The following is a 141,713-nucleotide window of genomic DNA, read 5'->3' on the forward strand; positions in this document are numbered from 1 at the left end:
CTTATTGGCCATCTGTATGTCCTCTTTGGAGAAGTGTCTATTCAGTTCTTTTACCCATTTTTAAATTGGTCTATGTGGAATCTAATGAACACAATAAACTGAGGAACAAAATAGAAACAGAGGCAGGGTCACGGGGAGCAGATGGACAGCTGTCAGAGGGAAGAGGAGACTGGATCAAAGAAGGTGAAGGGATTAGCCAAAAAGCATACATACGCTACACAACACACATATACAGACAACAGGGTAGCAATAGGCAGAGGGAAAGGGGGTGGAGGTGGGGCAAGGGGAGCACAGGAGGAGAAGTGGGAGTGGAACGAGGCTTTGCATGGGGCAGGGGATCATGATGAGGGGTGGAAATGGTCTTTTATTGACTGGGACACTTGGAACCATGTCAACACAATATATATTCAAAATAAAGAAAAGACATGCAAGATGCCAGACTGTATGGGGCCTGTGTACAAAGAGGAGGGAAGGGTTATGTCACAACTATGGAGAGAACATCTAACATTTAAAATTGTGGCTGTTCTGTGTCAAGCACACTTCTGAGAGCTTCACTTATATCACTCATTTAAATCCTCACAGCAACCCTGTGAGGCAAATACTACTATCTTCATTTTACAGGTGAATAAACTCAAGTGAAGAGAGGAAAGAATTTTCCTAAGGTCACACTGCTGGTAAATGGTAAAAGTAACATTTGAACCCAGGAAGGCTGGCTCCAGCACTTGCTACTTTTAGTCACTAACTTATCAGTACAGCATCCTATACTTGTATAAAAGATATCTGATAACACCGGTTGCCTCCAGAGAGAAGGGAAAAATTTCATTTTATACCCTTTTGTACCTTTTGAATTTTGAGTCATCTGAATGCATACCTATTTGAAAAAACAGACACACTCAAATTCACACAAATATATAATGGATACTTCTCAGTTATTTCTCAGTTATTGTCTTACGAGAGGAAAGAGCATGAGTCTTTTTTTTTTTTTTTTCAGCGGCAGAGATAGGGACGGAGAGAGATGAGAAGCATCAATCATCAGTTTCTCATTGCGTGTTGAGACTTCTTAGTTGTTCATTGATTGCTTTCTCACATGTGCCTTGACCGCGAGCCTTAAGCAGACCGAGTAACCCCCTGCTGGAGCCAGCGACTTTGGGTCCAAGCTGGTGAGCTCTTTGCTCAAGGCAGATGAACCCGCGCTCAAGCTGGCGAGCTCGGGGTCTCGAACCTTGGTCCTTCCGCATCCCAGTCTGACGCTCTATCCCCTGCGCCACCACCTGGTCAGGCAAGAGCATGAGTCTTGACATTCAGTTGCTTGAATTTAAATCTCACCACTACCCTGGCCAGATAGCTCAGTTGGTTGGTACATCAGCCCAAAGCACAGAGGTTGCCAGTTCCATCCCTGGTCAGGGCACACATAGGAATAGATCGATGTTCCTGTCTAACTCTTTCTCTCTCTCCTTTCCTCTCTCATTAAAATCAATTTTAAAAATCCCACCTTGAATATTTATTCTGTATGACTTTGGACATGTAAGATGGTTTAAAATGGTACCTATAGAGTTGTTGCGCTGATTAAGCAAGATAATCACTGTAATGCATTTAACACAAGACCAAATAAATGGTTCATTTTACCCCCTACACATCTCTGGAATCCATGCACTTCTCCCCATCTCCTCCACCACCTATCGTGGTTAAAGTGGCCATTGTTCCTGCAAATTTTAAGATTTCTTTTTTAATTTAATTTATTTTATTTTTTCATTTTAGAGAGGAGAAAGGGAGAGAGAGAGACAGAGAGGGAGAGAGAGAGGAGAGAGAGACAGAGAGAGGAGAGACAGAGAGAGAGAAGGGGGGAGGAGCTGGAAGCATCAACTCCCATATGTGCCTTGACCAGGCAAGCCCAGGGTTTCGAACCGGCGACCTCAGCATTTCCAGATCAACACTTTATCTACTGCGCCACCACAGGTCAGGCTGTTCTTGCAAATTTTAGCATCTCCAGTCTCTTTCCTCTCCCTTCAGTTTTCAGCACAGCCACCAGAGCATTTATTTTAAATGCAAAGTTATCTATGTCACTACTCTGCTCAAATCCTCCCATGATTCCCCCACTGCTTTTAGGCAAAGTCCCGAGCTTTGGGGCCTGGCATTGAAAGGCTCTGCAGTACCTAGCCTCAGGTGGCCTCTCCCACCTCATCCCTTAACAGTCTTCTTTCACTCTCGACATCTTTCCCATGACTTCCTGTTCTCACAACACACCAGCCCAACCACTCCGCATCTTTATTTCAAGGCTTAGTGCAACTCTACATTCCCAGTCCCAGTCTCCAATTCTGGCTTTTTTCAAGTTTCAGTACTGGCTTGATTGACACAAATTATACAACTGAGAAACCCCTTCTCTAGAAGCTTGGAGGAGATACTAGGTCAGACCCTTCCCAGTGGTGGCTCCACGTCACGCCACTCCCAGAATTGCCTTCAGTTCCTTTGGAGTGACACTGACCACCACTTTGGACAAACCATGTCACATGTCGCGGCCAGTTCAGTTTGCACTGAGGGAAACCCAAAACAGTGCCTTGGTGCAAAGTAAGTGCTAGATGAACTTTCACTGAGTTAATGAGATCCCAAAGGTTAAGCAATGACTAAAGGTAGGGCAAGAAGCAGAAAGAGGAGCTCCTGGGATCTGTATGGGAGGAGAGTGGGTTACTCTTAGCTGGTCTCAGGAAAGCTAGGTGGGCCATGAGTGGGTTCCCCTAGGGTGAAAGCCCCTTTCTTTGCTGTCACCTATGTCTTCTGCCAATGGATTTATTTTATTTTTATTTATTGAGAGAGAGAGAAAGAGCGGGGGGGGGGGAGAAAGAGGAAGGGAGAGAGATGAGAACCATTAACTCATAGTTGCATCCCTTTTAGTCGTTCACTGATTGCTTCTCATACGTGCCTTGACTGGGGGCTCCAGCCAAGCCAGTGACCCCTTGCTCAAACCAGCAACTTTGGGCTCAAGCCAGCAACCTTGGGCTTTAAGTCAGTGACCCTTGGGCTCAAGCCAGTGACCTTGGGGTCATACTGATGATCCTGTGCTCAAGCCAGTGACCTCAGGGTTTTGAACCTGTTTCTTCAGAGTCCCAGGTTGATGCTCTATCCACTGCACCACCACTGGTCAGACTCTGCCAGTAGATTTAGGTTTTATTTTTTTCCAGCAGAACGTGGGAGGTGGGAGACAGGTTGATCACAATTACTCCCCTTCATATTCCCAATGCCATCACAGGACACTTCTGCTGCCTGACACATCACATATCAGGCTAATTTTTTTTTTTTTTTTAATAAGTGAGAGGCAGGGAGGCAGAGACAGACGCCTGCATGCTCTGCCTGTCTGGGCTGCTGCTCTGTTGCTTGGCAACCAAGCTACCGTATTTCCCCATGTATAAGACATACCTTCTTTTTGGGGGCCTGAAATTTGAAAAAAATGTATTACATAAAATTATTGAGCTCAAGTTTTATTCATCATAAAATTCATACAACTCCTCATCACTATCAAAGCTCCCTTCCATTAGCTTGTCCTCATCTGTGTCTGATGACGAATCACTGTCTTCATATATTGCCTCGTCCTCAGTTCCATCTATGGCATTTGAAATGCCACACTTCTTAAATGACTTGACAATGATCTCAATCTTGATATTGTCTCAAGATCTTTTCACTCAGGTAAAAACTTCTCCTATAGTTGGTTTCTTCACTCTTCCTGCTGGTGTCAAATTGTCTACAACAATGAGAGCAAAAACAAGCGCGAAAAAAGTGGGAAATGCAAGTAAAAAATCTAAAACCACTGTATAAGACGCATCCAGTTTTGAGACCCCAAATTTTTCGAAAAAGGGTGAGTCTTATACATGGGGAATACAGTATTTTAGCGCCTGAAGCAAGGCCATGGAGCCATCCTCAGCACCCGGGGTCAACTTTGCTCCAACCATTGGAGGACATCCACATGCAGGGCCAAAGCTCTACTCCTGAGCCAATTTGCCAGGGCTCTCTCTCTCTCTCTCTCTCTCTCTCTCTCTTTTAAATTAAATGAGAGGCGGGAGGCAGAGACAGATTCTTGCATGTGCCCTGACTGGGATCCACCCGCAAGCCCCTGCCAGGCGATGCTCTGCCCAGCTGGGCTGCAGTTTTGTTGCTCAGCAACTGAGCTATTTTAGTGCTTGAGGCCGGGGCTATGGAGCCATCCTCAGCACTCAGGGCCAAGTTTGTTTGAACCATCCCAGCTGTAACTAAGGGAGGGGAAGAGAGAGAGAGAGAGATGGAGGGGTGAAGAAACAGATGGTCGCTTCTCCTGTGTGCCCTGACCAGGAATCAAATCCAGGACTTCAATTTGCTGGGCCGATGCTCTACCGCTGAGCCAACCTGTCAGAGTCATGCCAGCCTAATTCTAACTTCCAGGCCTTTCTACTAGCAAGTTTAATTATCCTATCTTTCTCAATCACGTGTCCTTCCATGAGAGCCTTTGTGAGATCTCTGACTTTACTACACGCCTCACCCCAAGCCCCGACTCTCTTCCTTCCTCCATCTCTGTCCAGTGCTGTCCCCCTCCCCCACCACCTCCGCTCTGTTTCCAGCTTTTTTTGGCTGCTGTCTCTTTCTCCTCCTCCTCCCTCCTTCACTGACGCTGAATAATCAGACCTGGCTGTCCTGGTTTCCGGAAATACCCATGTGTAGGCAGCGGCTCTGCGCTGAAGCAGGGATGGATGGATGGATGGGGGCTGCTGGGCAGCCCCGGGACCCAAGTGGAAAGGCATTAAAATGCAAGGGCCTAGTCCATGCCTGTCTCCCGAGGAAGGGAGGGCAGGAGGTTTATTGAGCAGTAGGGTAGGAGCGGGAATTCAAAGGGCATGGACACAGGACATCTCATCTCCCAGGTCCTCCTCATCAAAGTGGGAGAAGATGGACTCCTCGTCACTGTAAAGTGAACCGGTTCCCTGTGCCAGGAGGTCACTAGCAGCACTGTCCATTTCATCCAGTGTCAGGCGACATGCATCTGCAATCTCCTGCTTGGCCAGGGCCACGAAGCGTGGGTCTCGGGCAAAGAGGCCCAGGCCTTCAGAGATGAGCACCTAGGGGCACAGACAGGGCCAGGGTTAACAGAGGCATGGCGTGGAGTGAAAGCAGCAAGCACCGAGAGGTAATATGGATAAATGATGTACCCGTGAGGGTGTGCAGGGAAGTCAGCGAGGGACAGTGGCACACAGAGCATGCTGAACAGAAGTTGTAGAGCAAAGGGAGAACTACATGCACAACACAGAGACTGAGGATCACTTTTCCTTCCCTCCCATGCTCTCTGCTCCTCGCCTTCTTCCCCATCCCTCTTGCCCACGCCCCTGCTGGACTCACAGCCTCCACCAGGCTGTCAGCACTGCCCCTCTTGCCATGGCTGGGGTCCAGGTGGCTTCCAGGAACATGCAGACAGGTGAAGGTGCACAGCGGGCCACTGGATTGGCCGAGGTATCCCTCCCCTGCTGCGCCCTCCTCCACCAATAACAGCGGGGCATACAGGAGCCGGCCCCGCTGAGGAGGGGTTGCCCAGGAACCCTGGACCAGAATAAACATCGGAGGGACGTGGTTAATGGATGGGGTCTGAGTGCATAGGACTCATTTCTGTGCCTACTCTTACTCCCCAAATACAACTAGAATCAAGCTGAATGTGTGTAACTTAGACTTGAGTTAGTTTATTTATTTATTTATTGTATTTTTCTGAAGCTGGAAACGGGGAGAGACAGTCAGACAGACTCTCGCATGCGCCCGACCGGGATCCACCCGGCACTCCCATCAGGGGCGATGCTCTGCCCACCAGGGGTGATGCTCTGCCCCTCCGGGGCGTCGCTCTGCCGCGACCAGAGCCACTCTAGTGCCTGGGGCAGAGGCCAAGGAGCCATCCCCAGCGCTCGGGCCATCTTTGCTCCAATGGAGCCTTGGCTGCGGGAGGTGAAGAGAGAGACAGAGAGGAAGGAGGGGGGGGGTGGAGAAGCAAATGGGCGCTTTTCCTATGTGCCCTGGCCGGGAATCGAACCTGGGTCCCCCGCACGCCAGGCCGACACTCTACCGCTGAGCCAACCGGCCAGGGCTCTAGACTTGAGTTTATTTAAAAGCATAGAAGACCTGGGTTGAAATCTCAGTGCTGACACTTACTAAATATGTGCGCTTAGGTAAGCCTCCCTGAGCCTCAGTTTCCTCATCTGTAAACTGAGGCCAATAACAGTACTCACCTGACAGGTACAGTGAGGAATGTGTGAATTCATATGTGCCCTGTTTTTCTACTTATTTATTTAATTTTTCTTAAGTGAGAAACAGGAAGGCAGAGAGACAGACTCCCACATGCACTCCAACCAGAATCCAGCTGGCAAGCCCCTATGGGGCTATGCTCTGCCTATTTAGGGCTGTTGCTTGGCAACTGAGCTATTTTAGTGCCTGAGGCAAGGCCATGGAGCCATCCTCAGCCCCCAGAGCCAACTTGCTTCAACCATTTGAGCCATGGCTGCGGGAGGAGAAGGGGGGGAAGGAGTAGAGAAGCAGATGGCTGCTTCTCCTGTGTGCCCTGACCAGGAATCCAATCCAGGACATCTACACACCAGGCTGACACTCTACCACTGAGCCAACTGGCCAGGGCCAATCTACACTGTTTTTTTTTCAGAAGGGCCTGACATGTAGTGTGTCTGATAAATTCAACCTAGGCTGTCCCAACCCCACTTCACCTGTGCCTTGCTGGGATCTGAGTTGCGCCCACGATGATAGGTGCCTGGAATGGGTAAATCTTCACAACTTCCCTGGCGTCTCAGACACTGGATGGTGAAAGAGGGCTTCCGCCCTGGGGGTGGAGATGTAGGGGGCGCCAGGAGACAAAGAGTAATGTCAGCACTTCCTCAGTCCTATGCCTTACTGGCCCTTTGGGACACGCAGGACCCACACAGACTCTCACCTGCAGGTGTTGGGGGCAATAGACGGCGGCGTGGTGCATGATGCCCGTTCACATATCTCTGGGGTCTGTGAGCTGGCAAAAGGATTGGGTGCGGGGGAGTCTCTGCCTGCTCGTCTAAGTAGGAGAGCCTGTTTGGGGAAGGAGAGAGGGCTGGGGGTTCTCTTAGGCCTGAGCATGCGCAATAGGGTGCCATCAGTCCTGCCCTCCCACACATGGGCTCATCCTACTTGTCATGGCTAGAGTACTGGCCGGGGACTTCCTCTTCCTCATACTGTTTTTTCTGGCCTTCAGTTTCCTTGGACTGAAAACTTCCTTCTTCTGGAATGGTGAGAATGAGAGCCCCAGAACTTCTCCTGTGGAAACTGAGGCAAGTTAGGCATATCAGATCCCCAAATCTGATCCTCAAACCCCAAGTCTCTGGTTGCCTCTTGTGCTATTCTCCCTCCCTTACAGAAACACCAGGCTTCTATTTTTTTTTTAATTGGGGAAAAATTCACATAACATAAAAGTAACCTGTTATTTTAAAGTGAACATGGGCTTTCTTTTAAGAGTTGTTTCTTCTCATTGGAAAGACCCAACATTTCAAAAAAAATAAATAAAATCAAAGTTGGCCTGTTAAAAAGACAACTTCAACATAAGAATTGGGGTTGTGTTGGGGTATAAAACTAGGAGTGACCTCATTTTATCCTTCCATTATTCCCATGAGATAAGGTGCTATTATTATCCCCCTTTCCCAGGTGAGAAAATTGAGGACCATGAAAACTAAGTGACTAGCCCAAGATTACTTAACAAATAGCCGGTTCAGGATTTGAACTTAAACCTATTTAGTTCCACATCGTGTGATTTTTGCATCAAACCTTTGCATTGCCTTTCTCAGGTGACTCTCTTATTACTCTTCACTCCCACTTGAAGCCCTTGAATCCCTCCCATCTTTCTCAAATTTCCATTGGAAGGTCTTCCTCCTATGCCCCCTGAGTTATCCCCACACAATGGCTAGTCCCTGCCCTTCCTCACAATCTTCTTCAGACTACCGATTGTACCTGTGGGCATGGAATCCAGTCTGGGACACACTGGACTTTCTGGAAGTGGAAGCCCCTCCATCATCATCACTGGGTCCAAGGGAAAGGGAATCTGGAAGTTTGTCCCCAGTAGGCAGAGACACAGAAATCACAGAGCTCCTGCGAGATGGGGCCTGGGATCCCATCAGGATCTGTGGGAGTCACATGACTGAATGTTGAATCCATGTTATATCTAAGTCACTTGGTCGTACAGTGTGTCTCCAAAGAGCTCCACAGGGACTGGGCTGAATCTGCGTCTTGCCCTCCAGCAGTAGGTGGTGGGTACTAAGTAAACATTTGTCTATTGCAGGGGGCACCTTTGGGGAGCTTCTCCTTAAAGGCAGTGTGGAAGTCACTCAGGGGATTGAAGGGTTTACAATCCTGGGGGACTAGAAACTTGTTGCCCTCACTTGGTGTGTTTTTGAGTCCTTCTCGTCTTCTTCCTCCTCTTTTTTCTGTCCCTCTTCTTCCTCTTCTTCTTCCTCATCTGTGTCACAGGTGAGGGCCTGTCGGATCTCAGGACCCAAGTTCTGTAGGCTCCTCAGACCAGCCTGTGAGGGTGGAAAAATAAGGAAGTGGGACGGCTCAGGGTCTGAAATCTCCCTTTACTGAGTCTGATTCCCATGCAGGAGTGTAGGGTGGGAGAAGGAGTCCCTCAGTCACCTCTGATTCTCTGTGGGTTCTGGGGCCTCAGTTTCCTCATCTGTGACATGGGCTCCATGAGATCAAGAGGGAAGTTAACCTTTGCCACAGAGCTCCCACGTACACCCACCCACCCAGACTCCACTTTGAAGACCTGAAGGGCAGAGGAGGTGCTTGGGGGGACTTTGGTCCCTAGTAGTCCCCTTTCTTTCCTCCGCCGGAATTTTCGGAAATAGTCCTGGATCAGAAATGTGGCGTAGAATTTGCCTACGGTGACCTCTTCCTCTGGGGGCAAGGGAGAAGAAGCAAGGTCACAAAGGGGTTCTCTGTTCCTCACACCCTACCCACAGCATGGACTCCTTTTTGACCCCCGCAATTGCTCCCTTCCCGCTCCCCAGCCAGTGCTGGTTTCCTGGTGGTGAACAATCATCTGACATTCAGAGGCCAGCTCAAGAATTGGGGTGGGGATAGCTCACCGTCAGCAGGGGGGATGACTTCATCTAGCAGCTTCTGCTTCATCCGCTTCCAGATCTTTTTGATGACAATCCGCAGTTCCTGATTGGCCTGCTCCAGGTTCCCTGCACCAGGAGAGGGTGTGAGCATGAGTCATTAGGATGAGTTCTTCACAGCCACTCCCTCACTGCTGGAGAGGCTTTACAAGCTTCCAGCGCAGTCACGCACCACCCCCATTGGACAGGTCAGGAAATAAACCTGGAGAAGCCAAAGTCACTTATTTATTTATTTTCAGGGAGAGAGACAGACAAACAGACAGGGACAGACAGATAGGAAGGGAGAGAGATGAGAAGCATCAACTCATAGTTGTGGCACCTTAGTTGTTCATTGATTGCTTTCTCATATGTGCCTTGACCAGGGGGCTCCAGCTGAGCCAGTGACCCCTTGCTTAAGCCAGTGACCTTGGGCTCAAGATAGTGACCTTGGGCTTCAATCCAGAGACCTTTGGGATCAAGCCAGTTACCATGGGGTCATGTTTATGATCCCATGCTCAAGCTGGGACCTCGGGGTTTTGAACCTGGGTCCTTAGTGTCCAAGGCCGATGCTCTATCCACTGTGCCACTGGCTGGTCAGGCAAAATGTTTTTTTTTAATTTATTGATTTTAGAGAAAGAGAGAGAGAGAGAGAGAGAGAGAGAGGAAAGGGAAATGGGAAGAGAGAGAGAAACACTGATTTGTTGTTCCACTTATTTATGTATTCATTCTTAAATTTTTTTTAAAGAATTTATTCATTTTAGAGAGGAGAGAGAGAGAGAGAGAAGGGAGGAGCAGGAAGCATCAACTCCCATATGTGCCTTGACCAGGCAAGCCCAGGGTTTCGAACCAGCGACCTCAGCATTTCCAGGTCGACGCTTTATCCACTGCGCCACCACAGGTCAGGCCATTGGTTCATTCTTACATGTGCCACAACCTTGGCATATTGGGATCATCTAACAAACTGAACTACCAGGCCAGTGTGGTCACCCATTTTTAAGAAATTTATTTATTTGTTTACTTACTGATTTTAGAGAAAGAGGAAGGGGGGAGAGAGTGTGTGACAGAGAGACAGAGAAAAAGAGAGACTTGTTCCACCTATTTATACATCCATTGGTTGATTCTTGTATGTGTCCTGGCTCAGATCAAACCCTCAACTTTGACATAGTGAGACAAAGCTCTAACCAACTGAGCTACAAGGCCAAGGAAAGCTACCCATTTTGAGGTTTAGAGCTAGGAGTGGGACCCCAGTTTGCTCCCTACAACCTCCCTAGGGACACTTCCACTCCTGCACACACCCCCTCACTCACCTTCTGTCTTGATCTTCAGGGATGTCCGAACAAGGGCAAAGAGTGTGGCATTGAATGTCACTGTACCATCTGAGTTGAGGGGCATGTTCATCGCCACAAGTCTCTGCGCACACCAAGGGACATGAAACCCACTTTGGGCAAATGCCTGAGATGCAGGTATGAATGCCCGGGGGCAGAAACTTTTGATGATGCAAAAAAATACACCCTCCACTCCCAAGGCAAAGTCTCTGCTCAGCCCTGTCATATGGTGGACAGCTTTCTCAGGGGCAAGGTGGGGCTAGGTAGGTGCACAGACCTTGCAGGCCACTCTGTGTGGACACAGCTTTCCAAATCCCAGCGGTGGCTGTATGCGTCTCAGCAGGGCAACCACATCCAGGTGCTTGATGCGGCCCCTTGGGCAGGTGGGGGTGGGTGGGAGGCACCACTGGATTGAAGATACCCCTTCTAGCTCTTTCTAAAGGTCCCACCAGCTAATCACTATTTCTCCCCACCAACACTTCAAGGCCTGCCAGAGCAGAATTGAAGGGCAGTCATTGGGGTTGGGAGGCAGAAGACAGGGTCAATGAGTACCTTGGGGCATCTACTGACTAGATAATGAGAGGATTAGGCCAGAGTTTCTGGGGTTTAGGGACTGTGTGAGGCAGTATATTGTCTCCTGGGATATCAGGTATGGGGTTAGAGATCATACTTGGCCCCAGGGTCATATTCGGACCAGATCCTCTTGAATTCATCGAGGTGATGGGGACCCAGGATGGACCAATCTCTGGTTAAGTAATCAAAGTTGTCCATGATCACAGCCACAAAGAGATTTATTATCTGTGGACCAGTGAGCAAAGGGGTTAGGGCCAGGTGAATGGCAGAGCAGAGTGTGGGAGGTTGGTGGGAGGCTGAGGTAAACTGATATGGTCTTGAGTCCCTGAATTGATCTTGTTACCAGACCAGCCCTTTCACCTGCTCTGAAGATCTGGGCTCCCCACCTCATCTGACATCCCCAGACCCTTCAAGACCAGCCCTTTTGACAGTGGTTGTGGTTATGGGGAAATGGTCCTCACCAGGAAGGCACAGAGCATGAAGAAGCTAATAAAATAAGCGATGGCAAAATTGCTACCACAGGTAAACTCCTCGCCAGGGCCGAAGTCAGACTCAGGGTCACATCGATTCCCGGGAAGGGTGGCAAGCATTATCTCCTGCCACGCTTCACCAGTGGCACACCTGGGGATCACATGGGTGTGTCATCCTGGAGGGGAGGTTATGAAGTCATGGCAAGTGGCATTAAGGGGGTTATAGGAGTTAGGAGATTACCTACTTCCTGCCAGGGGCTATATCTGGCACAAACAGCATTTCAACATTTAAAAAGATGGCATGCCATGTTTACGACTGTTACGTTCATATTTTACAGATGGGGCACTGAGGACTAAGAAGGAGATACATCTTACAGCTAGAAAAACGGTAGCTGAGGCTAGAATATTCTAAAAGACTCAGTTTACAACCAGAAAAGGTCCCAGGCAATATGGAACTCGATTCTGCCCTGTTATTTTCACAGCTCAGGCATTCCGGGACCCACAAGGGCATCCTGGGGACCGAAGTGGTGGGGAGATGGGGAGATGCCACCTGAACAGAAGAAGTACAGCCTGTGGAAAAGTCTGAAAGTTGTTGTTTCGGTTTATCTGTGTGCCATCTTGAAGAGCCACTTTGCCAAACATCTGTGGGCACACAGGGGCTATGTCAGAGGGGTGAACCCATTCCCACACAGGTTGTCATTTATTTCACAACTCCTAATGCCCAAAGCGTCCTCACAAACCTGACAAGCAGGCGCTGTTGATCCCATTTCACAGCCATGTGGATTCAGGGTCAACTAACATGTCTGTCTGTCTTTCCACCCACCAACCCCACTTTTGGGCTATTCATATCCAACCCTCTCACCAGAGAAATGTTTGAGGGGTGCTCCCTAGGGTCCCCACTCACCTGCATCCCAATGACTGCATAAATGAAGAAGATCATTGCAATGAGAAGAGCAACATAGGGCAAGGCCTATGGGGGTAGAGAGAAGGGTAGATACTCAGGTCCAGGCAGGGAACTATAATCCCCAGAATTCCCTGCTCCCTCAGGCCTGAACCTGCTCAGAGATGCAGTCCATCCCTCAAGTGCTTATGCTATGACACCAGTATGTCCCAAATGTGGACATAGTATTAAATACAATAGAGTAAGGTCAGTGAGGCCAAGGCATTTTGAGAATTGAGAGCTTAGAAAAGAGAGAAACTAGAAACGGTAAGTTTCAGGTGGGTGTGACACACAAGGAGATAGAGTTTTGGGGGTGTTAAAAGGGTAGGCAGAGAGATGTGAGTTGGGAGCAAGGGATGGAAGCATTACCTGGAAGGACTTGATGAATGTCCAGAGCAATGTGCGGATCCCTTCACCCTTACTAAGAAGCTTGACCAGTCGCATGACTCGAAAGAGGCGAAAGAAGGTGATGGAAATGCGGGAACTGTCCTCAGAGCTCTGGAGTTGTGGTGGATATGTTCAGCCCACATTTGCCCAGCCACCTCCCTTTCTCATGCTTTGGCCCTCCCAGCCTCTAAACTCATCAGAAGTCAGGCCCCAGGGTAGTCAGGGGTCATTTCTAAGGACTTTTCAGGAGGAAAGGAAGGGAAGGTGGGGCTAGAAAGAAGCAGAGAGTCCCTGTAGAGAGATGGGGGGCTACCTCGCCAAGATGGCCACCATTCTGGAGGGAGATATGGCCAAGACAGAGGTGACAGAGAAGATGATGTGATCACAGGCCCAAATGAACAAGGGGATAATGGATGGTATAGTTATTATGCAGGAGATGATGGAGAAGGTTATGTGGTAGTGGATCAAGGTAGTTGTAGGAAAAGTGGGTAATGAGGGTGGAAAGAGAGGAGAGGGAGAAGGTACAAGAGATTATGGAGGAAATGATAAAGCCAATTTTATGGAAATGATGGATTTGAGAGAACAAGTGGGGTTCCCAGTGGAGAAATGAAACCAGCAGCATTGTCAGTTGAGGTTATAGAAACATGTAATACCCGATGGAGGAGATTATGGAGCCAACGGTGCAGTCAGTGGTAATGCCAGAGATGTGAAAGGCCCAGTGTTGGAGACAATGGAGTCGGTGGAGGAAATGGAGTCAATGAAGGAATCAGAAGAGATGATGGAGCCAAAGCAGGAGTTGGTGGAGGTGATGGAGCCAATGGAGGGGGGTGTAGAGGCAATGAAGGAAATAATAGAAATAACAGAGTCATTTTAGGTTATTGTGGAGCCAGAAGACAGGTTACAAATGGAATGAGGGAGCTGATAGAGGGGGACTCAGAAGGGATAAAACTAGAATGAGGAGCACTGAGTCTTCATTAGTGGGGTGTATGGGACTGTGACCTATCTACTCATTTGAAAGAAAGCTCTGGGGTTTAGGTGGGGTAAAGTTAGTAGGAGGAGAGTGGGTTAGTGGAGAGGCCAGTACTCACGTTGACTTCAGTGACAGCAATGTCCACTATGCTGCCCACCACAATAAGAGCATCAAACGTGTTCCAGGCATCAGCAAAGTAATGCTGTAGGCAGGAGGAAAGCAGAGGCCTGTCTTCTCATATCTAGGAAGCTAAGGTAGAGGGCCAGTAGTGGTGAAGGAATTAGGGAGACAGGGCCCAGCTTGGACCATGTGATGGGCCTGCATCTGGATCCCTCTCACTCCCTAGTCTCATGACTCCCTGGTTGCTGCTTCCCTGAGAGCTCTGCAGTGAGGTCCACCCTAAGGAATTCACCCACGGCAGGTGGGTATAGGGCTGGGGAGCACCTTGGGTTTGAAGGCGATGATTTTAAGCACCATCTCAACCGTAAAGAGGCCAGTGAAGACCATGTTGAGGATGTCCATGGCATAGTTGAAGGGAGCAGTCTGTTCATAATGCTGTAGGAGAAAATCAGGTGTGGGGACAGAGCCTGAAGCAAAGATCCCCCCATCTTTAACCAAATATTCTCTGGCTAGAAGCGAGGGGAGTCTGGGGATGTGGTAGCCCTATAGGTTGGCTAACCCCCTCACCCTATCTGCTTGCCATTGTAGATATTGCAAGAGCCCAACTTTAAAAAAAATTTTCAATTGCAGTTGACATTCAATATTATTTTGTATTAGTTTCACACATACAGTATAGTGGTTAGACATTTATATAACTCACAATGTGATCCTTCAATAAGTCTAGTACCCACCTGGCACCATGCAGTTATTACAATATTACTGACTATTTTCCCTATGCTGTACTTTACATCCCCATAATGACTTTGTAACTACCAATTTATACTTAATCTTTTCACCTAGCCCCCATCTCTCCTCCCATCTGGCAACCATCAGTTTGTTCTCTGTGTCTATGAGTCTGTTTTTGTTTTGTTCGTTCATTTATTTTGTTCTTTAGATTCTACATATAAGTGAAATCATATGATATTTGTCTTTCTCTGTCTGGCTTATTTCCCCTAGCATAAAACCCTCTAGGTTCATCCATGTTGTAGCAAATAGTAAGATTGTGTTCTTTTTAATGGAAATCCCAGTTCTTGATTTTCTAGCTTCCCTTGCAGTTAGTTCGGATTGAGACAGAAACATAAGTCTGCTGCTGAGCGTCTAGCTTCTGTGAAAATCTTTTTGCTTTCCAATAAAAGGCTCAAATGAGGAGAGGCTCCTGGTGCAACCTTCCCTCCCTTTTCCTGCCCTGAATATAGTGTTGATGCCCAGAGCTGTGGCAGCCATCTTGTGACTATGTAGCAAAACTCATGGGAATGAAAGCCAACTCACTAAAAATGGTGAAGCGGAAAGATAGAGCCTGGGTCTTTGATGAGCAACAAGCAGACAGCCTACCTCTACACTTCTTGCTATGTAAGGTAACAACCATATTTCATTGACTCAAGGATGCATATCTTTTCATATTTCAGAATCTTTGAAATTGGCGTTCACTTCAAAATCAATGGCAACTTACAATTGCCATCTGCCATTTCTTTTTCACATTGTTAGATTTCTGAAGTCAAGACGCAACTTATAATTAGTGACCTTACATTTGAAGAAATGTGGCAAATATCATTATAGCTTAAGTCTCTGCCAGTTGGGGGGTTTTGTTACTTGCAGCCTAAAGCATTCCTAATGGTTCCCAAGCGATTGTGTAGACAGAATAGGGTGTCTGATAAGGGTAAGGTTGGGGAGCTCAGACCTGCATGGCTAAAGCAACTGTGTTGAGCAGGATGAGAAGGAACATGAGGTACTCAAAGGCAGCAGAGTTCACAGTGGCCCACACTCGATACTGATGTGGATTCTTGGGAATGTAGCGGCGGAGTGGCTGGGCCTTGAGAGCATACTCCACACACTGGCGCTGCATATAGGTGCAGGGCACAAGTTATCAATGGGATCTCGAGGCAAGGAGGTGTGTGTTGGGGGTTGATGGTCATGGATCAGGGGTCAGAGGTCACCTGGTTCTTGTCCAGCTCACAGTTTTGGTATTCTTGCTCGCCCTGGGCACGGAAGGTGATGATGACGAAGCCCACGAAGATGTTCATCATGAAGAATGCGATGATGATGATATAAACAATGAAGAACACTGAGATCTCCAGGTGGTAATTATAGATGGGACCCCGGTCCTCTGCATGTGCATCAATGGCCTTGTATAGTAGCCTGGAGAGCCAGTGGAAGCAGATGAGGGGATACCCCAGGTCCCTGAGACCTTTTCTGAGAACACTTATCATAGACACCCCAGAATCTGTGCTTGGCACCCCAAAGATCCCTAAATCCCTGGCTTAATCACCTGAAACCTCCAAACATACCCTAAGAGATTTCCACCAGGCCTTCCAAGGCCCCCAAGTTCCTTAAGCTCCTACAGGCCTTCAATTCCCCTTCTTCATCCACCTGGAGATTTCCCATATAATTCTTCAGAAGTTCTCCACCAGCTCCTAAAGATCTTTAAATCTTCTGTCTCATCAACTTGAATTCCCTGCTCCATCTCCTCTGAGACCTGCCGACCAGGCTCCCTAGGCATCTACCAGATCCCACTTAAATCCTATTCAGTCCTTTCTAGACTTCCATCTAGTCCAGGGGTCGGGAACTTATGGCTCTTGAGCCAGATGTGGCTCTTTTGATGGCTGCATCTGGCTCGCAGACAAATCTTTAATAAAAAAAAGTAATAACGTTAAAAATATAAAACATTCTCATGTATTACAATCCATTCATTTCCTACTGCTCATGTTCATGGTTGTGGGTAGCTGGAGCCAATTACAGCTGTCCTCCGGAACAACACCAAATTTTTATTGGATAATGCGTAACGTACAAGGGTTGTTGTATGGCTCTCATGGAATTACATTTTAAAATATGTGGTGTTTATGGCTCTCTCAGCCAAAAAGTTTCCTGACCCCTGACCTAGTCCTTCAGAGACCTCTATTCAGTTCCTGGAGACCCCACCCACCCAGTTCCCAAAGCACCCCAGCCAGGTAGTGGGAGACCCCCACCCAGTCTTAGCCTATGCCCATCAGTCCCCAGAAAACCGTATCCAGTCTCAAGAGACCTTTATCACATTCCAAGATACCCTCCCACCCATTCCCAGCAGATTCCAAGCCAGTCCCCTAGAGGTTTCTTCCCTGTCCCCTGCCAATCCCTTTGGCCCTGCCCCTCACGCAGGCCAGCCTTCAAAGGTGGAGACAGTAAACAGAGCCATCATGGCTGAAAGGACATTGTCAAAGTTGAAATCGCTGTTGACCCAGAGCCGCTCCCGGACCAGGGGCCGTGACACATCTCCATCAGGATAGACCAGGAAGGAGCCCCTGTGGATGTAGCAGACAGTCTGGGTGAGTGAGGAGGGGTGGGGAGCTGTGGGAAGGGGACTGTGATCTCCGGCTTGGAGGCATCAAGGCATGGTGGTGGAGCTGGATAGCCTGGGTTTAAATCCTGCCTTGTCATTTACTGGCTGGGTGACCTTGAACATTTAACCTCTATGTGTTTCAGTTTTTCCCATCCATAAAATAAGAATAATAGAACATATTTCCTGACTTGTTACAAGGATTAGTCAATCAATCAATGAGAAGAGTGTGTGGCACATTGCTGGTACAACATATAGGGGTGGGAAAAAGTAGATTTACAGTTGTGACTATGTGAAAGAGTTTATTCTTATATTCTTATTTATTAATTATTGTATTATGCATTTGTATTACAACTCTAAACCTACTTTTGCCCATCCCTGTATGCTAGCTCCATCACCATTATCATCATTATCATTGCCACTCCGCAAAAAGTAATACAAATAATAGTCAACCTGATTAGCACTAAGTCTATTAGCAGGCATGGTGCTAAGCTTTATACATAGTAACTTTACATTATAGTACACTCTGGTGTAGTAACTCACTTACTCCTCACAAACAAATCTTGTGAGGGTCATATTTTTAAGTCCTTATTCTTCAATTGAGGAAAATGGGACTCAGCAAGGTTAATAAATGTAAGAAATTACATGGTTAAGGAAGGTCTCATTGAACCAGGTATATTTGACTTCAAAGCACATGTTATTTCTTTTTGTTTTGTTTTTCTTTTTTCTGTTTTGTGACAGGGACAGAGAAAGAGACAGAGAGAGGGACAGATAGGGAAAGACAGACAGAAAGGGAGAGAGATGAGAAGCATCAATTCTTTTCTGTGGCACGTTAGTTGTTCATTGATTGCTTTCTCATATGTGCATTGATGGGGGGGGCTACAGTAGAGTGAGTGACCCCTTGCTCAAGCCAGCGACCTTGGGCTCAAGCTGGTGAGCCTTGCTCAAACCAGATGAGCCCGCACTCAAGTTGGCGACCTCGGGGTTTCGAACCTGGGTCCTCCACGTCCCAGTCCAACACTGTATCCACTGCCTCACTGCCTGGTCAGGCCAAAGCCCATGCTTTTAACCACTACCTTTTACAGGAGTCTCAAGATGGAAGCTGAAGGTTGGGTGGTACGTGGGGGCGTGTTCAGGGATGAATGAGAGGTCCAGAGTGGAATATAGGTAACTCTAGAGAATATGGAGAGGGGATTGGGGGAGGTGTTGGAGGGGCCTCCTAAGGTTTGGTGAGAGCTGAGGGCCTTTGCAGTTCTTGGGAGAGCTCTGGTGGTATATCTTGGAGCCTTGCAGAGTTATGGTAGTCTTGAGGGCCTTGATAGAATCTGGGGGAGGTCTCTGTAGTTCTTGGGAGGACACTGTGGGAGTTTCAGGGGCCTTGGTGAGCTCTAGGGGCCTCTGTGATCTTTGGAAGGGATCCTGGGCCCCGTGAGAGCAAGGTCTCAGCCACTCACTTGCATTCTTGAGGGGTATGTTTGGCCTCATCAGTGCAACTGTAGAATTTCCCCTGTAGGGAAGATATTTGTCAAGCAGGTACAGCCTTCACCCTCGCCTTGGCATATGCCTCCCTCCAGTGTTTCTTCTCACCTTGAAAAGCTGCACACCAATGCAGGCAAACATGAATTGCAGGAGTGTGGTTACAATCATGATATTCCCGATGGTCCGGATGGCCACGAACACACACTGCACCACGTGCTGCAGGTACCCACAAATATGGCTAATGGACACTGCGTGTTACAGCAGTCATGAGGCAGGGACTCTGGGCATGAATGAGGCTCAGAGACTTGGATCAGGGACATGTGGTTATGGGTCAGGGATGTGTGGTCAGGAACAGGTGGTTAATGGGCAGTGATGTGAGCCAGGGACCTGTGGACACCAACCAGGAATAAGTATTTTCTAGGCAGGGATATGTGGCCATTTACTAGCAACTCAATTTGGTCCTTGGTTAAGAAACATGGGTCAGGCCACATGGCCAGTGGTCAGGCATATGCGGTTACATGTGATTATACATCAATGCAAATGGTCAATCTGATCAGTGATCCTGGCCCCCGGGGCTGGGCAAGGCCTGGTTCCTGTGGGTTTGAGTGGAGGTGAGGTTACCTTGAGTCCCTTCGCTCTGTTGATGGCTCGAAGGGGCCGAAGTACTCGGAGTACGCGCAGAATCTTCACTACTGAGATGGCGCTGGAGCTGGGGAGGGGCAGTCCTCAGGCCCTGGCTCAGGCCTGGCCTCAGCTCTGGGAGTAATAGGGTGTGTGAAGGGTCACTTACTGGATGCCGAAAGAGATGAGGGACACACTGACCACCAGCAAATCCAACAGATTGAACCAACTACGGCAGAAGGAACCTTGGTGCAGGAAGGCCCCAAATACCATCATCTGGGGGGCAAGAGGTCATTAGGCTAGACCGCAGATTTGGGGATAGAAGGGGTCAGAGGGGATGGAAACAGGAGAGGTGGGCTGTGGGTGTGAGTGTGGAGTGGGTTAGGGGGTATGATTGGGGGTCCATTAGTTACCTTTAGTAGAATCTCCACAGTGAAAATGGAGGTGAAGGCATAATCAAAGTACCCCAGAATCTGGGGGATGAGAAAGAGGGGGAGTCATTGAATCATGGCTGAGGGGTTTTATCCTAAGTGCGTGTGTGTGTATTTGTGGGCATGCACATGTACCTCTCTATGTAAACGCTGCTCTCCTTCCCTCCCTCCCTCCTTCATTTCTTTCTCTCTCAGGATCATCATGAAATTCTCTACAAGGCAAAATGCTTGGTCAACAGAAAGGCCAGGGTTCAAAATTGGGCTCCTCTACTTCTACCCAGCTACATAGGTGCCCTTAGCCTGTTCAACCTCTCTGAGCACAGCTTCCTCCTCAGCCAAATGCTGATTTCTTCCCTGGTTCTTCCACAAGTGTGTTGCACACACAGTAAAGGCTGCCATTATTGCCCCTCTCTTTCTGCCCAAATAGGGGTCTTCTCCCTGTCTCCACTCTGGCCCCAGCTTGGGCCAAGTAGGACATTCTTGGGAGTGTCCCCCCCCCACACAACCAAATGCTCACATGGTTGCGGAAGGAGTGGGCTCGGATGGGGTCCTCAGCGGCCAAGGACACACTGCTGAGGATGATGAATACCAGGATAAGGTTGGTGAAGACATGATGGTGGATGAGGGTGTGGCAGGCCTTCCTCAGTCTGGTAAGTGGGGAATGGGCCGTAGTCAGAAGCCAGGATCAGAGAGTTGATTGGGAGAGTCTGAGGGATGCAGCTTAGAAGCCTATGGTATCAGGCTCTGTGTGCACTCTGCATGCCTGAGCTTGGCTGCTCCCTGGCCCTCCACTTTCTCCAGCCCCTCCAGTTCTTCCCCTCCAGCACTCACGGGTTGGTTTGGCTGAGGCAGAAGAAGGCACTGCCCTCAGGGATGGGCACCACCTTCTCCTTGGGTACAACTTCCTGTAGGAGTTCTACACGTCCTGTACCCCCTTTTTCCTCTTCCTCGTCCTCCTCCTCTTCCTCGTCCTCCTCCTCCTCCTCTTCCTCCTCTTCTTCCATGCCTGACACCAGAAGATCAAAAGAGAGAATTAATTGAGAAAATGTATATAAAGTACCTAGAACAGTGCTTGTCACATGGTAAATTCTTCCCATCTCCCTATGAGAATGTCAGCTCTTCAGAGAAGGGATTTTAGTTTGCTTTGTGTACTGTTGTGCCCCCAGAACTAAGAACACAGCCCGGGACACAGTCAGAGCTTAGTAAATATGTTGTTGAATGATCATCATCATTCTTGCAGTCATATATACACTACTACAAAATAAAGGCTCCGAGAAGTTCTGTAATAAAATGAAATATCTGTTAATATTCTTTAATCTCAGTGTCCCAAATGTTGATGGCCACACATTAAACCCATTATTTTAGAGATGATCTCAGAAAAGGGTGCTCTGCAGACAGGAGGATCTCAGGAGTCACGATTTCTACCCTAGGGTCCCACATGTCCTCCACCTGGCCATGGTCACTTGCCTGCTCCTTCATTCTTTTCACCTTCTTCTTTCTCATTCTCCCCACCAGGCACCTGGGGACAGAAAGATAGGGGTCATCAATGGTGGAAGAAACATCAGGAGATGAACACAAGGGAGGCACAAAAGGGATGCAATAATGAAGGATTGAATAGGCAGAGGTTGGGGGTTAAAAACACAAACACATATACAGGCATTGGTGGTAGTATGAGGTGTAGACAGTGATCAGGTTTCTAACTCACCAAGGCTCCATTTTCCTGTAGGGGTTTCCCTTCAGTGCTCTTCTCCCTGGTAGAGAAAATAGGGGGCGTGATTGCTAAGGATCATAGCAGATGGATGAAGCTGAGGGGGAGCATTGCAGTCAGAAGAGACTGTCTTTCTTTTTTTTTGACAGAGCCAGAGAGAATCAGAGAGAGAGAGAGAGAGAGAAGAAGGGAGAGAGATGAGAAGCATCAATTCTTCATTGCAGCTCCTTAGTTGTTCAGTGATTGCTTTCTCATATGTGCCCTGACCCGGGGAGGGGGTACTACAGCAGAGTAAGTGACCCCTTGCTCAAGCCAGCAACCCTAGGCTCAAGCCAGCGATCTTGGGCTTCAAGTCAGCGACCATGGGGTCATGTCTATGATCCTAAACTCAACTCAGCGATCCCACGCTCAAGCTAGTGAGCCTGTGCTGAAGCCAGCGACCTTGGGGTTTTGAACCTGGGTCCTCCACGTCCGACACTCTATCCACTGCCCCACTGCCTGGTCAGGCAGAACAGACCTTTCTTAGGCCCCATGGAACTCCCCTGCTTCCTCCCTTATCCTCACACTCTGTTCTTCTCACAGAAGTCAGAAGAATCCTGTTAAATCCTAAGTCTGGCATATCCTTCCTCTGCTCACATGCCTCTCCTGGCTCCCACTCTCTCAAAGCAAAAACCAAACTCTTCACTGTAGCCCAGAACACCCACCATCTGGTCTCTCTATTCCTCCATTTGAGCTTACCTCCTACCACTCTCCCTTTTGCTCCAGAATCCACTGGTATCCCTGGTATTTTTTTTTTAATGTGCTAATAATATCATCAACTCAGGACCTTTGCATTTGCTGTCCCTTTGCCTTGATCATTCTTCCCTCAGATATTTGCATGACTCACTCCCTCACTTTATTCAGTTCTCTGTTCAGTTGTCATCTCTGCATAGAGACCTTCCTTGACTACCCTAACCAAAATATCAGTCTTTGCTTTTCTCTATTCTTTTATTTCACTTTATTTTTCTTCATTATATATTAATCACATATATTTAAAGTATATTATATATTCATTTGTTTGCATTTTTCTTGCCTTCTCCAACTCAAATGTCAGCTCCATGAAGGAAGGGAGTCTGTCTACTTTGATCCCTGCTGTCTCCTCAGCATCTAGAACAGGGCCTGGCACAAAGTAGGTGTTCAATAAATGTACGTTGAATGAATATGGACTGGAAGATTGGATCTTGGGATGGGGATTGCCAGGGTGACTGAGGCATCTCTGGTAGTGTGGGATGTGTGTGGAGGTTCACAGGCAGAGGTTCAGGAAGATACCATCTTGGGGCTGGAGCTAGACATCACCTGCCCTTGTCCTTGGCAGTGCCTGCATCTCCACTGGCCAGGTTATCCACAGCAATGGCAAGAAACACATTCAAGAGGATGTCTGAGGTGAGCTCAGGCTGAAAAGGATTGAGAAGCAGCCTGCCTGTGGACCGCCCAGGCCCCTCTATCCACCCCACCGCATCCCACCACCACCCAGCACCCCCGGGCTCTGAGGATACAGTTGCCACAGATGAAGAGAATGATGAAATAGACGCACACCAGCATCCCTGGGAAGAAGGGGCCACCGTAAGCCATGATACCATCATACATGACCACGTTCCAGTCTTCACCTGTCAGGATCTGGGGGTGGGAGTTCATTCACCGTGAAGCTCTTGGGACCCTTCCCACAACCTAGGGTGCCCCTGAACCACCCATCCCATAGTCTCCAGGCCCCACCTGAAAGACAGTGAGGAGGGCCTGGGGGAAGGTATCAAAGGTGCTTCGCTTGGTGTGGGTCTGGTCAAAGTTGAACTTGCCCCCAAACAGCTGCATGCCAAGCAGGGAGAAGATGATGATAAAGAGGAAGAGGAGAAGCAGCAAGGATGCAATGGATTTCATTGAATTGAGCAGGGATGCCACCAAATTGCTCAGAGATGCCCAGTGCCTGCAGCAGAGATGGAGGGGGGAGGGTTGACATATTCAGTGGTGAGTCGGGAGCCAGGGCAGGGCTCCAGCTTGGGCTGTAGTAAGGCAGGCTGGGTTAAAATGACCTTTGGTGCCAAGGTTAGAAGTGATTCTGGAGCTGGGATGAGGTGAGAATAAGTGAAGGGAAGGTTGATACTGGGGTTAGGCATTAGGGGAGTAATGGGAGATGAGGTTAGGATGGAGGATAAATTATAATTGATGGAACTAGAATTGGGTTTCAGTTTGGGACCAAGACTGGGGTTGGGGTTAGAAATTGCAGCTGGGGTCGAGGTTGGAGTTAGGGGTTGGGGAGTATTTGGAGTTGTAGGTGACTGAGTTGGGGATAAGGTTGGGGTTGAGGGTTGGGACAGATAAGAGGATGGGGATAAAATTGGGACTGGGGCTGGGAACAGGGTTGGAGACATGCTGATGGTTAGGAGTTAGAAATGTGGGAGTTATGGTTAGTGATGGGGATGAGGCTGTGAGTTGGGAATGAGGTTGGAATTGGGTGTTGGAGCTGTAAATGGGCTTGTGGATAATGAGTAATTAGGGTTTGGGGTAGAGATAGTGTTATAGATGAGGTTTGGGTTGGGCATGAGTATGGAGTTGAGTTCAAAGACAGGGCTGAGGTTGAGAAAGGGGATGGAAATGGAGTGGACACCCTCCCACCGAACTAGAATCTCCATGAAGGCAGGAACTTGTGTCTGCTTTGACTCCTGCTATTTTCTTAGGGCTTGGAAGGGTGCCTGGCACACAGTGGGCACTCAGTGAGTATTTGCAAATTAAATGGTGAGATGGATGAAGTTATCATTGGAGCTAGGGTGAGGACTGTTGGGGCTGTCGTTGGGGTTCCAATGCTCCCCCCCCACACACACACCTGGTGACCTTAAAGATCCTAAGGAGGCGCACACATCGGAGCACTGAGATGCCCAGGGGCTGCATAGCGCCCACCTCCACCAGTGTGGTCTCCAGTATTCCCCCACAGACCACGAAGCAGTCAAAGCGGTTGAAGAAGGAGGAAACATAGGCAGAGGGGCCCAGACCGTACAACTTGAGCAGCATCTCCACGGTGAACAGACAGAGCAACACTTTGTTGGCATACTCTGTGGGGAGAGGGGAAGGGGCTGGCCAGCTTCCATGGTGACATGTGGGGAGGGAGGGTCATAGGGTGATCTGGGGTGGCTGGTATTGGGCCAGGCGCAGGCTGGGGGTAGGGTTAAGGTTAGGGATTGGGGTGAGTTTGTAGGTCAGAGTGGTTGAGGTTTTGAGGGGCTTGGAATTGGGTCAAGGGGCAAAGTTGGGGTGAGACCTCAGCCTCTATGAGTTCAGAAAAGCTCCATTTCAAGAGTAGAGTTAGAGTCTGGGTTTTAGTTAGGACTAGGGCTGATTTGAAGGCTGGGGTTAGAAGTGTGGTCAGTATTAAGGCTGGGGTTAAGATAAAAGTGTTCATTAGTAACATTTATGAAGTGTTAGCTTTATGTGGGCCAGGCAATGTTTTAAGTACTTTTCCCTTTAATCGAATCCTCCTATCCACCCCATAAAGTGAATACTATCATTAGCCTTATTTTGTAGGTGAGAAAATTGAATCACAAAGTGGTTAACTTGTCCAGTGTGGTTTTCAGAGCCTGGACTCTACAGTCAGGCTGCCTGGATTTGCTACTCACTAGTTGAGTCCTGGGATTAGTCAGTTAACTCCTCAATACCTTGGTTCTCAGTAATCTGTGCCTTCGTACTTAATTCCCACAAGGTTGTGGTAAAGAGAAACGTAAAGCACTGAGAACAGACACACACAGCAAGTGCTACATAAGTGTAAGCTACATGGTGGGATAGGGCCAGTGTTTCTGCATTTACTTGCACAGAAAGCAGTGTCTGGAGTGAGAGGTGCCTGAGGGATTCTGGATTTGAGCTTCCGGGGTAGAGAAAATTGGAGGTTGGGGGAGAGGGTTGGCAGGCTGGGGGCTCACCCTGGGTCTGGGTGAGCCATAAGGGCTGCCCGTGGTGCTCTGAGGCGATGGTCAGAGTGTTGAGGAAGACGAGCAACAGCACAGCCCAGTAACAGGCATTGGACTTCACAGCCCGCCGGCAGCATGCTCGAAGGCCCCGATTGGCTCGACGGAGGCGGTGACTGGGAGGCAAGTAGAACCCACTGGCTGAGATCACTTACCTCAGCCTGTCTGGGGGATGCAGGAGGGGCTCACAGAGTCATGAGGTCCAGGAGTCATATAACTTCCTCAACTTACCAGACCCTGGTCTTCATGATCTTGTTTCTGCAAAAGAGGGGGGTGGGAGGTGGGTGTCATAAGGGGATAAGGGGCAGTCAGTGGTGAGGTCAGAGGTGAGGGACTGAGATCAAAGTTGGGAGCTAAAGTGTGCACTGGGGTGAGGATCTGGACTGGGTTCTGGGTTGGGTCAGGGGTCAAGAGCTGGGGGCCCTCACAGGCAGCGTGTACAACTGGTTAAAGCCCCCTCCTCTTCCTCATCACCAGGAGTCTCTGCCATTGAACCGGTGTCACTGGCTGGCAGGCTGGCTGTAGGTGGCATAGGAACAGAGGTCAGCACAGAGTTCCACCCTTGGCTTTCTCCTTTGTCCACCCATCCTGCCCCTGTCCCAAAGCCGGATGGACCCTCACCATGACTGCTGGTGGAGTGTGTAGAGCGGGTGGAGTGACTGAACCAGTGCAGATGTCCATGTCTCCTATTGGTCAGCTCTGCCAGTTGTGGCCCTGTGGGAATAGGGAAGACACTTGAGGATCTCGGCCTGAGATCGGGCTAGGGCTGAGTGTGTGTGTGTGAGTGTGTGTGTGTGTGGGAGGCAGGTTACTTAGAATCTGTTCTGGGTAAAATTGGGAAAGGGATCTGGATCTGAGTCTGGGTTCTGTGTTTTAGGTCACAACTGAGGGCTGGGCCAAGAGTTGTTGCAGGTGAGGACTGCATCTCAGGAGAGCAGCCCACATCTGACGCCTGCATGGAGCCGGGAATGGGCCAGACTGAGGTTGCCTACGGGTGCCAGCCCTGTCCTCTTCAGCTACAGAACCAAAGTTGACATCTGCTGAGGGATCTTCGATGTTGAGCTCCTCTGCCTGTGTGATCCAGTCCAGGTAGCCCTGCAGGTCCTCCTCCAACTGCTGCTTCTCCCGCAGCTTCTGGAAGTCCCCTCGTGCTTTCGCTTTCTCCCTTTCCTTGGAGAACTCCCTGAGGGAGGAGGATAGAGGGGGAGGTGGAGGCACCACCCCGGCCCCTTCGCCTTCCCCATATTCCAGCTATACTGGCCTCTTTATTGTTCTTTGAATATGCCAACCACATTCTTGCTTTGGAGCCTTCACACTGTTCCTTTTGCTTGGGACACTTTTTCTTCAGATAGCCACATGGCTCGTTCCCTCATCTCTTTCACATTTTTATTCAGATAACACCTTTTCAAGGAGGCCTGTCCTGACTGTCCCTTCCCTATTTATAACTGCAAGATATTCTCACTTCTATTGCTTTGTCTTTGCAAACATGTCTTTATTATCCACAATAAGACATACTGAAAAAAAGGCATAAGACCAATTCATGTACCTTCAACTGAAATTTTTGCAAATGTAATATAAATCCAAAATATACTGTAGATTTGGTCAAGATTGATATGCAAGTGTTTTTTTTTCCCCTACTCTGCCATCTTGGCCAGAAGCCTTCCCATTCTTTTTTTTTTTTTTTTTTTTTTTTTTTTTTGTATTTTTTTTTTCCTGAAGCTGGAAACGGGGAGAGACAGGCAGACAGACTCCCGCATGCGCCCGACCAGGATCCACCCAGCACGCCCACCAGGGGCGACGCTCTGCCCACCAGGGGGCGATGCTCTGCCCCTCCAGGGGGCGATGCTCTCTGCCCCTCCAGGGCGTCGCTCTGCTGCGACCAGAGCCACTCTGGCACCTGGGGCAGAGGCCAAGGAGCCATCCCCAGCGCTCGGGCCATCTTTGCTCCAATGGAGCCTTGGCTGCGGGAGGGGAAGAGAGAGACAGAGAGGAAGCAGGGGGGCGGGGTGGAGAAGCAAATGGGCGCTTCTCCTATGTGCCCTGGCCGGGAATCGAACCCGGGTCCCCCGCACGCCAGGCCGACGCTCTACTGCTGAGCCAACCAGCCAGGGCCGAAGCCTTCCCATTCTTATTTTTATCTTTCCTCTCTTTCCATAGCACATATAAAACACTACATATATATTATTTATTGCATATGTTGCTATAGTTCACCCCCCCTAATGTAATTTCTGGGAAAGTGGGATTTTTGTCTCTTGTTCCATTCTTAAAATGGTGCTTTGCACACAGTAGATGCTCAGTGTTCACTGAATGAATGAAGGGGTATTTTAGATGGGTTTTGAAGGTTGCCTAGGTGTTTTCCAGGAACAAAAACAGCAACAAAAAGAGACAGAGGTACAGGGGCAGGATGAGGGGAGTGTCTAGGTTCCTCACCCACTCAGGACGCCAAGTACAAGGTTGAGGACGAAGAAAGATCCAAAAATGACGAGACTAACGAAATACACCCAGGGCAGCTCATAGCCCATGGCATCCTGCATCTGGGGAGAGAGAGAAGGCAAGCATTTCTCAGGTTATGCAAACACTCCTGCCTGAGCTCAGAGAGGAAAGGCAAGTTCAGCCTCCGAACTGTGTGCTTGCCTTCCACCTCCTCACCCAGTAGAGCACGTCAGTCCAGCCTTCCATGGTGACACACTGGAAGACTGTCAGCATGGCGAAGAAGAAGTTGTCGAAGTTAGTGATGCCTCCGTTGGGCCCTGCCCAGCGCCCGCGGCACTCGGTCTGGTTCAGCGTGCACACACGCCCGGAGCCCGAAGGAGCACAAGGCGACGGGTCCTCCTCTGCTTCCACGTCTGCAGGAAGACTGGAGCTCTGGGCTTGGAACCACGCCTACCAGCGTTTTCTGTCACTCTGTAGCTCCACCCACCCAGGAAGTTCAACTCGGGGTCTTAAACATTTTTCTTAATCAAGGATAACCCTTATCCCCAGGTTCTGCCAGGGCAGGATTCTGAACCACTGGGAAGCTGTGGGAGTGGAACTGTAAATCTTGGGGCGGAATTTTTACATAAGAGAGAGGCATCAGTCACGGGGCGGTGTCATGTGAATTTTGGAGAGTCCCTTAAAAAGAGGGCGGGGGCAAGACTTAGGTTGGGGTCCGGATGAAGGGCCTGATTATATGGGGCCAGTCCTGGAGGATGGAGTGTTAAGTGCGGGGTAGGCCCTAGCCTGGAGGGTGGAGTCTTGTAATGGGGTGGAGGTATTAGCGAGGGGATAGGTTGCAGTCTGGAATTGAGGGCGCAGTCTTGAATACACGGGTAGGGTTTATTTATCGGGGGTGGAGCCTAAGCCTCGGGGCAGAGTTTTGTGAAATTTGGTTTGCTCCAAAACAGGGTGGGGCCTACGAGCCAGTGGAGGGGGCGTGCCCTGTCCTGGGAGGAGTGGGCTGGCTGACCAGATCCGAGGAAGTAGCACGTCTTGTGCATGCGTCCGAGGAACAGCTCGAGTCCGATGATGGCATAAATAATGATGACGAAGAGCACGAGCAGTGCGATGTGCAGCAGCGGCACCAACGCCTTCATGATAGAATTGAGCACTATGTGTAGGCCTGCGGGAAGCGGGGTCCGGGTGAAGTAGGGGCAGGGTCCATTCAGTCCTCCCGCTCCCTTCCCCTACCGCCAAACCTGGGGGACGTTACACTCACTCGGGACCCCAGACACCAGCCTGAGTGGCCGCAACACCCGAAATGCCCGCAACGCCTTCACATCGAAGCCCCCCGGTTTCCCACCGGTATGGGGAACGTCCCCAGGCCGTCCGGGGCCCTGCTCCAGCAGCACGCTGAACAACCTGATAGAGGAGCAAGGGATAAAGTAGGGGTCAGGCCTTGGCACCCCTCCTCAGGAAAGCACAAGTCTCTGTATCCGGAAATGAAAATAGGATTAAAATATGTTCATATTCTTGATTCTTGCTGCCGATTGGGGCCAGTCTAAAGTAGTCGTTTCCCTGAGCCCCAAATTCAGCGGGCCCGGGGTGGGAAGTTGAACTAAAGTGGGGGTGTGTCTCACAGATGCGCACCCGACCACAACGATGATGAAATCGAGTAGGTTCCAGCCATTGCGGATGTAGGCGCTAGGATGCAACACCAGCCCGTAGGCCACAATCTTGAGGACGGTCTCCACAGTGAAAATCACCAGGAATACGTACTCCACCTGCTCCTGGGGACAGAGCGCATATGAGGAGTCATTTGGGTTGGGGATTGAGGGGGACTAGGGTGGGGGTAAAGGGCGGAGCCGGGACAGAGGGTAGGGTTTGGCTAGAAGGCTTGAGGTGTGGTTCTACTGTGGCTGTATCTGACTGAGGGCAGGAATGGGTACAGGGAGCCTCACCAGGTTGTGGTTTGCAGTGTTGGAGTCATCTTCCGGGAAAGGAATGTAGACCCCCAGGGCCACACAGTTGGCAAAGATGGTAAGCAGGATGAGGATGTCGAAGGGTCTCAGGTGAACACAGTCAAGGATCCAGGCAAAAAAGCCTCAGAATCCCCACATTTCCTTGGGGCCCTTCCTACCCAATGCTCACCCTTGGCCCCAAGGTGATCAGCCCTGATAGTCCTAGGCCCTGTTCTGACCAAGGCCTTGATTCTGACACCCTGGAAAACTCAGCCATCCTCAACTCTTGCTGTAATTTAATCCTTGACTCTTACATCCTTGATGACTGACCTGCACTTTTCTCAACTCCCCCTTGAAGCCAGTACTTGACCATTGATCCCTGATGACCTTAGCCCTTCTCCACTCCAACCCTGACCCAATCCTTGGCTCTTGGTACCCTGGTGACCTTCACCTCTGAGGTCTGCCCCTGGTCTTCCAGGATGCTTCCATTCCACGATGCTGATGCAGGACCGCCGCAGAGGGTTGGCCAGAGTGAGGCAGAAGAGCGCCCGGGGTGACCGCTGGGCACTGGCCACTGTCACTGTCTTGTGCTTACTGTGCTGAGTCCTTCGCTTAGGGGTCCCCAGGCCTGATTCCCCGCTGATTTCACCCCCTGGTTCCGGAGGGCCAGGGCACAGCCCCCATTCGGGACCAGGGCCTGCTCCATTGGCTGGACTGGGCTCTGGGATGATGTCTGTGTGGAAAAATCGACTTAGGAAGGAGAGGGCATTGGAGCAGTCATGGCTGCCTTCTACCTGATTCCAACCCTCTGTCTAAGGGAAGGAGAAAAGAGCATGTAGAATTAGAAAATGGTGGGGGTACTTAAGTTAAGGATTGGAGGAGTAAGAGTTGGTATTGGAATTGACTGAGGGTGGAGTGGGAGTTTATAGGGGAGTGAGGGTGAGATTACATTTCCAAATGAAGTGGGGTTTAGTGTTAGACTTGGGGGTAGAGTTTAAATTAGTGTAGGGTACCATTAAGTTTATAGCTGGAGGCAGATTTAGGGTAAAATTCAAGTGGTGGGTTTTGGGTTGGGTTTAAATACAGGTGGGAGTGGAGTGTAGTTGAGTTATGATTTATGGTTAAGATTGGGTATTTGAATGAGCTGAGATTAGAATTAGGGTTAAGGTTGGGGCTGAAGTTAAGTTTGGATGAGATCTGAGTTTTGAATTGGGGTTTTCAGCTCTAGGGCCATTCCCATTTCCCATGGCCTTGTTTCAGCCTCTGGGGGGCAGTAGACTGACCTGGTTAAGAGTCCTAGCTTTGGAGGAAAGAAGCTGTCTGAGTTTAAATTCTTTTGGTAGCTGTGTGTGGCCTTGAGCCAGTTACATAACCCCTTTAACCCTCAATTTCCTTCCTTATCTGTATAATGGAATGATAATAAGAGAACCTACATTATAGGGTTGCTGTGAGGATTAAATTAGCTCAACATTCAGAAGACTGTCTGGCACATAGTATTATTTCCATTTTTCAAGTGAGGACATTGACACAAAAAGAGAGGTTAAGTGATTTGATGAAGTGGCTGACTTGGGAGTCAAACCCAGGGAGACTCTGACTGCAAGCTCTCACAACTTACTACCACCATTAACTATGTGTTCTCTTTCTAATTTTATTGTCTTTAAAAATGGATATGCACTCTTTCTGGAAAGTCAAAGAACCGCTCACTAACTATTGACATTCAGGGGTTGGGGTTGAGGTTAGGTGACTTTAGAGTTCATGGTAAGGTCTGTATCTGTGTTGGGGTTTTAATTCTAACAGGGGTTTGTCCTGTGGTTGGTAAGGTTTGTGTTAGGATTAAGATTGGGGCTGGCTTTGGAATTGAAGATGGGTGGGTGCTAGAGTAGGGGGTCAGGACCAGGGCTGCAGCTGGGTTTCAGCTGGGACTATGGCTGTGGATGGGCTGGGAGGCCATAGGGGGCAGTGTCTGGGGCTGGCTGAGCTTCACAGCTCAGTTGGAGGCAGGGCTGTCTTTGGGGCTGGCTGGGAAGGGAACAGGGTGATTCTGGTCACCAGTAGCTCTCCAGGGGTGGGGTCCCGGTGGGCAGTGGAGGAGTCAGAGGGGACAGGGGCAGAGCAGAGCCCAGGCTTGCTCAAAGGGTCTGCAGGGGTGGAAAGCTGCTCTCACCTTTCCCGCCTTCAGGTGCCGACATCCTCCTTTCCAGGTTGAAATGCCATCTGCAAACAGCCCCCCTCTCTTCTCCCAGCTTTGGAGGGATTAAGGTCACAGGGTGGGGCCAAAACAGGGTTGGATGGGAGGGTGAGCAGGGCCGAAGAGAGGACATTTGTGGGTCAGAGCCCAGCAACAGAAAAGGCACTGACTAAAAAAAATAATTTTTTTTACAATATATATACCAGCACCAACAGTCAGAAACTGAAATAAGAAAAGTGATATCATTTTTCTAACAGTATCTGAAATTTGAAGTACATAGGAACAGATCTAACATAATATACATATGAGATTTCCATGCACAAAATTATCAAATATTACCAAGTGATTAAGGGGGACCACACAAATGGACAGATATAGTAAATTAACTAGCTGAAATAGTCAAAACTCTGGAGATGTCAATTCTTCCTAAAATTATCCAGAAATTTAATGCAATCCTAAACAAAATCTCAAAAGTTTTTTCCTTGAAATTTGACAAAATGATTCTAAAATGTATATATATCGATATCCAAAGGATCTAGAAAAGCCAAAATTCTTTGAAAAAGAACAAGATGGGAGGACTTGCCACATCACATATCAAGGCTTGTTATAAAGCTACAATCATTAAAAACAAAATAAAGTTCCAAACCTGAACCCCACATATATGTACACAGGATTTATTACATATGTGACACTACTGAGCAGTGGTAACAAGGTGGTCTTTGTGTGTGTGTGTGTGTGTGAGAGAGAAAGAGAGAGAGAGAGAGAGAGAGAGAGAGAGAGAGAGAGAGAAAGACAGGAAGGGAGAGAGATGAGAAGCATCAATTCTTCATTGTGTCACTTTAGTTGTTCACTGATTGCTTCTCATATGTGCCTTGACGGGGGGGGGGGGGGAGGCTCAAGCTGAGCCAGTGGCCCCTTACTCAAGCCAGCGACCTTGGACTTAAGCCAGCAACTTCAACATGATCCCACACTCAAGCTGGTGACCTCAGGGTTTTGAACCTGGGACCTCAGCATCCCAGGTGGAGGCTCTATCTATCCACTGCTTTATCGCTGGTCCGGTAGGACGGTCTTTTTAATGAATGGTGGTTAGATGAATGTTTACTGTGTAATCATTCTTTGGAGTGTATACATACGTGCAACATTAAAGCATTGATTGGATGCATGGATACTTAGTTACTACAACTTATATACTCTTTTCTTACTTTATTATGTATCAGGCACATAGTACAACGTGTTTCAAATGAATTAATTCTGTTTTAACCGTAGGAAGCAGGTACAGTCCACCCCCCCACCTTATCTGTGGGAGTACATTGCAAGACCCCAGTGGATACCTGAAAGAGATGGTAGTAGCGAACTTTAGATATACTTTCCCCCCTATGCATACCTTTTCACTCAAAGGAAGCACTTTGTAGCTTCTTTTTGGCATATCCGAATTGCCGACATCACCACTCTTGCACTTTGGGGTCATTATTAAGTAAAATAAGGGTTACTTGAACACAAGCATTGCAATATTGCGACAATGTTTCTAATATTAAGAAGACTAAGTTACTAATGGGTAGGTAGTGTATACAGCGACAAAGGGATGATTCACGCGGGCAGGCGGGGGGCGGGGGCGGAGGCGGAGACGGAACCGGGTGGCAAGCAATTTAAAACTTATGAAATATTTCTTTTTGGAATTTTCCACTTAATATTTTCAGATGGCGGTTAATCTTGGGTAACTGAAACAGCAGAAAGTGAAACCGTTCCCGTGGGGAGGGGGATAGCTACTGTAGTTCCATTTTACAGAGGAGGAAACTAAGAGGCAAATCATGTAATCTAACGACGGTACATTTAGAAGGTTGTGCTAGAGACGAGCTAAAGAGCTGAGACTCAACCCTAGATCCTTTGTGTTAAAGCGACTGCCCTTAACTTTTACACTTTTACAATCTAGAAGATGAATTCTGCCTTAAATGAATGAGTAACTCTCCATCCTGCCCTCCCAACACACGCGCGCGCACACACACATAAGATAATATTTCTTGACATACTTGGAAGAGCCCACCCGAACATAGGCGGAAGAACTACAACTCCTAGCAGCCACTGTTAGCTCATGCCTGAGCTCATATCCGCACCAGGAAGTAAGCCCTGTGCTTCATTCGCTGTCAAAACTACATTTCCCGGCTTTCCAGTGGCATTCGGTGACACTCCTTGGACTGAGAGCGCAGAGCTGTTTCAACAGCTGCGTCTCCCTTGTTCGCTTGCTCGGACCCGGCCCTGGACGAGCCCCAGAATCGGACACAGCTTCACCATGGAGGAGGCAGACCGAATCCTCATCCACTCGCTGCGCCAGGCCGGCACGTAAGGACATAGCCCCCGCCCATCCCGGAATGCCCATATCCGGGACTCCAAAACTCCGGACCAGTCACCCGGGAACCTTAAAACTCTGGACCTTATCTCCAGGTCTCTAACTTCCAGGATTCTAAACCTCCATTCCCCTTACACACGCGCGCGCGAATGCGCGCGCGCGGGCGCGCACACACACACACACTTTGACATCAAGGGGCCTCCCAACAAGGACACAAACACCTTGAGACTTGAAAATGTCGAAATTTCAAGATCTGGGACCTCGATATATGTGGGTCTTGAAACCACTACCTTAGGACCCTGATATATGGAGATTCGAAGACAGCAGTGTCCTGAGTTCCAGGGAACTTAAAATCCCCCAGGACCCTAGCACTAGGGAATCCAAAAACCCTGGGACTTGATGTCTGGGAACCTTCAAACCCGGTTTCCCAGCCGTAGGGTTTTTAAAATCCTGAGACCCTAAAGTCTGGCAGCCTCAATCCTTGATGACCCTGACACACGGACTCCTGCATTTGAGGGCCCTTAAAAACCCAGATGCCAACATCTAGGGAGCCTGATTTCCTGATTGCTTGAAATGAGGTGGTCTTAATATCCAGAGATCTTGAATTCAGGGATGCTGACATTTGAAACTTCTGAAAACCCCAACCTCCCAACTTGCAGACTCAAAACCCAAGCAGCTCAATATCCAGAGGCCCCTGATATTCAGGGAACATGATATCTGGGTACCCAGAAATCCAGAGACCATGCCACATGGGCCCCTTGCCCTCCTCAGAAATTTGGGGCTTTTAAGCATAGGGAAATTTGAGATTTTCTGTTCAGATCCCTTCCATTCACTGTTCTCCTACACCAAGTTCTTAGGACCTGAGGATATCCTCAATTCTTAGGTTTCCAAATGGAAATCACATTTATCAACACCCAGGACCTGCATGACCCATGGTCACTCTTCTCACCCCCTTCTCAGTACTAGGGCTTCCAGAATGCAGCCCAGTCCAGCCTGATCCCTGTTTTTGGATTGCTCCCCACATTGAACCTGGCCCCTTTTTTTCTTCAGGGCAGTTCCTCCAGAAGTGCAGACCCTGCGAGCTTTTACCACTGAGCTGGTTGTGGAAGCTGTTGTTCGCTGCCTGCGTGTGATTAACCCTGCTGTGGGCTCCAGCCTTAGCCCCCTCCTGCCTCTTGCCATGTCCGCCCGTTTCCGCCTGGCCATGAGCCTGGCTCAGGCCTGCATGGTGAGTGCCCTCCTCCCTAAATACACAGCCTCTTCCTTCCTCCTTCACAAAGTCACCAGGCTCCTTTGAAACTCTTGCCTTTCCTCTCCGCCACCTCCTTTTGTGGCTTAGCAGTGAAGCTTCTGGCTCTCTGGTCAAACTGCCTGAGTAGTTCAGATCCTCACTGCACCACTTGCTAACTGTGTGACCCTAACTCTTTTGGCCTTAGTTTCCTTATTTGTGAAATTGAGATGATAAAATTCGGGTTGTTATGAGCATTAAGAATTGAACCAGTTTGGCCTGACCTGTGGTAGCGCAGTGGATAAAGCGTCAACCTGGAAACACTGAGGTTGCCGGTTCAAAACCCTGGGCTTGCCTGGTCAAGGCACATATGGGAGTTGATGCTTCCTGCTCCTACCCCTTCTCTCTCTCTCTCTCTCTCTCTCTCTCTCTCTCTCCCCCTCCTCTCTAAAGTGAATAAATAAAAAAAAAAAGAATTGAACCAGTTTGTACCTGGGCTGTCCCAGGTTCCTGTATTTTCAGCTTAGCATCAAGATTTTTAGCCCCTGTGAAATCCATGTTACCAGTTTCAAAAAAAGCCTTGCTTGGTTCACATGTTCATTCCTAAATTAACCACTGTGTATTCTACATTTCTTTTTCTTTTCTTTTTTAAGTGTGAGAGAGATAGAGATGAAGGAAGAGAGAGAGATGAGAAGCATCAGCTCATAGTTGTGGCACCTTATTTGTTCATTGATTGCTTTCTCATATGTGCCTTGCCTGGGGGGCCGCAGCTGAGCCAGTGACCCCTTGCTCAAGCCAGCGACATTGGGCTCAAGCAAGTGGCCATAGGGTCATGTCTATGATCCCACACTCAAGCCGGTTACCCCACACTCAACTCAAGGCAGCGACCTTGGGGCTTTGAACCTGGGTGTTGAGCATCCCAAGCCAATGCTCTATCCACTGCATCACCATCTGGTCAGGCTGTCACTGTGTATTCTAGTTAGCCCAGGCAGATCACATGGTCATCTACAGGACATTGTGATTAGCTGCTTCTTCAGGATCACATGGAGTTGGGGAACAGATGGTTACCCAAAGAAAGATGTATGCTGGCTAACTGAAAACAGTGTCTCTGCAAGAACACTGCCCTGTGGCAGCCATACATATCCTGCCTCTCATGAGAATTCCAAAACTGTCTCTACCTGGATAATGTGCCTTCTTTTTTTTTTAATGTTTTAATTTAATTAATTATTTATTTATTTATTCATTTTTTTTTAGAGAAGAGAGAGAGAGAGAGGAGAGACAGAGAGAGAGAAGGGGGGGAGGAGCTGGAAGCATCAACTCCCATATGTGCCTTGACCAGGCAAGCCCAGGGTTTCGAACCGGCGACCTAAGCATTTCCAGGTCAACGCTTTATCCACTGTGCCACCACAGGTCAGGCCAGATAATGTGCCTTCTGATGAAGCACTTATACCTTTGCAGTATAGACCTCTGTCCAGTTACTAATCCAAGGGCTCCCAGTAATGTCATTTCTCCTGGTTTAGTAGCTCTGAGACTTTGGGCCAGTCTCTTAATTTTATTCATTCATTCATTCATTCATTCATTCATTTATGAGAGAAAGGAAGGGGGAGAGAGAAAAACATCAATTTGTTGTTTTACTTATTTATACATTCATTGGTTGATTCTTGTATGTGCTCTGACCCGGGATGGAACCCACAACCTTGGCTAAGGAGACGCTACTCCAACCAACTGAGCTACTCAGCCAGGGCTTAATTTCTTTAAGCCTAATTTTCCTCATGTATAAAGTGGGTGTAATAGTTGTACTTACATATAGAGTTGCTATAAGGATTAAAAATGACTTAATATATTGCCCTGGCCTGATAGCTTGGTTGGTTAGAGCATCGATCTGAAGCACAGAGGTTGCCGGTTTGATCCCTGGTCAGGGCACATACAGGAACAGATCAGTGTTCCTGTTTCTCTCTTTCTCCCTTTCTCTCTTTCTAAAATCTATAAAATAAAATAAAAATATTTAAAAAATAAAAATGAGTTAATGTATGAAAAACTGGATTATAATAAGCTTTATGTAAGTGGTATTACTATTGTTGAGTAGTCCTGGTTTGGCTGATTGCATTCCAGCAAGCTGTGGCTACAAAATGAATGTAAATACATCCAGCATACCCTGTATAGGGTGGTAGACAGTCAACAGAGTAACGACAGTGAACACTTCCACTTAGAGCCAGGAGAGATGATGGTCAGATTTCTTGAATTTGGCCCTTACTTTTGCAGTATCTATGTCTTAGCAATAGGCCTCAGATCTCTGCCCATCCCTCAGCTCTCAGGAGTTCTCAGGTTCTTCCGGCTGGGAGTCTGTCCCTTGGCCAGGGGCTGCGTTCTCAAGGATGGCTCTTGATAAGGGGGAAGTTATTTCCTGTTTGGCAAAGAGCGTGCATAGAGGGAGGTGTTAAGGAGGGTCTGGGAGATCAGGCTTCCCCAGTTCTCTGTTCCTCATTTCTCTCAGTGCTATCTCCTGCTGAATTTTGTTTTTTAAAAATTATTTTATGTATTCATGAGAGAGAGAGAGAGAGAGAGAGAGAGAGAGAGAGAGAAGGGGGGAGGAGCAGGAAGCATCAACTCTCATTGTGCCTTGACTAGGCAAGCCCAGGGTTTCGAACTGGCGACCTCAGTGTTCCAGATCGAGGCTTTATTCACTGCGCCACCAAAGAGCAGGCTGGATTTGATGCTGACCTACTTTTGCTTACACTAAATTTAGTGTTGGACTGAGTGTATGGCTTTTTCAGTGATTAAGAGTTTTGTGTGATTGGCCCCTGAGCCTCCATGAGGCTACAACAGGCAGAAAGGGTGTCTCTCTGTTTTTAAAAAAATATCAAAGGCATTTTTATTTTCTAATGTTTATTTTATTGGTTTTAGAGAGAGGGAGGGAAAGAGACAGGAACATCTGTTCCTGTATGTGCCCTAAACCGTGATTGAACCGGCAGCCCCTGTGCTTCGGGACCATGCTGTAATCAGCAGAGAGTGTCTCTTAATACAGCTGTGTGCTGCCTCTGCAGGCCGCCTTTGTCAGCGCTCTCTCTACCTTCTGGTGTCTGCCTCTTCATGTGCCCTACTGCCAACACTTTCTGCCACTCAGCCACCTCCATATTTTGGTGTCTATCACTTCACACACCCCACTCCTGGAATTAGTTTCTGAATCAGTCACTGCTCTTTGATTGTAGGTGTCAGGAAAAACCCGAAGTAAAGTAGCTTAAAAGCCAGTGATTTTCACACTTTTTCGACCGTGACCCTCCAAAATATATGTATCTTACGTCATGACCCAGTACACAAATATGCGTATAATAATGATGATTTCTCAGTGTATACTCTGTGCTAGGCACTGTGGTAACATGGTGTTAACTCATTTCTTATAACTTTCTGAGGTAGGTACCATAAGTATCCCTTTTTTAAAAATGAGGAAAATTAGACACAGACAGGCTAAGTGATTTGTCTGAGGTCATACAGTTGGTAAGAGGCAAAACTGAGATTTGAATTCAGGAAAGTCTGACCTCAGAGTCCATGCAGCTCCAGACCAACAGCAACTTTGGCAGAAAAAGGCTTTCTTTCTGGGCCCATTTCTCAGTCCCTACCCAGAACCCTGACGGGCTCTTTTATCCCTTAAAACAGCCTGTAGGGAGAGAAATACCAGCTCTATTTTACAGCTAGGAAACTGAGCTTCTAGGTGTTAAATAACCAGTCCTAGGTCTTATAGCCAGTCACTAGCATGGACTGAATTTCAACCCTGATGTTTTTTTACTCCAAAGCCCGTAGTCTCTTTTTAAAAAGTTATTTATATTTTTGAGTAGGTTATTTTATTAATCAGGGTCCAGTCCAGAGACAGAAACACCAGCAGTAGTTTGAACAGAGACATCTTTTTTTTTTTAATGTTCATCTGGGCAACAGCGTATTCTAAGTGCCCGTAGCAATGTTCATTCTATCCACAGGTAAAAAAAAATTTACCCTGGCCGGTTGGCTCAGTGGTAGAGCGTCGGCCTAGCGTGCGGAGGACCCGGGTTCGATTCCCGGCCAGGGAACACAGGAGAAGCGCCCATTTGCTTCTCCACCCCTCCGCCGCGCTTTCCTCTCTGTCTCTCTCTTCCCCTCCCGCAGCTAAGGCTCCATTAGAGCAAAGATGGCCTGGGCGCTGGGGATGGCTCTGTGGCCTCTGCCTCAGGCGCTAGAGTGGCTCTGGTCGCGACATGGCGACACCCCGGAGAGGCAGAGCATCGCCCCCTGGTGGGCAGAGCGTCGCCCCCTGGTGGGCGTGCCGGGTGGATCCCAGTCGGGCGCATGCGGGAGTCTGTCTGACTGTCTCTCTCCCTGTTTCCAGCTTCAGAAAAATGAAAAAAAAATTTTTTTGATGGAACTATCCTTGTAATATTTATTTATTCACTTCATAAAACTCATTATACTTTTGATGAAATACTACATTTTAATTCCCCCATGTTTGTTACTTCAGTAAACAAACATAGAACATAAAGAGAAAAAGTGCCAAACAACCAGGGGTTGACACAAGCTATGATTTGTTTCAGTTTGTGTTACACCCAAAATTCCCCCTAGATAATTATGAATGCCCTGGTGTTCCTGAATGATGAAACTAATAGGAAGCTAGGACACAATGAACCCAGTGAAATATAGATCTCAAGGGTTAATGTTGCAGTAATATAATGTTATAGTAATTAAATATATAGAAATATAAAAAATACATAAGATATATAAAAGTACTTAAGGTATAATGTTAAGATTAATTAAGGAAATTAAATAAAGTTATGCCACCTGGATAGGAATTAATATAGTGTGTGCAGATGTGATAAACAGACTCTGACCTTGGAGCAGGGCCCAGTTGGTGTGTGTGTGAAGTTATATGTAGATAAGAAGTGGCTTGATGTCATAACTCTGTAGGTTAACATAAACAAGAAGCTTCCCTAGGAACATCTTAAAAGTGACTTGATGTAACATTTCAGTAGATTAACATAAAAAAGGCTTCCTGTGAGGAACTTCCAAAAAGGTGGTTTGAGGTGATAATCCTGTAAATTGACACCTGTTAGAAGGAGTTGGCTAGAAAAGGTGCTAAACTGAGGGGCCCCCTGCTGCAGGAGTCGCCCAGACTCCAACGTTGATGTGGACTGTCTCCATGCCGCTTTGAGCTCTGACCAAAGATAGTGAGAGGAGCACGCCGACAAGGCCCCCTTAAGCTGTACCCTGGCACACCAAAAGGATTTGTGAGTAATAAATGCCTGAACAGAGACATCTTAATATAAAGAAGTGTGAACTAGGTAAAAGATGGTTAACTAGTGAAAGGGTAGAAGAGATCGTCAAGGTGTGACAGAAGTAGTGTGATACCTTGAGATGTCTTACTCACATACCAGCCATTCACGCCATTACCCCTACCTGTCTGCTCCAAGGGAATTACTTTGATTAGTTTCTTGTGTATTTTTCCTTTTTTTTTTTTTTTTTTTTTAGTTAGAGGAGGGGAGGCCGAGACAGACGTGTCCCAACCGGGATCCACCTGGCAAGCCCACTAGAGGATGATGCTCTGCCCATCTGTGGCCCTTGCTCCATTGCAACCAGAGCTATTTTTTAGTGCCTGAGGCAGAGGCCACGGAGCCAACCTCAGCCCTCAGGCCAACTTACTCTAATCAAGCTATGTCTGCAGGAGGGGAGGAGAAGAGAGAGAGAGAGAGAGAGAGAGAGAGAACTGAGAGGGGGAGGGGTGTAGAAGCAGATGGGCACTTCTCCTGTGTACCCTGACCGGGAATCGAACCAAGGACATCCACACGCTGGGCCAACGTTCTACCACTGAGCCAACCGGCCAGCGCCCAGTTTTTTTTAAATGCAGATACAAGCAAGTATGAATATATATTCTATTTTTCTCTTTCTTATACAAAAGAAATCATACCTATTTTCTTAGTTTTTTTTTAACCTAACAGTATATCCTGGAAATCATTTCATATCAAATATAGTAGTAGAGATCTTAACAGGTTTTTTCCCTTTTTTTTTATTTTTTATTTTTTTCCATTTTTCTGAAGCTGGAAACGGGGAGAGACAGTCAGACAGACTCCCGCATGCGCCTGACGGGGATCCACCCGGCACGCCCACCATGGGGCGACGCTCTGCCCACCAGGGGGCGATAATCTGCCCATCCTGGGCGTCGCCATGTTGCGACCAGAGCCACTCTAGCGCCTGAGGCAGAGGCCACAGAGCCATCCCCAGCGCCCCGGACATCTTTGCTCCAATGGAGCCTTGGCTGCGGGAGGGGAAGAGAGAGACAGAGAGGAAAGCGCGGCGGAGGGGTGGAGAAGCAAATGTGCGCTTCTCCTGTGTGCCCTGGCCGGGAATCGAACCCAGGTCCTCCGCACGCTAGGCCGACGCTCTACCGCTGAGCCAACCAGCCAGGGCCCCAGGTTTTTTCCCTTTATACAGCTGGACAGTACTCCATTTTATGTATGTACCATAGTTTATTCAGCCACTGTCCTATGCTTGGACATTTAGGGAATTTCCAATATTTTGCAAAGAATGCTGCAATAAATAATCTTGTGCATATATATTCTTTAATTGTTGGAGGTGTCTCTTTATGGTAAAGTCCTCAAAGTAGGATTGCAAGGTGGAAGGGTAAATGCAGGAATGCACGTATAGTTTGGTTAGATTTTGCCTAACTGTCCTTACTGGGACTTCAATTTTGCATTCCCACCAGCAATGTATGAGAGAATGCCTATTTCCCCATAGCTTCTTCCACTGAGTGGATTGTCAGAATTTTGGATCCCCCCCCCATTCAATAAGTGAGAAATGATATCTCAGTATAGTACCCTGCCAAGCAGCTTTGTACCTTTAAAAAAATTTTAAATTTAAAGAAAAATGGAAATAGAACAGTGAATACTTGTTTACCCTTCTCCCAGCTTCCTAGGTTGTAACATTTTTCTCCATCCTTTTCTCTATAAACATATATACACACATATATATGCACACATACATACACACTTTTTTGCTGAACCATTTGAAAGTGACTTACATCATGACATTTCATACCAAAAACTGAATGTGCCTGTCCTAAGCAAAAAGACGTTCTCCAGCAAAACCACAATACAATGGTCACACCCATGAAATTGAATAGTGTCTAAGTCTAAGGTCTGGTATGTGGTTAAATTTCCCCAGTTGTTACAAAAGTATCCTTTACAGTTATTTTGTTAAACTGTAGAGTCTAATCAAGAATTATATTGTTACAGCTCTAATCTTAAATGTTGAACAATCCTCCTTTGCTTTTGTTTCTTTGTTGTTGTTGTTGTGTGTGTTTTGTGATGACAAAGTTTTTGAAACCTTCAGGCCGGTATTTTCCTGGAATGCCTCATAGTCTCAGTTGCTCTGCGTGTTTTTTTCATGAGTAGATTCAGGTTTGGGGCAGGAACACTGCTCTAGAGATAGTATCTTCCTCACTGTGTGCACTGCAAGGGGACATAGCATCAGGTTGTCCTGGGTTGGTGATACTTTTGTGAAGTCTCTCATTGTGCCTTCAATTCATGTCTCTCTTGTAAGCAAGGTTAGACATACTTCCATATGTTTTTTTTGTTTGTTTGTTTGTTTTCTGAAGCCGGAAACGGGGAGGCAGTCAGACAGACTCCCGCATGCGCCCGACTGGGATCCACCCGGCACGCCCACCAGGGGGCGATGCTCTGCCCACCAGGGGGCGATGCTCTGCCCCTCCGGGGCGTCGCTCTGTCGTGACCAGAGCCACTCTAGTGCCTGGGGCAGAGGCCAAGGAGCCATCCCCAGCGCCCGGGCCATCTTTTGCTCCAATGGAGCCCCTGCTGCAGAAGGGGAAGAGAGAGACAGAGAGGAAGGAGAGGGGGAGGGGTGGAGAAGCAGATGGGCGCTTCTCCTGTGTGCCCTGGCCAGGAATCGAACCCGGGACTTCCGCACGCCAGGCCGACACTCTACCACTGAGCCAACCGGCCAGGGCCTTACTTCCATATGTTTAAGAGATGTTTTCATTTCTTTTTTGGGGGTAAATTGCTGTTCTTACCTTTTGCCTATTTTTCTGTTGCATTGCTGGTTGTTTCTGCTTTTTTATTTTTAGGCACTCTTTATTTACTATGATATGAGTTCCAAATACTTTGTTTTCCCAGCTTGTCATTACTTTTCTTGACTTGGTTTATTATATTTTTCCTTTAAAAATTGTATTTCTTCTCGTATTCAGAAATACCACATCTTCTCTTTCATGGTCTCTGGATTTTTGAGCCATGGTTAGAAAGGCTAGAGCTTAGATCTTATTTCTTGCTCTCTGTAACTAACTGGAATCACTCTGTGGCTCCTCCTGAGAGGCTTAGAGGCCTTGAGAGGCCAAGGAGAGGTTTGGAGGGTGGTGGTTGGTGAGAAAGTGGGAGCATTTAGGGTCTAGGCCTGGGTCTCCTTGGGCAGGAAGAGCCTGACTGATAGGGGCCCCCTCCCTAACCCCTAGGACCTAGGCTATCCTCTGGAGCTTGGCTATCAGAACTTCCTCTACCCCAGTGAGCCTGACCTCCGGGACCTGCTTCTCTTCTTGGCTGAGCGTCTACCTACTGATGCCTCCACGGATGCAGACCAGCCTGCAGGTATGTGGTACCTGGAGCATGGTAAGAGTGAGGGGAGAGGCCCTGGCCAGTTGGCTCAGCGGTAGAGCGTCGGCCTGGCGTGCGGGGGACCCGGGTTCGATTCCTGGCCAGGGCACATAGGAGAAGCGCCCATTTGCTTCTCCACCCCCACCCCCTCCTTCCTCTCTGTCTCTCTCTTCCCCTCCCGCAGCCAAGGCTCCATTGGAGCAAAGATGGCCCAGGTGCTGGGGATGGCTCCTTGGCCTCTGCCCCAGGCGCTAGAGTGGCTCTGGTCCTGGCAGAGCGACGCCCCGGAGGGGCAAAGCATTGCCCCCTGGTGGGCAGAGCATCACCCCTGGTGGGCGTGCCGGGTGGATCCCGGCCAGGCGCATGCGGGAGTCTGTCTGACTTTCTCTCCCCGTTTCCAGCTTCAAAAAGAAAAAAAAAAGAGTGAGGGGAGAGGGCGGCATTCGTGGGTGTTACACGGGCTGAGAGAAGTGGAGATGGTAAAGTGGTGGCCGGATAGGAGGTGGGGGTATGTGTATCTGGGAGAGCTAGATGGGAGGATTGGGGCTGGGAGAGGGGATGCAGGGCAGGGGGAAGGGGCCAGGACTTGGGCTAAACCAAACCAGGTGGTGAGTGGTGCTGGGAGGGGCCTCTGTGCCGCTCACTTCATCTACGCCGTTCTAACCCCACTGTGCCCCTCACATACGCCAGGTGCACTCAGCCTCAGGGCCTTTGTATTTGTTGGGTTATTCTCCCCCCACATTGTCTCTTGGTTTCTGATCACTGAGGGAGACCTGGCTCGAACTGCCTTAGTTAAAATGACATCCTCCTCTCGACAGTCCTTATCCTCCTTTCCTGGTCACCCCTGACAGTTTTCTGTATCATCCCTAGGACCTTAGTTATGATCTTCCCTACCAGCCTGCTGGCCTCAGGAGGGCAGGATGTTTGTTCACTGAGATATCCTGAGAGTCTAGAGTAGTGACTGGTATGTAGTAGGTACTCAGTCAGTGTTTGTCGAATGACTGAGTGTGAGTTTGATAGCTAGATAGATGTGCATCTCTGGGAGAGGGGTCAGGGAGCTGCTTTCCCATGGTCTGTATTTTTGAAGTTGTGGCACTGTCACTTGAATGACACTTCCTCCCCACTCCCCATAGGTGACTCAGCTATCCTTTTCCGGGCCATTGGGAGCCAAATTCGGGACCAGCTGGCCCTACCTTGGGTTCCACCCCTCCTTCGCACTCCTAAGCTACAGCACCTCCAGGTGAGACCCTCAGCTCATGTTGATCTTTGCTTGTCCCCGCCTGGCTTTCCTTGTCCCCATCTGCGTGCTCAGGTGTTTGGCCCCATCCCACCAGTGCCCTCCATCACAGTTCATTCTAGAGGCTCTGATTCTGCTCTCCCACCAGGGCTCGGCTTCCCAGAAGCCTTTCCATGCCAGTCGGCTGGTCCTACCTGACTTGAGTTCCAAAGGAGGTGAGTATGAGACTGTGGGGAGGTGCTGGGGAGAAGAGTAGAGGCGGGTGACTGTGTGGCCAGGTGGGAGGGCTGGCTGACTCTGTTCCCGCTTCCAGAGCTCCGGGAGTTCCAGGCAAGCTCCCTGTTACTACCAGCCCCTACCCAGGTGCCTCAGCCTGCTAGGAGGGTGGCCTCGCTCCTTGAATGCCATGCCATCCAGCTGTGCCAGCACATGGGCCGGGACCACCCTGGGGACAAGGACTGGGTCCACGGGGCATCCCGCCTCCCCACCCAGGTACTGCCCAATGCTTGGTCCCTGCTGCAGAGAACCCTGCTCATTGTTGCTCCCATTTTATCTCCCATTCTGCTCTGCTCCTCTCCTTTATCCACTTAGGCCCTCTCTTTCATCATCTCCCCTCTGTGTGTCTCTACCTGGCTCCTCACCTGCAAGAATATTGGAGTCAGAAAAGCTGTGGACAAGTCAATATCCTCATTCAGAGTCTCAGTTTCTTGTTTTAAGACACGGGTGGTGATAGTGCTCTGCGTTTGACTAAAACACGTGCGTGAGGCTCTTAGCAGCCGTAGCTGCCAGGCTCTGCTTCGTCCTCCCTGTTTCTGCTACCTTCCTCCCACTCCTAGGTCTCTTACTCCTTCTCACTCTCTGCCATTGTCAGCGGTGCTCATTCCTCCTGTCTCAAGAGCTCTGCATGATCTCTTCCGGTCACCTTCTCGTTCTGTGGTTTTGCTGCCTCTCTTTCTTACCCTCTGTTCCTCATTTTGGTGCTGTGTCCCTCCACTCTATCCCCCTGTGTCTGTTCCCTCTACCCACTTTTGCCACTGTCTCTTTCTGTCTCTCCTAAATCCCCCACTGCCATGTGTTCCATCTTTATCTCTGTCTTTTTTAAACTTTCAGAAAATTTCAAACATGGAAGTAGAGAGAATATTCTAATGAATCCTATGTACCGGTCACCCACCTTCAACTATAAGCATTTGCCAATCTTTCTTCATCTAGCCTCCCCCGATTTTTTCTGCATTATTTTATTTTTTATTTTTTGTTTGTTTTCTTTTTTTATTTATTCATTTTAGAGAGGAGAGACAGAGAGAGAGAGAGAGAGAGAGAGAGAGGAGAGACAGAGAGAGAGAAGGGGGGAGGAGCATCAACTCCCATATGTGCCTTGACTAGGCAAGCCCAGGGTTTTGAACCGGTGACCTCAGCATTTCCAGGTTGACACTTTATCCACTGTGCCACCACAGGTCTGGCTGCATTATTTTAAAGCAAATCCCAGACACCATGTCATTTTAACCCTAAATACTTAAGCATTTGTCTAACTCATAAGGGCATTCACTTTTTAAAAAAATTGATTTGAGAGAGGGAGGAGAGAGATGAGAAGCATCAACTCATAGTTGCTTCACTTTAGTTGTCCATTGATTGCTTCTCATATGTGCCTTGACCCGGGGGCTCAAGCCGAGCCACTGACCCCTTGCTCAAGCGAGTGACCTTTGGGTTCAAGCCAGTGACCTTGGGATCATGTCAATGATCCTGTGCTCAAGCCAGCAACGCTGTACTTTAAGCTGGCAAGTTCGCAGTCAAGTCCACAAGCTTGCACTCTAGCCAGCAACCTCAGGGTTTCAAACCAGGGACCTCAGCGTCCTGGGTCGACACTGTGCCACAACCAGTCAGGTGTGGTGTTCACTTTTTAATGTAACCCCTGGGCCATTTCACACTTAACAGAATTAACATTGCTCTCTTAATACCGTTCATAATCAGATTTCCTCAGTTGTCTTAAAACTACCCCCGTTCTTATTTCTCTTTCATTTCTCCTCTCTGCCTCCACCCCTTTCTTTGCTCAGCACCTCTGACTCTGTCTCTGTTCTGTCCTCACATATCCTTTCCATGTTACTCTCTGATTTGGGGGCCGCAGGCTTACTTCTCTGCCTTACCATATTCTCCTCTGGTGTGAGGAGTGAGGAGTAAGTAGGCGGAGAAAAGCATGGCTGAGGAGGAGGGCCCTCATCCTGGGGGAGCTCCCAGACCAGTGGGCCAGGTCTGGGGCCCCGTTGGTGGAAGCGGCTGGAGGGTATGATTTGTCCTTAGCACTCTGTCAGGTAGCTTCTTAGAGGAGGCAGGGCTTCAGGGGGCCCCAAACTTTTTACACAGGGGGCCAGTTCACTGTCCCTCAGACCATTGGAGGGCTCCCACATACAGTGCTCCTCTCACTGACCACCAATGAGAGAGTTGCCCCTTCTGGAAGTGTGGCGGGAGCTGGATAAATGGCCTTAGGGGGCCAAATTGCGGCCTGCGGGCCATAGTTTGGGGACGCCTGCCACTGTCCCATTTGCCTCACCCTCTGTTTTCAGGAGGATACACGGGCTCATCACCAGCGGCTGCAGAAGCACCTGGCTGAGCACCTGCGTCAGACGTGGGGCCAGCCGGGACCCCCACAACAAGCTCGAGACCTGGGAGAGCTGCTGCAGGCCTGGGGTTCTGGGACCAAGACCAGCGCTCCCAAGGGCTCCCGCTTCACACATTCAGAGAAGTTCACCTTCCATCTGGTGGGTGGGCCTGAGTGGACATTGGACATGCTGATGGGGTCAAGGCTGGCTTGGAGGGTTACTTTATATACAAACGCCACACTTGATCCACACAGGTGCCTTTGTTCCCACCAGATACGGCCTTTTCTCACTAGGGGCTAGTACCCAAGGGGATCTACTGGCTTCTCGGGGACTTCAACGGAGAAAAGGTGGAGGGGTGTTCTTTTTGAAAACTCCAGGCTTTCCTAGGAAATTTCCTCTGGACATATCTTCTCTCCTTGGATGGTCACCCAGAGAGGCATTCATCCTTCTCATGGGCAGCTGGGGCTTCAGAGATGGGGCAGGTGAACAGGAGCTGTCAGGATCAGGAAAGTTTCTTTATGAGCAAACATTCTTCTAGTCTGATGTTGCAGATAATGCCTTGATCTTTATTTTTATTTATTTATTTATTTATTTTATTTTTCTGAAGCTAGAAACCAGGAGAGACAGTCAGACAGACTCCTGCATGCGCCCGACTGGGATCCACCCGGCACGCCCACCAGGGGGCGATGCTCTGCCCCTCCGGGGTATCGCTCTGCTGCGACCAGAGCCACTCTAGCGCCTGGGGCAGAGGCCAAGGAGCCATCCCCAGCGCCCAGGCCATCTTTGCTCCAATGGAACCTCGGCTGCAGGAGGGGAAGAGAGAGACAGAGAGGAAGGAGGGGGTGAGGGGTGGAGAAGCAAATGGGCGCTTCTCCTGTGTGCCCTGGCCGGGAATTGAACCCGGGACCTCTACACGCCAGGCCGACGCTCTACCACTGAGCCAACCGGCCAGGACTATGCCTTGATCTTTATATAGTCACAGTCTGATAGTCATCAGCAATTGAGTGGCATAGGTATGGTGCTGGGAGGGTGCTCGTGGGGGGGTGTTGAGGCTGGGCTATGAGGGGCAAGGCCTTCCTTGACAGCCAGGATGCTCCCTGCTCACTCCCCTAGGAGCCTGAGGCCCAGGCAGCCCAGGTTTCAGATGTGCTAGCTACCTCCCGGTGGTCTGAACAGGTGAGTGGAACAGTGAGGGGTGTCATGGGCCTTTGCCTGTTTACTGGGCCCAACACCCCCACCCTGACTGGCCTTGTTCCTCCCAGGACACGTTGGCAGCTCAGGAGAAAGAGCTGGAGGCCCTTTGGGAGCAGCTCGAGGGAGTGAACCGCAACATTGAAGAGGTTGAAGCCAACATGAAGACGTTGAGAACTGGCCTTGTGCAGGTGGGCGTGGCAAAGGGGCTGCCATCTGGGGTCAGATTACAAGTGTGGCCTGGAGGGCTTTGGGGGACTTGAGGGGGATAAGAGGTACTTCGTAGAGGTCTGCAGATGTCAGAAGTGTCCATGGGGGACTTTGGGGATGTGTGGTGCTCTTGAGGGTTCAGGAGAGTTAGTGGGAATGAAAGAGGGATGCGTGCTTGCAGGACTGGGACCTGTAGCGGTGGGAGGTGCCTGTGGGTATTAGTGAGGCCTGTGGGTGTCTGTGAGAATTAGGAGATGTGTGTGCATCTCTGGGCATCTGTAGGGCATGATGGGTCTGTACAAGCAGGAGCTTGTGGGACTCATCAGGGCTCTTGGGGGTCAGCGAGGAGGTGGAGGGGTCATAGGGCCTGTGGGTGTCTGTGAGAATTAGGAGATGTGTGTGCATCTCTGGGCATCTGTAGGGAATGATGGGTCTGTACAAGCAGGAGCTTGTGGGACTCATCAGGGCTCTTGGGGGTCAGCGAGGAGGTGGAGGGGTTATAGGGGCCTGTGGGTGTCTGTGAGAATTAGGAGATGTGTGTGCATCTCTGAGCATCTGTAGGGCATGATGGGTCTGTACAAGCAGGAGCTTGTGGGGCTCATCAGGGCTCTTGGGGGTCAGCGAGGAGGTGGAGGGGTCATAGGGGCCTGTGGGTACATGTTGCTGCTTACAGGTCTCTGTCACTATCAGGAGAGGATTAAGGGGAGATAGGGGCTAGAGAGGTATGTCATCTGTCGGGGCTTGGTCTAGGCCAGGGCTTTCGAGGCTTGGTGTGGGTTGGGAGCCTGTGGTGTGTGTTTGAATTCCCATACTGACTGGTATGGGGAGTCCTGGGGTACCAGGTGGAGACCAAGTGTCGGCAGAGTGAGCTCAGCATGGCGGACAGGGAGCAGGCCTTGCGACTGAAGAGCCAGGCGGTGGAGCTGCTGCCAGATGGGGCCGCCAACCTCGCCAAGCTGCAGGTGGGGCTCGTGCTGGGACTGGGCCAGGAGGGTCAGAGCTGGAAGGGCCTAGCCTGTGTGACATGTTCCCTCCTCCCACCATTCCCAGCTCGTGGTAGAAAGTAGTGCACAGCGGGTTATCCATTTGGCTGGCCAGTGGGAAAAGCACAGGGTCCCGCTCCTTTCTGAGTACCGCAACCTCCGAAAGCTCCAGGATTGCAGAGAGGTAGGTGGTGGGGTCCTGAGCTGTGCGTGGGGCAGGTTTGGCGCTTTCCTAGGGGGCCATCCCCACGCTCTGCTCACAGCCCTCTACCCATGGCAGCTGGAATCTTCTCGACGGCTGGCAGAGATCCAGGAGCTGCACCAGAGTGTTCGGGCAGCTGCCGAGGAGGCCCGCAGGAAGGAGGAGCTCTATAAGCAGCTGGTAAGGCCCATGCTGGGGCCCCAGGTGGCTCAGAGTGGGTGGGGTATGGGTCCTGGGGAGTGCCTGCTGTGTCTCTCCCTAGATGTCTGAGCTGGAGACCCTGCCCAAAGACGTGTCCCGGCTGGCCTATACCCAGCGCATCCTTGAGATTGTGGGCAACATACGGAAGCAGAAGGAAGAGATCACTAAGGTTCGCTGCCATGGCTGTGGAGGGTGGGTTATATGGGCAGATACGCCCAAAGGGCAGATGTGCACAGCACGGCTACACAGGGACCCCACATCATCTGATAGGCAGAGATGTTTGACCATACCGTGACTCAGAACAGTCCCACACAGCCTACTCCAGTCACCCCTGACATAGTGACATAGGCCTGTCTCTTTTTTTTTTAAGTGAGAGAAGAGGAGATAGACTTCCACATACATCCCAACTGGGATCCACCCTGTGACCCCTGTCTGGGACTGATGCTGTGCCCATGTGGGGTCATGCTGGCAACCTAGCTATTTTAAGTGCCTGAGGTGGAGGCCCCATGGAGCCATCCTCAGCACCCGGGTGATGTGGCTTGAACCAATTGAGCCATGGCTGCAGAAAGGGAAGAGATAGAGAAGGGGGAGAAGGGGAGGTGGAGAAGCAGAAGGTCAGGTGGAGAAGCAGATGGTCACTTCTCCTGTGTGCCCTGACTGAGAATCGAACCTGGGACTTCCACACGCTGGGTGGACACTCTACCACTGAGCCAACCAGCCAGGGCCATAGGCCCTGTTTCAATGTGAGTGTATGCATATGAATGTCCTTAGCTGGTCAGCCACCCCACCCCAGACATAGGCTCATCGGCCTGGTCTCTGCCAGATCTTGTCTGACACAAAGGAGCTTCAGAAGGAAATCAACTCCCTGTCTGGGAAGCTGGACCGGACATTTGCAGTGACTGATGAGCTCGTGTTCAAGGTGTGGGGCAGGCTGGGCCAGGTGGAGGGGTGGTGTGGGGCTGGACTGCTGCCTGCCCATCTGCTCATGGGCTGACTTGGGCCTGGGCCCTGTAGGTCCACTGATGCTTGGGCCTGGCTTTGCTCCATGGACGATGAAGTTATGGGGGTGGGAGAGGGTGGCCTTGTGGGGTTCTGGAGGTGGTGTGAAGTGGGGTAGGGTTTGGGGCAGCCCACTGATACCTTTGAGGTCCTTTCTGTTTGGTCAGGATGCCAAGAAGGATGATGCTGTTCGGAAGGCCTACAAGTATCTAGCTGCTTTGCATGAGGTAAGGGGAGAAGCATGCTTTGGGGCAGGCGTCCCCAAACTACGGCCCGCGGGCCGCAATGCGGCCCCCTGAGGCCATTTATCCAGCCCCCACTGCACTTCTGGAAGGGGCACCTCTTTCACTGGTGGTCAGTGAGAGGACCACTGTATTTGGCAGCCCTCCAGTGGTCCGAGGGACAGTGAACTGGCCCCCTGTGTAAAAAGTTTGGAGACCCCTGCTTTGGGGGCTAGCTGAGGAGGGGACAGTTTGGGGTGCAAGCCTTTCTTTCTGCTGTCCCCAGAACTGCAGCCAGCTTATCCAGACCATCGAGGACACGGGCACTATCATGCGGGAGGTTCGAGACCTTGAGGAGCAGGTGAGGCCTGGGGGTGGGAGGGGAAACCAAGGCAGGCCAGGGGACAGCTCCTTGGTGTGTGTCAAGACAGACTCTGGAAGCAGACCCGCTGGAGTCTCTGCCCTGCTCTTAGCCGGGCACTGGACTTGGGGCATGCCACCGGCCTACTCTGACCTCTGGCTTCCACCAGGACGGTTCTCATGCCTGCCTCCCAGGGCCATTGGCAGACACTTCAGCTTGAGTATGTGGTGGGTAATCCTGCCACATAGCAAACGATACTTTCGGTGCAAGGATGACACATGCAAAGGTCTCGAAGTGAGACAAAGCAGGCTATTTTTGAGGGTGGGGTGGAAGGAGCCCAGGAAGGACCCTGAGTGGCTATAACGGGGCAGTGAGCAGGGGCTGGGAAAGAGGCCCTGTTTGCTGAAGGGATGCCATTCATGTTGCCTAGATCGAGACGGAGATGGGCAAGAAAACTCTCAGCAACCTGGAGAAGATCCAAGAGGACTACCGGGCCCTTCGCCAGGAGAATGCTGGCCTCCTGGGCCGGGTCCGTGAGACCTGAGGGGCCCCCGGCAGAGGTCTCCCCACCTCAGGCTTCAGCGGGGATTTGGAGTAGTGGAGGCGATAGCCAAGTACTCGCCCCACTTGCTCCCTGTGTTTGCTGCCCAGTCCCTCCAGCTGCAGTGACTCCTGGCCACCTGACCCCCACCCTTACCTGGGCCGAACATCCAGACAGTGGGAGCTTGACTGCAGTTTATTGGGGAGAGTACTGGGCCTTGGGGCCTTGGATCCCAAATAAATGAGGGGTTCTGTCTGCAGTCTAAGCTGAGGCATGGATGGGCACAGGGTTCAGGGCGGGCCAGAGGGTGGGTAGCAGGTGAGACATGGTACATTTTGGCGAGTCAATGTATGTGGCCGTCTGTGTCTGCATAGGAATCAGGAGACCTACTGAGGTGCTGTGTGAGTGCATGTATGTGTGTGGTGTTCAGGTGAGTTCTAATGGGCTGTGTGACTGAGCGGTTGTGTTAGGAGCTACGTGGGACTATGTGTGACTGGTATGTGCCCATGTGGCTTTCTAGGACCGGAGACTCTGAAGGCACTGAGGCTGCTTCTGTGTGGATGTCTAGGCACACCACATGTAACACTGCACCTAGGGGCCTGGAGGCTTTCTGTGGGTGTGTGTTGTGAGGTATGTGGGTTGACAGGACTACTGGAGTGGGATTGGGTGACTGCAGATTTGAGGTTGTCTGAGTGTACTGAAACGGGCTCTTTGTGTTGGGGGTTTGTATGGAGTCCAAGGGACAGGATTGTGATCATCTGTGTGTTCTCTAGTCCAAGGTTGTCTCTGAGTGACTGAGGCAGGTTGTGTGTGTGGTTGGTGGTGAAGACTCAGTTTGCCTAGACAGCCTGTGGCAGGGGGCTGGGGTGGGAGTACAGGGATGGGGCCCCTCCGAGCAGCCTTGGTGCAGAGCATATGACTCAGGGAGTAGTCAGCTGGGTAGTAAGGTCCCTGGCAGGCAAGACAGTACACATACTTGGTCCCAGCAGGCCTGTCCAGGACCTGTCACCCCTGCCCCCGGCTGCTTCTGCCCCCCATGTTGGCCCCTGTCCTTCCTTCTTTCCTTGGTTTTGAGGTCAGGGGCCAGGGATGGGGTTGGAACACCTGCTGGGCCTCTGGCTCCTCTTCTTGCGGAACTCAAACTCATCCACGGTCCACACAGCCCCCTTTTCACTCTCCACTCGCACGAAGCACTTGTGCAGGCTCAGGTTGTGGCGGATGGCGTTCTGTGGGTGGAGGGCCAGCCAATCAGGCCAGGGGTGGGGGAAACAAGCGGGTGGTCATCCTCTGAGGTCAGCAGTCCTCACCCAAAACCGACCTCCTGCCCCTTCCCATCATATTTGCAAGCCCAGCCCAAGGTTGTCCAGCTTGGCCCAGCACCAGGGTGGTATTTGAGGCCATCCCAGCCCTGTCACCTCCAGAGGCACTCACCTTCCAGGTGGCAGGGTGGTTTCTGAAGAAGGCAAACATACGTGTAAACCAGTGGTAGATCTCATTGAGTGTCCTCTGCTTCTCGGGAGCCTCCAGGATGGCCTGGGAGTAAGGGGACATGTTCCCTTAAAGCTGGGCTGAGGGGCATAGTGGCCCACCCGGGCCATCTGACATGGGGTGGGACTGTGGGGGCAGGGGAGGGGAGGGAGGGTGGTGTGGCGGTGATGGATCAGAGACGGTTAGAAGCGGGGTGAGGGTGGGCTGGGATGGGTTAGGTAAAGGATCAGGGCTGAGGCTGGAGCAGGGTCTGGCTAGGGTCAGGGCTGGATTTAGGTTAAAGATCTGGGGTGGAGTTAGAGTGGGGTCCCCTATAGGGGTGAGTTTTCAAGGTCTGGGATGGTTAAGGGCCAGGAAATGGGATCAACTTAAGGATTTGGACGGCATGAAGGGCCAGACTGAGCTAAAGGTCGGAGAAGAGGTTGGTTAGATTCAGGTTAGGGATGGACTAGGACACTAGGACTGTTCATGGGGACATGAACATGTTCATGGGGACATGACAGGACTGTGTAGCATTAGGTCAGGAGTCAGAGGTGGGCCTCATTATATACAGTAGTTATTTTATGGGTCAGGGATGTGGTTAAGTTCAGGGTCAAGAATGAAGTTAGTTGTGAAGTTGATGTTAGTTGTGCATAGTTAAGCGGCAGGGCTGGGGTTAGGTGTGGAGTGAGGCTAAGGGTCAGGGAATTCGATTTGTTTGGATCTAGGAATGGGATTAAGTTTAGCGGCAGTGATTACAGCTGCAGTAAGGTTTAGGGTCAGGATGGGGCCAGGTAGGGGACTGTGTGGAATCACGTAGCAGGCGTCACCAAACTACGGCCCACGGGCCGCATGTGGCCCCCTGAGGCCATTTATCTGGCCCTCCGCCACACTCCCGGAAGGGGCACCTCTTTCATTGGTGGCCAGTGAGAGGAGCACTGTATGTGGCGGCCCTCCAATGGTCTGAGGGACAGTGAACTGGCCTCCTGTGTAAAAAGTTTGGGGACCTCTGAAGAGGTTAAGTTAAGGTTCAGGTTTGGTGTCAGCTGTGGTCTAAGATGACCGTCTGGCTGGGCTCTGGTGAAGGATTTCGGAAGGCATTAGGGAGGTTCAGATGAAGAGGTTGGGATGGGGTTAGGTTAAGGGTGAGGTAGCTGTTTCAAGGAAGAGGTTAAGGAAGAGGTTCAGCTGGGGGATGTGTTGATGTACTGGGGCACAGCGGGGCTGGGGAAGGAGGGTAACACTTGGCTAGGGGTTAGAGCAAAGGGCAGAGATCAGGTTAGTTTTCGGGTGATTTTATAGGTCCAGAAGGCAGACAGGTATGTGGTTAAGGTGGAAATCAGGAAAGCAGTGGGCTTAAGGGCCTGAAGTTGCCTTGCCTTATAGTATGGATGATGGTTTAGGTTTGGGTTTGGGGGCAGATCTGGGGAGAAGCCAGTATGAGGGATCACATGTGAGGCATGGGTTTCTACATGCAGGAGCCCTCCCTGGGGGTGCCAGAGGGAGGCTGGGCGTTTGGGAGGCAGGTCTCCACCCCCTCTTTCTCTTCCTTCTCCTTGGCCTGAGCTGCCCTGCTTACCCAGCGGATGAGGGTGGCGTAGGTGAATGGGGGCCGCATGTTGTGGAACTTGAAGTAGTCCATGTTGTGGAAGAATTCTGTCCAAGGGGGAGAAGAGTCAGGCATCATCTGAACCTCCTCACTCCCTCTCCTACCCTCCACTCTTTCCACGATCACAGTTACTGTTTGCTGACCACTGGACGTAACTTGTATCACTTACTCTCTGTACCAATCACACCAAAATGGGGCTTATTCTTCCTGAGGTTAAAAACAAGGGAAGGGGCCCTGGCCGGTTGGCTCAGCGGTAGAGCGTCGGCCTGGCGTGCGGGGGACCCGGGTTCGATTCCCGGCCAGGGCACATAGGAGAAGTGCCCATTTGCTTCTCCACCCCCCCTCCTTCCTCTCTGTCTCTCTCTTCCCCTCCCGCAGCCAAGGCTCCATTGGAGCAAAGATGGCCCGGGCGCTGGGGATGGCTCCTTGGCCTCTGCCCCAGGCGCTAGAGTGGCTCTGGTCGTGGCAGAGCGACGCCCCGGAGGGGCAGAGCATCGCCCCCTGGTGGGCGTGACGGGTGGATCCCGGTTGGGTGCATGCGGGAGTCTGTCTGACTGTCTCTCCCCGTTTCCAGCTTCAGAAAAACACACAAAAAAAAACAAAAACAAAAACCCCAAACAAAACAAAAAACAAAAACAAAAACAAAACAGGGGAAGTAACTTGCACACCAAAAGGATGTAACTGGTTAAGTGGCAGAACCAGGATGATACTCAAGGACCCTAATCCCTCTTAAGCCCACAGCCCAGGCCTTTTGGGTAGCAGGGGATCAGTGAGTGTGGGTGAATCACCTCACTTTCCCTTGGCGGTGGGAGGGAGAGTCCCTGGATATTACATAATTCCCTCCCTTCTCCATTCTGATAACCAAATGGAATAGCTGAAGCCTCAATCCCTAGAATAGCGAGGGAGCCCTGATCCCTCCCCGATCTGCAGGGGAGGCAGGGCTAAACATCTGAGGCCCTAACAGGAGCTTGCAGGTCACAGAAACCCTGAGAGGAAGCTTTTGCAAGCAGGTGTGTTTCCCCAAAGGCTGAGTGGTGGGGAAGAGCAGTGTAGAGCTCCACTCATCACATGCCAGTTTGGGGATTAGGGGTTCGAGACAGACACCATGTAGAACACGGAGCATCCTTACCTGGGAATGTGCTGTGTCCATGGCTGCCCCAGAGGTGCCTCCGCACAGCAAACAGGCCATTAGGGCCCTCCTGGGGGCCAGGCCAGGCTGGAGTGGTAGTGCCAGGAGTGCCAGCAGCTACAATGCAGCAGGAGGCCTTGTCAGATGACACCTGGGGGAGGGGGAAAGGGAGAGGTTGGTGACCTAAAGGCTAAAACTTCCCACTTTAAGTGTTTTAAAAGGAAAGGGCACCCTCTTCTCAATTCCAGCCTTCCCACAAAGACTGTACTCCCACAAAGCAGCATGAGCCATATTTATCAGGGTATGGTGTGGGCACTAGTGTGTGTAGCTCACCAATGCTGGGGTCCCGAGCTGGGGTTGTTGAATTGGGCTTCTCTACTACTCAACCTTGGGAAAGTCACTTAAATCTGCCTGGCCTCAATTTTCCTCATCTGTGGGTTTGGATTGATAGCAATGCCTACATGACAGTGGCACTGTGAGGACTGAATAAGTTCATACCAGCAAAGTGATCAGAAGCAGTACCCAGGGCCCGCTTGGTGGGCATGTGATGTACACAGCCACATAGAGCCCTGCACTTTGTTTAATGCTTGGTGGTTGCCATTTTTAAATTCGAGCCCTGCATTTTCATTTTACCCTGTGTCCAGCGAGTTACATAGCCAGTCTTTCCTTGCCAATGGCACATGATCTGCATTCAGTGACTATTTGCTGTTGCTTTGGAAACAATGACGATGTTTCAATAGCTTAGGGTCAGAGGATTTGTAAGTGGAGGGGGATAGATTCTTAGGTCTGGGCATGTTTGGAGCTGGGAACAGGGACCCAGAGATCCCAGGGTATAAGGATAAGTCCTCTGCACCCTGCCAGGCCTGTCCCCTGTGCCCTTGCCCTAGCAGTCTGTGTCGCTATTAGGCATGGGGTGGCTTACCATGGATGAAGCCTTGGTCAGGGCCATCTTCTCAGCCAGGTGGGCCTGCATGGCACCCAGCTTCTCCTTCTCCAGCACTAGCTGTGAGGACAGGTACAAAGGGAGAACTCAGCCTAGGCTTTTCCCACCATGTCTTTGCTCAGGCTGTGGTCTTCCCTGCGAGTTTCCTTTCCCCCTCTTCCTTTGATGCTCCCCCCATCCAGGGTGAGTTTGGCTCCTGACCCAGGCTGGACATAAGTTTCATGCACATGCACCATTCCCCCGCCACCAAACCCTGCCCCACATCACCTGCTGCTCCAGAGACTGCACCACCTCCCTCTGGAGAAGACACTCTGCCCTGCCCTTTTCATCCAGGAGATGGTCTGCCTGGCAGTGCCTGGGGAGGGGAAGGTTCCATGCAGGTGACCATGGTGGAGCTGGCTTCCTAGCTCAATGTTCTGAGTGGGGAGGGCTCAGACCCTCTGGGAGGTCTCTCCTCAGATACTCAGCCTCCCAACCCTCTACCTCAGTTTTCCTCTCACACCCATCATTCCTTCAACACATGCTACTTGGCATCTCCTTTGTGTTGGGCCTGAGGTCACCACTTGAGCTTGGCCAGGGTATTGGAGATGATGTTGGAAGGGTGGTAAGCTGGGAGCAGCCGGGTAGGTGAGAGCAGGAAAGGCATTCCAGGTGGAGGGAAGGCCTGGTGGTGAAGAGGACAGGATGCATTGAATTGCTGCTGACAGTTGGGTAGGGTTGAAGAAGGTGTGCACGCTTGCACGTGCGTGTGTGTATGTGTGTTGTATCTGTGTGTGATGAAGCTAAAGAGAGGCAGCAACAGCCATTTTGAGGAGCTGGGACTTGAAGAATCAATAAAATCAGCCTGACCTGTGGTGGCGCAGTGGGTAAAGTGTCGACCTGGAAACGTTGAGGTTGCCGGTTCAAAACCCTGGGCTCGCCTGGTCAAGGCACATATGGGAGTTGATGCTTCCAGCTCCTCCCCCCTTCTCTCTCTCTCTCTCTCTCCCCCCCTCCTCTCTAAAATGAATAAATAAAAAATTAAAAAACAAAACAACAAAAAAAATTTAAAAAAAAAATCAATAAAATCAGGCTGGTATGCTGGCATGAGGGGTAGCAGGGCAAAGCAGTTAGGAGTGTGCATTCTGGAGCCTGGTTGCCTGGGTTCAAATTCCAGCTCTGTCTCTTAGGAAGTGGGTGATCTTTTTTTCTTTCTTTTTGTTTTTAATTAAGTGAGAGCAGGGGAGGCAGAATTCTGCATGCACTCCAACCGGGATCCATCTGGATAGCTCCCTGTGGAGCAATGCTTTGCCGATCTCTGGTGTTGTGCCGTTGCTTAGCAACCAAACTATTTTTAGTGCCTGAGGTGGAGGCACTAAGCCATCCTCAGCTCCAGGGGGCCAACTCACTGGAGCCAATCAAGCCATGGCTGTGGGAGGGGGCAAGACAGAGAGAAAAAGAGAGAGAGAGAGAGAAAGATAAAGGATGGGAAGGGGTGGAGAAACAGATGGTTGCTTCTCCTGTGTGCCTGACTGGGAATCAAACCAGGACATCCACAGGCTGGGCCTACACTCTACCACTGAGCTAATCTGCCAGGGTCAGAAGTGGGTGATTTTGATCAAGACACTTAACCTCTTTGGCCATAGTTTCTTTGTCTGTAAAATGGAGGTAAATAATAGTACACACTATTATAACCCATATACTGATGAGAAAACCAAGGCCCAGAGAAGCTAAATAACTTACCAAAGGCCTTACAGCCAGTGAGTGACAGAGCCTGGATTTGAATTCTCAGTCCCAGCTTTTGCCTCTTATCTTACTGCCTGTCAGAATGAGGCCTGAGCTAAGACCTGCACCCTGGACCACATCCACAAACTGGGGTCCAGGACTAGAATGGGCCTGGGTCACTCACTTGAGGAAGTCCTCTGGCTCCTTGAAGACCTTCTCACACCTGGGCCACTTGCAGACACCATTTGCCAGCAGTGAGTAGGAGCCCTGGGGCACAGTCGAAAGGGTGCTGGGGGAATAGAGGGTGTCAGAGGACGAAATGGCCAGGCAAGGGTCCTTCCCAGCCCTGCCACTGACCTGTCTTTCCTGGGTGCACTGGAGCTTGGGAAAGTGCAGAGCAGTGCTGGTTCCCTGGATACCCACTCCAGGCTGGCCACATTGATCCCTGTGGATGGGGACAAGGCACCTCTGGAGACTATGACCTGGGCTCTGGAGCTTGGCCCACAAGGCCTTTCCTTGTGAGCTTCCCACGCTCTTGAACCTCTGGTGTTTCTATGTCCAAGGCTTCTGGCAGAGAAGCTTAAAGACTGCCATTCGCAAGTGCTGACATTTTGACTAACTGCAAAGATCTGTGTTTCTGTGATTTTGACGCTCTGCATCTTTCAGGTTCTGAGCCTGACATTTTTTGGAGGTTGGAGTTTCCAAGATGATAAAACCTGATACCCGACACCTGAGGGCCATGATTTAGCAACCTACGCTGCTTACATTCAAGGACTTGGGGGCTCTGGGATTCTGTGGAACTGTGGGGTATGACATTACCAGGTGGCAGGCCAGGCCGGGCCTTGAGAGAGAAGACTCCAGTTGCAGCAGTTGGTGGTGGAAGGCTGATCATAGCTGGGCTGTCCAGTGGGCGCATCTGCAGCACGGGGGTGCGGGCATGGGCATCCACTGTTGAGAGCTGGGGACACATATAGGCTGTGCTTCAGCCAGGCCCCTTCCCCAATTCCCCCACCTCTCTGCCCCCTCCTCTCTGCCCAGTCAGGGTCGATACCTGGTGCACGAAGTGTGGCCTGTCTTGGAGGAGTGCCTGCAAGTGGGGCGAAGGACCCAGCCGTGCTCCAGAGGGTGCCACCATGACAAGGGGCACTGTGGGTAGCTGGGGAGGGGGGAAGGCAGGCTGGAGAGATGCCATCCCCATCCTCACTGTTCTCTGTGTTGAATTCATATGCTCCTCACCATAGCCTCACATGGTAGGTACTATGACCATCCCCTTTATACATATGTAGAAACTCAGACTCAGGGAGATTGAGACTTTCTCAAGATCAACCAATTAATGGTGGTAGAGCTGACCTCAACTTTATCATCTTACGTCCTTGGGCCCCAGCCCTCTCCTCTGTCACATGGGGAAGGGGACACATAGCCATGCCCGTGGGACCATAATAGGATCTCCTGTACTGAGAGAGGGATTGGGAGTTCGGGGAGAACCTTGAATCTCTGAGACCTGCTAAGTGGGGACTTTCTTGGCCCTGTGACATCTGCATAAGTCACAGACTTGCCTGGGACCCAGAAAACCACTTCCTGTGCCCCAGCCGGGCCCCCCTCCCAGTGCCACAGTAAAGGTCGGCACCTGTAGGCCCAGGTACTCCACCCTGCTTGCTCCATCCTGGGCCCTGGGCCTCACCTGCAGCTGTGATGGTGGCATGGGGTTCAAGCTGGAGGAGGAGGCATGGGCCCCACCTCGAAGGTCCCGGCCCTGGAAGGTTGCCCCCGAGCCTTTGGCTCCCAGTACGTCTGAGGACTTGGGTGCAGCCCTCCAGCTGGATGAGGCCCCTGGGGATGGGGTGAGCACCAAGGAAGGGGCCAAGGGCTTGGCTGGCCTGGGGTTGGGCATTGGGTCCTTGTCTGAGGTCAGGCTGTGGAGACATAGGGAGAAGGAGTTGTACATGTGCTACAGGGTGTGCAACATACTCAAACACCTGAACTGTGGACACCCTCCCTGGTCAGAGCAGGCATTGGCTGAGATGTGTCCTAAAAAAAGTCCCCACAACTGGACCCCAGCTCTGGTTATGTGTGCATGCACCTGCACACACATGAATACACACATTAGTGTCAGGAACATAAGTGTGCATGTGTCTGCACACATGCCCCATGTTCAGACTTGCCCAGGCCCAGCACATGTCCTGCCAGTGCATGCTGGCACAGCTCTGGTGGGGATGTTCCCTCCAGAGGGCAGCTGAGGGTTCATGGTAGATGGTGGGACCTCAGCCAGGGTAGGTCTCAGATCTTCTCCCAACTCTTTTTTCTGTGTGTGTGTGGCAGAGACAGAGAGAGTCAGAAAGAGGGACAGATAGGGACAGACAGACAGGAAGGGAGGGAGATGAGAAACATCAATTTTTCGTTGCGGTTCCTTAGTTGTCCATTGTCCATTGATTGATATCTCATAGGTGCCTTGACGGGGGGGGGGGGGCGCTACAGCAGAGCAAGTGACCCCTTGCTTGAGCCAGCGACCTTGGGCTCAAGCTGGTGAGCCTTGCTCAAACCCAATGAGCCCGCGCTCAAGCTGGTGACCTTGAGGTTCTCAAACCCAGGTCCTCCGCGTCCCAGTCCCATGCTCTATCCACTGCGCCACCGCCTGGTCAGGCTCTTCTCCCAACTCTTGAGGCTTGTCTTCAGGCCTGAGCCCTCTGGTCCTCCCTGCACCTGGCATCGGGCACATAACCTTTGCTGATAGCCCTGGGGCTGATCTCTGATTTTCTCCTGGGAGCATTATTTTACCCCAATGACTTGGGCATATCTGGGAGTGGCAGGGGGGCATGGACAGAAAAGATCCCTCCGGCTTCTGCGAGAAGGACAGACTCTAAGAAGGTAAGGGCAGGAGCAGAGGACTAGTGAAGATGCTATTGCAACAGTCCAGGTAAGGGATGATGGTGGCACAGACCAGGATGGTAGCAGTGGAGATGGTGAGAAGTGGGTAGATTCTGAGCATGTTTGAAAGGTTGAGTCAAGAGAATTTTCTGGTACCTTGGATCTGGAGGTGAGAGAAGAAGGGTCAAGGTGACTTCTGCGTTTTAGCCTGAGTAGTTGAAGGGACAGAACTAATGAGACTGAGATGGGGCTAATGGGGGGGGGGAGCAGAGCTAGATAGGGTGGTGATGATCCAAGTGTGGATGGACACGAAAAGCCTGGCGTTAGACACACAAGTGGAAGTGCTGAGTGGGTAGCTGAGTACAGGAGTCTGGAGCTCAGGCGGGGACAGGGTCTGGTCACCTCTGGGTCGGCCCTGCACAGAACTGGCATGGCAGGTGCCAGAGAGGAGAGACAAGCTCTCTCAAGCCAGGTCCTGTGGGAACTCCTTGACCCAGCACTCCCTGGAATTGACCCACAGCCTGCCTCCAAGCCTTTGCTCATGCTGTTTGGCTTGCCTGGAATGCCCGCTCTTCCTCCTCTTCCCCTACCCAAACCCAATCCAGAAAGCTGTCCATAATGGCCCCAGAACCCTACACTCCTCAACAAGAAGGGCCTTGGTTTCTCAGAATCCTGTAATCTCATTTTTTTTTAATTTTTTAAATTCATTTTTAGAGAGGAGAGAGAGAGAGTGAGTGAGTGAGAGAGAGAGAGAGACAGAGAGAGAGAGAGGAGAGAGAGACAGAGAGAGAGAAGGGGGGAGGAGCTGGAAGCATCAACTCCCATATGTGCCTTGACCAGGCAAGCCCAGGGTTTCAAACCGGCAACCTCAGCATTTCCAGGTCGACACTTTATCCACTGTGCCACCACAGGTCGGACTGTAATCTCATTTTAAGAAGAAGTCAGAACTGGAAGGACTGCCTAGTCCAACCTTCATTTTACCAAAGGGGACACCCAGGTGCATCATTTCACAGTCCCATGGTGGCTTGAGAGCTTCACTTCTTTCTCCATAAAGGTTGTGCATGCACATTTCACAGGCCCTGCTGTGGGGCTCTGTGTGTGTGTGTGTGTGTGTGTGTGTGTGTGTGTGTGTGTATACCTCACCACCCCACCTTGCAGCACAGGGGTGGGCACACAGCTGCGAAGAACAGTCCGAGGGAGAACAAGGAGGGTTTGATGGAGCAATTGCTCCTTCCTTTCTTTGCTCTCAATCTATGGGGGTTGTCAGAGCTGTGGTGCTGAGGAGGGTGGGGGTGAAAATCCAGATATTCAATCCTTAGTCTTCTCTGCGGGTTAGAACATTACTGTGTGAGAAACAGGAGCCTGAGTCTGTGGAGGTGCAGAACAAGGGCCCGAGAGAAGTCAGTGACTATGAGGAAGTGAGTGAAGAAATGAGTGAATGAATGAAGGTGGAGGTAAGGGTGATGCTTCTATAAGCCAAGGAATGCCAAGAATTGCCAGCAAACAGAAGTTAGGAGGGAGGCGTGAACACTTTTTCCCACATAGCCCTAGAAGGAGCCAACCCTGTCTCACCTTGATCTAGGACTTCAGGTCTCCAGAACTGAGACAATAAATTTCTGTTGTTTAAGTCACCCAGTCTGTGGTACTTTGTTACAGAAGCCTGAGCAAACAGTTCTAATTTTGGTGAGTGAGTGGATGTTTTCCACTACTCTGGCTTGGTCCACGCAGCTGGCCCATGGTCATTTCTGAAGCTGCCTGGACACTTGGCCAGAACTTATAAGAAATCTCCTCCTCAAACATATCTGGAATGGCCTGACTCAAGGAAGCATAGATACATTCTCAGAAAGGCCACATGGATATGGTCTGTCTGGTGGTGGGGTACTGGAGGGCGGGTACTGAAGGGCCCGGCCGGGCAGCCAGCTTCCTGCACTGTCTGTTGGGGCGTCCCTTTCTGACTATTTCTCAGAAGATGCATGGAGGATGTTTCTGGGACATAGACTGTGTTTTCATATCGGGGTCTGCATCTGGGCCCCATTGTCAGAGCCTCCGATTTCCCCAGATTTTTTCCGCCATTGACGTCATGGCGGCCGGATGCGCTGGGCTTCATCGGCACCAAGGAGGAAGACAAGGGGGCAGACACCCCACCCCACAGGTTTCGTTCCGAGAATTGGCTGGCCCATCCTGCAGCCGGCTTGGCCCAGGTGGAGTGATGTGGGTGCCGGCGGATGTGGTGAGTGACGTCCATCTGGCCACCATGACAAGCCGTGGGCCCTGTAGACCTGGCCTTTCTCAGACAAGGATAAGCCCAAGATCTGATGCTTGGGAAGTGCCATGCAGATCCCACAGGTACCGAGACTCTTGAGGTCTTTAATTAGTACTATGCCAGAACCTCAGAATCACAGAACATTATTTCTTAGATACAAAGGATCCCAGAATCTCAAACCCACAGACTCCCTGGGGTCCATGGGTCCAACTTCTCAGTATGTAAAAGCCAGTGTCTCTGGTATCCAAATGCACTGGAACTTCCTGAAGGACAGAAAGCTCACTACTTTTCTGGGTTTTCACCTACCAGGCCTGGATTACAATTAAACCTTCCCTCAGCCTCCCTTCTAAATTCTGTGAAGGCAAGAGAGTCATAATTACCCTCTCTCCTTCCCCCAGCCTGGAGCTATGCTCTGCCATTAAGTAGCTACAACTCTCCTCAGGCTTATATGTAAATTGGGACAATAACAGTACCCATCTTCCAAAGTTAATAGTGGAAAATGCTTAGCAAAATGTCAGTGATTGGTGAATGGACATTGCAGGGCCTCCATCTCCTTGTCTATGCTGGGAAAATGTTCCCAGACAATGAGCCAGAGATGGGGAGGGAATACAGGGGAGGTTCAGGCTGGTGTACCTTTGGCGAGGGCTTCATGGCGGGGAGCAGGAAAAGCCCTAGCCTTGGCCGGTAGAGATCCCACTACCAGGCTCTCTGGAAGGGTCCTGTACCAACTCTGGGACATGGCTGAGCTCTGTCCATAGCCAGACCCATTGACTGATGTCCTCCCAGTAACACCACCTTCTGCCCACAAAGCTTTCTGATCCATGGGGCCCTGGGGCCCCACCCAGCCTAGCTTTCGGGAGGCCGAGCCCCACACTGTTACTGTGGATCCTCCTGCCTTAGTGAGGGTCCCACCTATGAGAAGGCAGAATGGGGAATGGCAGCAGCTGGGGGGCAGCCCAGGTTCTTCTTCTCCCTCATGGGTGCTGAGAGGTAAACTGAGGCCCACACTGGGAGAGAGAGACAGAGCCAGGGTCCCCACTAAGTCTGAAGATCTGAACTTGGGTCTTATTTCTGCCACTGAATCTCTGTGAGGACTTGAGAGAGGCCCTCCCGTCCATCTCTGGGTCTCAATTTGCTCCTCTTGTGCACTGGGAAGGGGAAAGGATGGAATAGGTGAGGGAGGGCCAGGGCCCTTTCACTCTGTGTCAGGGTGAGTTCTTAGGTGTCTGTAGGGCTTTCAGTTGACAACTGCCACTCTATCCAGAGGACAGAGAGAGGGATAATAGAGATACATAGAGACAAAGAGAGACAGAAACAAAGAGACATAGGGGAATAGAGAGATCATAGAGAACAAGAGATACAGAAAGAGATGGGAGAGATATGATATGAGATAGAGACAAAGAGTGAGAGACAAAAAGAATGAGAGACACAGTGAGAGATGCTCAGAGAAAGAGAGACAGAGTGTTTGTGGGGGGACTCATCTATATCTATATCTATATGGAAAGAGAGAGAGAGATACCCCCCAAAATAACGGTTGCTGGCCTCTGGCTGGAAGAACAGATGCTGCCTTAAATGATGAGGAATAACAAAGGCCAGGGTGGGGGCTACCCCTAGGGCTGGGAATTGCATTGTTCTATTGCAAAGCAACAATCAGAAAAGCAGTGTGGCTCAGCTACCAAACAGCCACTGAGGAACAGAACAGAAAGCTCAAACACAGACACATGGTTAGAGGGAATGGAGTTCATGATGAACGTGGCATTTCAAACGGGGGGATGTGTAGGCTAGATTATTTAGCACATGTTTCTGGGATAATTAAGGTTAAAATAAAAGTTATTGAATGAATAATCAATTCATTTTTCCACTAACTCCTCCCTGCCCAGTTTGAAATGTCAGCATCATCATATACCCTAAAATAAATTCTTGGATTTATTGTATTCCAGGTCCTATGCTAAGCATTTAACATGGTTAATAGATCTAATCCTCACAGCCACCTTTGAGGTAGATACTCTAATCATCACAGTATATATGAGGAAATGGAGGTGCAGAGAGTATAAATGCCTTGCTAAGAAGTACACAGATAGCCTGGGGTAAGGCTCCGTTTGTTCCAGACAGTCTGGCTCCAGTACCCACACTCTTAACCTCTACAGTAAATGGAAAAAATGAAGCCATAAAAGAGATTAGAAGCCAACACTTGTGAACATTTATCTCATTTTCAAGTGGGAAAGGACTTTCTAAGCACAAAACCAGAGACAGTAACCACAGAAGAAAAGACTAACCTATCTGACTATATAAAAACATCACAAGTATCGCAAAACATCGCGAACAAATAGAAAAAGCAAGTATTTGCTATATATGAATGAATGATGGAAGGTTCATATTCTTTCTAAATAAAGAGCTATAATAAATCAATAAGAAAAAAAGATAAACACTCTATTAGAATGAAGGACACCAGACCCCCAAATGCACAAGTGGTCAATAAACAGTATAAGTGATCTAAGTAATCAAAGAATATAAATTTCAATAATGTTGTAAGTAATATTTTTCTTACCTGTTAGGTTGGGAAAAGATTACAAAATGATAATACCCACACAGGGTTAGCTTGAGTAGAGGGAACATAAAACAGGATGACCTTTTGGAAGAACAATTTGCAGAGAGGGTCAGAAACCCTAAAAATGCACACATCTTTTGCTCCAGTAACTCCATTTTCAGGAAACCAAGGGACTAATCAGGGATGATTAGGGGGAAAAGCTAAAAACAACCCGAATGTCCAATGATGGGAATTTGGTCGAACCAATTATGGTTCATGACAATGTGGGGTTTTGACAGCCATGTAAGATCATATGTTGAAACAATTTTTCGGGCTTCAAGTTGACAACTTCAAAAATCTATAAAAATGCTCCTATTAATTGAGTAAAGCAGGAACAAAGCCAATAGACAGCATGATTCTAATTTGGTTAAAAAATATTAATAGTTAACATTTAGCACTGGCTAAGCCTGTAGAGACGTGCTCACCCGAACCTGGAACAGCCTGCTCTGTTCCTGGACAGTGATTCTGGACAGACAGACACACACACACACACACACACACACACACACACACACACACACACACACGGTCCTGGGAGTCGGACCACACAGTTAAACCACAGTAGACAATGAAGTGCCCCCAGGAGGGTCTCCTTTTATACAATGCAAGGACAAGTTCAGTTAAGTCCTCAGCCTGACCCTACAATTCACAATTCTTCATTGATCACAGCAGATGCTCATTTTTATAAAAGGTAAATGTCCTCATTAGCATTACTCAACACACTATTTTTGAGTGTCAATAGTATAAAGTTCTGTTATGGGTGGGGAGGTAAGCAGGGGAAGGCAAGATAAGAGAACAGGAGAGATGGTGGGAGAAAGGCTGAGGAAAGGAGACAGATGGAGTATGGTCAAGTTGGAGGAGACAGACAGGGCAGATAAAGACAGAAGGATGGAGATTTTGAGTGCCATGGAAGCAGATGGAGAACGAGAGGGCAGAAAAACATGGAAAGAGCGAGACGGTGAATAGAGATAGAGGGATAGTAGATACCAAGAGAGAATTGATGAAGAGAGGCGAGAGATGTAGTTGAAATTTCCAGTTATACCTGGATAGTGTTTCAAGGTGTTTAAAGCTCTGAAATTCATAAAGATTGACTGTCGACATATTTAAAAAATCCTACCATCTACATATCAATTTATTTATCTTTGCCTCCACCCAAACATTAAGTACTTTACCTAGCAGTCTTCTGGCATTTATTATTACTATTATTGTTGTAAAAAAAATACCTTACCTGATGAGGACCACAGTAGCTGCATGCATTTGGACTATACTGGAGGACCCCAGATCCTCCAGTACCTACCTCATTGATATCTCTTCCATTGGACCTGCATCTGGTCGGGGAGAGCCAGGATACTCACCTTGGTGAAGTGGACTGACAGAAAAGGATCAGCCTGGCTTGTGGGAAACTGTCACATATCAAAAACAACTTTGCTTTTATACCGAGAAGAAAACCCACGGTGTGGAAGCCACAGACCTCTCTCTTCTAATAATCCAATTTTTTTTTCGATGACTGTGTGCGCTGATAATCACGGGGTGGGGGGGTTTCTCATAGTTTTTTCTCTCTCTCTTGCTTGTTTCTCCTCTTCTTTTTTTTTTTCCTCTTCTTGATTATGAGACTTAAACGGAAATTTTTAAAATTTGGTTTTTTTCTTTGCCCTTTACGAGTCATCTGAAAATATGGTTTCTTCCCCTCACCACAGAGGTGAGAGGTATCAATGAGATCATGAGAAACAAGTTTTTTAAAAAAAAGTGTATTTAAACAAACAATGAAAATGAACTCAAATTTTAGGAAAAAACAAACAAAGGAAAAGAACTCAAATCACGAGGGCATCTCAGGCATGCAGAGACACTACTCTGTGAGTGAGAGGATATTTGAGGGTCTCTGGGAAAAGAAAGAGAGGCACTGAAGCCCTATGTGTGGATGGGAAACACCAGGGAAAGAAATGGAATAGAGATGTGTTGGGGATCGAAAGCCAATAGGGTCTTTGCAGCTTAGATTTTGGGGGACAGAGGTGTGGGGAACTGGCAGTAAGCTGACAGTCTGCCCAACCCCCACCTCACTTGTTCTGTGAAGTTGCTAAAGGCTATTTTTTCCACACCTTCAAGTTAGCTGTGGTGTTGGATTGTTTATGCTTGTCCTATGTCCCTCGAAAAGATTGGAGGCAAGTTTCTTTTTATCCTTTGTTTTGTGAAGTTAAGATGTTATGTATGGTGGGGGTTTTCTGCACTTGTGAGAATTCTTGGAATGCCTTGGAAATGTGACTTTGCTTTAATGATCTCTTTGATTTGCTAATGGCCTCACTTTGCCCTATAAATAAAGCAGGTTGGGGAATGGAAGGTTGCTTTTTGCAAGCTGTCTCTTTCGTTGCAAAGAGACCTCCCGAGCTCATCCTTTTTCTCTTTAAGCCTATTTTCTTAATTCTGCGCCATTCCCACTCAAAACCTGGAATTACTAGCCATGCTGGTTTGCAGCAAGTGGCGACTGAACAGAGGGGACCTAAGGAAGGAAAAACTAAACTAAAGGCAGGTGATGGAACTCCCCGAGTGTGCACAGTAAGTAAAATTTTTCAGTAGTTTTGGGGGAGAGTATAGTCGGGAGTAATAAATTATGGGTCGTACTGGATTTTTTCAGACTTATGTGCTCTCTAGATTGCCTGTTAATCAATGGAATAAAAATGTTTTGAAAAATATGAGAGTGTTACTTGAAAAAGCATTTACTATATTTTGTCAGACTTTTGGAATTAACCTGAGGACAGGTATTTCCTTACAATCCTCAGGGTCAAGGCATAAAGCGTGCCCAGCAAACACTTAAAAATCAATTATAAAAAATGAAAAAGGGGGAGTCAATCATACCTTGGAACTCCTGCAAATCTTCTTTATCATGCTCTTTTTACTTAAAAAAATCTTGAATACTGATATAGAGGGCCATTCTGTGGTCCAGAGACTCTGGAATCCAACAAGGAAAGCCTTCCCTGAAGTACGATGAAGGGACCTGCTCACAGGAATCTGTCAAGGGCCAGACCCTGTTCTCTTATGGGGCCAAGGATATGTGTGTGTCTTTTCTAGGTCTGCGGAGGCTCCTCGGTGGGTTCCTGAATGTTTGGTAAAAACCATGAGCCAGAATGAGACTCACTTCATAAGAGCAATTGTATAAGGTTTATTTTACTATGCTCTCGTCCCTTTCTCTGTCAAACCTGTTCCATCTATCAAATCCTCTTAACACACTCCAAACCTCTTTCTCCTGCAAATTCCTACCCTCCTTCATTTGATCCAGCTGATAACACTGTCTTTCTTTCTTTTTCCAGTCAGCTCCAGATATATGGAAAATGTTTATATAAGCAGAGGAGGATCCTCAAACCCCTCAATGAAATCTCCTAAGTATGGCTTTTAAAGTCTATAATGACCTAGAGGAACAGGAAAAGGCAGACAGAGCCCAAAGAGATCAGGCAAAATACCAGCTCTTGGCATATGCCCTTAAAGGCCCCAGCGCCTCTAAAAGGCCTCATAAGACTCTATCAGGGCCCTGCTTCAAGAATGGAAAGGAAGATCATTGGGCTAAAGCCTGTCTGGCTTCTCAGCCCCCGCCAGGGCCATGCCCTTGTTGTGGGAAAAAGGGATGCTGCCCCCTTGCTCCTCCAAGGGAGGGTTTCGTCTCTCCCAGCCCTACCCCAGCCACTTCTAACCTTTCCCAGCCTGCTGGGACTTGCCACTAAAGACTGTAGGTGCCCAGGGCCATTAGCCCCATCTCACATCACCATGGACAAGCCTAGAATAACCATCCAAATAGCAAATAAGCCAATCTCATTTCTTATAGACATGGGGGCCACTTACTCTGCCTTGCCCAAATATTTGAATTCTGCTCATCCCTTGAAAATCTCTATTATAGGTGTTCAGTCTTATTTTCCTCCCCATTTGCCACAAATCCACTGCCTTGTCTAATACATGGTGTTTCCTTTACGCACTCTTTTCTCCTACTACCTCAATGCCCCATGCCTATTTTAGGCCAAGACCTACTCTCCAAATTAAAAGCCTCTCTGTCTCTTTTTTCACCTCCTGTCTTCAAAATCAGCCTTGTTTCTATTCTTAGCTAGCCAAAATTTGCCCACTTCTATTATGAAAGCTTAATATACTAAAAAAAAAGTCATTAAAACTTAAACACTAGCTACAGAATGTGGAAATATAATAATTCCAATGCCATACAGACTTTTACTAAATATGTATGACTCCTGCTCCTTGGGACAGTTCTCAAACTAAAGTTGAATTACATTTACAAATAATGTGAAGCAGTGATGGTGTCAACATAAACTTGATAAAATTACATTAACATATTAAAGACATTCAAAACTGCAAAAATTCTATTTTAAATCCTACTATATTAGCTAAGAATTTGCTTAATAATCTAAAAGGCTTTAATTTCTTCATTATATTAAGACACTTGTTTTAATATCTGTTAGCATTGGCTATTTTAATTTTATGTTTATTTTATATTTTTCCAGTCTGCCTCCAAATCAAAACATAAAAAAAATCAAATACATATAAATCACAACATACGAATTAAAATTAAAAAATAGAAAAGGGGGATATATTGGAGACTGAAAGCCAACAGGGTCTTTGCAGTTTAGATTTTTGGGGGACAGAGGTGTGGGGAACTGGCAGTAAGCTGACAGTCTGCCCAACCCCCCACCTCACTGGTTCTGTGAAGTTGCTAAAGGCTATTTTTTTCCACACCTTCAAGTTAGCTGTGGTGCCGGATTGTTTATGCTTGTTTTACCCCCCATGTCCCTCGAAAAGATTGGAGGCAAGTTTCTTTTTATCCTTTGTTTTGTGAAGTTAAGATGTTTTGTATGGTGGGGGTTTTCTGCACTTGTGAGAATTCTTTCGTTGCAAAGAGACCTCCCAAGCCCATCCTTTTTCTCTTTAAGCTTATTTTCTTAATTCTGCGCCATTCCCACTCAAGACCTGGAATTACTAGCTGCACCGGTTCATGGCAAGGATGTGTTTCCAGAGGTTTTACCCTGCTCTAGGCCTCAGTTTTCCATTAGGTAGAATTGATATGGTCATGACCACTCTTATTGCCCAGGGAAAGGGAGTTCAGGACACTCCTGCAACCTATTTTCCCACAGAGGGTGAGGGGCATGGAAGTTACTTCATGGAGAAAAAAGAAGGGAGTCCTTCCCACCCCCCACAATTCACAGAATCGAAAAGTCTGAGAATCACTGGCTCCGGAATCCACTGAGCATCACTGAGTGAGGACAGGGAGAAAAGTTTTGTCTCATCATGTCTTAGGGCCTGAGATCTTTGACCCAGAGGCCACCCTATAAGGAAAGTCATGACCAGGACCCCAGTATTAATGCATCCATCCTCACGAAGTCCAACCTTTTTGTAGTCAGGGACACCATGATCTGATGCTTCCGTGGCCCTCAGCCTTTGCAATTTTCTACTTGAAAAAAATCCCAGTTTTCAAAATTTTAGGATCCCAAATATCTGCCAACATCCTTGTAGCTGACATTTATATCAAATTCTCCATGCGCCAGGCACAGTGCTGAACACTTCTCAGAAATCCTCACTAAAGCCCACTGAGGTCCATCTTGTCATCATGGCTGTTATACAGGTGGAGAAAACAGAGGTGCAAAGTAGTTGAGAAACTTGCCCCAGATCACAGAGCTGGTGAGTGGGGGTCCTGCTTTCCTTGATGCCAGGTTTTGAAACCCCTAAGTTGCCTTTTGCCCAATAGTCTCAGGTTTTAAATTGTAGGATGCAATGACAGGGAGGTTCAGAGGTTCTTACGGGTAGGGGGGGGGTTAAGGTTGTCCAAGAATTTCCTCACCTCAGCGAGCACCCCCTCAACTAATGTTCAACAGGGGAGACAAGCACCGGGGGCTTCTCCTGACAGGCCATGGTTTAGACTCCCAGTCCCTGGCTCCCTGCATGGCCCGGGATTTTGTCATCCAATGTTCACTCCAACCCATCTGTGAGACTGGTTTCAGGCCTGGGGAAGAGAAGTTGGAAACAGCTTTTTATTCACATCGTACAAACCTAGAGGCCAAAATCCACCCCTTCACCCCTTTGTGTCTTTTCTGCTCACCTTCCAAGCCCTCAAAAACAGGCGAGCCTCTTTCCTCAACTCACACTCACCTTTCTGGAAAAGCCCAGAGGGGATCTGATGGCCTGGTTTTGTGAAGATAAAAAAAAAAGAAAAGAAAAAAAAAGGTGAATAGAAAAACAAAATCTAAAAAAAGTCAGCCAACTACAATTAAAAAAAAAAAAAAAAAGAAACCAACCTTCCCTACCATTAGTTCAAAACAAAACTTTCACTGGTTGAGGCTTCTGAGTTGGTGGGACACGTCTGAGACCCAAGATGGCCTGTGTGCTAGGCATCCAGGACATGAACCAAGGTGGGATGAGGTCTTCAGGTTGAAATATGGAGGGACCCTGTGTACAGCAGAAGCTTAACAGATGTGGCAAATGGCTGGGAGCAATAGGGGGGAGGAGTGTGTTTGTCAAGGAGTCCCGGGAAGCTAATTTTAGGGATGTCCCCAAGGTTAATGACCCTTTGCTCCCCATGGACTTGGGTCTGAATACTTCTTACACCTTCTGTGTAACTATTAACCAGGCTAGTTCTAGAAGCCAAGGCTTTGTTCCCTGCCCCAGGTCCTGTCCCTCCTAAGAGAAGGGGCTGTTTTTCTCTTTTAGGGTTAGAGGTGTGGGCTGAACCCCCACCCTTATGCCCTCCCAGACCATCTCTCCCTTACTGTCAGAGAAGTGGCCAGAGAAATAGAAGGAAAACTGAGTGAGAGTGGTGGCCCAAAGAGTCTCAGGAGACTATCTGTACAAGGCTCAGGGTGTGGCAGGTGTGATACATTACTGAGAGCCAGGACCCTTGCAGAGTAAGAGCTGGGGGTCAGGTAGGGAGAGAGGGGCAGAGTTCACCACACTTTCTTTGCACTGGACTATATCCTCTCATATGAAGGCTTCTGGTGGAGAGTGGGCAGGATTAAACAAAAAGTTGGTTAAAATCCCCGAGAAAGGGGGGCTTTGACAAAGACTTGAAGGAAGTGAGGGAGGAAGCCATGTAGACATCTGAATAATTCCAGAGGACACAGCCAGTGCAAAGGTCCTGATGTGGGAGTGCCTGAGTTGCTCAAGGTCTAGTAAGGAGGTTGGTGTGATTAGAGTAGTGTGAATGAGAGGAAGAGGGGTAGGAGATGAGGTCAGAGCAGGGACAAGGGGGGCTGTTAATCAATGCAGGGGCTCATAGCCTATGGTGAGGTCTTTGACCTTTACTCTGAGTGAGCAGATGAGAGACATGGACTGTCTTGAAACTTAACAGGATCCCTCTGATTGCTGTGTGTAGAATTGACCGTAGGAGTGAGGGTGGACGCAGGGGGACCAGTGAGAGGGAGGCTACTGCAATATTTCAGATGACTGATGATGGCAGTGGAGTGCATGAGGAAAGGGTGGATTTAGGAAATACTGTAAATGGAGAGATGATAGGATCTGTTGAAGGGTGAGAGTTTGGGGGTTAGACTTAGACACAGACGATGTCCTAACTGGGTAGGCCAGAAGGAGTTCCCAGACTATTCACCAGCTTGAAATTCTAGATGATAAAAAAAAAAGTTCTATCGCATTTAACCTCCCATTATTTCATGATTTTTCTGTTAACTTGCAGTGGAATATAATCCTTCCTGACCCATTATCCTTGAACACCAAGACATGAAGGCAGGGATGTGGCTGCTGTGGGGTCCACCTTCCTCTTAGGCATGTTGTGAGTCAAAACCTTGTATATAGTAGGTGTTCAGTAAATCCTCCCAGGATGGAAGGGAAATGTATGAATGGATATATTCAATGGACAAAAGCTACAATTTGGTTCCCTTTTGTTCCTCAATGGGAGAGTGAAAGGAGTTGACTAGATGAAGCAGAAGGAGCAGTACTCTTGGGAGAGGGAACAGAAGAGATGGAGGCATATAGAAAGGAGGTGAGAGGCCTTAATCACTGTAAAAAAAATAGAAGACTGGATAAAGAAGATGTGGCACATATACACTATGGTATACTATTCAGCCATAAGAAATGATGACATCGGATCATTTACAGCAAAATGGTGGGATCTTGATAACATTATACAGAGTAAAATAAGTAAATCAGAAAAAAAACAAGAACTGCATGATTCCATACATTGGTGGGACATAAAAACGAGACCAAGAGACATGGACAAGAGTGTGGTGGTAAGGGGGGGAGGGAAGGAGGGAGAGGGGGAGGGGGAGGGGGAGGGGCACAAAGAAAACTAGATAGAAGGTGATGGAGGACAATCTGACTTTGGGTGATGGGTATGCAACAGAATTGAATGACAAGATTACCTGGACATGTTTTCTTTGAATATATGTACCCTAATTTATTAATGTCACCCCATTAAAATTAATAAAAATTAAAAGAAAAGAAAGGAGATGACGCTCCAACCAACCAAGCTATAGGTCCAGGGCTTATTTATTTATTTTAGAGACAGAGAGAAAGGGAGAGAGAGGAGAGGGGGAAGGGAAGCATTTGCTTGTTGTTCCACTCAGTGGTGCATACATTGGTTGCTTCTCTTGTGTGCCTGGACTGGGGATCCAACCCGCAACCTTGCTGTTTCAGGGTGATGCTCTTAACCAACTGAGCTTGTCTGGGGTGCAGAGGTTGCTGGTTCGATTCCCGGGTCTGGGCACATACAGGTGTAGCTCCAAGTTACTATCTTTCTCCTGCCTCTCTTTCTCAAAGAAGAAAAAAAGAAAAAAGGAGGCGAGGTCACTGTGGGGTGTGGAGAGCTGAATCAGGCAAAAAAGACAGGGCTTGGATTTGTGATTATGTTAGTGTCTACCAACATGCCCAATCAACTCTTGGCGTAGCTGGTTATAAAAAGATAATCTTCCAGTAAGTTCAATTTCTCCTATGGTTATTCATTCGTAATGGTGCCAAGTCCTGGTGAAGGCTGAGGATGACAATCAGGGGCATTCTTGCAAAGGCTTGGAGATGGGCAGAGAAGATCCAGTAACTGGACAGTAGAGTCTTTTTTGCTTCCTTCAATCTCACACTAGTGCTCAGTCTAAGTCTTCAGGGATTCTGAAAATTCAGAGCTGGGGGCAATGGGGAATTACGGAGTGTTAGGAAGAAGGGTAAATGCATTCACCAGAGGCATTCTGACACCCCCACCCGCACACACAACACACACACACAAGCCCAGACTGCCTACGCATCTTCCTCTCCTCTGGCTTTCTTACTGGCTCTTCACCTCCTCTTTCACACAACCTACAATGCTCCAGTTGGCTCCTCTCTTTCACCTCTCGCCTCCACGTCCCTCTACTACTCTGTTTCACTTACCTCTAGCTCTCCCATTGGCTATCTGCCAACTCTTTTCCTTGCTACCGCCTTCATCGCTCACTCTCATTGGCTCTACCCCTCCAGTCCCGCCCCCGAAGCATACACACTGTCTCTCAGTTTCCTTCTTGCATCTATATTGGCTAGATCCACCCTGGTACCGCCCCTTGAAGGCTACGTGCACGCTCACAAGACTCCCCATTGACTCGCTGAAGCTATTATCTTCACCCTTTCTCTACGCCACCAGCGCGCGGCTCCCCATTGGCTGTTCACTGTCTCTAGCTTCCATCCCACTACCTACCTACGCAACCCTGGGATCTTCTACTTTTCGGGCCTCTGTTCGCTGCCTGCTACCCCCATCGCTTGTACACATTTCATTTTCCCCGCCGCCCAGATGTCAATATTGCTCATCTATACTTCCCCATTAGTGTTTCTACTCTCCATCTCAGCGCCTACACCACCCCATTCAAGCCTCCCCATTGATTCACTGATCATTCTGCCTCCTACACCACCCACTCTCGGGCATCCCTATTGGTTGCGTGCTTCTCCTGCCGCCTACGTCACCCACGCGCGGCTTCCTATTGGCTGTCTGATACACCTGTCTTCATCTCACCGCCTACGGCCCCGTGAGCCGGAGCCCACCGTGTGTGAGCTTTCCCATTGGCTGCCCGCCCCTTCAGGCCCTGCCCTCGCTGGTCCCGCCGCCGGTGCCGTCGGTGCCGCCGCCGCCGCCGATATGGCGCGTACGGCCCCTGTGGAGCCCCCGCTGCGGCCTCCTGCGCCTCCCTCGCCGGCCGCGGGCGAGCCCCGCACCTCTGTCGAGGCAGCGGCGGCCCCGCGGAGGGTGCTGTTCGCCGACGAGGCCCTGGGGCTGCCGCTGGCGCAGCTGCGCCGCTACCGGCCATGGGGTGGGCCCGGGGCGGGCAAGATGGCGGCGGTGGCCGGGCAAGATGGCGACGGCGGCGGGGCTGATGAGGACGACGATGGCGAGGATGGGGATGAAGGGGAGGAGGAAGAGGAAGCTTGCCTTGAGCCCTCACCGCTGTGCCCCGTCCCCGCTGGCGGGGGTTTTTACTTGGTGCCCACATTTTCTCTGCCGCCTGCACCGGGCCGTCTGGAGCGCTTGGGGCGCGTCATGGTGGAGCTGGAGGCGCTGCTGCCGCCTCCCGGAGCGGTCCCTGGGGGTGCCGGGGTGTGGGTGCCTGGGGGGCGCCCGCCGGTGCTGCGCGGGTTGGTGCGCGTGCTGAACCGCTCTTTCGAGAAGGCGGTGCACGTGCGGGCCTCACACGACGGCTGGGCTTCCTTCTGCGACCACCCAGCGCGCTATGTCCCGCGCAACCCGCCGGGGGCAGGAGCGGGAGGACCAGGAACAAGAGATCCCATCCTGGATCCAGGCCTTGGCCTGGTCTCTGGCCAGGTGTCCTCCTCGCCCGACGACGGCGGCCGCACCGACCGCTTTGCCTTCCAGCTGCCCTTTGCTGAGGGCGCGGGCGATGGGGCGCGCCTGGACTTCGTGGTGCGCTATGAGACCCCCGAGGGCACTTTCTGGGCCAACAACAACGGCCGCAACTACACAGTCCTGCTCCGGATCGCTCCCGCTCCCACACCCACTGATGCTGAAGGGCTGCCCCAGCAGCAGCAGGTGCCGCAGCTGGAGCCACAGCCTGAGTCCCAGGGTCCCGTGGAGGCTGAGGCCAGGCAGCTGAAGAGCTGCATGAAGCCGGTGAGGCGCAGGTAATGTCTGCCAGCGCCACCTCCGCCAAGGCAGGGCTGTGTCTAGGATGGAGGACAAGCATCCTGATCCAGGAACCCTTCAGGCCTCCTCTCCAGGACAGAAAAGAGGGTGCATTCAGTCAGTTAGTCAAAGAGTAATGGAGGCCAAATATTACTGGGATTTTGTTCACTTATTGAATTCCACTGTAAAGCCCTGGACAAGACAGACATCTTTCCTGCCCTCAAGGATCATATAGGCTTCAATGGGAGACAGCTGGAAAAAACAAGTAGATAAGAGACAGGGATAAGGTTAGCTGCTGAGAGGAAAGTAAAATTGAGTAAAGGGAGAAAGTTTGGGAGGGAATAGCTGTTTTAGAGAGGGTGTTCAGGGAGGGCCTTTGAGAATCAGCCCAGGATGATGATAAGAATTGTGCACAAAGATGGAGGGAGAGAGTCTGTAGAAAAGGAAGTGGAGGATTTTTTGAGAATGTGCCACTTAAACTGAGCCCTGAATGATAGAGAGGAGCAGTTATGCACACATGGGAGCAAAGATGTTCTAGGCAGCAAGTGCAAAGGTCCTGAGGTGGGAATGCACTTGGTGTGAATGATAGGCAGTGTGATGGAGTGGAGAGAACTGCAGTGACATGGTAGAGTGGACCAGGGGCCTTTCCATTTGGGAGGCAGGGAATCTGATCCCCATTCGACAGAGCAGGAAACCAGATATCCAGAGAGAAACTTGTTTAGGAAGTGATGGCACCTGGCCTTTCTGTTTTGGCCATGACTAACCTTGAAGCCTGTGCACTCTCTTTACTGTTATGCTCTAATCCAGTCTGAGACCTCCTGCGGAGGTGAGTGGCTGAGTCCATGCTCTCTCAGAGAAGCATTGGCTCTGGAAGAGCCAGAATCAGATGGGCCTGGACTTGATGCTTTTGTCCTTTGTTCTTGCCATACTAACTGTGACTATTCAGGGCCTGGGAGAAAGAACCAGTTAACCCCAGGAAGCCCTGAAACAAGATTCTCCTAGGTTTTCTCTGAGTTCTGTTTTTTTTTTTTAAGAGGGAGAGAAACATCGATTTGTTGTTCCACTTACTTATGCATTCATTGGTTGATTCTTGTATGTGCCTGACCAGGACTGAATAGGCAACCTGGCATATTGGAACAACATACTAACCAACTGAGCTATCTGGCTAGGGCAAGCTCTGAGTTCTTCAAGGGTGGCAGATAGGCTTAATTTGGGGGGGATCACTTTAGTCTAGCCTGGGATAAGTAGATTCTCCATGCACACATGGGAAATCTATACATTTCCCTGGTGGAGAGAAGAATGGGAATGGGAAAGTGCTTTTTGGACCTTGTATATATTGCTGCACCAAGATATTTGTGGTCCTGGCAAGTCCTTAAGTTATGAGTGGTTCAGAACGGTTTAGCTCAGTTGGTGGGCAGATGTGCCTGGGTACTTAAGCAAGGAGGGAAGCACCCACTTACTGATCCTGTGAGCCCCATAGTAACCTGAGCCTTAGTCTAAGGGGTACAGGCAGCATGGCTTTCCTTGCAGTGTTAATGTGGATTCTAGCATCGGTGCCTGAGTTCAAATCCCAGATGTGCCATCTACATTGGCCTTGTAACCTTGGCCGGCTGCATTGTGCCTCAGTACTCTCATCTGTAAAACATACAATTATAATACCTACTTCACAGGAGACAAGTAAAAAGCACTCAGAACTTAGCCTGGCTCACAGTAGTGCCATATAGGTGTTAGCTAGTATTAGTACTTAGGGAATCACACATACAGTTTCTTGGATTCTTTTCCCAAACTCTGCTCTGCCTATCACCAGCTGTGTGGCCTTGCCTCAATGTTCTCATCTGCTAAAGGGGAATGACGGTTACTTTGTGTGGTTGGATTGGACACAGCAAACATGGGCAAGGTAACTGAAGCATGGTGGTAGCTGCAAAAGATAACAGTGGCTGGCATGTACTGATATTGGTGCTAAGAGCTTTGAGTCCGTTCTGTCCTGAGTCCTGCTATGCATGCTGTGTGCTTTTGGTGCTATTATTGTGCTCATTTAATAGAGGGGGGAAAGGTAGCTCAGAGAGGTAAGCCAGCTCATTCAACTTCATTCAGCTAGTAAGTGATAGGACCAGGGAGGAGATGCTAGGGGCATTTTTTTTAAATAGCCCCTCTTGAAGGCCTGATAGGATTCAGGACAAATTCTGCCTTTTGCTCCTGGTGTTCCCAGCATGTTATACTTTGCTCTTTCTTTTTCTTTCTTTTTTTTTTTTATTGATGAATTGCTGCTTTAAGTGTACTGATCTTAATTGTAGGGCTCAGTGGATTTTTACATATCGATGTCCTTGTGTAATCATCACCCAGAGCCAAGATACTGAGCTGTTCCAGTTTCTCAGACTCACCTTTTCCTAAGTCGTCATCCCAGCGGCTGTTGTGGGAGACCAGTCTGTAAGACGCAACAGTTTGGGTAACGGAGTTTGGTCATGTAGAGTGTGAAAGCAAGGGAACAGAAGTCAAAAGCTTGCAGGGCCAAGGTGGGTGGAGAGGGTGTTTTTCTTTTAAAATACATGGGTGGTTTTAAGGAGAAATGAAGCAGCCCGTTTAGACAATTGTTTTGGTATCTGGCCCCAGGTCTGTGGTTCCTAACATGACTTATGATATTATTTTAAGTGGGCAGATGGCTTTTTGATAGCTTCTTTATCTTTTGATCTCAGCTCTTGCAAAGGGACGGTTGGTGCTCATTGCAAGATCAGCGATAAGATTTTCTTTGTAGGTTGGTGGCTTTCTTGGCGAGTACATTTCAACTTATTATTGTTTGAAAATCTGTGTGCTGCGGATGACTTGGAGCACCGTTAAAGAACAATTACCTCCTGAGACCCAGCCTTCTTGGGAAATGGTGGAGGATCTTAGGAGATAGCCTTAACCTGCTGGAGCCCTGTTGTAGAGATCTTCCCATTCACAAAGTGTTGGCTGCAGGCATATCGTGCACTGGGTGCAGCCACATCAGGTAGAAGCATGGGAGAAGTCAAAAGTAGCCATTGGGATACAGCTCAGAAACCAAAATGGCTGCATCCCCTGAGTTGCTAGACCAGGCATCATCCCTTAGGTTTAGAGATGATCCGTCAGCAAGCATTTATTGAGGGCCTACTATGTGCTGGGCACAGTGCTAGGTTCAAACGGGAAAAGATACAAACTGCTACTGAGGTGTCAGAGGGCTTGTGGTAGATCTGGGTGGAAAGTGACAGGTACAGAGGGCTTGTCATTTGAGACCTGGCAGAGGTCTAGGCACTTGGCTATTTGCATACCAAGTGTCATCTAATCCTCTTAGTATTCCTGGTGAGAGACTGTTTTATCCCTTTTTCCTGGCTGAGTAAACTGAGATTCCCAGAGTTCAAAGTCCCAGGGCTGGTGTGGGAGGAGCCCTTGTGGTCTGCCTTGGTTTAACATCTTTAGGAGGTGTCCTGACTCTCTTAAAAACAAAGACCAAGAAAGCCTCAGCATGGACGTCATGTACCCCCTGCCCTCTCCCCAAATCTGGCCTCCATGGCTACTAGCCTCACTTCATACCATCCTCTGCCTTCTTAGCTCCGATCACCATGGTCTTTCCAAGGTGCCTTGCCTCTTCCTGCCTCAGGGCCTTTGCCCTGCTGTTTCATCACTGGGAATGTTGGTCCTGTGCCCCTTGCATTCTCCTCGTTTTGATCCTTTAGTTCTAAAGAGTGCTTCCTCTGGGAAGTCTGTCCATTCCAATCTCTTCAGGCCCTGGTCTTTACATAGTGCCCATCAGTCAAGCAGGTAAACCCCGTTAGAGAATGCCATGTAGTAGAGCAGAGGAGTATCATCACAAATTCAGGATCATTTTCCCCTCTGCCTGGCAGTCCTATTTTTCTGATCCATTCTTGTCTCCCTGATGTGATTCTTTCAAATGTTCTTTACCTCCTGACTTCACTTTCTGCTTCAAAAAACCAAACAAGCCATAAGAATGGAATTCCCCATGACTTGCAGCCCTCATCCTGCACACTGATTTCTCTGTTCGTGTTACAGGGGAGGAGGGGTCCTTCCTTCCCTCAGGCCATGTCCTCCACTCATACTCTGGGTTCCATTTTCTGTCATTTTCTCCAGAACTGGACATAATCGGTTTCCCTTTTTCTCCCTGTAGCTTTTTCTTTGCTCTCCTCACCTGATCCTATATCAGCCTTTATACATGCCAGCTACTGTCTTAAAAATCTGTCCTTTGATCCCACCTCTGTTCACGCTGCTCCTGGCCAGCACCTAATCATCCTTCCTTCATTGCTGCCCCTGCTCTAAAGAGTTGCTTACACTTGCTTTGGCCCACTACATCTGTCAGATTCCATAGGTGGGGTTTTGGTTTTCTTCTTGAAGCGATTGAGCACTTCTACTTAAAACGCGTTCTTCGCTTGCCTTGGGACCGCACTCTGCTGCTTTCCCTTCTAACTCCCCGGCCCTTGTTTTTCTCCTTGTCCCTCCTCCCCTTTTTGCCCTCATATATTCAAACTCGGTGTCTCCATTTAGATGGTGTCCCAAAGATGCCTCAAACTCCTCACTCTCCACGCAGTGTTCTGAGCAGCTTCTCAATCCCCTTCCCCTCCCTTGTTTTCCTTGTAAGCATCCTAAGCTCTGACCTGTAGTCTGGCCCAGGGTCCCTTTGTTCTAGGACTTCTTTCCTTTTCTGAAGGCACTGACCTCAGTTTGTAGTTAGACCTTTATTAGGGGATTATTGGATGACCTTCTCTGCCCTGCTAGACTGTAAACTCCATGAGGGGTAGGGACATGGTCCACTTTTATTCACCTCTGTATTCCTTCAGGGCCTGCCATGGTGCCTGGCACTTAACAGGTGCTCAATAAATGTTTGTTGAAAGAATGAGTGTGAGTATTTTTTTTTGATGCCTTCCTTTACAGTAAATTATAAGCTTCCTAGTCGGGTTTGCTTACCATTGTGTCTCCAGGATCTGTCACTGGGCGGATGCACAGTAAGGTCTCAATGACTTTTTAGGTGCATCTGTAGCTGAATGGATGGAAACCCAACCTATTACCGAGTTGGCAGCCTTAGGGGAAACCAGAACAATCAAAGTTGAAACTGGATGGGCTAGGGGTCATCTTGGTTGTCTGGAGAGTGAAGACTTAATGTGAAAGCAATCCTTTTTTATTCCACAGAAAACTGGTAAGGTATCATAGTTAGGGACATGGGCCTGAGGCTACATGCTACAAAAGTGGCAGACCTGGGATTTGTGCTGGGGACGTCCTGCTCTAGTGCCCCAGTTTTTAACTGCTGTATCAGGTTAGGTGACGTGTCTTACCAGCTGGGCAATGCTGGCCAAGTTACTTTTCCTTTTCAGAGCCTCAGTTTCCCTTGGTGGGAAAGTGGAGGAGATTACTGTCAAACACTTTACAGGCCGTTTCCCCATATTTCCTCACTCCAGCTCTCTGAGGTAGGTAATTCCATTCCCCCTTCACAGATGAAGAAACTGAGGCATAAAGACGTTCAGTAACTTGCTCCAGGTCACACAGCTGGTATGTGGCAGAGCTGGGTTGATTCAAAATTACATGTCCTGCCCCTTTGTTGAGATGTTAAATCAATTTATTGGACTCCAACAAACACATAGCATAGGAAATAATCAGTGCATCACAACATAATAATAAAGGTAAGTGTTGTCTCTCAATTACAGGTATGCATTTATATGTACACATGCATGGGGTGTGCTGGATTATGATGTACAATGTATTTCTTACTGCGGGCCACTGCCAAATGAATGAAGTTACTGCTCTAAAAGAAGCTGATAGCACAAGAAACTCTTACCTCCACCCTGTTGGATTGCCCCGAAATCACAGCGTCGACACTGAGAGACTAGCTAGGAGAGACAGGGCAGTGCTCCCATAACTTGGCTTTCACAGCCTCTTTCCAACCCTGTGTTTTTCAGAAAGCAGATGGCTCAGGGTAACCGGGATTCTGAGTATCACAGGGCAGGTTTCTGAATTCTGAAGCCACCTGTCTCCACCCTCCTCAGTAGCCTTCTCTTTAGGTTGACTACACGAGAGCTGGGCGCCTGCTGAGCTCTCCTTTGGGTTTCAGTGCATGATCTGCTTCGGGGTGGCCAAGTTCTTTGGAAACATAAGTGTTGTGAGGGCTCACGGAGGACTTGGGTGGTGGTGATGGCAGTGATGACTGAAAGTCTGCTTTGCTCTTTCCTGTGGGGGTTGTAAGCCTTTATCTGCTTGCTCACTCTGAAGATTTACTTTTTCATTTTGTCTTGGCTGGCCGAGGCTGGGATGATGGCACTTCTTTCTGAAATCTAACCCCCCTGGTTTCTCGGTGCCATATGAGGTCAGCGGCCATTGAGTTTCCTGGGGATGGTGAGAATTTTCATGCCCAGGAGACTGGTGTGCAGGCCCCTTCTAGGCTGCACTGTTGACTAGTTCTTGCCAGCAAACAAAGGATGCATGTCCAAGATGTCCCTAGGCCTGTGTGTTCCAGCCCACTGTTGCTCATTGCCCCTGAGGAGATAACCATGTGGCATTTGTGGGGCTGGTGCCAAAAAAGCAGGTTTCCTTCTCGAAAATTAGCACACTGGAGGTACAGTTTTGTTCTTAATCTCTTTTCTCTCCATTTTTCTAAGAACACCTCTTCTCTGTTACTGATCAGTGAGTCAGTCTACATTCGTACTCCATTTGTCTTATCATCCTTTAGATTGAAGTCATAGCTGCCCTCAAATGTTTACTATAAAAGACAGTTCAAGGATATTTAGGTTTTCCTTTTATTTATTTAGTTTTTAAACTTAACAGTCTTTTTTTTTTTTAATTTTAGTGGAGAGGGAGAGGGACAGACAGGGACGGACAGGCAGGAAAGGAGAGAGATGAGAAGCATCAATTCTTCATTGCAGCAACCTAGTTGTTCATTGATTGCTTTCTCATATGTGCCTTGACTGGGGGACTATAGCAGAGTGATCAAACCAGTGACATTGGGCTTCATGCCAGCCAGCCACCTTTGTGCTCAAGCCAGTGACCATGGAGTCATGTCTATGATATCACGCTCAAGCCAGCGATCCTACGCTCAAGCTGGGACCTCAGCATTTTGAACCTGGGTCCACTGCATTTCAGGCCAATACTCTTCACTGCACCACCGCCTGTAAGTTACAGAAACACTGTCTTCAAAATGGAGCCCTCTTTGGGTGTTATCAGTTTGGCGTGTAGTTAGTGAAGGTCGAGACACTGCTCCTTGAGCCTCAGTTTGGATCTTGGGGCTGGCTGAATTGCTTGACCAGATTTTTGCCCCTCTTCTTACACTCTGTCTATGGAGCTCCTTGTCTGGGGGCTGAAGGATTTGTTTTGTATTTTTTTCTCCTTCATCTGAACTGGAGTTCTTTTCCTGCTGATTGGCTGTGTCTTGAATCTTCCTGTTCCCCGCTCCGCCCTTCTCTCTCACATACATCTAGGACTCTGGAGTGGCTTTTAGAAGCCTGGTGGTTTTGTACGTCAGCTCTGGGCCAAATGGCAGGGGACAGCTTGACTAGTCCTGCCCCTGGAAGTGAGTCCGTCTGTTTGTGTGTCTTTTAAAAAATGTTTTTTATTGATTTTACAGAGAAAGGGGATGGGGGAGTGAGAAATACCAACTTCTAGTTGCTTTATTTTAGTTGTTCATTGCTTGTCATTTGTGCCTTGACCTGACAAGCCCAGGGTTTTGAACTTGTGAGTTCAATGTTCCAGGTTGATGCTCTACTGCCTCACCACATGTCAGATGTTTGTGGATCTTCTTGAAGAGGCTTGCTTTGGAAGATGCTAGGAAGATGACATTTTCCTTAATGAAGGACTATACTAGCAAAATAAGTATAAGTCATGTCGGGTCACAAATCCAAAGATCTGGATTTTAGAACCACTGAGGGGACTGGTGCAGGACCAAGCTGATATGTTTTTGCTCCAAAGTCCCCTTTCTTATCCATGACAGGCAGGGATTGATAAGCCCACAGGCAGTGGGCTTCTGGCATCACCCACTCCAGGCCCTGTAGTAGTCTCAGCCAAAGATCTCTGGTGGGACACATGAGCCCTAGTTCATGGAGAAAGACAGTTCCTTCCGGAGTTTCCAAACTCTGCACCCATGTGTATAGTTCAAGTTTCTTCACCGAGGGTGCTAATAAAAAGTAGTTCTTGCAGCCACTTATGTGTTGGGTAGTTTCCTAGCTACATGTCCCATGAAGGCAGGAAAGCTGGGAATGAAAATGTGGGCAAAAAGTCTAAAGAAAAGCCTGAATAAAGAAGAAGGTAGGGATCTTGTCTGTTATTGCTGCTTCCCTCAATCTACTCCTGGACAGGATTGGAGATAGGGTTGGGGTAAAACCCGTCTCCCCATCCAGGTAGCAGCAGTTTGTTGGTTGAGAGCAGATTTAGGAGCTGGAAGGCCAGCCTAGGTTTTGATCCTCACTGCTGACCTTCAACCATTTACTGAGCTTCCATTTTATCAGCTGTAGGATGGTAGTAATACTGCTTACTTCAGAGGATTAAAAGTACCTATCTCATAGGGTTCCAGTGAGGATTTAATTAATAGTATATGTGCAACATTTATCACAGTGCCTAACACCATAGTAACTACTGTATTTGGGTCAGCTAGTGCTATTCTGTTTTTGTAAAGGTAATTCATTACGTGTTTTCAAAAAATTACAACCATTTTCAGAAATGTCAACATCATCAAGTTACCGCTAGGAAGCGAAAGGTCTGAGCAATTGCCTCAGCTCTTGTCAGATCTCTGCACATGTTTTAGCTAATGCTTCCCTCACTGCCCTAATCTGCAGACATTTGATACTCATTTGTGAGAATGAGAATAGTGATTTCCCCATGATCCATGTGACCCCACCCCTTGGCAAGGACTGGATAAAATACACCTGGCTTATGCCACTCAGCTCTTAGGAAGGAGGACCAAGATGAACAATTATCTGCGGTTGATTCAGCCCCTGCTCTGTTCCGGGTCCTGGTGTCTGGCTTGATGTCCTCATTTATCTTGAATGCCCTGTGCTTGGTGTGCACATCCTGAATCCCCTGTGCTCTTTTAAGGTGAGGGGGTGAGGCTCAGGGTGGTTAGGTGCCTTGCTAGGCTGATGTGGGGATGGGCGCAGGGTTGACAGTGGGACTCAGGCCTCTGTTGCCCCAGGTGACTTCATTTTCTGCTGTCTTCTTTCCCATTCCCTAGTCACTTTCTCCCTTTTGCAGCTTCCTGTGCCACACAGTCCTCACCTGCCCTTTCTTGGAAAAGATGGGTTCCTCCATAGCCAGGAAGATATCCTAAAGAAATGATCTGAGTTGTTCATAAAACGATACCCAACCATTTCCTCTTAAGCCTGCTTTGTGAGAGTAAAATGGAGGAAGCAACCTAGCTCCTCAATAGGATGGGACTGTTTACGTACCTTATGGTGAGCCCATGTGATAGGAGTAGTAAGCAGCTATTTCAAATGTACACAGAGGTGTATAATGGCACTTCCTATTGTTAAATGGACAAAGTCAGCTGTGAAATTGTATCTGCAGAATCCAAGTGCTTTCATAGAGTATCTGGAATGAAATTTTCGAAAATGATAATGGTGACTGCCTCTGCCTAATATGTCACTATTTATTGTATTTTGTAAATGTTTTATGAGTCTGTAGGACTGTTATAGTCAGGGAATAGAAGGAGGCAACAGAAGAGAAAACAGCAGCTATCAGGTGAGGGTGGGCCATCGCAGAGGCTTACAAGTTGCTGGTAGATCAGATCTCAGGGGATCAGATCCATGTGCTCTCTCCTCTCCCCCACAGGCCTAATGAGGAAGACCTGAGGATGAAGGGCACTGATGATAACACTCCTGCTGTGGGTAAGCAATTGGCAGGTGATAGGAGTTTCACCTTATATTTACCATTTCTTTCTTCCTCCTCCTTTCCTTTCTATACAAGTGAAGAGGCACCTCTGCCTTAGATTGTCACAGAAAGCTTCCAAGGAAAAACTGCCTATTGGTTAGAACAGAATTTTTTAAAAATTAAAATAATATATTGATTGATTTGAGAGAAACATCGATCCACTCCTGCATGTGCTCTGACTGGGGATCGAACCGGGAACCACTGCACATAGGGAAGGTGCTCTAATGGAGCCATCCCGCCAGGGCTTAAATATATTTTTTTTAATTGGTTGGGGGGGGGGGAGAGAAGCATTCATTTTGTTGTCACACTTTGTTGTGCATTCATTGGTTGCTTCCTGTATGTGCCCTGACTGGAGATCAAACCCATAACCTTGATGTTTTGGGATGATGCTCTGGACAGGGTATAGAACAGATTTTCTTTTAACTTTTAAAATACTTCATTCAGGCCCTGGCCGGTTGGCTCAGTGGTAGAGCGTCGGCCTGGCATGTGGAAGTCCCAGATTCCCGGCCAGGGTACACAGGAGAGGCGCCCATTTGCTTCTCCACCCCTCCCCCTCTCCTTCCTCTCTGTCTCTCTCTTACCCTCCCACAGCCAAGGCTCCATTGGAGCAAAAGATGGCCGGGCGCTGGGTATGGCTCCTTGGCCTCTGCCCCAGGCACTAGAGTGGCTCTGGTTGTGACAGAGCGACGCCCCGGAGGGGCAGAGCATCGCCCCCTGGTGGGCAGAGCATCGCCCCCTGGTGGGTGTGCCGAGTGGATCCCGGTCGGGCACATGCGGGAGTCTGTCTGACTGCCTCCCCATTTCCAACTTCAGAAAAATACAAAAAAAAAAATAAAATACTTCATTCATTTAAGAGAGGTGGGAGGAGGGAGAGAGAGAGAGAGAGAGAGAGAGAGAGAGAGAAGAGGAGAGGAGCAGGAAGCATTAACTCCCATATGTGCCTTGACCTGGCAAGCCCAGAGTTTTGAACTAGTGACCTCAGCATTCCAGGTCAATGCTTTATCCACTGTGCCAACACAGGTTGGGCTCTTTATTCTTTTTAAAAAATTATTTTTAATTGTATTGACATGGTTTCAAGTGTCCCACTCAATATTACCCCGCAACCCCTCTAGAACAGATTTTCTTAACCAAAACCAGGCCTGTATGTACACCTGCCTCACTCCCAACACTACCCTTCTCTCCCACAGAGTGTCTTGATGTCCAGGAGTCAGTGGGTCCCTTGGTGGCCCCCACCCCTCTCCGTCCGTGGCCACAGATGACACTTCAGGTAAACAGGCTCCGGAAGCCTCTGGATTGATGGCCCAATGGGAGGCTGGGTGATGGGGGCTGACTTGCTCTGGGTCCATCCTAGGTTGGAGGGAGATTCCCCCAAATCAGTACCTGATGCTGGAGGAGTAGAATGCAGTTATTTATCTGAGCTTATCTTAATCTCATTCATTAACTTAGCTAATATTTACTGAATGCTTGCACTGTGCAAAGCACACTTAGGGAGAGAAAGAAGAGAGAAAGAAGTGGGGAGGACAAATTTGCTACTTTATATTTTAATTTTAAAAATTTTTTTGCGGGAGAGGGAGAGAAGAGAGGGAGGGGGAAAGATGAGAAGCATCAACTCCTAGTTGCAACACTTTGGTTGTTCATTAATTGTTTCTGCTATGTGCCTTGACCAGGGTGGTGGGAGGGGGGGGGGCTCTAGCTGAGTCAGTGACCCCTTGCTCAAGCCAGTGACCATGGGATCATGTTGTTGTTCCACGCTCAAGCCAGAGACCCCGTGCTCAGGCTGGTGAGCCTGCTCTCAAGCTGGAGACCTCAGGGTTTTTGAACCTGGGACCTCAGCGTCCGAGGTTGATGCTCTATCCACTGTGCACCATCAGTCAGATGCAACTTTAGATTTTAGAGTGGCTAGGGAAGGCCTTAGTGCAGGGGTGGGGAACCTATGGCTCGCGAGTCAGATGTGGCTCTTTTGATGGCTGCATCTGGCTTGCTGAAAAATCTTTAATAAAAAAAATAACGTTAAAAATATAAAACATTCTCATGTATTACAATCCATTCATTTCCTACCGCTCATGTTCATGGTTGCGGGCGGCTGGAGCCAATCACAGCTGTCCTCCGGGACAACACCAAATTTTTATTGGATAATGCATAACGTACACGGGTTGTTGTATGGCTCTCACAGAATTACATTTTAAAATATGAGGCATTCATGTCTCTCTCAGCCAAAAAGGTTCCCGACCCCTGCCTTAGTGGTAAATGAAATTTGAGCAAAGATCTGAAAAAGGTGAGAGAGTGAGCCACGTGGACAACTAGGGAAAGAACATCCCAGCCAAGTGCAAAGTCCTGGAGCAGGGCCATGACTAATGTGTGTGAGGAACAGCGTGGAGCAGTGAGTGAGGGGAGGAGATGACATTTGAGAGATGGTAGGGACAGACTGTACCGTGCCTGGTGGCCCATGGGAAAGACTCAGGCTTCTACTCTGACAAAGGAGCCGTGAGAGGGATGAGCTGAGAGCGGCCAAGATCTGACGTAAGATTTAGTAGGCTCCCTCTGGCTGTGAGGGAACTGAACTGTAGGGGTGGGGGCAGAGGCAGGGGGACTATGAGGAGGAGGCTACTACAGCAGTCCAGGTAGCAGTGCTGGTGCTGGCAGCAACGTAGAGAGATTCAGATGTTTGCTAATGTGTGTGTGTTAACTTTTTATTACAAAAACATTCAATTATAGGTAGAAGTAAAGAGACTAGTATAATGAACCGACATATGCCCATCACCCAGCTTTAACAAATTTCAACACATGCTTATTCCTATTTGTTCTTTTAAACATTTATTTATTTATTTATTTATTTATTTATTTATTTATTTATTTATTTTACAGAAAGAGAGAGTCAGAGGAATAGATAGGGACAGACAGACGGGAGCAGAGAGAGATGATGAGAAGCATCAATCATCAGTTTTTTATTGCAACATCTTAGTTGTTCATTGATTGCTTTCTCGTATGTGCCTTAACCATGGGCCTTCAGCAGACTGAGTAACCCCTTGCTTGAGCCAGCGACCTTGAGTCCAAGCTGATGAGCTTTTGCTCAAACCAGATGAGCCCTTGCTCAAGCTGGCGACCTCGGGGTCTCGAACCTGGGACTTCTGCATCCCAGTCCAACGCTCTATCCACTGCGTCACCACCTGGTCAGGTCATTCCTATTTGTTTATCCCCCATCCATCCCCTCTCTCATTCTCTATGGAATTATTTTGGGAAAAATCCAGACATAATCCTATCCATAAAGACTTCAGTTTGTATCTCATTAAATTAATAACTCTTAAAAAACACAGTGCCATCATCCCACTTTAGAAAATTAACAATAATTCCTTAGTATTATCAAATGTCTGGTCAGTGTTCAAATTTTCTTATCTCATAAGTATTTTAGGATCCAAACAAAGTCAACACATTGCATTTGGTTGATGGATTGATGTGTTGTTTTAAATTTTTAAATCTCCCTCACTTTTCTCATATTTTGTTCAAGAAACCTTATTTGTCCTGTAGAGTTTTCCACAGTCTGGATATGGCTGATTGCATCCGTGTGGAAACACATTTCTTACTCAATTTTTTATTAATTTATTAATTCTAATCCACTATTAATTTATTAGACTATTAATTTTATTACATTAATTTATTAGCTATACCCTATTATTATTAAATTAACTTAACTAGAATTGATTCTGTTTAATTCTCTTATTCCCACTTTGTTTATTAGCTGGAATTCTTCTCTACAGAAAAACTTTCCCACATCAACTGTCTGCCTACCTTGACAGTGTATATCTTGAAGGTATATAGTTTATATAGAAAAGCTGTATAAACACTCACTTTTCCCCTTTTTATTTATCAGTTTTCAGAAGAAATCAACTTCTTGAAACGTGACCAAATAAAGGATTTTTGGTTTTGGTATATCATTCTTAACTCATGAATTTTAAACATATTTGAGGAGTTTCAATCCATTATCCCTATTTTTTTGATGTTTAAATTAAACTGCCTCTGGCCAGTGGAAGCTTATTTAGATTGGCTCCAGAGTCCTTTTGACCCATACTCATCAGTCTTTGAGCATTTCTTCACCTTGTGCTATGGCAGTATGTCCCAGACTCATCTGGTATTTTACTCACCCCAAACCTAGAAACAGCCATTTATTCCTTTTAGTGGAGAATGGTATTTAGATATGGCACTAAGTTTGTTTTTTGCTACTAGATTTGCTACTGTTTCTTGGCCTTGACAAAAGACAGAGCTATGCCTGACCTGTGGTGGCACAGTGAATAAGGCGTCAGCCTGGAAACACTGAGGTCACTGGTTCAAAACCCTGCACTTGTCTGGTCAAGGCACATATGACAGTTGATGCTCCCTGCTGCTTCTCTCTCTCTCTCTCTCTCTCTCTCTCTCTCTCTCTCCTCTCTCTCTCTCTCTCTCTCTCTCTCTCTCTTTCTCTCTCTCTCTCATTCTGTCTCCTCTCTAAAAAAATGCATAAATTTAAAAAAAGACAGAGCTAGGAAATATATATATATATTTTAGAGAGACAGACAGGAAGGGAGAGATAGAGTGAGGAGAGAGATGAGAAGCACCAGCTCGTAGTTGTGTCACTTTAATTGTTCATTGATTGCTTCTCATATGTGCCTTGACCAGGGGGCTCCAGCTGGCGAGCCTGCACTCAAGCTGGCAACCTCAGAGTTTTGAACCTGGGTCCTTAAGCATCCCAGATTGATGATCTATCCACTGTGCCACCACCAGTCAGGCAGGGAATAATTTTTTTAAAAGAAAAATATACATAAATTTATATTGAAGTTCTGGATATGTTTTGGAGGCCAATCAACAGTATTTACTTATAATCATGAACCTCAGCTTTAACATTTGGAGAAAGCCCCCTTTTACTCTATCTAATTTTGTCATTTTAATATAGATGGCAGTCTTTGGAATTTAGAGAATTATATAGACGACTCTTTAAGGAGTTTTTATTTGGAAGCACCTATGGGGCTGGATATGGGCTGTTACCAGTTCTTACTGTCTGCTTGTTCCATCCCCTGCTCTACTTCATTTTCTTTCCTTTCTCTCCCAGGTTTCTGAAGTTACAGTGACTGGCAAACCATCAGAGGAAGGTGACGTCCCCAGAAGCAGCCTGCCTGCGGCTTTCACAGAGCTCCCCCAGACACCGACCATCAGGATCTACCCCTCCTCCTTTCTCTGTGGCCTGGGTGGCTCCCCCAGGGACCAGGCCTCGGGGCCTGATGCAAGTGAGGGGGCAGCTGGGCCTCTCCTGAATCCTAGTCAGCAACAGGTGGAGGCTGCGTGGGAAGTGTCGAGCGAGAACGGAAGGGGCCGAAAGGACCCCATGGTCGGGGCTATTATGGACGAGCCCCCTGGGGGTTTGGCGGTCATGAGTGGGTTGGAGGAGCTGCTTGGCGAGGACACCATTGACCAGGAGCTGGAGCAGCTCTACCTGTCCCACTTGAGCCGTTTGCGGGCCGCTGTGGCTGCAGGTGGGGCAGGAAGTGGTGGGGAGGGCTCCACAGATGGGGGGGTATCCCCCAGCCATCCCCTGGGCATACTCACGGACCGCGACCTGATCTTGAAGTGGCCTGGCCCTGAGCGGGCCCTGAACAGTGCCCTGGCGGAGGAGATCACACTGCACTATGCCCGGCTGGGGCGTGGTGTGGAGCTCATCAAGGACACTGAGGACCCTGATGAGGAGGGGGAGGGTGAAGAGGGGCTCTCCATGATACCCTCCAGCCCAGAAGGGGGCACCCCCAAGGAGTCGCCTCCGGAAATCCTCTCTGGGGTCCATTCTTTGGCAGCCACTATAGGAGATGTGTGGCTCCCATGGGCCGAGGGCTCAGGACGTGACAGCCCTGTGGTTTTAGGTAGAGAGGGTCAGTTCACTACAGCTCCAGAGAAGGAGACGTGCAAGGACACTGACTCTTTGCACACGAACAGGGTGATATCTGGGGTGACTGGGTTCCTGGGAGGGACAGAATCCCAGACGGAGTTTACTACTAAGTGGGCAGACAGCTTGATTCCTATATCTGGCAAGGAGCCAGCAGCCCCTGTCCTGCAGGGACCAAGCCTCACCCATCTTGATACCTCGGGGGCTGAAGTCTGTCCCAGCCTGGTTAGGCCCCATGTGATTTCAAAGGATGAAGAGTGTTCAGGCCTAAGCCTTGAGTCCACAAAGAGGTCTCCCACCCTAGCAGCCCCTGCAGAATGTGTGTGTGTTTTGCCTCCCCAACTCTGGGGGCCCTTGACCCAGACTCTGGGGGTCCTGGCTGGTCTGGTGGTGGTACCTGTGGCTCTGAACAGTGGTATGTCCCTCCTGGTGCTTGCACTGTGCCTCTCTCTGGCCTGGTTCTCATAGGAGCTGCTTGTGGGACCAGCAACAACGTGTCCCTCTCTCTGGGGTCTGGGGAGCAGCCCCTGCACCACCCCCAGAGTTCAGATGGGATGTGGACCTATACAGTGAGGGGCTCCTTTGCTTCTGAGAATACTCGACTGGAGAGAGGCCTCCCCATCCCTGAGCTCTCCCGACAGCACAGGGTTCCTGTGCAGGGAACAGTGGAGAGCAGCAGGGGACGGGTGGATAGTGGGAATGAGACCTTTCAGAATGGAACTGGGCATGTCTCCCCCCCCAACCCCGAGCCCGTATTTATTTTTGTATAATTCTCTGGACGAGGGAGAGTGGTCGTGAGCTGGTCTTGGGGCACAATTATCCAGAGATATATTTATTAACAGCCAACCTGTGCAACCTGCTGGAGCTTTATTTTTAATTTAATTTATATAGAGTACCTATTATTATATGCCACAATAGAGCTCTATGAGAAATGATGTGTCTTGCTGTGCAGTCTTCTCCTGTTTGGGAATGAGCGTGCAGGCTGGTCATATGGGAGGGCCACAGTGGGACGTGGGACTTGGGGTGTGGGACGTGGTCATGCCTGCTGCTCAATGTGTCCTCAATATGTCCTTGAGGATCTGTGTTGCTTTACCTTATTGTTGTGATACATGTGGTCTGGTGGTTTCTGGGGGGCAGGTCGTTTGGTCATTTCCACCTTCTGTCAGGGAGGGAAAAAGAGTAACAGCCACATGAGGGTTTGCTGTCACACATGTGGTTAAAGTGGTGGATGTGGTCAGCTGTGGATGTGGGGATATTGCTTGTGAATCAGCGCAAGACTTTGAAGTTACTTTAAAAAAATAAAAAAACTACCAACAAAAAAACAGCCTTAGACACCAGCACGGAGACCCTTCTGCCCAGAAGATTGGGAAGGCCACAGAAAGGACAGAGGCGTTAGTGTGCTGTGAAAAATTCATACCAGAGTTGCTGTCCACAGAAATTGCATTTCTAACAAAACAGGAAACCCAGAAGCACTGAAAGAAAGGATAGATATATTTACTACATGCAAAATAAAAACTCTGCATAGCAAAATGAACACTATATATTTATTTACTTTCCTTCACAGCAAAACTTTATACTAACTTTCTTCAGTTATTTTCCTCCAGGACTCCAGTGCTTTTCTGAAACATCTGCAATCAGATTTTTTGCTTAACCACTTCATAAAAAGTGCTGAGGTCACTGGTTGTTATCCCAATGGTCCAGTCTCATACCTCATCTTATTTGATCCATTGGTAGCATTTGACACAGTTGATCATCTCAAGCTTGAAATCCTTTCTTCACTTGATTTCCAAGACACCACACTCCCCCCCTTTTCCTCTTAGCTCACCTGCCACTCTTCTAGAACAGTTCTTGGCACATATAGGTGCTCAACCAACACCCACTGAATGAAATAACCGAAAGAGCAAACATGTATATGGGGAACTGGAGCGAGATGGCTGGAGAACTTAGTTGGTCACTCAGTGATTATAAGCTCACTTCCATTCCACAAGACACCTCTGCTCTCTGAAGACAGATGAAGGAGCTCCCAGTGTATGGGGGAGAGAGACAAAGAATTACAGTGGAGCGTGGTTAGAACAGTGATGGGGACAATGGGCTGTGGGACCCCCAGGATTGATGCTCAGCCTAGTGTGGGGACTCTAGAAGCTTTAGGGCACATGGTGCCTGAACTGGGTTTTTAAAAATGAGCAAGAATCTACCAGGTAATAAAGGGGAAGAGAGGGCAGTCCAGTCAGAGTGAGTAGCATCACAGAGGTCTGGAAGTGGAAAGCAGCTAGTGAAAACAAATTAGCCCACCCACATTTCATCTCTCTTTCAATGAGGGTATTCGGACTTTGTCAAATATCAAAATCTATTTGGATTTTGTTAGTGTCTGGATGTGTTGGTGTCCTTCCATTAATGTGGTAATCTGATCAGTGTTGAAAAGGCAACTTGATGCCAATCATGTTGAAAATGACATAAAATGGACAAATTACTACAAACATGTCTTGCCAAAATTGTCTCAAAAAAACCCGTGAAATCTTGAGTTGTCCTATTAAATATCAGAACCTGTAGCCTGTGTTTTTCCACACAGACACTCTGGGCCAGATGGTTTTGCTGGTGAAGTACTCGAGGAGCAAGTAATTCCAATTCTACAAGAGCAATTTCAGAGTGTAAAAAGGGACCATTCCTAATTCATTTTATGTGGCTGATATAACCTTGATACTAAAACCTGAGGAGTGAAAAGCATATTACAGAACAATCTCAAGAAAATAGATGTAGATATATATTTTTAAAGATTTTATTTACTGATTTAAGAGACAGAGAGAGAGAAAGGCAAGGGAGGAGGAGCAGGAAGCATCAACTCATAGTTGCTTCTCACATTCTCACATGTGCCTTGACTGGGCAGGCCCAGGGTTTTGAACCTGGTGACCTTAGCGTTCCACTATATTGACCACAGGTCAGGCAGATGCAGATATTTTAAACCAAGTGATAACCGCCTGTCATAGTCTGTTCAGACTGCTGTAACAAAATAGCACAGACTAGGTGGCTAATAAACAACAAATATTTCTTTCTTACACTTCTGAGGCTGGAAAGTCAAGATCAAGGTGCCTGCAGTTTTGGTATATTGTGAGGGTCAGTTTAGTGGTTCACATACAACTGTCTTACTATGTCCTCACAGAGTGTGGGTATGAGGTCAATCTCTGGAGCTGCGTTTATAAAGACACTAATCCTGTTCATGAGGGTTCCTCCCTCATGACCTGATCACCTCCCAAAGGCTTCACCTCTTAATACCATCACATTGGGGATTAGGTTTCAATGTACGAATTTTGAAGGGACAAAAGTATTCAGTCTATAGCACTGCCTAAGTCCAGTACAGATGCTTTTTGACATGAAGGATTACTTCCCAATAAATCATAAGTTGAAAGTATTGTAAGTTGAAAATGCATTTAACACACCTAACCTACCAAACATCATAGTTTGACCTAGCCTACCTTAAATGTGCCCAGAACACTTAATAACAGTTTGCAGTTGGACAATTATCTTGAGTTTCACCTCAAAAGTAATTGCCTTCCTTGTCTTTTCATCAGAAGCAGAAGACACAGATGGATGTTTGGTAGACATGATGGGATGTGAAAACATAAAACACGATATCCAAAAAATGACAACAAAAAACACTGTAGAGTATTGATTGTTTATTCTTGTGGTTTTGTAGCTGACTGGGAGCTTTGGCTTGCTGCTGATGCCTAGTATCACAGAAAGTATGGCACTGTATGTTGCTACCCTGCAGAAAAAAAAAATCAAAATTCAAAAAAGTACAGTTTCTATTGAATGTATATCGCTTTTGCATCGTTGTAAAGTAAAAAAAATTGTAAGTCGAACTATCATAAGCTGGGGAACGTGTGTATATTAAAAAAGTATATTATATGACCATATTGGATTTATTCCCAAACTGCACTGTGGTTTAACATTTGAACTCAATCAGCATAATTTGCCCCATTAGTTAATTAAACCAGAAAAACCACAATTATCTCAGTAGATGTAGAGAAAGGTTAGAAAAAATTTGACATCTGTTCATGATTTAAAGAAACTTAGCAAGTTAGTTGAATAAACCTTCCCAACGTAAAGGGTACCTACAAAGATCTACAATAAACTACATAATTAGAAGTGAAATTTTAAGAGCTTTGACATTTGGAATGTGGCAAGCATGCCTGCTGTCACCATTTCTATTGAGCATTGTACTGGAGGTCCTACAAGCACAATAAAGCAAGGAAAAGAAAATATATAAAGATTGGAAATGAAAAGAATTGTCATTATTTGTAGATGATACTGTTGTAGAAAATCCAAAATAATCCATGGATAAATTATTAGTGTTATTACAAATTTTAAAAGATTTTGATATAAAATCCATAATTAAAAATAGATTGCTTTTATTGCTAACAACAAAGAAAAGTTTTAATAAAGATACCATTTATGAACTACTTAGAAATTAACAAAAGGGAGCAATATCTCTTTGGAAAAAAAGAAAACATTGAAAGACATTAAAAAAGACTAAATAGATGTAGTAGTTCATAGATGTATGTGTTCATCAAATGGAAAAATCAATGTCATTAAGCTATTATTTCCCTCTAAACTGTTTTGTACGTTCAGGGCAAATCCAGTTGCGATTCCAATAGATTTGTGTGTGTGTGTGTGTGTGTGTGTGTGCGCGCGCATCATAATAAGTAAATTCTTAGAATTTATGCCTAAATGCCAACTAGCCAGGACACCTATACTTATTATAAAAGTATAGCAATTAAGATGGTGTAATATTACTGTAAGGGTTGACAAATAGACCACTGAAAGATCAGTGGTCTCAGAAACAGATCCACTCTTGCAGAGACACAGAGTAGGTGGCCAAGGAGGTACTGTGAGACCAGAAGAGATGGTTGAATTTTCAGTATTTGGAACATTGTTTTCCATAGTGAAAAATAATTGGATTCCTACCTCACAACACAAAAGGAATTCTAGGTGGATTCAAAACCTAAATGTGAAAGGCAAATATCAGAGAGCTTTAAGAATTTAACAGAAGAATACCTTCATATACTCATGGTAGAAAAGTTTTTCTTAAATAAGACACAAAAACTAACTATAAATGAAAATGATAAAACATTTACCTACATTAAAATTAAGAATGTCTATTGATCAAAAAACACCATAAAGAGCAAAAATCTCAAATTGGGACATACATTGGGAGAAGATCATTGAAACATGAGTGACAAAAGGCTCAAACCTAGAATATATGAAAAACTACAAATAGAAAATCCAGGCATGACAATAAGTGTATAAATAAGTTGTATCTTCACAGAATGTAATATTTCACAATGTAAATGAAAAACCTACAACTACATGGAACAGTCTGGATAAATTGCACAGACATACCTTCTACACAATAATTGAGTAGACGAAGCCAAACAAGTCATTACACATGTATGACCCATTTACACAAATTTCAAAAACAGGCAAAACAAATCCATTACTAGTAGTAAAATTATACAGAAAAGCAAGGGAATGATTATCATCAAGTCATGATGGTATTTACTTCTGGGGCAAGGAGGGGTGTGATTGGGAAAGGACTCAGGGGACTTCTGGAATGTTGATAATAGCCTGATTGACCTGGGTCATTTTTCATGAATTTTCAATTCATTAATATTCATTAATATGCACATTTCTCAGGCAAAAAACAAGCACAAAAGAAACCATGACTAAAATAAAAGGTAGTGAGAGGTGGGAGTAATGTGGCTCTCTGGGACTCTTCCACACAAGCTCCAGACAACCTTGCTTTCCTTGTCTAGACCACAAAGTGTAGATCACCTACTTCCTTCAGAACCTCCCTTGGGGTCAGGATCTTGCCTTCAGTCCTGGAAAGTTACCCAGTCTTCCTCAGCCCTGTGCATTGAAGTCATGTTTTGGGAAATTATTTATTCTGTGTCTGCTGACAACAGCCATGGAGTAGGGGCATCCCTATCTCTCAGGGGACGGATAGTATCTAGAGCAGGGGTCCCCAAACTTTTTACACAGGGGGCCAGTTCACTGTCCCTCAGACCGTTGGAGGGCCGGACTATAAAAAAAACTATGAACAAATCCCTATGCACACTGCACATATCTTATTTTAAAGTAAAAAAAAACAAAACAGGAACAAATACAATATTTAAAATAAAGAACAAGTAAATTTAAATCAACAAACTGACCAGTATTTCAATGGGAACTATGCTCCTCTCACTGACCACCAATGAAAGAGGTGCCCCTTCCGGAAGTGCGGTGGGGGCCGGATTAATGGCCTCAGGGGGCCACATGTGGCCCGCGGGCCGTAGTTTGGGGACCCCTGATCTAGAGTTTTGTCCTCAGATGTTGGAATCCATCTGCCCTTGGACTTCATTCATATATGGTTTTAGAATCAGGCAGATCTCATTTAAAAGCCAGAACTCCAAGTTGTGGTTGTATGACCATGGGCAAATCACCTATCCTCCCCAAGCCTCAGTTCCTCATTCATAAAAGGGAGCTAATGATCACTAAGCTTTGGGGCAAATATATGTAATGGCTTTCACTTGTGACCCATTGGATTGATCTAGTAGTTCAAGCAGTGTAGCAGGATGGGGAGTGGAGGGGCTCTGGAGTGACACAGTCCAGGACTAAATTGCCACCATGTAAGATGATGGGTAAATTACTTAGCCTGTCTGTGCTGCATTTTGCTCCTCACTGGGTTGTGGTGAGGGTTGAATGAGATTGCACGTCAGTCACTTAGGTCAGTGCCTGGCACAGAGCGAACATTGAGTGAATGTCAGCTGTCATCAGGCCCCTCTAGAACTCTTACAGTCACGATCAGCCATGACACCCTGTCCCTACACTCAAGTGTTGTAGTATAGCGGTGGACAATGTGCAGGGTGGGGGCCTCCTTGTATCACGGGCCCCTTCCCAGCTTGCCCCCTTGAGGGGACTGGGCTCTCCCCAGGGTACTTGTACCCTCCTCAGCTTCCCTCTGTCTCTGAGGCTAGCAGAGGGCACAGGGACACCATGTTTAAGTGCCACAGCACTGGGAATTTCTGACAGAAATTGGGGCCTGAGAGGGAGAGAGGAAGTGAGTTGGGAGGACATGTGTTCCCTCCTCTATTAGTTTCATATTGATAATGTAGCAAGTTTATGGCAAATAGTAGTTTAGAACAATATAGAAGTATTGTCTTCCAGTTCTGGAGGTCAGAAATTTCACCAGCTGCCCGCAGTCCTGGCTAGTGCCCCTTTCCTCCATCTTCAAAGCCAGCAGTAGCCAGCTGAGTTTTTCTCTCATCAAATCACTCTCTCCTGCCCTTTTTTTTAATTCATTTTTAGAGATGAGAGAGAGAGGGAGAGAGAGAGAGAGACAGAGGAGCTGGAACCTTTTTTTTTTTTTTAACTTATAAGGATCCTTGTAATTACATTGGGCCCACCCAGATAATCCAGAATGATCTCCCCCTCTCAAAATGCTTAAATTTAATTACATCTGCAAAGTTCTTTTTGAAATGTTAGGTGACATACCCCACGTTCAGTGGTTTAGGATGTTGACATCTTTTTGGGGGCTATTATTCTGCCTATCAAACACCCTCTCCCTCACCAGGCCTCTGTGGTGACTGCCATGGTCTCCACACTGGGGCCACAGAAGTAGACAGATGGGGCTTAACCTCGAAGGGAACAAGGCATCCATCCTGTGGGGGAGAACAGCATGTCACCAGTTAAGATTGAACCATTCTTGTAACAGTAACAATAGCAACACCATCAGCATTTACCTCTGAATTACCATATTTTTCACTCCATAAGACACACAGTCATTTCCCCCTCCACTTTTGGGGGAAAAAAGTGCATCTTATGGAGCAAAAAATACAGTATTTTATTTAATATTTTAACACCATTTGGCTCAGAATATTTTTTTTCTTATTTTCCTCCTTAAAACTCTAAGTGTATCTTATGGTCAGGTGCATCTTATGGAACAAAAAATATGGTATTTTGCGCTAGGCACTGGGTCATCACTTTACATGAATCGTGCTTTTCTTACAACTCCACGAGATGTCAACTGGACTTCTACCATTAGTGTACAGGTGAGGAAACTAAGGCCCTGGGTGCCTTTTATGTTCTTAGCAGCCCTGCACAGTCCTTTGCAGAGCCTTCCTGGTCTTCCTCTCCTTTCTCTTCCTTCTCACTAGGCTCAGTATTTTGATCTCACTGTGGCTTCTGCTCTCTGCCCTCAGCTCTCATCCCTCAGCCTGGCTGTCACCTGACCATATCCTACAACACCTCCACTTCCCGTTCTGAGTGTCTGTGGTCCAAGGTGAGTCCAGGTCCAAACCCAAGATTTCTGCTATGTCAAAGTGACTTTTCCCTTTCATTCAGGCAAGCCTGACTGAAGCCTTGGCCCGATGGTGAGATCTTGGTGTCACCAGGCACAGCTCAACTATGGACTGTCCATGTTACAGCAATACCCATTTTTTCCAGCAGGGGGTGCTACATCTCCAAGATTGAGAAGGCCTCAGAGAAGACAGAGGAGGGACAAGGGCTTAAACATTTACACCTGAGGCTGTCCCAGGCCTCTGGGTGCCTTAGTCCCATTTCTGGTGCCACTCAGAGTCTCCCTGTCCTCGTGTAGACAGCTGGGGGCAACCTAGGGTCAATCCTGCTCTTATTCCAGGAGGACCCTGGTCCTAGTCAATGGTGTTCATAGGGTTCTGCAGATGGTCTTCTTCTCTCTCCTGCTCTTGTTCCTTTTACTAGAAGCTCATTTCTGCAGTTAAAAGGAAGGGTTCATACTTTTAATTTTCTTATTCTCATGGAAAAGTTGCATTATATATGCTTTTTCTTCACAAGATGGACTGGTTCTGGGGCCGGAATCACAGGGCAGGTTGGGCTACAGCTCAGGCTGGCCTGAAAGCACAACACTGGATCCTGAAGGCACTGGGGGAAACCCCAGCAGAACCTGGGATTTAAGGAAAGGCCACCATCCCCATTCAGATCCTGGCCAGCTTCCAGCTCTGCTTCCACCCAGTCTCTTCCAGGAGCCAGAATGTTAGATCTAAAACCCCTAGCTGGGGGGAGTAGATGCATTGGGCTGCTGGTCTGGAGGGAACACAGGTCTATAAAAGGAAGCATCAGAAAAGCTCCCTATGGTTTGAAGGTATGCATGGCTGTGGAGCAAGAAAAGCCAGTCCACAATCTGCCCACTCACTTGTTGTGCTGCTACAGGCCCAGCTCCTGCCTTCTCTGACCCTGTCTGCTCACTTGCACAATGGGCAAAATTACACTCCCACAAGGCAGGGGGTGATCATAAATGGAGAGAGATCTGAGTCAATGAGAAAGCAGTTTTGGCCCAAAAGAAAAAAAAAAGCAGGTCTGAGTTGGTGGGAAAGGAATGAATTTAGCTACCTCAGGCACAGCCCAGATCTGTCTTCCTGGAAGTGCTCAGGGCAGTCAGGCAGGTGGGGAAGCTCTGAGATCAGAGCCATGAGCCAGGGGCAAGTTGAGGTCCTCTCTGTAGTGCTTTGGGATGGCCAGTTGCTTGTGTCACTGAGTCCTTCATGTTTGTCCTCATCTCTGCCCACAGGGAGCTCTTAGATGAGCTCAATGCTCCAAAGGTTACTGCGACAATTCTGGAGTCCTTAAAGCCATGAGTCATCACACCAGCCCCTGTGAACACTGGTATGACTTAGCAAAACTGTGGCTCCCACATTATGAAATGGTTTTGAGAATGTGTCATTGTTTATTTTAGCCATAGTTTATTCAGTCATTCTCCTATTGGATGGTTATTTACTTTTTTGCCATCCTAAACTAGTTGTGGTGAACATTCTTGTGCATACATGTAAACCTGGGAGAGATACAGGAATGTTCATATAGTAAAACTATTTGTAGTAGCAAAAATCTGGGAACAGCCCAAATATACCAAATATACATCACCAGGAAATACATTGTGTTATACTGAAACCATGGAATACTACACTATGAGATAGAATGAACTAAACCACACATAGACAAGAGTTAAGTGAAAGAAATCAGATATAAGAGAAGACACACTATAGGATTCCCTTCATATATAGCTCAAAAGCAAACAAGACTACTGTTAGGCATAAATACACCTGTTAAATACACCTGTTAAAACAGTTTTGCACAACAATTCCAGTGCCATGCGGACTTTTCCTGGATGTGGACTTTTCCTGGACTCCTGCTCCTTGTGACAGCTCCTAACAGACTGAACTGGGGTTGGGTTGCATTTGCAGGGATTTGAAATGGTGTTGGGGCCAACTTGGACTTGGTGAACATATTAAGGACACTACTCTTTTATGGATTCTTGCTGTATTGGCCAAGAGTTTGCTTAAAGGCTTTAATCACTGTAAAAAAAAAGAATAGAAGACTAGATAAAGAATATGTGGCACATATACACCATGGTATACTATTCAGCCATAAGAAATGATGACATCGGATCACTTACAACAAAATGGTGGGATCTTGATAACATTATACGGAGTGAAATAAGTAAATCAGAAAAAAACAAGAACTGCAGGATTCCATACATTGGTGGGACATAAAAATGAGACCAAGAGACATGGACAAGAGTGTGGTGGTTACGGGGAGCGGGGGCAGGGAAGGAGGGAGAAGGGGAGGGGCACAAAGAAAACTAGATAGAAGGTGACAGAGGACAATCTGACTTTGGGTGATGGGTATGCAACAGAATTGATTGACAAGATAACCTGGACATGTTTTCTTTGAATATATGTACACTGATTTATTGATGTCACCCCATTAAAATAAAAATTTATTTATATAAAAAAAAACAGGCCCTGGCCGGTTGGCTCAGTGGTAGAGCGTCGGCCTGGCGTGCGGAAGTCCCGGGTTCGATTCCCGGCCAGGGCACACAGGAGAGGCACCCATCTGCTTCTCCACCCCTCCCCCTCTCCTTCCTCTCTGTCTCTCTCTTCCCCTCCCGCAGCCGAGGCTCCATTGGAGCAAAGATGGCCCGGGCGCTGGGGATGGCTCCTTGGCCTCTGCCCTAGGCGCTAGAGTGGCTCTGGTTGCGGCAGAGCGATGCCCCGGATGGGCAGAGCATCGCCCACTGGTGGGCAGAGCGTCACCCCTGGTGGGCGTGCTGGGTGGATCCCGGTCGGGCGCATGCGGGAGTCTGTCTGACCGTCTCTCCCCGTTTCTAGCTTCAGAAAAATACACAAAAAAACCCCCACAAAAAAACCTTCCCAAAATTATTTTTATTTATTGATTTTACAGAGAGAGAAAGAGTGGAGGAACAAGAAGTAGTTGCTTCACTCTAGCTGTTGATTGGTTGCTTGTCATATGTGCCTTGACTAGGCAAGCCCAGGGTTTCGAACCAGCAACGTTAGTGTTCCAGGTTGGTACTCTATCCACTGCGTCACCACAGGTCAGGCCATGATCTGATATTTTTATAAAATATGTATATTTTATAAAATTTGTATACACACACAAACACACACACAGACACACACACACCTTAAAAGGTTTTGCTTTTCTCTTGAAGGAAGAGTTTCTCAATATCTGGAATGCAGATCTCACATGGTGTCTCAGATGAAATCACTGATACAAAAACAAACATTTGAAAATAATAACACGCTTCTATTGTGTTACAGAAAAATATAACTAGAAGCTATTTGGGACTATAGTTTATAACTATATAAGCTATTTGGGACAGTTTTTGGGGAGACAAAGAAAAGAACTTATGCCACCAGCTTATGGCAAAATGCCACAGCCACAACACCCCTTGCAAACACACTTGTTTTTCAAAGTTATTCAGAAGTGGGGAAGGAGCAGCCACAAATCTCTATTTCTTCTACAAAATCATCTATTGGCCAGACAGTCACTAGATCTCATTCAAAACCCCCATAATTGCCTGATTATAGCCTTGTACTCCTATCGCTACACAAAGACAGCAAGTTACATTTCTGAGTCCCCATTTGCATGTTAACACAGCATAGAAAGAGTTCTGAAAAAAAAAAGAAGACCCTACTCAGAATGGCACGATTCTATAAACATAAATTACTTCTCCCTTTTACAATTCCCTTACCCAAGATGACTAGAAATCTATTGTTCAAATAAAAAGTGAGACTAAATGTAGTGTATCCCAATTTGTCACAAAACGTCGAAAATCCCTAGGCATAGAGCTAGCTGAAAGGATTAGAACCTATGTAGAAGAGGTAAAGAAACCCAGGAAACTTGCTGAGGCAAAATGAATTGGATTCCACCTCCTTTGTTTCCTATGGCATGAAATAGTCATGGATTTCAATCCTGGCTTTGAGATACACTGTGTGATGGTGGTAGAGGCCTTTACATTCTTTGGGACTGTTTCCCCATTTCTAAAGAATGACAATATTCACACTGAATGATAACTATGATGAGTAAGTGAGATAACATACAGATACATATGATGCTTGCTATGGGGGATGTCACACTGGTATGGCAGACAGACAAACAGAGGAGCAGTTGAAGTGCAAAGGAGGAGCACAGGGAGGGGACCTAGAAAAAAAAAAAGCAGTGAATGGAGTGGCCATGAAACAGGAGGAAAACAAAGAAATGAAACTCATGAAAGAGGTCAACTGGACATCCCAAATCCACTGATCACTGGGTTCACATACTTGATATTTTTTAGATTTTTTAATTTATTCATTTTAGAGAGGAGAGGAGGGAGGGAGGGAGAGAGAGAGAGAGAGAGAGAGAGAGAGAGAGAGAGAAGGGGGAGGAGCAGGAAGCATCAACTTCTGTATGTGTCTTGACCAGGCAAGCCCAGGGTTTTGAACTGGCGACCTTAGTGTTCCACGTCACCATTTCATCCACTGTGCCACTACAGGCAATTCTGTTGATATAAGGCAGAGGGAGAGCTATGCTTCCTCATATTTAAAACTAAAATAACTAACTTGGCAGTGTTGCATTTATTTAAAAAATATTGAGAGTCTAGTCTGTTCATCAGCCCCTTTTGTATATGAGAAGATTTTAGTGAATTAGCCAATGCAGCTCTTGCCTAAGGGCTGATCTGAGAAAGTAGCAGTGACCAAGATTCATTATATATATAAAAGTAGTCAATACACTGGTACTAGATGTTTCTGGCAAAAGTGTGGCGGTAAAGGGCAAAATATTCTTGTGCTAGAGATCCCCAAGACCACTGCCAGGCTTGATAACCAGCTAGAAAGACTCACAGGACCCAGAACTGTTATACTCATGGGTTGGTTTATTACAGTGAAGGAATAAAGGATTAGAATCAACAAGGAGAAAAGGCACATGGGTTAAGTCCAGGACAAATCAAGTACAAAATTATTTTTCCAGGCGTCCCTTCCCAGTAGTCTTGCATGGGGACACACTTTTATATTCTTGCAACACTAATGTGTGACAACACATGTGAAGTGTTGCCAACCAGGGAAGCTCATATCCACAGTTTTTAATGGGAATCAGCCACATAGACATGCAGAGCTTGTATGACTGAACACAGCTACTCAGAATCCATCTCTCCAGAGCAAAATTAGACATTCATCACAAAGCACATTGTTAGGATAAACTTACCTGGTCCCACTGGAACGTTCCATCAGGGAAAATATCCCAAGGGATCAGAGGTTATCTCTTAAGAGCCAGCCAAAGGCCAGTCCTGGAGACAGGCTTTTCTTTGGATTGTGCATTATTTGAGCAACCTAAGCCTGATGAGTTAACCTTTTCCTTCACGCCCTTCTTTTAAGAGAACACAAGTTTGCAAAGAGAGATCTCCTATGATCTCATTTAAAATGTATTATTTCCAGTAAACAAACTGCTGGTTTCATAATGGTATAGGAAGGGGAAAATATTTTTCTTTTACCATTCTAAGTTCTTAGTTGGGGCCCTGTAACAAAAGATAGACTAACAAGAGAAAAGCATACAAATTTATTAGATATAATAAGTTTTAAATGACCAAAAGAAGTGGTTAAATCCGAGCATTTAAAATTTTAAAATTCATTTTAAAGAGGAGACAGAGAGAGAGTGAGAAAGGGGGGAGCAGGAAGCATCAATTCCCCTATGTGGGCCCTGGCCGGTTGGCTCAGCGGTAGAGCGTCAGCCTGGCGTGCGGGGGACCCGGGTTCGATTCCCGGCTAGGGCACACAGGAGAAGCGCTCATTTGCTTCTCCACCCCCCCTTCCTCTCTGTCTCTCTCTTCCCCTCCCGCAGCCAGGGCTCCATTGGAGCAAAGATGGCCCGGGCGCTGGGGATGGCTCCTTGGCCTCTGCCCCAGGCGCTAGAGTGGCTCTGGTCGTGGCAGAGCGACGCCCCCTGGTGGGCATGCCGGGTGGGTCCCCGTCGGGCGCATGCGGGAGTCTGTCTGACTGTCTCTCCCCATTTCCAGCTTCAGAAAAATACAAAAAAAAAAAAAAAAAAAAAAAAAATTCCCCTATGTGCCTTGACCAGACAAGTGCAGGTTTTCGAACAGGCGACTTCAGCATACCAGGTCGATGCTTTATCCACTGTGCCGCCACAAACCTGAGCATTTTTTATGCTAGATTTGATGAAGAATAGACAGCCATGGCAAAATGTGATAAGACAAAAAAGAGTGTGAGCTAAGTATAGTAAACAGCAAAGCTTGTTCATTCAGAATCCTGTCAGTGTCCCTGTGTCTTTTTAGATGAGGATGCTCCTTTCCTCTGTGCACAAGGAGAGCACCTCTCACGTGAGGGAGGGTCTTAAGACCTGCTGCTTCAGAGGAAGGTCAGAAAAATCCTTCCTGCACCTGACGTTTCTCAAATTTCTTCAGATTAAAGTATTTAATATACTAAAGTAACATATTTTGGGGTAGTGTGTCCTGAACTCAGTCATTGGCTATAGTTGGTTAAGTGAGTAGCATGTGTCATCACCATTCAGACAAAACAAAACGAACAGAAACCAAAGAAACTTTGTTTGAGGACCTACTGGGAATTAGGCTCCAGCCTCTGGTCTACGCAGGCTCTGAGGGCATAGGAATGATTCAGGCAGTATTTAGGTTCTCAGGGAGATACGAGTAATGAGCAGAGAACCATCCAGAAGATGATGATGGAACAAGTGTGGGGACAGCTGTGGCAGGCATGAGCCAGGGGATGCTCAGAACACAGGAGAGCTCTGTAACCCAGGCGGTCAGAAATAGCTTCTCCCAGGGCATGATGTATGTGCTCTCGGTATTACTTCAGTATAAATACATTTCAACTGCTCTGTTCAATATCTCTCTTTTCATTAAAAATAATCTCACTACTTAATTATTTTTTATAGATGAGGTAATTGGGAATAAGAGAAGATGAATATTCATTAAAGTCAAATTACTAGTATCTGGTGCAGATGGTTTTCAAGCCAGTACTCTTAGAACCCCTGTGTGTTTCTCATTATAACTAATTTTTTTTTGCTTTTAATATTGTCTCTTTTTAATTTAATTTAATTTTTTTTTTTTGTATTTTTTGGCAGTGAGAAGTGGGGAGGCAGAGAGACAGACTCTTGCATGTACCTGACCGGGATCCACCAGGCAAGCCCACTATGGGGTGATGCTCTGCCCATCTGGGGTGTTGCTCCATTGCAACTGGAGCCATTCTAGCGCCTGAGGCAGAGGCCACAGAGCCATCCTCAGCGCCCAGGCCAACTTTGCTCCAATGGAGCCTTGGCTGTGGGAGAGGAAGATAGAGATAGAGAGAAAGGAGAGGGAGAAGGGTGGAGAAGCAGATGGGTGCTTCTCCTGTGTGCCCTGGCTGGGAATTGAACCCAGGACATCCACACGCTGGGCCAATGCTCTACCACTGAGCCAACCAGCCAGGACAATATTGTCTCATCTTAATTCACATTCACCACGTGTACTTTGCTCTGTTTGCCCCCTCAGTTATTTTTCTTTAATTTATCTAGATTTTTAAAAAACTTTATTTCCGCCCTGGCCGGTTGGCTCAGCGGTAGAGCGTCGGCCTGGCATGTGGGGGACTGGGGTTCGATTCCCAGTCAGGGAACATAGGAAAAGCTCCCATTTGCTTCTCCACCCCCACCCCCTCCTTCCTCTCTGTCTCTCTCTTCCCCTCCAGCAGCCAAGGCTCCATTGGAGCAAAGATGGCCCAGGCGCTGGGGATGGCTCCTTGGCCTCTGCCCCAGGCGCTAGAGTGGCTCTGGTCGAGGCAGAGCGATGCCCCGGATGGGCAGAGCATCGCCCCCTGGTGGGCAGAGCGTTGCCCCTGGTGGGCATGCCGGGTGGATCCCGGTCGGGCGCATGCGGGAGTCTGTCTGACTGTCTCTCCCCGTTTCCAGCTTCAGAATAAAAAAAAGAAAAAAAGAAAAAAAAACCAAAAAACTTTATTTCCAAGCTGCCAAAATATTTTCAAAGTGACTGTACAATTTAGCATTTCCATCAATGTATGAGCGTTTTAGTTGATTTGCATCCTCATGAATACATGGGATAGTCAGTTTTTTTTTTTTTTTACTTTTAGTCATTCTAAAAGGTGTGCAGTGGTATCTTGTTGGGGTTTTACTTTGCATTTCAACACGATGAGCATATATTCTCTGTTCTCAGTATCTGAAAATTTTTTTAATCTAATTGTGCGACCACCTCTATTAAGGCTTTATTGTTTTATTGTTTCACTTCTTTTGTTTATTCAACTTTCTGGAAGATTTGCTCAACTTGTTTGTTTTTTCAATTCTTTCACTGAATGCTTTTTTTTCAGATTTTATTTATTGATTTTTGGAGAGAGAGGAGAGAGAGAGAGAGAAAGAGAGAGAAAAAGAGAGAGAAAGACAGTGAGGAAAAGGGGAGAGAAGCAGGAAGCATTTACTCTTAGTAGTTGCTTCCTGTATGTGCCTTGACCAGGCAAGCCCGGGGTTTTGAACAGGCAACCTCAGCATTCCAGGTTGACGCTCTGTCCACTGAGCCACCACAGGTCAGGCTAAGGAATGTTTTTTATTAGCTACTTGATTTCCAAGAGATATTTAATTTAAAAAATCTACTTTTCTTTTACTTCTATAAAATTTTCAAAAAGTTAAAATGCTAAAAAAATCTTCTTTTCTACTTTTTCATATTAAAGGAGGCCTAAAACATAATTATACAGCTTGCCCCATTAAGGGCTACTTGCTGGGTTCTGATACCAATAGTATCTCAACTTACTGCAAAATATTAGAAATTCATTCTTTCCCTCTTTAGTGGAAAAGGTTACAGAGCACTATAGTTGTATGTTGTCCACAGACTTACAAGCCCTCACGGCCCCCCAAGCTGATAATGCTTTTGACAAGGACAAAAGATAGTATATGAGGAGCAGGAATTCTTAGGTTGTGTTGATTTTGGTTGGAGTCAAATTTCATTGAGCTAAGCTAAACATGGGGCAAAATGAAAGCCAGGAAAAACTGGCTGATCTCTGCTTTTCCTCCAAGTCACATGATGACTGCTTTTGATTCAGAAATTAGGGTGAGGAGGCACTCAAAGGGAAGACAGACAATGTGGGTAATGAGGAAAGGTGAGGGGATTTTGTTTTCCTACAGAAAAATATGAATCCCTGATGCCTGGTAATTTTAGACTCGAGTCTTCCCATTAAAGGTGCTTGGAATGTCTTTCTATTGGAAGACACTGGATTGTAGACCTTTGTCAGGAGCTGTGTGCCTGGGTCAGAAGCCATGCTGAAGATTGCTGTCAGCCCCTTTAGCAAGGGCACCTAGGAGAAAAGATACTTATCTAGGCTGCTGGGATCGTCATCCCAGGTAAGATAAATAATTGCATAAATTGGTTTGTGTCATGAGGACAAAGGCCTCAGGAAGACTAGAGACCACCAGGTGCATCTGCTGAGCAACATGAGACTGAGAATCCTGAGGTAAATTCCAAAAAGAAGCATCAGTCCTTCTGGTTGCTCAATCCCAGAAACCTCAGGTGATTCAGGGCCAGGCACACCTGGAATTCCAGGACACACAGGAAAAATATTTGCAGTAGTTGTGGATAAGGTGTCTCTTCCTTTATCACAGAAACAGTCTGTTTTTGTGGTACTGGTAACAGCCATTTTTAGTTTAAAAAATTATTTATTTTTAAATTGTGATAAAATTTACCTAACATAAATGTTACCATTTTAACCATTTTTAATTGTACAATTCTGTGACATTTATGTTGTTGTGAACCATCACTATCATTCATCTTCAGAAGTGTTTTTCATTTTTTAAAACTGAACCTCTGGGCCCTGGCTGGTGGCTCAGTGGATAGAGTGTCGGTCCAGTGTGTGGATGTTCCAGGTTCTATTCCCAGTCAGGGAACACAGGAGAAGTGACCATCTGCTTCGTTCCCCTCCTTCTCCTCCTTCTCTCCCTTTTCCCCTCCAGAAGCCAGTGGTTCGATTGGTTCAAATGGCCCATGGCACCGATTATAGCTCCGTTGGAGTGCATCAGCCTCAGGTGCTAATAATAGGTTGGTACTGGAGCATCAACCCTAGATGGGGTTGACAGATGGTTCCTGGTTGAGGAGCATGTAGAAGCCTGCCTTAATATGTTCTCTTCTCTCACCTAAAACAACAAACAAACAAACAAAACAAACACTGAACCTCTGAACCCATTAAACACTGACTCCCCATTTCTCCCTATGTCTCCCTCTTTCACTTCTCATATTAGTAATTTGTCTTCTCTTTGTTTTTTGTCTGTGTTTTGGTCAGTCTGCCTAGAGGTTTATCAATTTTGTTGATATTTTTAAGGAATTAGCTTTTGGTTTCATCGATTTTTACCCATTATTTTACTAATTTTTAATTTATTTTCTTGGTTTCTTTACTTATCTTTATTATTTCTTTCTTTCACTTGATTTAGGTTTTTGTTTTTATAATTTCATAAGGTTGAGGCTTAGATCATCGATGTGAGGCCTTGATGGAGTTCAGGACGTGCTACACCCAAATATGGCATCTTGGCATATTGAGAAATTTAAGCTAAAGGAGTTTGAGAAAATGGCAGAAGCAAGAAGGTCACTGTGACCTTCTCCTGATTCTTCCATTCTGACAGGTCATAAGATCCTCATGTGAGTGTTCTGGACAGATAGCTTGGTTGATTAGAGCATGGTTTTTTTTTTTTTTTTTTTTTTTTTTTGTGTGTGTGTGTGTGTGTGTGTGTATTTTTCTGAAGTGAGAAGCAGGGAAGCAGACAGACAGACTCCTGCATGTGCCTACTGGGATCCACCTGGGAGTTTTCCAGATTTTTGGGGTTATTTGTTTCTAGTTGAGTTCCATGCCTACTAGGGGATGATGCTCTGTCCATCTGGGCCGTTTCTTCATTGCAACTGGAGCCATTCTAGTGCCTGAGGTGGAGGCCACTGAGCCATCCTCAGCACCTGGGCCAACTTTTGCTCCAATGGAGCCTTGGCTGTGGGAAGGGAAGAGAGAGATAAAGAGAAAGGAGGGGGGGAAGCGTGGAGAAGCAGATGGGTGCCTCTCTTATGTGACATGGCTGGGAATCGAACCCAGGACTTCTACATACTGGGTATACACTCTACCGCTGAGCCAACTGCCCAGGGCCCTAGATCATCATTCTTATATGCAAAAGTTGTGGTTTGATCCCTGGTCAGGGCACATAAAGGAACAGATCAATGTTTCTGTCTGTCTCTCTTTCTTTGTTTCTCTCTTAAATTAATAAATAAAATTTAAAAGATGATACTCATATGAGAGGTGTCTTCTTTACACCCAGAGGACAGGAACTTCCTTATATCTTAAGACAAAGGGACACTGAGAAAAATTCTAATGATCAGGCTTTTCTAAGTTTACCCAGTTGACTACACTTACTTCATACTCTCTAATCTATTGTATTTCTCCATAATTGTACATTCTTTATCAAACCAAGCTTAAAACTACTTAGGTCTCACTGTTTCTTTAAGTTTTCACTTCTTTATGAAGGCTCCTGTGTCACGTAAAACTTATATTAAAATAAATTTGCATGTTTTTCTTCTATTAATTTGTCTTTTTTAGTTTAATTTTCAGACCCAGCCAAACACACTAAGAGGATCAAGAAAATCTTATTCCTTTCCTACAATTTTCTTTTCTAACATAAACATTTAGTATTTTCCCTCTAAGCACTGCTTTAGCTGTATACTATATTTTTGTTGTGTTTTCAGTGTCATTTAATTAAAATATTTGCTGATTTGCTTTGTAACTTACTCCTTGCTGCGCGCATAGGTTATAAGTGGCTTTAAATTTCAATCATTTGGGAGTTTTCCAGATTTTTTTTTGTTATTTGTTTCTAGTTGAGTTCCATTATGGCCAGAAAACATAATGCACATATTTTAGTTCTTTTAAATTTAAGATTTTGTTATGACCCAGTATATGGTTATATGGACAATGATTCTCCTTTCTCCTTCTTTCACTTATAGAGAGATCTTTCTGATCCTACACAGGGGCCACTAGATAATCCAGGGTAATCTCCCCATCTCAAAATGCTTAGTTTAATTACAACCGCAAAGTCTCTTTTGCTATGTAAGGTGACATTCATAGGTTCTGCGGATTAGAGTGCAGACATTTTATTTTTCTTTTAGGGGGTCATTATTCTGTGTATCATACCTCCTTTCCCTCTCCCAGTCCTTTGTGTTGACTGTTACTGTCCCCACATTGGTCCACAGAGGTGAACAGATCGGCCTTATCTCTGAGAGTAGCAAGATCCTCATCCCACAAAAATGGGAAATACAACAGTCAATGGCCACTAGGAATAACAGTACCAACAATGTTGATCATAACTTAACATTTACTCTAGGCTTGCATATGCCAGTGCTTTGCATGGATTATAGGTGCCAATATCCCCACTTCACAAGTGAAAGGATGAGGCACAATGTCACACAGATGGGAAGTAGTGGAGGAGCCAGGATTAGAACTTGGACTTTCTCCACAGCCTGTGCCCCTAACTACTGCCTCAAGTTATGACAATGACTCTCAAAAGGGCCAGAGGAGGCTTCCTCAGAATGGACCATTTATAAAGCTAGACCTGTAGGCTGGATTTTAAGGTTTGTTAGTGACCAAATAACTACCATTTATGGACCTATAGAAAGGCTGTTTAGCTCCACCTCACTCTGTTTCTGACTGATAATCTCTCTCTCTTCCCTTCTTCCCTCCCTCTCTATTTCTCTTTCTCTATCTTTTTCTGTTTCTGTCTCTCTCACTCACTCTCTCTCTTCACACACACACAGCATGGTATCTTCTATGTGTGGTTTAATCTACATAAATTGGGATTATGACCCTCAACACACATGGGCATGCAGAGGCGGATTTAATGGTGGGCGCACTGGGTGCACGCCCTGGGCCCCGACTTCTGAAGGGCCCCGCAAAACCCCACTTTATACTTTTTTCTAATGACACCAAGTTTGGTTTCATATGTGTAATTTTAACATTAATAGTACATAATATTTTTTATTTATTTAAAAATATGGTTAACATGTATTTTTATTTTCCCCTTCTCTCTCTCTCTCTTTCTTTTTAAGGGGCCCAATATTTTATTCTGTGCCTGGGGCCTCAACCAACCTTAATCCACCTCTGTGGGCATGCCTTATACAAAGGTCTGCAACCTTGCCCCCATTAATATGGCCTTAGTTGTTGTGGGTGAGCAGGAGGCAGCCAGGGAGAGTGAAGGTTTCATTTAAGCATCCAGCCACCAGGCCTGCCCTCCCACCCCAGGAACCTCTGTAGCCCTCCTTCAGCTCTACTCATTGGGCTAATTATACCCTTTCACCCCCGTTTGTGGCTTCTTACTCAGCATACAACCCAGCCTCAGAGGACCCCCTCAGGACCTTCCCTGAAAGCACAGAACATTGTGAAGGAGAGATCCCACTCTTGCCCTGACATAAGGGTCTTCATAAAGTCCCTGTTAGGGCAGAATGGAAAATCTCCAGGATCCATATGAAACTCCCAACCCAAACTGAGTCCAGGGCGACTCCCCATGGACTGGAGAAAGAAGGTTTCTGAGAGGAGGAGCTTAGGTAAACATCTTGTCAGGAGTTGGGATGATTTTGTGTGGGGCTGGGTCAGTGAACACAAGGAAGGGACCCTGGGAGGGACAGGAAAGCGTGAATATGAGGAGTGCCCCAGCAGCTCTCCTCATGGGCTTTGGCATCCTAGCCCTGGCTGGATGACCCAAGCCAGTTACTTGCTTTCTTTGGGCTTGACTGTCCTCATCGGTGACAGGGGTGACAGGGTTTTCTTCCAAGGGGCCTAGTGAGGGTAAAGTGAAACAGCACCTAAAAAGTGTTTGAGATCAGTCATAAAAAAAGAAGAAAATCTTGCTATTTGCAACAAAATGGATGGATTTTTGAGGGCATTTTGCTAAGTGAAATAAATCAGACAAAGACAAATATTGTATGATTTTACTTATACGTGAATTCTAAAAAAACAACTCATAGAAACAGAAAACAGATTGGTAATTACCAGAGCAGGAGAGTGGGGTGGGGACTGGCGAATGGGTGAAGGGGTTCAAAAGGTTCAAACTTCCAGTTATAAGATAAATAAGTTCTGGAGAGCTAATTACAGCATGGTGACTATAGTTAACAATACTGTATTATGTATTTGAAAATTGCAAAGAGTACTCTTAAAAGTTCTCATCATGAGAAATAATTTTAACTATGTGAGATGTATTTACTTTGTACTCATGATTCACTCTACTTTTTGGTATTAACAGTTCATAATCAGCACCACAATCTGCTCCCGATCTTGTCTTGGCAGAGAGAATCCAGCTTCTCCATCTCCTGCTTCCAATTACATAGTCTATTTGATTTCTATATTGGCCATCTGCTGATGTCCACATACACAGTCATCTGTTTTGTTGTTTGAAACATGTGTTTGGGATGGAAAAATTGTTGACTTCACAAAAAACCCACCAGCCATCTCCTGTTCCATTTCTGATCCCTAGTCAAAATTTTCTGACATTTGATTCTGCTTTATTTCCTGCTTTTGCAGTCCACTCACTTATAATTATCAGCATCTCTTACTTTGGTCTATGATCAATTTCTCCTTAGATACTTATGTAAAAGTTTCCAATTTCATCTTCTTCAGTCAACATTACATAGACCGATGTCTTGGTATTGGGAAAAAAAGAGAAGTGCTTAGGACACTGCAAATTACATAGATCTACGATTACCTAAAACAAAATTATTCTTTAAATTTAAATTTTAAAGTTTCATAACTTTTTACCATATCTCATCAAATCTCAGATGCTATATAGATCATGTGTGACACCATTATTTTAGGTAACCCTTAAGAAAGAAAGAATGTTGCCTTCTCATCTCAGTAACTATAAGATGCATTTCTGATATGCTGAAATGTAAAAAAAGGGTATTTTAGAGTTGATAAAAATATGCTATTTTTCATTGTTTATTTTTACATTTGCCTTCTGTGGAAATCTATTGTTTCTAATTTTGTGTAGTGATATATATTTTTTCTTTTTAAAATATTTCATTTAGGCCCTGGCCGGTTGGCTCAGTGGTAGAGCGTCGGCCTGGCGTGCAGAAGTCCCGGGTTCGATTCCCGGCCAGGGCACAAAGGAGAGGTGCCCATCTGCCTCTCCACCCCTCCCCTTCCCCTTCCTTTCTGTCTCTCTCTTCCCCTCCCGCAGCGAGGCTCCATTGGAGCAAAGATGGCCTGGGCGCTGGGGATGGCTCCTTGGCCTTTGCCCCAGGTGCTAGAGTGGCTCTGGTCGCAGCATAGCGATGCCCCGGAGGGGCAGAGCATCGCCCCCTGATGGGCAGAGCGTCGCCCCCTGGTGGGCGTGCCGGGTGGATCCCGGTCGAGCGCATGCAGGAGTCTGTCTGTCTCTCCCCGTTTCCAGCTTCAGAAAAATACAAAAAAATTTTTTTCATTTAATAACAGAAATGATTTGATCTAATGGAAGATTTGAGATGACCATACTAGTCTGAATTGAGTTTTGGTACCTCAGCTTCTCCCATCTTCTAAGAGGATCTTTCTGGGTGAGGTACATAGAAATTCACATTGCATGGTGCCCACATTGAGGGCACTTTAGATGCCCACTCCAGGATGGAAGGGAGTGCTTGATTTACCAATTAAAGCATCCATTCAGGGATGCCCACAATGTCAGGTAGATCCTGACTGCTGGAAACCTGGCTATCACACAAACATCACACAAACCCTCAGATTTTACATAGTCTGGTGAGGAAGGCCAAACACAAACACAGCGCAACAAAAGAAAAAGGAAACTACCTCAGTATGTGGTTACAAGGATGAAACTCTGGATCCAGATGGCCATGGTTCGAATCCTGTCTCCATGATCTAGCTGTGTGACCTCTGGCAGGTTACTAAACCTCTCTGAGTGTCTTATATGTAAAATGGAGAAAACAACATTACCTACCTCATTAGCTTGTTGTGAGGACTATTATATGAGTTAATATTTGTAAAGAATTTAGAACAGATCCTGATATATAATACATTTTCAGTAAGTGCTTGCTAATAAAAAAAGTTTTGGTTTTTTTTTTGTATTTTTCTGAAGCTGGAAACGGGGAGAGACAGTCAGACAGACTCCTGCATGCGCCCAACCGGGATCCACCTGGCATGCCCACCAGGGGCGATGCTCTGCCCCTCCGGGGCGTCGCTCTGCCGAGACCAGAGCCACTCTAGCGCCTGGGGCAGAGGCCACAGAGCCATCCCCAGCGCCCGGGCCATCTTTGCTCCAATGGAGCCTTGGCTGCGGGAGGGGAAGAGAGAGACAGAGAGGAGGGGGGGGTGGAGAAGCAAATGGGCGCTTCTCCTGTGTGCCCTGGCCGGGAATCGAACCCAGGTCCCCCGCACGCCAGGCCGACGCTCTACCGCTGAGCCAACCTGCCAGGGCCTAAAAAAAGTTTTAAAGCATTGAATTATAAGTACAGCCCATGGAAGCTGAAGAAAAGATACAGGGGAAGAAGATATAATGGTCCACTTACATGTGAAGTGGAAATAATAACAGCACTATCCTTTAAAGTTTATTTTGCTTATTTCATTTCATCTTTCTTAAAGTGTGGTCCTAAAGGCTAAGTCCTCATTTCTCATCAGGGGGCCTGCCCCTCTTCCATTCTGGATGGCTCTCCTGTTAATGTGGTTCCAGGCTCCAAGATTTCCCTGTTGTTCCCAAAGGCCCTTTCCCAAACTAACAGGGAACCCCCTTTCCCTGTCACATAAGGGCCCAGCTGGGTGTCAGGGCCTCACTCTGGGCACCTTGAAGGTTACTCCAGGAGGCCTGACTCTCCCCAGACTGTGGATCTGGGGATCCTTGTCCTCTCACTGTCAGTCTGGATGAGATTTTCATTGTATTGATATCTTCATCCAAGTCATAAAGGTAAACAATTAGCCCATTGCATTTGTGAATGAATGAACGAAGCTGAAAGGAATGGCTTATCTTCTCGCAGTCTCCTGAGCCAGTCCTCCCCAAGCCCATTCATCTGAGGTAGCTCTGGGAGTGGTGTGGGGCCACATTTAAGGTGAACACAGCCCCGTCCCCACTCCTTCCACAGGGATCAGGAGTTGGACACTTTTTTTTTCTGCATAGACATATGTTCTGCTTGTTTGTCCCTGTTAACATTCTGTCTTGTAGAAGGCATTCTTCCTCACCTCTGCAGGGACATACAGGTCCCATTCACTTTATATCATGTTCAGGAGGTGCTCTGTGGGGTGTCAAAGAACCAGAAAGCCACACATTCTTGTTTTGGTGGAGATGACATTCAAGTGGCAGACGTTTCTAGTTTTTATTTTGATAGATGCTGCTACAATGTTGTTCAATTACTGACGTCTTCAGCCCACTCCTGGGGAGGGAGCTTTGAGGCAGGTTGAATGGACTTCTTGGCTTTGGCTCTGCAAGATCTCAGAGTCAGGGCCTAGGATGGTCCATTTGGGGATGTGGGTTTGGAGTGGGGAGAGACGCGGATGGAAATGTAGAGGGAGTGGGAGGAGGCTGAGAAGGAACGGTGCACAGGGCATTCGCATCAAAGCTTCCTCAATCACACCACTAGAGGGCCTATGGGAGTAAGGGATGAAAGTCCTAGCATAGAACTGTCCTCCCAGGTTATACCACTGCAGGAGGCAGAGAGGGAGCAGTTTGCTCTGGGAAGTACCACTGAGTAGGGATGCCTATTTTGGAACAAACCACTGTGTGGGTTGGGGGGGGTCACTAAGGGCTATTGCCATCCTCTACGAAGGGGGTCTTCACACAAACCCCTGATGGGGCAAGAATGGCATTATCTTGACAGGCTGCAGCTCCCACTCATCCACCCAGTTCCCATTAGAATCTCAAGCATGCACCAACTATTGGACTCTGATCTCCACCTTCCCTAGACTTCAGTTGCAGCTTCACAGCTTCTGCTCTTCAAGATTCTGTGATTTTGAATCAGTGGCTTGCGCGTGCAGGGGCAAGCGATTGGATCCAAGGAGAGGGGGCGGGCCTTAAGCCTTGCTTTTAGATCTGATTGGATAACGCGAGCTTTCGCCTTTCCAAGCTTTTCTTCCGGCAGAAGATGCGCAGAAGTCGCGCCCCGAACCCCTATTGGATACTGGTTTGGTGCAAGGCGCAATGGTTGCTTGGCAACAGTTATGTGCTGTGGCGGCGGGGCTTTTGGGATGGAGAACGGGTTTGAATCTTACTACGAGCCTCAATATGTTCACTTGTCAAAGGATTGTAGACGGTACTCCTGTAGCAGAATTCACTGGTTCATAGCTATGCTGTGCCTCTTAAATGTCGCGGTAACGGGGCCGACGTTGTGTGAGCAGTCTGATGTGCCCCATTCAACCCTAAACTCAGATACAGGCCAGCAAGTACTTCTGCCTCCTTTTAAGTGCATGCATTCATGCATTCCCTCCATTTCTAAAATTGCATCGTCGGAGATTTTGCAAAATTTCACGGAATTCACTTTATTCATCAGAAATCCTGCCTTGGTGGAGAGGTCTTGTACGCAGGACCACAGAACAGAATTCCGTAGGCAAACGCAGTCTCTAATAGTTGCCGCTTTTTCGATGAACTATTTTCCCATGTAGGTTTTCAATCCAATGACCTGGGTTATGACCATGTAGATTTTCTTTTTGTAATCCCAGACATACATTTACCAGCCAGGACCTGTTTTATCTCGAAACTGTACTGCAATCTTATTTTTAAAACAAAACATAAATCTTTATTTAAAGGCAACAATGAACACTTGTGTTGGTAGCATATATTTCACCATTTCCTCTTGCAGTGCATAAGAACATGGGGAAAGCTACAGTCAAAAAATAAAAGTAAATGTAAAAGTATGGGAGGAAAACGCAAACCCCAAACATGAATAAAAGCATACACAAATGAACTTAACTCTCTCTCTTTTTTTTTTTTTTACAGAGACAGAGAGAGAGAAAGGGATAGACAGACAGGAACGGAGAGAGATGAGAAGCATCAACCATCAGTTTTTCATTGCACACCTTAGTTGTTCATTGATTGCTTTCATATGTGCCTTGACCGTGGGCCTTCAGCAGACCGAGTAACCCCTTGCTCTAGCCAGAGACCTTGGGTCCAAGCTAGTGAGCTTTTTGCTCAAACCAGATGAGCCCGCGGCTCAAGCTGGCGACCTCGGGGTCTCGAACCTGGGTCTTCCACATCCCAGTTCAACGCTCTATCCACTGCGCCACCGCCTGGTCAGGCTGAACTTAACTCTTGATTGAAGTAATAATGTACAGAGAAAAGTATTTTTTCAGATCACATTCTTTGGTTTTGTCAGTATTTATTGGTCATCACCAGGGATTCAAATAATTTAACAACCAGATCTCTGCCCTAATGACCATTTTAAGTATAAAAAAAGATATACCGAAAGGTAGTTTACTATTTTTTTTATTTTTTTATTTTTCTGAAGCTGGAAACGGAGAGAGACAGTCAGACAGACTTCCGCATGCGCCCGACTGGGATCCACCCGGCACGCCCACCAGGGGCGATGCTCTGCCCACCAGGGGGCGATGTTCTGCCCCTCCGGGGCATCGCTCTGCTGCGACCAGAGCCACTCTAGCGCCTGGGACAGAGGCCAAGGAGCCATCCCCAGCGCCCGGGCCATCTTTACTCCAATGGAGCCTTGGCTGCGGGAGGGGAAGAGAGAGACAGAGAGGAAGGAGGGGGGGAGTGGAGAAGCAAATGGGCGCTTCTCCTATGTGCCCTGGCCGGGAATCGAACCCGGGTCCCCCGCACACCAGGCCGACGCTCTACCGCTGAGCCAACCGGCCAGGGCTAGTTTACTATTTTATGCATTTAATACCTCTACAGCTTCTGAAATGGATGATAAGATAACCCTTGAAATCTATATTTCTATTGGTTCATTTTGTCCTAGCTTCCTATTGGTTTCACCGTTTGGGGAACACCAGCACACTCATAATATCTGGGGGAAATTTTGGGCATAACACAAAGCTGAAGCAAATGACAGCTTGTAACCCCCTGGTTGCTGTTGTGTAGATGAATGTAAAGAAAAAAAGTAAGGAATGTAAATTTGTAATTTCTACATTAGGCGGCTCTCTCTTAGAGAGAACTCTGATTACAAGTGCCATTTTAACAACAGGTTCACTGAACTCAACAAAAATTAGGTGTCAGTTCCTCCGAACTGATGCGAACTGGCTGAATCCCACCACTGTTCACCATACAGGAAAAGAGCTCCATCTACACAGCCTTCAATATTCAATTCAACTTTCTTTTCTTTTTGTCAAGACTTCTTAATGCTTCCAGTTTGTTGTAATAAGGGCACTGGCGTTTACCCGAAGCCAATTTCTCTAGGATAAATGCACAGTGGAATAAGTCTTTTTAAATTGGTTACATGTCTGGAACTGCCTCAGAATATGAGCCAGACTTGGTAAGAAGGTGGCTGGAGCATCTTGTTTCCTCCGTGGCCGCTTCACCATTTCTCCAGCACTTGAGTAGCCTAGGTCACTGTTTCTGGTTGCTGAGGGTCATAACTAAGTGTGGTACATGTCATTAACCCTTTCTTAGAATCTCATTCTCACCTTTCCATATCAAAGTGGCTACTGAGAAGCCATGATCTGTGACTGTCTTTACTTAATGACTATCTGCCCTACTGGGCCAAACATGGCTCTAAATTTTCCTTGTTATCCCCTTCTGGAAATAGTATAAAAATGGGACTGTTTATACTGCTATTAGCAGCTACTAATAATATTCTAGTTGATCAGATTACTTAATCAATTAGAGCATTACTGAGGGGATGTGATCTACAGAGGTAATAAGAATGGGTCACTTTTAATGGGCAGGGGAGTTTGATGGGATAAAAGTTCCTGAAGTTCTTCTGGGTTCACATGGTTCATGGAGGAGAAGAAGGAGGGTACAGAGGGGGTTCTAAAAGGATGAAGGGAAGGACCCGAGGGAACACAACACATTTTACAATGTTACTGAAAGGTTCTCTCCCCTTTACACTTTTTTTAATTTATTTATTCATTTTAGAGAGGAGAGGGAGAGACAGAGAGGAGAGACAGAGAGAGAGAAGGTGGGGGAGGAGCTGGAAGCATCAACTCCCATATGTGCCTTGACCAGGCAAGCCCAGGGTTTCGAACCGGCGACCTCAGCATTTCCAGGTTGACGCTTTATCCACTGCGCCACCACAGGTCAGGCCTCCCCTTTACACTTTTTAATGTAGCTTTACACCAGCTTCCACATGGTTCCAAGGAAAATAACCCAGAAAATAACAGTTTTTCTTAAGGTAATAGTAAAGACATCAGTTGACAGGACACAGCTCTTAATAAAGAACTTGTTCTTTTTCCTAACTAGGGGTTTGTGCTTGTAACATTCCTATAGTGCCTGTGAAGTCCCTGTTAAAGTACAGTTTGTGAAAAGTTAAAAACATGGCTCTTAATACAAATATAGAATGAACACATGTGTCACATGATGCATTCTCTGGAGACAGTTTTGGGGCAAGACATTTATTAAGGACCACCACCTGTGAAAGTAAAGGGACAGTAGTGGAACAGGGTAGAGAGAGAGAGAAGTAGAACTACAATAGAGAGCCCAACAATGCCTCAGCCAGCCAATACGGCTGGGAACTCTGGAGTGAGTGTCTTAGTTAGCTCAAGCTACTATACAAAATTACCATAGACTGGGGGGGGGTTAAACAATAAATATTTATTTTTCACGGTTATGGAGGTTGGAAGTTTGAGATTAGGGTGCCAGCATGGCTGTGTTCTTTTGAGACTCCTCTTCCAGGTTGCAGACTACTGACTGCTTACTGTATCTTCATATGATGGAAAGAGCAAGCTAGGTCTCTGGCCTCCTTTATAAGGCCACTAATCCCACTCATGAGAGCTCCACCATCATGACCTATTTACTTCCCACAGGCCCATCTCCAAACACCATCACACTGGGATTAGAGTTGCAACTCTAATTCATAAATATATGAATATATTTGGGATGGGCACAAAGATTCAATCCATTGCAGTAAATATTTCTTCTTTTCTTTTCTTTTCTTTTCTTTTCTTTTCTTTCTTTCCTTTTCCTTCCTTCCTTCCTTCCTTCCTTCCTTCCTTCCTTCCTTCCTTCCTTCCTTCCTTCCTTCCTTCCTTCCTTCTCTCTCTCTCTCTTCTTTCTTTCTTTCTTTCTTTCTTTCTTTCTTTCTTTCTTTCTTTCTTTCTTTCTTTCTTTCTTTCTTTACATTTTTAGGTGAGAGGAGGGGATATAATGAGGTAGACTCCCACATGTGCCCTGACCAGGATCCACCTGGCAGATCCATCTAGGGATGATGCTCAAGTACCAAGCTATTTTTAGTGCCCAAGGTTGATATGCTCCAATGGAGTTATCCTCAGCACCTGGGGCCATGCTAAAACCAATAGAGCCACTGGCTGTAGGAGGGGAAGAATGAGAGAAGGGGGAGAGGGTGGAGAAGAGAAGCAGATGGTCGCTTCTTCTGTGTGCGCTGACTGGGAGTCAAGCCCAGGATGTCCATATGCCAGGCATATGCTCTATTCACTGAGCCATCAGCCAAGACCTCTTTTCTTATTTTTAAAGTGAGATGAAGGGAGATAGAGAGACAGACTCCCATATTTCCCCCAACTGGGATTCACCTGGCAACCCCTGTCTGAGGCTGATGCTTGAATCAACTGAACTATCCTCACTGGCTGGGGCCACGCTCGAACCAATCAAGCCACTTACTCCAGGAGATGAAGAGGAGAGAGAAGGGGGTGAGGGAAAGGAAGATAAGCAGATGATTGCTTTTAATGTGTGCCCTGACTGGAGATTGAACCTGGGATGTCTGCACACTGAGCTGACACTCTATCTAATGAGCCAAGTGGCCAAGGCCATTACAGTAAATATTTCTTATCATGTCTTGTGTTGGACTGAGCTGGTAGGGACTTTATCCTCCCTAACTCTCTGTCACTGCTTGGGGGTTTTCCTCAGAAGGCCATACCTCAGGTCTGGTGGCTCTCTCAGGCTGAGGCAGACCCTGAAGGAGCTGGAAGGGGGCCTGGGCGGCCAATGTTTGTGTCTGCACAGCCTGCCCCTTATGCCACATGGACCAGCTTCCCCACATATGATTGCAGAGCTGGTCTTCCAAAATTCTGTTGGGATTTTCTTCTGAAGTGTAATTCAGAAAAGGGAGATCAGCAAGATAAATGATAGCCCCTGCCATTGCAACTGGTCTTGGACAACTGCACTTAAGAATGGAAACATCCAGACTTTTCAAGGGCTGTTGGACACAGGTTCTGAGTTAATACTGATATCTGGAGACCTGAAGTGTCATTGTGGCTCCACCATTAGTGTGTGGGTGTACAAGGACCAGCTAATGAATGGAGTCCTGGCCCAAGTCTAGCTTACAGAGTGACTTTGTCTAGCATATAGTGGGGCACAGGGTTCATGGTCTCAACAGGTGGTCATCTTGCCAGTCTTTGAATATATAGTTGAGATTGATATAATGAACAGTTGGCACATTGGGTCCTTGGCTATAAAAGTGAGGACAGTTGCCCTGGCCGGTTGGCTCAGCGGTAGAGCGTCGGCCTAGCGTGTGGAGGACCCAGGTTCGATTCCCGGCCAGGGCACACAGGAGAAGCGCACATTTGCTTCTCCACCCCTCCGCTGCACCTTCCTCTCTGTTTCTCTCTTCCCCTCCTGCAGCCAAGGCTCCATTGGAGCAAAGATGGCCCGGGCGCTGGGGATGGCTCTGTGGCCTCTGCCCCAGGCGCTAGAGTGGCTCTGGTCGCAACATGGCGACGCCCAGGATGGGCAGAGCATCGCCCCCTGGTGGGCAGAGCGTCGCCCCCTGGTGGGCGTGCCGGGTGGATCCCGGTCGGGCGCATGCGGGAGTCTGTCTGACTGTCTCTCCCTGTTTCCAGCTTCAGAAAAATGCGGGAAAAAAAAGAAAAAAGAAAAAGTGAGGACAGTTAAGTGGAAAGTTCTGGAACTACCTACATTAGTTTCCTGAGGTTTCTGTAACAAAGGACAGTAAACTGGTGGCTTAAGTATAAAGGTCTAGAGGTCTGAGATCAAGGTGTTGGCAGGGTTGGTTTCTTCTGAGGACTGCGAAGGAGAATCTGTTCTGTGCCTACCTCCTAGTTCTGGGGGTGTGCTTACAGTCTGTGGCATTCCTTAACTTTTACTGCAACATCCCAATCTCTGCCTTCAGATTCACATGGCATTCTCTCTGTGTGTATATATACACGTGTGTGTTCAAACTTCTTCTTTTCATAAGAATACCAGTCATATTAGATTAGGGGCCTATCCTACTCCAATATGACCACATGTTAACTACTTATACCTGCAATGACCCTATTCCCACATAAGGTCACACTCTGAAGTCCTGGAGGTTAGGACTTCAACATATGAATTTTAGGTGGACACAGTTTGACTCATAATCCTAACCTTGTTCACTCAGTGAAGGTGATAAATTAAACGTAATATTGTACCTTGAGTGTATGGACAAGATTAGTGCCACCTTGAAGGATCTAAAGGATCTAGAAATGGTGATCTACTGTCATAGCTCTAATTTGCCAGTCTGGCTCTTGCAGAAAATGACTAGATTCTGAAGGTTGAGAGTGTACTGCCAAAAGTTCAACCAAATGAACGCAGTCCCAGCGGCAAGCAGATGTAGTATCATTGCTAGAGAAGATTAACATGGCTTCAGGTACATGATACATGGCCCTTGGTTTGTTGAAAGCATTCTCTTTTATCCCTATCAGAAAATAAGATCAGAAGCAGTTTACAGTCACACAGAATGGACAAAAATATTAATTCACAGTTTTGCCCCAAAGCTCTTAACTCTCTTGTCTTCTATCGTAATTAGTACAAGAAGTTCTGGACTGCCTGGACAACCCATAGTACCAGCTGTGGAGTGAAAGAAGAAAATCACCTTATTCCTTTCTAAAGGAATTTCAGGCAGAGTCAGTTGGTGACTTGGGGTTTTTGCGAGTTGGACTTGGTTTCTGGAGTTTCCTTGGGGTCTCACAAACCCCACAGGATGGAAGGCTTGCTCTGCTGGTTGATCAGAAGTCTGATTAATCTCAACTCTAGAAGTGGCAATAGCATGGACTGTATTTCTGATTTTATTTGCAGTTGTTGGCAGCTATACCTGCATCCCATCCTGTATGTGTATGGGTTGGATGGTGTGCATTTCAATGGCATCTGTTAGCAATAGCAACACTTGAATGTCAGATCTTGTTACATTGTAGGCCCTGTTACACTTCACAAGATACTTGGGGAGAGAGATTTCTTTCCCTAGACCAGGGTACTCCAGACCAACATGCCATTTGTAGGCATACTTGTACAAACACAGAGGGAAAAAAGCCATTCCTCCTTACCTCATCTTAGTGAGGGTGTTCCAGTACCCCTACCCTGAGCCCTGTCTGAGCCTCACACAAATATATAGACCTCAAGTGTGAGCAGAGTCCCTCAGCCTCTCCACTTTCATGTTGAACCCTTTGTGGCAGAATTGAGAATGGTATATTTGCCAGCCCTTCAGTGACAACTCTCTTGTTCCTTCTGTTACTCAACATCCTGGATAAAATCTGTGGGCTATCATACAGCTTTATTTTAAGACAACTGGGCTCTCACCTAGGTGGTATAAGAAAGAGAAGCCTTTGTCCTGTTCAGGTCCCCATATGCATCTAGCTCTTCAAGGCCCTCTCATAATACCTTGACCTCTGGGAATCTGAGAACAGGGTACAGAGTAGACTGGAGTGGGACGAGCTTTGGAACTGATTTTGGGTTTAGAAGAGAACAATGTAAGCCTCAAGAAAGGAAGAAATTACTCCAAACTGCAACCCAAGGTTCACTTCAGTCTTATTAAGCTATAGCAATAATTACTAGATTTTTTTCACTGTTGCCATGTAAATACAGATTAATTTTTCAGTTATGATGAAGCTTAGAACAATATATTTTTAGGACATAATTTTGCTTTGCAATCCTTATAACTTATAAATTTTACTTCCCTTTGGTATTGTACAAATACTCTTCTTAATATTATTTATTATTTATTTTTAAATGTTTATTTTATTGATTTTAGAAACAGAGGAAAGAACAGAGTGACAAGAACATTGATCTGTTCCTGTATGCGCCCTAACCGGGGATCGAACTGACAACCTCCACGCTTCAGGATGATGCTCCAACCAACTGAGTTAGCTGGCCAGAGCAAAATGAGTGCTCTCTCTCTCTTTTTAAGAAAGATACTGTAAGCTTAATTTTTCTATAACTTTATTGAGCTATAACTGACATTCAATAAATTGTGCATATTTAAAGTGTAGGAAATTTGATGATTTTTGGCATATATGTATATATACACCCATGGAACCATCCACGCCACAATCAAGATAGTGAACATATGCATCGTCCCCAACAGTTTCCTCCTGCCTTTTGTGATTCCCCCTCCCCCCCATTCCTCCTACTGTCCCATCCCCACGCAATCACTGTCAACTTTCTGTTTGTATTTTCTAGAGTTTTATATAAATGGAATCATGTAGTACATAGTGTTTTTTGTCTGGCTTCATTCACTCAGCATAATTATTTTGAAATTTATTCATGTTGTGGCTTCGATGTGCTAATCCCATAGCTCCATCTAGAAAGTCTTAAGTTTCTAATTTTATACTCTCCTTCCTTTGGTTAAAGACTCTGATAGTTTTCATAATAGACACATTCTTGGGAAAGGTAAAATTTAGACATTATCAACCATGTACACTTCCCAATGACTATTATTTTTTTTTTTCTGAAAGGGTCCTCTTAATTCCTACCTAGAGGCTAAGTCTTGCCTCTACAAGAAATACTGTCTGTTCTTAGCAGAAATTCTGGAGCTCTGTCTTAACATTCTGGTGCTCAGTGTTGGGTCTGCTTGCTTCTACATTGCTCTTGGGTCTTTATAGCCCATTTCAGAGAACTGGGCTTGTCTTGTTTTTTCAGCCTGGGTATCTGCCATGACAATAATGTACCCTATGCTTTTAGATTAGAACTCTGTGCTTGCATATTTCCCATATATCCTAACATTGTTCCTCAATCTGACTACCTGTGGAGCCAAGTGTTGGCTCCCAAAGGCCAGTCCAGTTCCCTTAGTCTTCCACCCTACTGTAAGATGCCCCTAAGGCTGACTGCCAAGCTGCTTAAACTTCCAAGAATCACCATTGATGTGATACCCTGCCACCATACTCTGAGAGCTAGCTAAAATTCTTGGCACCTCAAATTGGAGCTTCCTCTGCCCTCTCACCCAACTCACCTAACTACTGACCTGGACTGCCATCTGGCATTTGTTCCCAAAGTTGCTGGGCATTATATTCATCTTGCTTCTACTTCTGAAGTTGAGCCAGCTTGCTTGTGAGAAGGGCTCAGTGAATCTACTTTCAGGCTCTAGCTTATCTTAATTGAACTTACACTGCCATGTCCTGGGAGATAGCCAACAGAGGCTCATTTACCTGGATATTCTGATGTCAGGCTTTAGAGATAATGGTCTATCCTGCCACGTTACAAAGAAAGCCACATGGCTAACATCATCCTGTGGGAGTCACTTAGGCAAATTAGGCTACCTTGTTGTCAAAAGACAGTCACCTTCCATATGGGTATTCTTTTCCAGTTATATACTTTTTACTTGATTCATCTCTGGGTTGCATTTGTCTAAAATTCTCTTCTGTGGTACATGGGAAAGTTGACCTAACTTCTGACTATGATCTTACCTCTGCCTCTTTGTATTATATGTTTATTATATTCAACTTAAGCAGAAATGAATTTCACTGGCAGAGAGGCAACATATCTGCACAGGGTGGGTAGATTTCTTTATGGTGTAATTTCAGGCATTCATAGAAAGTTTCCACACCCAAACGTTATGCTGATGTTATCTGCACCATCTTTATTTCCACCTAAGTGTTCCAATGGATGTGGCTCAATTTCTATCCTATGTTTTCAAAGTCTCAGAGTGACATGGATAGAAGGATACAATAACAAGGCAAAAACTATAGTTAGTAATTATTATCTTTTGGATCCTCCCTATCATACACCAAAGTTTTTAATGGAATTTATTGGCTTTTTAAACTAGGAAATGTAGTGTTCTATGCTTTGAGGCATAGCTGGATCTAGGGACTCAAATAGCATTATCAAGGCTCCCTCACCATATCTTCCTTGGTTGGCAAAAATGATCCCGAAGAGGACTCTGACTGGTTGATTTGTATAATATGCGCCCCCTTCATCCAAGCACAATGCCTAAGAGGAAAATTGATGCTGATTGGCCACCTTAGGTCACAGGAGGTCCAGCCTTATGGCCAGGAAGGGCAAATGGTTTCAGCTCCTACCAAACTGCAAGGATAATTAGTTCTGTGCAGGATAAAGAGGTTCTCTTATCAAGGCAGGACAAAGGGACTCTGAGATGGAACAATCATAGTCAGATGTCCATTTTAGGGATCAGGTAGATTAAGGGGCTGCATTTCTTATTTGCCTAGACCTCAACCTCTTTAGGTTATACATTGCTCACTTCAGCATCTTCCTTTAGAATTTAAAGGTGAGAGTGGGGATGGGGGTGGGGGTAAAGAATCATGCTGAGTCATATCTCAGCAAGAGTTTGTTCACAATGTTCCCTTTGTGTTCTCCTTGACCCAGGCTATAGAACCTACAGTGTGAGCCCTGGGAAAGACGGTGAATTTCCATGTCTGCATATCAGTGGATGCTAAATTCTGGCACCCATATTGTGCAGCCTGGCATGTATTGGGGCCTTTCCTTCTCTGTTTGTATTTTCCCTCTCTCCTGAGTACCTTTTTACTTCAGGAGCTATTCATGCTTCTTTCTTCAAGTCTACTATCCTTGGGCAAGATGGCTTTGTCTCAATGGCCTCATGGAGTAAGCCCTCCAAGGACACTGGCACTTAATACATCTGGACAGAATTCATGTTCACACCTTGACAAATTATGCCATTTTACCAAAAAGCATAGTCTGTAAGCCAACCCAAAGGCAGAAATTAAAATGTAACCCCATACAAACTTATTATGTCAGTAGTGTCATGAACAAGTACTGTATCATTAAAACATTTGTGTACTGTAGCATAAATTCAACCATAGTAGGACATTTTAGTTGTTTCTGGGGGACAAGGGTTGTATAACAAGAAACTGTGTGCTTTTCTTTCTACCAGGAGCCCCATTCCCATTAGTTTCTGAGAGCCAACCTGTCATTAGCTTCAACAAACTAATAATGATTCTCTGTGGCTATTCTCACTTCAGGGCTTTACTATGATAGTATCCTTTCTATTTTTAAAAAATAATATTTGTCACAATTACCTCTCTTCTGTCCTTTCCTTAATGCCACTGCCTTTGAAGTTAGTGTTAAAGGAAGGGGCCATAACATCTAAGCATCCACCAAGTTGTCAACAAGTAAGTATGTCTCTCTGGGCCACATTTAATACCTTCTGTCTCAGAGGTTCTTGTTCTATTTCACAGATGCTTTGCTGCCTTTTCATGTACAGAATCCATTCATGACCAGGTTCTATAAAACACAGAGCAGTTTGAATGTAAGAAACATTGCTCACCAAAAAGTTCTTTCTAATCACAATACACATTTATTTTCCTTTCCTCAACCTGTAATCCTTTGATCTCCCAGACAAACTCTTGTTTCCTCCCCAAACTCTGTGTGGACTGGTATTAGACAACAGTAAATAAGATGACTGAGTGTATCAGCAGCTAGACTGACATTTTCCTCACTTTTGGCATTTGTTTGTAACAGTGGTCTCTGTTTTCAAATTAACGGCCTGCTGTTGTCAGAACTGAAATTCTTCTGAGTAGTGGTTTCTTCTGCCTTGATTTTGGACAATTCACAGGTAGCCCTCAAGGAAAATGGGATGATATTTGCTATGTGCTTCTGTCTGGTAGTCTCTCAGTGACTCCTGATACACTGTGTCATAGGAGGAAGAGACCAGACTGACAGAAGGAGCATGCTGAGTGCTGAAAAATTTAGAGACCCTATCTTCAATTCAGAAGTATATCTGTTAAAATCTCTAACCCTTTATCCCTCAGAAATCCCAAGCTGTTATAATAACAGAAACTTGCTATTATAATACTTTTTAATTCTTTTTTAGCCCATTTATTTCAAGGTATCACAGCACAATGACATGACTCCTGTAGCATCAGGCAGATGTGTGGGCAAAGCAAACTTTGTAAATTGTAGGCTGATTTTTGACTTGTTACTTCTCTGTGTGGATGAGGCCAATAGGTCTTGGCCAAGATACTGAGACAGGGCTGGCTAATGTTGGATAAGGATTGGAAAAAAGATGGTGGTTGGCACATTCACCCCTCTTTGTGAGGTCTTCCCTATTCCCCTGGGGCTTCCTCCATCTGTTTTTCCAAGCATCCATGATACAATTCAACATGCTCTGAGGGCAAGAAATGGCTTAGACAGTTGAGCTGGATAAAGCAGTAGCCAGGAAACAATTGCTTAAGGAAATTTCTGTCCTCAGAGATATTTGAATTTTAACACTATACTTTTAAAGATCAAAAAGACTTTCTGAGACATATTTGTTAAACTTTATAAAAGTTTTTATTTTGAAATAATTGTAGCTTAAAATTTTTTTGCAAAAATAGTAGTTTTATCCTTGGCCCAGCTTTCCCCAATGATGACATTTTACATAGCTATAATGTAATATCAAAACTAAAGGCCTGACCAGGCGGTGGTGCAGTGGATAGAGCATCGGACTAGGATGCAGAAGACCCAGGTTCGAGACCCCGAGGTCACCAGCTTGAGTGCAGGCTCATCTGGTTTGAGCAAAATTCCACCAGCTTGAGCCCAAGGTCGCTGGCTCCAGCAAGGGGTTACTTGGTCTGCTGAAGGCCCACGGTCAAGGCACATATGAGAAAGCAATCAATGAACAACTAAGGTGTTGTAATGCACAATGAAAAACTAATGATTGATGCTTCTCATCTCTCTCCATTCCTGTCTGTCTGTCCCTGTCTATCCCTCTCTCTGACTCACTCTCTGTCTCTGAAAAAAAAAAAACAACACCAAAAAAACCTAAGGAATTGACAGTGATGTCAGAGAAATGACACCGTAAGGAGTGATACCGATAAATCTCCCCCCAAATTCAACAAGATCTTCAACCAGAGACAGAAAAATCTATCCTTGGAGCCTCTAGAAGTTCCACACTAAATGTGAAGGTATGATTGAGTGAAAAATTGACTAAATATATAATCAACCCCGAAGGAAATAAGACGGAGGAAGAAACACTCCGCCTTCCTCACTAACCTAAATAAGGGCTGCTTTCACTGGGAACTAAGAGTATAGAAACTAAGGCAGGCATAGGGTGTGAATAGAACCAGGCTGTGGCACAAACATCCGAACCAGGCTGTGGCATGGACATCCAAGCCGAGGAAAAACTGCTTATAGCAACCCAGTCAACACAAGCTAATGCTTGCATCAAATCCAGACAAAGAAAGGCAAGTGGGGCAGCCATTGTCCCTGATCTCCTGGTTGGCGAGTGCAGATAGTGTGCAAGAGATTCCTCCTAGAGCGCCAGGAGTGGGCGCCCGTGTTACCAGACAGAGGGGCAGAGTCAGAGGCCTTTGTGTGGGCTGAAACCGGAGTCTCAGGGTCGCCCCTGTGCCCTGAAAAGCACATAGTGGCACGTGGGGAGTGAGTGGGAACAAAATTCCCTACGCTCAAACTTCTCCCTGTGGGTGGGGCGCCTCACCCGGAGTGAGAGGTGGCTGGCCTGATATCCTGGTCGGCGAGCACGGATAGTGGGCAAGACATTCCCCTGGGAGTGGGCACCTGTGTTCCCGGACAGAGGGGCAGAGTCAGAGGCCTTTGCATGGGCTGAAACTTGAGTCTTGGGGTCGCCCCTGTGCCATGAAGAGCGGTGCGTGAAAGTGAGATTCCCTACGCTCGAACTTCTCCAGGTGGGTGGGGCACCTCACCCAGCCATACAAGCTAACAGACTCATGAAGGATTAGCTTAACCCACAGTCTGCTCACCTCCCAACTGACCTATGCAACCCTAACTGACAAGATCTATCTCAGGCAGAGGCAGCAGCAACCCCATAGCTGGATCATCAGGCTGCTAATTCAGGAAGGAAAGACTAGGAGAGAGGCTCCGGGAAAACAGACTCTCTCATTATCGGAGCCTGCAAATGCTAATGAGCCTCGACTGCCAACGAGACTGAAGCCCAATATATGACATCGCCATAGAGACTTATCAACTGCAAACCTCTACCTAAGTGTGCCACAGGGGCAGACACCGGGGTACAGAGTCACCGACCATAAAGAGGGAGAGAAAAGAAAAAGCAAGAAGATAACCTCTCAAAATCAAGAATAATCCACAGACTTTATAACCTATCCCATTTTATTATATTTGTTCGTTTGTTTCTCTTATCTTCTTGTCTTGATTATTTTCTTCCTCTTCCAATTTGGTCCTTTAATTCTCTGCAGGTCTTACTCTCTCCTCTCCTTGAACTACAGTACCCTGTAACTAAGTGTTACATCTCCTAGTATTTTTCCTTTCTTCTTCCTTTCTCTCTATGAGGGTTGCACTCCAAAACCCTTAACTCTCTCTCTCTCTCTCCTTTTGTTCTTTTTTCTTTTATCTTTTTTTTTGTGTTTTCCTGTTTCTTTTTTTCTCCCTCTATATTAGTTTCTTCTTTTCTCCTTTACTTTTCCTCTCATTCAATCCTCAATCATGAACAAATTATTTTATTTGGGACTCAAATTTTTCTTTGTGGCACTTTGGGTTTTTTTTATTTCACTTTTTTAACTCACTAGCAGAGCTCCCAACCCTGGCTCTCCATTTTATATAGTTTTTGCTCCACTAAATACAATAGTAATTTTTAATTTTTTTCCCTTTTTTCTGTTTCCCTCTTATTCCTCTTATTATATCTCTTAGTCAACCATCACCTAAAAGCAAATCATTTCATTTTTGACCCAAATTTTTTCTGTTTTTGCATTTTGTGGGTCCATACCCTTTTTTTTTTGCCCCTTTATCACTTCTCCCCAACTCAGGCCCTCCATTATAGGTAGTTTTTGTTCTATTTAGCACAATATAATTCATGATTCACCACAAAATTTTCTCAAGAAGGAGGGGAGAGGAGAGGAGAGGGAAAAAAAAGGGGGAAATAATAATTTTTTTATGCTTTTTTAATTTTTTTAAATTTTTATTCCTTTTTTTCCCTTTTGTATTTTTCTGAAATTGGAAATGGGGAGGCAGTCAGACAGACTCCCGCATGCACCCAACTGGGATCCACCCGGCATGCTCATCAGGGGGTGATGCTCCGCCCATCTGAGGCGCTGCTCTGTTGTAACCAGAGCCATTCTAGCACCTGAGGCAGAGGTCATGGAGCCATCCTCAGTGCCCAGGCCAACTTTGCTCCAATGGAGCCTTGGCTGTGGGAGGGGAAGAGAGAGACAGAGAGGAAGGAGAGGAGGAGGAGTGGAGAAGCAGATGGGCACTTCTCCTGTGTGCCCTGGCTAGGAATCGAACCTGGGACTCCTGCATGCCAGGACGACGCTCTACCACTGAGCCAACCAGCCAGAGCCTAACTTTTTATTCTTATTAATTCTCATTAGTACTATCAACAAAACCACCCTTAGATGCCATTAAGGAAAAGGAAATCAAATATCATGGATACAAAAGACAGAGAGGAAGCACAGATAGATGAGGAAAAATCTATGCAGAAAAAATTTAATATATTGGAAACCTTGGAGCTAAGTGACAGAGAACTTAAAATAGAAATCCTAAAAATACTCAGAGATATATAAGAAAACACAGAAAGGCAATTTAGGGAGCTCAGAAAACAACTCAATGAACACAAAGAATATATTACCAAGGAAATTGAAACTATAAAAACAAGTCAGAGATGAAAAACTCAATTTACGAGCTGAAAAAAGAGGTAACAAGCTTAGCTAATAAAACAGGCCAGATAGAAGGTAGGATTAGTGAAATAGAAGACAAGCAACTTGAGGCACAACAGAGAGAAGAAGAAAGAGACTCAAAAATTAAAAAAAAAAGAGAAAGCCCTACAGGAATTGTCTGACTCAATCAAAAAGAATAACATAAGAATAATAGGTATATCAGAGGGAGAAGAGAGAGAAAATGGAATGGAGAACATATTCAAACAAATAATAGATGAGAACTTCCCAAGCCTGTGGAAAGGACTAAAGCCTCAAATTTGAGAAGCAAACAGAACTCTGAGTTTTCTTAACCCCAACAACCTTACTCTAAGGCACATGATAATGAAATTGGCACAGACCAACGACAAAGAAAAATTTCTCAAGGCAGCTAGGGAAAAGGAGAATACAACATATAAAGGAAGGCCCATTAGATTATCATCAGATTTCTCAACAGAAACTCTACAAGCTAGGAGAGAGGGAACACCAATATTTAAAGTCCTGAAAGAGAGGAACTTTCAGCCATGAATACTATACCCATCAGAGCTATCCTTCAAATACAAAGGAGAAATAAAAACATTCACAGATACAGAAAAGATGAAGGAATTTATCATCAGAAAACCCCCACTCCAGGAATTACTAAAGGGGGTTCTCCAACCAGATCCAAAGAACAAAACAAAACAAAACCACAAGTAAAAGCTCCACCAAGAACACAATAAAACCAAATTTAAACTGTGACAACAACAAAAAAAAAAGGGGAAGAGGATGGAGATTAACAGTAGCAGAGGACAATGGAGTGCAAAAGTACTCACAGGATAGTGCACTACAATGAACAGCATAAGAACCCTTTTCATTACTTAATGGTAACCACCCTTGAAATAACCACCACAGAAGCACATGATTTAAAAAAGATAGCAACAGAGGAAAGAAATAGTATGGAAATACAACCAAACAAAAACGAAGGATAGAAAAACAAAAGAGAAGAATCAAACAATGCACAAAACTAACAGAAAGGAATGTATAAAATGGCAATAGGGAACCAACAAGTGTCAATAATTATACTAAATGTAAATGGATTAAACTCACCAATAAAAAGGCACAGAGTAGCAGAATGGATTAAAAAAAATCCAACTGTATGCTGCCTACAAGAAACACATCTAAGCAACAAGGATAAAAACAAATTCAAAGTGAAAGGCTGGAAAACAATACTCCAAGCAAATAACATCCAAAAAAAAAGCAGGCGTAGCATTACTCATATCTGATCATGCTGACTACAAGACAGCAAAAGTACTCAGAGACAAAAATGGTCATTTCATTATGATTAAGGGGACACTAAATCAAGAAGACATAACAATTTTTACTATATATGCACCAAACCAAGGAGCACCAAAATATATGACAGCTACTTATTGACCTTAAAACAAAAACTGACAAAAATACAATCATACTTGGAGACCTCAATACACTGCTGACGGCTCTAGATCAGTCATCCAAACAGAGAATCAATAAAAATATATTGGCCTTAAACAAAACACTAGAGCACCTGGATATGATAGACATCTACAGGACATTTCATCCCAAAGTGACAGAGTATACATTTTTCTCCAGTGTACATGGATCATTCTCAAGAATTGACCATATGTTGGGCCACAAAAATAACATCAGCAAATTCAGAAAAATCGAAGTTGTACCAAGCATATTTTCTGATCATAAAGCCTTGAGACTAGAATTTAACTGCAAAAAAGAGGAAGAAAACCCCACAAAAATGTGGAAACTAAACAACATACTTTAAAAAAATGAATGGGTCAAAGAAGAAATAATCGCAGAGATCAAAAGATATATACAGAAAAATGAAAATGACAATACGACATATCAGAATCTCTGGGATGCAGCAAAAGCAGTGATAAGAGGGAAGTTCATATCACTTAGGCCTATATGAACAAACAAGAGAGAGCCCAAGTGAACCACTTAACTTCACACCTTAAGGAACCGGAAAAAGAAGAACAAAGACAACCCAGAACCAGCCAAAAAAAGGAGATAATAAAAATCAGAGCAAAAATAAATAAAATAGAGAACAGAAAAACTATAGAAAAAATTAATAGAACAAGGAGCTGGTTCTCTGAAAAGATCAACAAAATTGACAAACCCTTGGCAAGACTTACCAAGGAAAAAAGAGAAAGGACTCATATAAACAAAATCCAAAATGAAAAAGGAGAAATACCACGGATATCATAGATATGCAAAGAATTATTGTAGAATACTATGAAAAACTTTATGACACTAAATTCAACAATCTAGAAGAAATAGATAAATTCCTAGAACAATACAACCTTCCTAGACTGAGTCAAGAAGAAGCAGAAAGCCTAAACAGACTAATTACTAGGGAAGAAATAGAAAAAATTGTTAAAAACCTCCCCAAAAATAAAAGTCCAGCCCCAGACAGTTATACTAGTGAATTCTATCAAACATTCAAAGAAGACTTGGTTCCTATTCTACTCAAAGTCTTCCAAAAAATTGAAGAAGAAGCAATACTTCCAAACACATTTTATGAGGCCAACATAACCCTCATACTGAAACCAGGCAAGGACAGCACAAAAAAAGAAAACTATAGACCAATATCTCTAATGAATACAGATGCTAAAATAGTAATCAAAATACTAGCAAGTCGAATACAACAACATATTAAAAAAATAATACATCATGATTAAGTGGGATTCATCCTGGATGAACCATTCTCAAAGATGGTTCAACATACGTAAAACGGTTAACGTAATACACCATATCAACAAAACAAAGAACAAAAACCACACGATCTTATCAATAGATGCAGAAAAGGCATTCAATAAAATACAACACAATTTTATGTTTAAGACTCTCAACAAAATGGGTATAGAAGGAAAATATCTCAACATGATAAAGGCCATATATGATAAACCATCAGCTAACATCATATTAAATAGCACAAAACTGAAGGCTTTCCCCCTTAAATCAGGAACAAGACAGGGTTGTCCACTCTCTCCACTCTTATTTAATGTGGTGCTAGAGGTTCTAGCCAGAGTAATCAGACAAGACAAAGAAATAAAAAGCATCCTTATCGGAAAAAAAGAAGTAAAGGTATCACTTTTTGCAGATGATATGATCCTATACATCAAAAACCCCAAAGAATCTACAAAAAGACTACTAGAAACAATAAGTCAACACAGTAAGGTCGCAGAATACAAAATTAACATACAAAAGTCCATAGCCTTTCTATATGCCAACAATGAAACATTTGAGAACAAACTAAAAAAAATAATCCCCTTCACTATTGCAACAACAACAACAACAAAATACCTAGGAATAAACAAAGAATTTAAAGGACCTATATAATGAAAACTACAAACCATTGTTAAGGGAAATCAAAAAAGATACAATGAGATGAAAGAATATTCCTTGTTCTTGGGTAGGAAGAATAAATATAATCAAGATGGCCATATTATCCAAAGCAATATGCAAATTTAATGCAATTCCCATCAAAATTCCAATGACATTTTTTAAAGAAATGGAACAAAAAATCATCAGATTTATATGGAACTATAAAAAACCCCGAATAGCCAAAGCAATCCTAAAGAAAAAGAATGAAGCTGGGGGCATCACAATACCTGACTTCAAACTATATTATAGAGCCACGACAATCAAAACAGCATGGTATTGGCAGAAAAATAGACACTCAGACCAATGGAACAGAATAGAAAGTCTAGAAATAAAACCACAGATATATGGTCAAATAATTTTTGATAAAGGGGCCAACAACACACAATGGAGAAAAGAAAGCCTCTTCAACAAATGTTGCTGGGAAAACTGGAAAGTAAAAGAATGAAACTCGACTAGAGTTTGTCCCCTTGTACTAAAATTAATTCAAAATGGATCAAAGACCTAAATATAAGACCTGAAACAATAAAGTACATAGAAGAAGACAGAGGCTCTAAACTCATAGACCTTGGTTTTAAAGAGCATTTTATGAATTTGACTCCAAAGGCAAGGGAAGTGAAGGCAAAAATAAATGAATGAGACTACATTAGACTAAGAAGTTTTTGCTCAGCAAGAGAAACTGACAACAAAATAAACAGACAGCCAACTAAATGGGAAATGATATTTTCAAACAACAGCTCAGATAAGGGCCTAATATCCAAAATATACAAAGAACTCATAAAACTCAACAACAAACAAACAAACAATCCAATAAAAAAATGGGAAGAGGACATGAACAGACACTTCTCCCAGGAAGAAATACCAATGGCCAACAGATATATGAAAAGATGCTCATCTTCATTAGTTATTAGAGAAATGCAAATCAAAACTGCAATTAGATACCACCTCACACTTGTTAGATTAGCTATTATTAACAAGACAGGTAATAGCAAATGTTGGAGAGGCTGTGGAGAAAAAGGAACCCTCATTCACTGTTGGTGAGAATGTAAAGTAGTACAACCATTATGGAAGAAAGTATGGTGGTTCCTCAAAAAACTGCAAATAGAACTACCTTATGACCCAGCAATCCCTCTACTGGGTATATACCCCCAAAACTCAGAAACATTGATATGTAAAGACACATGCAGCCCCATGTTCATTGCAGCATTGTTCACAGTGGCCAAGACATGGAAACAACCAAAAAGCCCTTCAATAGAAGACTGGATAAAGAAGATACTGTATGTAATACTACTCAGCCATAAGAAATGATGACATCGGATCATTTACAACAAAATGATGGGATCTTGATAACATTATACGGAGTGAAATAAGTAAATCAGAGAAAACCAAGAACTGCATTATTCCATACGTAGGTGGGACATAAAAAGAAGACTAAGAGACATGGACAAGAGTGTGGTGGTTATGGGGGGGGGGGGAGGGAGAGGAAAAGGGGGAGGGGGAGGGGCACAAAGAAAACTAGATAGAAGGTGATAGAGGACAATCTGACTTTGGGGGATGGGTATGCAACATAATTGATCGACAAGATAACCTGGACATGTTTTCTTTGAACATATGTACCCTGATTTATTGGTGTCACCCTAGTAAAATTAATAATAATAAAAAAATCTAAGAAATT

The 141,713-nt window shown here is 46.7% G+C and overlaps 4 protein-coding genes across 9 annotated transcripts; 2 read left to right on the forward strand and 2 right to left on the reverse strand.

The window, feature by feature from the left end:
- Window positions 1-4,778: 4,778 nt before the first annotated feature.
- Window positions 4,779-32,082, reverse strand: CACNA1F (calcium voltage-gated channel subunit alpha1 F). 5 transcript variants are annotated; one of them, XM_066248752.1, is made up of 48 exons: window positions 32,028-32,082; window positions 30,347-30,596; window positions 29,864-29,969; window positions 29,553-29,692; window positions 29,182-29,324; window positions 28,933-29,085; window positions 28,137-28,333; window positions 27,918-28,021; window positions 26,480-26,670; window positions 26,109-26,201; window positions 25,916-26,006; window positions 25,719-25,745; window positions 25,443-25,603; window positions 24,356-24,581; window positions 23,251-23,458; window positions 23,034-23,154; window positions 22,834-22,915; window positions 21,496-21,541; window positions 21,258-21,309; window positions 20,622-20,796; window positions 20,308-20,437; window positions 19,773-19,832; window positions 19,529-19,635; window positions 19,360-19,447; window positions 18,847-18,954; window positions 18,714-18,766; window positions 17,078-17,224; window positions 15,884-16,085; window positions 15,628-15,786; window positions 14,235-14,345; window positions 13,909-13,992; window positions 13,134-13,154; window positions 12,803-12,931; window positions 12,398-12,463; window positions 12,044-12,135; window positions 11,485-11,644; window positions 11,121-11,248; window positions 10,728-10,824; window positions 10,433-10,535; window positions 9,114-9,215; window positions 8,792-8,922; window positions 8,406-8,546; window positions 7,978-8,147; window positions 7,165-7,290; window positions 6,938-7,065; window positions 6,714-6,826; window positions 5,356-5,553; window positions 4,779-5,078 (listed from the first exon to the last, which is right to left on the reverse strand). In XM_066248752.1, exons 1-48 carry the CDS (start codon window positions 32,050-32,052, stop codon window positions 4,848-4,850), a joined length of 5,976 nt encoding a protein of 1,991 aa, XP_066104849.1. In that variant the 5' UTR covers window positions 32,053-32,082; the 3' UTR covers window positions 4,779-4,847. The 5 variants fall into 5 exon arrangements, with proteins under 5 accessions (XP_066104849.1, XP_066104845.1, XP_066104844.1 ...); XM_066248748.1 differs by having other exon boundaries at window positions 28,122-28,333; XM_066248747.1 differs by having other exon boundaries at window positions 7,165-7,299; window positions 28,122-28,333.
- A 2,118-nt stretch (window positions 32,083-34,200) lies between these two features.
- Window positions 34,201-53,237, forward strand: CCDC22 (coiled-coil domain containing 22). The gene is made up of 17 exons (XM_066249617.1): window positions 34,201-34,388; window positions 35,446-35,623; window positions 44,103-44,235; window positions 45,375-45,481; window positions 45,627-45,693; window positions 45,792-45,970; window positions 48,034-48,228; window positions 49,183-49,245; window positions 49,332-49,451; window positions 50,313-50,432; window positions 50,521-50,637; window positions 50,734-50,835; window positions 50,918-51,025; window positions 51,680-51,775; window positions 52,023-52,082; window positions 52,363-52,437; window positions 52,868-53,237. The coding sequence occupies exons 1-17, from the start codon at window positions 34,339-34,341 to the stop codon at window positions 52,979-52,981; spliced, it is 1,884 nt and encodes a 627-aa protein (XP_066105714.1). The 5' UTR covers window positions 34,201-34,338; the 3' UTR covers window positions 52,982-53,237.
- Window positions 53,238-53,365: 128 nt separating this feature from the next.
- Window positions 53,366-61,887, reverse strand: FOXP3 (forkhead box P3). The gene is made up of 11 exons (XM_066249618.1): window positions 61,512-61,887; window positions 60,882-60,986; window positions 60,650-60,788; window positions 60,188-60,275; window positions 60,015-60,119; window positions 58,394-58,481; window positions 58,106-58,186; window positions 57,184-57,334; window positions 56,025-56,101; window positions 54,410-54,511; window positions 53,366-54,204 (listed from the first exon to the last, which is right to left on the reverse strand). Exons 1-11 carry the CDS (start codon window positions 61,773-61,775, stop codon window positions 54,055-54,057), a joined length of 1,350 nt encoding a protein of 449 aa, XP_066105715.1. The 5' UTR covers window positions 61,776-61,887; the 3' UTR covers window positions 53,366-54,054.
- Window positions 61,888-77,596: 15,709 nt separating this feature from the next.
- Window positions 77,597-95,900, forward strand: PPP1R3F (protein phosphatase 1 regulatory subunit 3F). 2 transcript variants are annotated; one of them, XM_066249627.1, is made up of 4 exons: window positions 77,597-78,624; window positions 88,397-88,452; window positions 89,683-89,762; window positions 93,576-95,899. In XM_066249627.1, exons 1-4 carry the CDS (start codon window positions 77,627-77,629, stop codon window positions 94,866-94,868), a joined length of 2,427 nt encoding a protein of 808 aa, XP_066105724.1. In that variant the 5' UTR covers window positions 77,597-77,626; the 3' UTR covers window positions 94,869-95,899. The 2 variants fall into 2 exon arrangements, with proteins under 2 accessions (XP_066105724.1, XP_066105725.1); XM_066249628.1 differs by lacking the exon at window positions 77,597-78,624 and adding an exon at window positions 87,574-87,664 and having other exon boundaries at window positions 93,576-95,900.
- The last annotated feature ends 45,813 nt before the right edge of the window (window positions 95,901-141,713 follow it).

Source organism: Saccopteryx bilineata, chromosome X (genome assembly GCF_036850765.1).
Source record: "Saccopteryx bilineata isolate mSacBil1 chromosome X, mSacBil1_pri_phased_curated, whole genome shotgun sequence".
Taxonomy (NCBI): Eukaryota; Metazoa; Chordata; class Mammalia; order Chiroptera; family Emballonuridae; genus Saccopteryx; species Saccopteryx bilineata.

Excerpts from the sequence above, each read along its gene's own strand:
- CACNA1F (XM_066248747.1), bottom strand. The coding sequence starts at position 32,052 with ATGTCGGCACCTGAAGGCGGGAAAG. Across the intron at positions 29,086-29,181 it reads GCTGGTGTCTGGGGTCCCGA|GCCTACACATAGTGCTCAAT; the intron begins GTGAGTGTAACG and ends CGCTTCCCGCAG. Across the intron at positions 7,300-7,977 it reads ACTGGATTCCATGCCCACAG|TTTCCACAGGAGAAGTTCTG; the intron begins GTACAATCGGTA and ends AACTTGCCTCAG.
- CCDC22 (XM_066249617.1), top strand. The coding sequence starts at position 34,339 with ATGGAGGAGGCAGACCGAATCCTCATCCACTCGCTGCGCCAGGCCGGC. Across the intron at positions 45,971-48,033 it reads CATCCCGCCTCCCCACCCAG|GAGGATACACGGGCTCATCA; the intron begins GTACTGCCCAAT and ends CTCTGTTTTCAG. Across the intron at positions 50,836-50,917 it reads AGGAGCTCTATAAGCAGCTG|ATGTCTGAGCTGGAGACCCT; the intron begins GTAAGGCCCATG and ends GTCTCTCCCTAG.
- FOXP3 (XM_066249618.1), bottom strand. The coding sequence starts at position 61,775 with ATGTACAACTCCTTCTCCCTATGTCTCCACAGCCTGACCTCAGACAAG. Across the intron at positions 60,987-61,511 it reads TGCCACCATCACAGCTGCAG|CTACCCACAGTGCCCCTTGT; the intron begins GTGAGGCCCAGG and ends CCCCCTCCCCAG. Across the intron at positions 60,276-60,649 it reads CCGGCCTGGCCTGCCACCTG|GGATCAATGTGGCCAGCCTG; the intron begins GTAATGTCATAC and ends CCCCATCCACAG.
- PPP1R3F (XM_066249627.1), top strand. The coding sequence starts at position 77,627 with ATGGCGCGTACGGCCCCTGTGGAGCCCCCGCTGCGGCCTCCTGCGCCT. Across the intron at positions 78,625-88,396 it reads ATGAAGCCGGTGAGGCGCAG|GCCTAATGAGGAAGACCTGA; the intron begins GTAATGTCTGCC and ends TCTCCCCCACAG. Across the intron at positions 88,453-89,682 it reads TGATAACACTCCTGCTGTGG|AGTGTCTTGATGTCCAGGAG; the intron begins GTAAGCAATTGG and ends TCTCTCCCACAG.